General features: G+C 33.8%; 7 protein-coding genes and 2 long non-coding RNA genes across 12 annotated transcripts; 5 read left to right on the top strand and 4 right to left on the bottom strand.

Annotated features, from left to right (window-relative positions):
* The first annotated feature begins 12843 nt into the window (after nucleotides 1–12843).
* LOC149895326 (uncharacterized) lies at nucleotides 12844–16130 on the top strand. Its single transcript, XM_090118862.1, has 6 exons — nucleotides 12844–12883; nucleotides 13383–13516; nucleotides 14269–14420; nucleotides 14898–15050; nucleotides 15430–15541; nucleotides 16047–16130. Exons 1-6 carry the CDS (start codon nucleotides 12844–12846, stop codon nucleotides 16128–16130), a joined length of 675 nt encoding a protein of 224 aa, XP_089974988.1.
* Nucleotides 16131–40341: 24211 nt separating this feature from the next.
* On the bottom strand, nucleotides 40342–42046 carry LOC149895325 (uncharacterized). Its single transcript, XM_090119056.1, has 2 exons — nucleotides 41732–42046; nucleotides 40342–41141 (listed from the first exon to the last, which is right to left on the bottom strand). Exons 1-2 carry the CDS (start codon nucleotides 41933–41935, stop codon nucleotides 40392–40394), a joined length of 954 nt encoding a protein of 317 aa, XP_089975182.1. The 5' UTR covers nucleotides 41936–42046; the 3' UTR covers nucleotides 40342–40391.
* Nucleotides 42047–45908: 3862 nt separating this feature from the next.
* Nucleotides 45909–56651, bottom strand: Coq2 (ubiquinone biosynthesis protein COQ2, mitochondrial). The gene is made up of 7 exons (XM_090119022.1): nucleotides 56365–56651; nucleotides 55599–55931; nucleotides 53890–54065; nucleotides 50989–51136; nucleotides 49516–49709; nucleotides 48193–48381; nucleotides 45909–46475 (listed from the first exon to the last, which is right to left on the bottom strand). Exons 2-7 carry the CDS (start codon nucleotides 55924–55926, stop codon nucleotides 46293–46295), a joined length of 1218 nt encoding a protein of 405 aa, XP_089975148.1. The 5' UTR covers nucleotides 55927–55931; nucleotides 56365–56651; the 3' UTR covers nucleotides 45909–46292.
* Nucleotides 56652–58776: 2125 nt separating this feature from the next.
* On the top strand, nucleotides 58777–81290 carry LOC149895322 (uncharacterized). The gene is made up of 15 exons (XM_090119103.1): nucleotides 58777–58894; nucleotides 59430–59516; nucleotides 60447–60666; nucleotides 60895–60978; nucleotides 71760–71883; nucleotides 73159–73285; nucleotides 73788–73943; nucleotides 74267–74424; nucleotides 74798–74942; nucleotides 76148–76251; nucleotides 76714–76799; nucleotides 77023–77136; nucleotides 77544–77702; nucleotides 78038–78156; nucleotides 79910–81290. The coding sequence occupies exons 2-15, from the start codon at nucleotides 59442–59444 to the stop codon at nucleotides 80990–80992; spliced, it is 2754 nt and encodes a 917-aa protein (XP_089975229.1). The 5' UTR covers nucleotides 58777–58894; nucleotides 59430–59441; the 3' UTR covers nucleotides 80993–81290.
* Nucleotides 61921–66323, bottom strand: LOC149895323 (uncharacterized). The gene is made up of 5 exons (XM_090118731.1): nucleotides 66274–66323; nucleotides 64059–64158; nucleotides 63266–63668; nucleotides 62513–62697; nucleotides 61921–62014 (listed from the first exon to the last, which is right to left on the bottom strand). The coding sequence occupies exons 1-5, from the start codon at nucleotides 66317–66319 to the stop codon at nucleotides 61921–61923; spliced, it is 828 nt and encodes a 275-aa protein (XP_089974857.1). The 5' UTR covers nucleotides 66320–66323.
* A 3628-nt stretch (nucleotides 81291–84918) lies between the features above and the next one.
* LOC149895321 (ribonuclease H2 subunit C-like) lies at nucleotides 84919–86935 on the bottom strand. The gene is made up of 3 exons (XM_090118756.1): nucleotides 86703–86935; nucleotides 86279–86406; nucleotides 84919–85044 (listed from the first exon to the last, which is right to left on the bottom strand). The coding sequence occupies exons 1-3, from the start codon at nucleotides 86854–86856 to the stop codon at nucleotides 84919–84921; spliced, it is 408 nt and encodes a 135-aa protein (XP_089974882.1). The 5' UTR covers nucleotides 86857–86935.
* Nucleotides 86936–97114: 10179 nt separating this feature from the next.
* LOC149895320 (uncharacterized) lies at nucleotides 97115–98485 on the top strand. 2 transcript variants are annotated; one of them, XR_016458468.1, is made up of 5 exons: nucleotides 97115–97229; nucleotides 97522–97756; nucleotides 97884–97955; nucleotides 98074–98153; nucleotides 98258–98485. It is a non-coding gene; the product is annotated as an uncharacterized LOC149895320 (long non-coding RNA). The 2 variants fall into 2 exon arrangements; XR_016458469.1 differs by lacking the exon at nucleotides 97115–97229 and adding an exon at nucleotides 97295–97433.
* Nucleotides 98486–100592: 2107 nt separating this feature from the next.
* On the top strand, nucleotides 100593–101632 carry LOC149895319 (uncharacterized). Its single transcript, XR_016458489.1, has 2 exons — nucleotides 100593–100934; nucleotides 101335–101632. It is a non-coding gene; the product is annotated as an uncharacterized LOC149895319 (long non-coding RNA).
* Nucleotides 101633–102199: 567 nt separating this feature from the next.
* On the top strand, nucleotides 102200–125837 carry LOC149895318 (GTP-binding protein 2-like). 3 transcript variants are annotated; one of them, XM_090119101.1, is made up of 20 exons: nucleotides 102200–102352; nucleotides 102440–102539; nucleotides 109521–109627; nucleotides 110663–110812; nucleotides 112795–112923; nucleotides 113301–113595; nucleotides 113978–114110; nucleotides 114830–115042; nucleotides 115923–116016; nucleotides 116418–116533; nucleotides 117589–117753; nucleotides 118172–118336; nucleotides 119046–119152; nucleotides 120119–120239; nucleotides 120750–120864; nucleotides 121401–121555; nucleotides 122298–122750; nucleotides 123332–123427; nucleotides 124268–124395; nucleotides 125031–125837. In XM_090119101.1, exons 3-20 carry the CDS (start codon nucleotides 109525–109527, stop codon nucleotides 125071–125073), a joined length of 2781 nt encoding a protein of 926 aa, XP_089975227.1. In that variant the 5' UTR covers nucleotides 102200–102352; nucleotides 102440–102539; nucleotides 109521–109524; the 3' UTR covers nucleotides 125074–125837. The 3 variants fall into 3 exon arrangements, with proteins under 3 accessions (XP_089975227.1, XP_089975228.1, XP_089975226.1); XM_090119102.1 differs by having other exon boundaries at nucleotides 102200–102539; nucleotides 112795–112914; XM_090119100.1 differs by having other exon boundaries at nucleotides 102200–102539.
* Nucleotides 125838–128139: the final 2302 nt, after the last annotated feature.

Below are 128139 nucleotides of genomic sequence, written 5' to 3'. Positions count from 1 at the left end.
GCAAGATTTCGTTCAAGTTAAAATTAAAACTTGCTTCGCAACTTGACATCGGTTAATATTTAATAACAACTTTAGTTTTACATGGAAGCTAATTAAAATATATTTTTCTACTCTAAAATGTCCGTGTCGTCTGTTAAATATAAGTGATGATACATGCGAGCGTTTGGAACGCGGCGTTTTACAACACAGTACGCATAGGCGGTTGAAAAACGCCGCGTGTTGTTTTCTATTATTTTGTACCTATATATTTTGTCACTTTGCACTTAGAATTATGGTGTAACGAAGTGTATGCTTTTATCGGTGTGAATGTCGATCTAAAAAAGCTAGCGTAGCGTTTGAACTTACTAAACATTGACGTAACTGTACTCGTAGTGAAAAAAGTGCTTTTATTATGGCAATAAATTACTTTTTAAATGTATAAAATAATGCTTCTTCCACACGAGGCCCTTTGAAATACTGCAACCGGCTCTGTGTAGACGAAACATTGTCATTACCTGTGTAACTACATCAATCTAGCTTTTTTAGATCAACACTAAAATAACTTGTAAGGTTATTTATAAATCTGTTAGACGTAACTTTATATTTGTTAATTATTAATTATTTTGTAGAGAAATTGTGTTATAGTTAGGAATAAATGGAATTTTTATGGTGCGACAAGGACGCACTTATCGCGATGTCGTTTGCTAGAAAAGGACAAGAGATTTGTATGAAATGCGTTCAGAGTGTCTTTTATTGTGGCGATGGTTTTGTTGAGGACTAAAAAAGTGTAAATTTCGATTACGAAAAATGTGGGTAGTTAGAAAATACGTGTATCGCTGTCTCTTTCCAACACACTGTATTGTGTTATTTCCTTCTCTCTCTCGCTTGAGTATTAACAATATGTGTTTTTTCGCACGCGATGTAATACAATATGTATATCTCTTTCTATCCTTTTGAATCAAAATACGAAAGTATCTACTGTCCCTCTCTTATATAAAAATTGTTTTCGATTTTTTATTGAAACAGTTTTTCCTTTTGACTTAATCAGCAATAATATAGACTATGTTTATCAAAAATTAATAATATTATAGATGTAATATGTATGTATGTACGCCTTATATAAAATATATATATTAAAAATGACCCAAATCAGGGATATCTTTCTACTGAAAGAACTACCTATTCATATTTCCTAGATTAAAAATCATTTTAATCACTTTGTGTTACATTTTGAAGTTAATTCAAGTACTGTTCAATTTATTCATTCCTTCATTCGACTCTTATACAAGCTAAGTAATACGAGTGTCAATTTCAATTGATAATAACTCTTTTCACAATAGAATAAGGTCCATTTTCAAATGTACATATTTCTTTTGTATTACGTATATTTTTTTTTAATATTATTGTGAAAATAATGTTTTTGTCGAATAGATGTAGAGGATTTGATGTAATTTTCACGGATAGATAGTCGGCAGTGTAATAATTGTGAAATGATTTTTCGAATTAATGGTACGGGTTTTTTTATGTACAACGATGGCCGAATTATTGGGAACACTTGATTATTAGTAATTTTTATGTTTTTAGGTTTATAATATAATGAATCTAAATTAAGTTAGATGTCTAGGAATTATTTATTTTACAAACAACCGCCCGGTCTTTTGTTTTTTAACTTTTATTTTGTATGAGTTTAATTGTTATCCAAGCGCAGAGAAATCTTAGAAACAAACATCGTGAAAATCAACGATGCGATGTGACTAACGCGACTTTATTTTGTGTAATATAATTATTATATTATTTACACATACGGAAATGAAATAAGGGTGTTTTTTATAAATAAGAAAACTAATAACGGTGTCTTTTTTCAATTACATGTGTGGTTTACAAAGAAATAATTATAATGGTACGTTATATATAAGTAATTATATCAAAATTAATTAACAATCAACGTTAATATGAATTGTTCCTAATATTTTGGCCATCTACTGCAGATATTTGTTAAAATTATACGCATCATGATTTATATTATAATAGTGTTCCCATATATGTGTCCGGCAGTTTATTGTGTTTCACACTAAAATTGTAATGTTATCGAAATGTTTCCACTAAATATGCTCGTTAGAGAAAATGGCGACGTAACGTGAACGGGTGATGTGCAAGATACAGACAAACACACACACAATATTATTAATATTATATTATATTAAATATAGAGTTTTATTTAATATGTGTGTTTTATTTATGCAATCCCTGGATAGGTGAATTAAATCGAAGTAATTATCATCTCAAATACATTTTTTTACCCATTTATGGGATGAAATTTGTTATTATAATATACTAACTTACCGCCCGCGGCTTCGCCCGCGTTTCAAAGAAAAACCTGCATAGTTCTCGTTCCCATGTAATTTCCGGGATAAAACCTATCCTATGTGTTAATCCAAGTCACCCTCTATATGTGTGCTAAATTTCATTGTAATCGGATCAGTAGTATTTGCGTGAAAGACTAACAAACATAAATACATCCATCCTGACAAACTTTCGCATCTATACTAATATTATAAAGCTGAGGAGTTTGTTTGTTTGAATGCGTTAATCTCAGGAACTACTGGTCCGATTTGTAAAATTCTTTCGGTGTTAGATAGCCCATTTATCGAGGAAGGTTATAGGCTATAGGTATTAGGTATATCATCACCCTAAACCAACAGCAGCGGAGCAATGCGGGTGAAACTGCGCGGCACAACTAGTTTATAATATTATAGTAGTAGGATAGGATAGGATTCTTGTATTACGTATTAATAATAATTACTAGCAAGCCGGGCGAACTCCGTTTCGCCACCAGAGACACCTTTTCTTTGCTATAAACCTCACAGAGCCCGAGACCTTTCCAACGAATGCAAAACCGCGGAAATCGGTTCGTGCGTTCTGGAGTTATAGCGTCAGGAAGGAAAACCCGACTTATTTTTATATAGTAGAAAAATATGTACTTCTATAAAATAAAATAAGTTCAAATTCGATAAATAAATAGTGCAGAAATAAAATATTTGCAATACGCTGTTAAAGTTTTATCGTGTTATAGCTGAAATTCATAAAAATGGTTGCGATATAGACATGTTCTTGTTAACTTCGATTCTTGGTAAGTTTTTCTGAATACAAAATATATGTTCAACTACCGGTCCTCCCTGGCTTCGCCCGTGGTACATGTTCACGTTTTCTCTCTATAAGAACCATCCTCGTACTTCAAGGAATATTATAAAAAAAATGTGTGCGCGTACTAATGTACACACGTAAGAAGTGAAACTTCTTTATGACCTTATTTTTAAATTACGTCGAATCACGCGTGGTAGGGATAAGAAAAAATGTATGCGTGTACTAGAGTACACACGTAAGAAGTGAAACTTCTTTATGACCTTATTTTTAAATTACGTCGAATCACGCGTGGTAGGGATAAGAAAAAATGTATGCGTGTACTAGAGTACACACGTAAGAAGTGAAACTTCTTTATGACCTTATTTTTAAATTACGTCGAATCACGCGTGGTAGGGATAAGAAAAAATGTATGCGTGTACTAGAGTACACACGTAAGAAGTGAAACTTCTTTATGACCTTATTTTTAAATTACGTCGAATCACGCGTGGTAGGGATAAGAAAAAATGTATGCGTGTACTAGAGTACACACGTAAGAAGTGAAACTTCTTTATGACCTTAAAAATGTCACGAGTATGGCGTAACGCAAAAATGTCACGCGTACGGCGTAACGCAAAAATGTCACGCGTACGGCGTAACGCAAAAATGTTACACTAAATTTTTGTCCAACCCCGATAAAGAAGTTTCACTTCAAAAAGATGGCGCGTAACCGAAAAATGTCACGCGTAACGAAAAAATGTTAGTTACCCCGATAAAGAAGTTTCACTTTAAAAAGTCACGAAATCGGTTCAGCCGTTCTCGAGCCTTGTTCAACACATTTGGCGATTCATTTTTATTATAAAGAATACTCGCTGTCCCGGCAAACGTTGTTCTGCCTTACTCTTCATCATTTAGGGGTATGAAAAATAGATTCTCAGACCTACCCGATATGCACACAAAATTTCATGAGAATCGGTCCAGCCGTTTTGTAGGAGTATGGTAACTAACATTGTGACAGGAAAATTTTATATATATAAGATTAATTCTCTTTATAGGTTACATTTTCCAACCTTTATATAAAGGTTGGAAAATGTACCTAGTTGTTTACCAAATTTCATGCAAATCGGTTCAGTGGAACTGTTGAAAAAGAGGGTGTGTGCCGAGCACACATGTCAGAAGTGAAACTTGTTTATCTTTAGCAAGATTCAAAGATACCAAAATCGTCGCATAACTCCCATGATGTGACGGTATTTCCATGACGCGACCTTGTAATATATATGTATTTATATTCTCAACGCACTTAAAAAATTTTCACTTTTAAAAACATTTTAACTATCTCTGGAATTTAACAATATGATACAATGTATTATATAAATAAACTAGCTTACCGCCCACAGCTTCGCCCGCTTTGTCTAAAACCTAATAAATTATATACTAAAACCTTCCTCTTGAATCACTCTATCTATTAAAAAAAGCCGCATCAAAGTCCGTTGCGTAGTTTTAAAGATTTATCTAAGCATACAATGGGATATAGGGACAGAGAAAGCGACTTTGTTTTATACTATGTAGTGATTAATATAATATTAACAATATTCTAAAAATAATTACATTAGTTTTAGGTTCATTCCTCAAAGCCAACTGTTACATAGAAGATTATACACCAAGTCAAGACCACGCAATCGAACTTATAAACTTTTTAGATTTACTAAATAACAGAGAAGTTGATAGCAATCAGTACGATACTCGAAAGAAATCAAGATATTTGGAAGGTTTGTTTAGTACGGTCTACTTAATCTATACAGGGTGTAATCGTTAAGTGTGCACAGGCGATTATTCCGTAACTATTGCCGATATCAAAAAACTTTATACAGATATCGAAAGCCCTTTACCTAATGACTTAATGAATAAAATGACAACAATAGCTTTTTAAAAATAAAACGGGAAATATCAAAGTTCAAACCATCAAAGTTCTTGAGGGACGTATGGGATTAGATTTTTCCAAGAAGCTTATATCTTATACACTGGAGATTTCGGTATGAACATTTGACGTGTAACAAGAAAATTGTTGTGTTCTATCACTTTCACACCTAACTTGGTATTGCCACTGTTAATACGAAGTTTTCCCAAGGCTACTATGTATGCTGTAATATTCTGTGCAAAAGGTTAGTTTTTGTACATGAGTTTGTTGATAAATTGCCAACAACGTCATTCAGAAGCATTGTTGGATGAGACAATTATTATTTATGCTAAATAAAATAAGTATCTGAACCAATTATTAAAAAGCGATATTCCCTGATTATGGGTAGTTACCATAATAAAATTGTAGCAACTCTCACTTTGACAATATGGCATAAGTGTCAAAAAAATTTCGTCGCTTCGAATATTTAAGTTAATATTGTTGCGTATTTAATAAATATTTTCCGAATATTAATAATGTATTGCATTGTGAAAAATTGCAGAAGTTTTTGGACACCAAATTCTGGCCTATAATTTCACAGGCAAGTGTATATTTACGTTATTTACAATATTCCTCAATACTCATGCATTTACCTGTTTAGAATCATTTTAATGGCAAAAATCGTCAAATTTATCATCATTTTACTAAGCAATCATGTTAAATAAGTTCTTTTCCTAATACTTTCATCATTTTTCAACAAGTTTTTAACAAACAAATTTAACAAGTAAGGTAACCATGATGATGGGTTTTTACGGATAGCGACGATAATATATTGCTAAACAATATTATGATGAACATTTAGAACACCATTTTAAATTTTTTTATACTAGTAATGAAACAGCACACGACATCGGTATTGCACTCACATATTGTGGTTTGTTCTTTTTTACATTGAAATTTATACTTTTTAACCTAATATTTTTTTGTTTTACGTATTTCAGCTTTCCAAAAATGAAATAAAAAGAAATAAATGGCTGTCTATAGTGCCTATCAAGGGTAATATTTATCAACATGCCAGAATATGCAGTTTGCATTTTAAGCCTGAGGATTACGGTCCAGAAAAAAAATACCTTTTGAAAAGTGCTATACCTTTTTATTTACCACATTCTTGTTACTGCGTCTCAACTGATAAAGTAATTTTAATTATATTATAATTAACCAGCATGAAACCATTAGTAACCGTAAGTACAGCTCCTGAAAGACATACGAATTTCTGAGAACTGTAATATCGTTACCACACATCAACACTAGCGATGCAACTCTCCCTTTGGAATATTGAAAAGTTTTAGACTGAAGCTTGAGTAACCAAAACGATGTTTGAATGTATGTAGCACTCATTTTAATTAAAAAATCGTAGTATGAGATCAAAAGTTATCAAGCGTTATTTAAAACTATCATTCTCTACCAATTAAAATGGTATGTACCTATAAAGATGATAATTATTCATGTAAGTTGACCAGTAATATTATAATATAAATACTGTTAAAAATATATGTCGTTATTATTTATAGACCATGATTTTTAGTTTTTTTTATTTCGAAAAATCCTGAATGTACAAACCAGTGTGGTCACCCACAGAAAGAGACAAAAAACAACACTGACGTCATTCAAGGTTATATTTTCTTGTGACAAGTTAATGGTCATAGTGCAATCTCCAGTGTATTAGATATAAGCTTCTTGGATTTTTCAATTAAAACATCAGTAAGTACTTAATTAAGTAAAAAAAATATTTATAAATTATGAGCAAAAAATTGCACGCAGGCCATACACAGGGAAATAAGGACAGAGAAAGCGACTTGGGGTTTCTTTAGAGAACTGCCGCACGTATTATAGGTTTTTTGTGGGTGGGGGATGGGGGGGAGGAGGGGGGGACCCTCCCACCAAAAGGGGAAAGTTAGGAAACCAATAGTTTTGGAGAAAAATCAATTTTCTTATTCTAACCTCAAAATGGTTGGAATTGGTGTAACAAAAATTTTACGATACATAAATAAAATACAAACAAGTTGTGAAAACCTACGTAGTTTTTTTTATTTGAGTGGGAATCGCCCTAAAGTCGCTTCTGGCACTCGCCGGCCGCAGCCGCGGCACGCTCGCTTCGCTCGCTCGGCTCGTGCGGCAGTTCAAATGTTAACCTAATACGCTCGTCGCTTCGCTCCTCGCTACCTATTTGAATACTAAAAGTTTAATAGTTTTTTAACCTACGATTTTTTTAAAGCTATTGCGTAGCTTCTATCGCGGGCCTTGAGCGCGGGGACCGAATCCAGAAATTGCATAACGAAAAACCTCACGCTCCCCTCTCCGACGGGCACGGAGGTGCGGCTTGAAGGCATGCTATGCAATAGCTTTGCCGCGGCAGTCCCCGAGTGCCACACGTCTTTTTTGTTTGAGTGGCAATCGCCCTTTAGTCGCTTCTGGCACTCGCCGGCCGCTGCCGCGGCACGCTCGCTTCGCTCGCTCGGCTCGTGCGGCAGTTCAAGAGTAAACCTAACACGCTCGTCGCTTCGCTCCTCGCTACCTATTTGGATATTAAAAATAAAAGTTTAATAGTTTTTTAACCTACCTACGTAGATTTTTTTGTTTGAGTAGGAATCGCCCTAAAATCGCTTTTGGCACTCGCCGGCCGCAGCGTAAAGTCACAGTACAGTGAAATGGAACGTCTTGGTCCGCTTTTTTGCACAACAAAACGGATAAATGCACTTTTTTCGCACAAAAAATTATTAACTTTAAAAATTAATAACTAAAAAACTACAAGTTTCCTAACGATAATATTTTGGAATTACAATCTTACATTACCTAGCTAACTAAAAATATAAATGTTTCCAACAAATTCGTGCGGCAGTTAACTAAAGCCAACCCAGCGACTTTGTTTTATGCTATGTAGTGATATAAATAGGACTGAAGTAATTTTATTAAAGTGAAACTTTTATTACATCGTCTCAAACTTTTTGGTCTGTGTAGCGCATGACGGTCGGCTGCCGAGTAGGTATACCTACTCGGCAGCCGACCGTCACGCGACATGCGCTAGCGCTACACAAAGCAGTGTTCGGAACCGTTTGAACAGTTTCACTTTTACCGTGGTTTCATAAAACCACACAACATTTTTTTGTATAATGTAATTTATTTCAATACAGAATCATCACAAAACAACAACAAAATACAGGATCTAATAAAAGTATTGCAGAAGAACTATTATATCGATAATGAAGATGATTACAAGGATAGACTACATTACATTAGTAATCCTGAAGTTATAGATGAATATAAAGCCAATTTGCATAGCAAGAGGTAAATTATAATAATATTATTAAATATACAGGGTGTCCCACTGTTGGTATAATAAGCTCAAAGGAGGTTATAGTTTTGCATACGCTGAGTACGTAAAAAATAATTAAAAAATTCCAGACGCATTTTTTTTTCAAATAGATGAATTCTTAAAACTCTATGTGTACACCCATAACAAGCGAGCCGCCCAACTTTGCCACCAGCACGTGAGCTATCGTTTAAGATTATGTTTTCATAGATAAAATGCTCATATTAGAGAAGCGGTATATGCCGGCTGCGCGAAGCTAGAGAAGAAAACATGGATTTTCAGGAAAAATTTAGCAAAAAATTTTGGACGTAATTTTTTTTTTAAGTATTTTTTACGTGATCAGTGTATGCAAAACTACAAGTTCCTTCGCGCTTAGCATACCAATAGTGGGACACCCTGTATAAACTTATTTCAAGACAATTTTTCACACACGGCACTATCTGATCCCATACTAAGCTTTGTTGTTGCTTTCGCTTGTGTTATGGAAACCAGATGGCTGATAAACATACATATTATATGTATAATTTGAAATAAATACATATATATAGATATTTAACACCCAGACACAGAGCAAACGTATGTTCATCACACAAATATTTGCCCGGGTGGGAATCGAACCCACGACCTCTGGCTTGGAAGGCAGGGCCACTACCAACCAAGCCAACCGGTCAGTCTAATAATGTTTCAGTGTTTTATTTTACTCGAGTAGGTATTATAAGTGGAGATATTAAACATTTTCACTGAGTTTAAAGGCGATAACATCTTTATAAGCTTACTAGATTTCCACCCGCGGCTTCGCCCGCTTTGTCTAAAACCTAATAAATTATATACTGAAACATTCCTCGAGACCTACGTTCTATCTATTAAAAAAACTGCATAAGAATCGGTTGCATAGTTTGAAAGATTTAAGCATACAAAAGGACATAGGGACAAAGAAAGCGATTATTTTATACTATATTGTAGTTATTCTCACGAAATTGTTTTAGATTGTCACCAGAACTTTATAATGACGAAGAAGAAGAAAAGTCTTTGAAAGAGATACTACAAACATTAAGAAGAAATGCCGTGTTTCGTTTGAATAAACGTAAGATATATATTCTACAATATCATCTATAATTCTATAGTCTATACTAATATTATAAAGCTGAAGATATTGTTTGTTTGAACGCGCTAATCTCCGGAACTACTGGTCCGATTTGAAAAATTCTATCAGTGTTAGATCCATGCTGGTGAAACCGCAGAGTACGATATATTATTTATATCATATTAGTTTATGGTTACGGTCAAATTGTACAGTAAAGTCACAATATAGAGATAAAACTAGAAGGGAAACTTCATACAACACGTTTCAAATGCTAACGCACACAAGGAAGCGTGTTTACGAGAATCGTAAGGGTCTTACTAAGGGTATTCTTATCTTATATATAAAAATGAATCGCAAAATGTGTTGGTAAGCGCATAACTCGAGAACAGCTGAACCGATTTCGATAATTCTTTTTTTATTATATTCCTTGAAGTACGAGGATGGTTTTTATGTAGAGAAAACGTAAATATGTACCACGGGCGAAGCCGGGGCGGACCGCTAGTATATTATATATGTCACGGCTAAAGGTAGGTGAGAACATAAACTTAAGATTAGCCGGCTAAACTTAGGTTTATTTTCGACGAGGTGTTAATGTTAGTTTGTTCTATCTTTAGCCGGCTAAACTTAAGTGTAACCGCAGGCCCGTGGCTAAAAATGTCGGGGTGGGTAGATTTGGTTAGCGCCGGGCCGGTGGAGGGCTTGAGGGGCCCGCACAGTGCCAGAAAACACTCGCCCTGTTCCTTAGTCCTTACATGTATTATAGTAACCAAATCTACCCACCCCGACTCAGGGCAGAAAGCTGGTGGCTAGGTTAGGTTAGGTTAGAACTCTTAAGACCCGCACGAGCCGAGCGAGCGCAGCGAGCGTGCTGCGGCAGCAGCCGGCGAAGTGCCAGAAAACACTCGCCCTGTTCTTTACATGTATTATAGTAACCAAATCTACCCACCCCGACATTTTTAGCCACGGGCCTGCGGTTACACTTAAGTTTAGCCGGCTAAAGATAGAACAAACTAACATTAACACCTCGTCGAAAATAAACCTAAGTTTAGCCGGCTAATCTTAAGTTTATGTTCTCACCTACCTTTAGCCGTAACATATATATGTCAATTGTGATAATGTGTGTGCATGAGCCATTTCCAACGTGTTGTATGAAGTTTCCCTACTGGTTGTATCTGTATATTGTGGTTAAGTTGTCAGTAAAACTAGAAGAGTTAAGGTAAAAAGGTATTGTAGTGATGTCTTTCTGTAAACTGAAATGATGAAGAAGATTGTAGATATAATGAAAATAAATAAATATTTCAGGACTATTTTCACACACGGCACGATCTGATCCCATACTAAGCTTTCGCTTGTGTTATGGAAACCAGATGGCTGATAAACATACATTATAATTTGAAATAAATACTTATATAGATAATTTACACCCAGATACAGAGCAAACATCAGCTATGATCAAATATTTGCCCTGGGTAGCAATCGAACCCACGACCTCTGGTTTGGAAGGCTAACCTGTCAGTCTAAATGGCTAAAAAGCTTTCTGTATGTTTTATTTACTATAAAATTAACAAGATTACATAATTTTCAGCTGAAGACATCTCTGGCAATGCTGTTGCACTTCGACTCGGCAAAAAAATCGGTCAATCTTTAGAAAATATAGATGATAAACCAAAATATAACGATTATAGTGACAAAGAGCATTATCCAAAGAAAGATACAGATTTCAATGCAGCACGCGATACAATAACAAAAAAATATAATTGGGCAGATAGTTTAGAAACTGTTAAAAAAGATAGAAAAAAGATCAGACAGAAAAAGATTGTAGTAGAGAAGACTAGACCTAAATTGAAGTTTAAACCTAAGATTGCACAAGATTCGCTACCTTATAAAAAGATTAAGAAATATACGTCATACGGACGGACATCGATACCTTATGTTGGTAAATTGGGTATTTATGAGGAAAAATAAATGAATGATTTACTTCTTTTATTTTATTTATGTTCTTGGATAACATACTAACATAGACTTAGGGCGCTTTCCACTAATAATGTGCGAGGATGTGTAGCGAGGAATGTGTTTATGAATAACCAATAGTATCGCCACAGTATTACCATCCTACAGTATGGCGACGAATGTACTTGTGCAGAGAAACGGAGGGGAACTGGCGGGGGGTCGGGCGACGCGGGCCGCTTAATGCAATCACGCTGAGTTTGCATTAACTATCGCGAAAGGACGACGCAGTCGTATTTTTTGTGTAATAATTTTATTATACATAGGTATTTACATATTCTATTATGACGCGCAAAAACTGTTCCGTTTACGGATGTAAATCTACATTGAAATCCCAGAAGGAAACAATATTTCAGAAAGATTGTATTAATTGTACCTATCTGTTGAATTAAAATCAAAGCTATGTATATGTTGTCCTCATTATTTTCTAATCAGATTGTACATCCCAATGCGAATGCATTACTTAGTTAAATGGTATAATATACAATTAAGAACATCCAAAAATAAAGTGTCCACGTAAATAATATTTAGCAGTGCAATATCTGTAATTATATATTTATGAACAAATAATTACATCAGATTTAATAATCGCAATTATTTTGAATGTACATATGAATAAATGATTTCATCATAATATTAATAATCAAAATTGTTTTATTTCCCATTTGTTGCAACCCTAGCGTATTTTCGTGTGGCAGCGTAAGTACCTACGCTGGCGGCGGCATCGCGCGACATCAAAGGCGATTCCTTACTGTAGGAAATAATATTGTAATACTGTGGTATCGCTTCAAACTTCAAACTAAATGAAGCGATATGATTGGTTATTTACAAACACGTTCCTCGCTACGCATCCTCGTACATTATTGGTGGAAAAGCAACCTTATTCTGATTTCCTTAGAGACTATAGTTTATCACAAGTTGTCAGTTGTCATAATGTTTGCTCTTTCGTGCGAAAACCACTGATCGGATTTTAATGATATTTGGCAGTAATGTAGCCTATGTTATTTTATTAATCATCACATAATATATGTTAAATAAATATACTTATTTATACAAGTAAGTAGGTAATTGCTGATAACAACAAGACGAATAGTAAAAATTTACGCTGTTTTTCAGTGCTTACTTATAAAGTTATGGATCCAAGCAATAAATATTATAGATATAATATCATTGCATCCAAGGAAGAAAATAGCTTAGCCTTTTGCCACATCTCTTTTTGTTTTTTTTTTATGTTTTAAATTAACTTAATAAAGTTATATTCAAGTTTTATATCATTTTCAGTGGTAGTAAACCACCTACCTATTTCTTTCAATACTGACTCACATTTTACTTTTACATCGTAAAATATACGATAAAATTCGAATATACGTTTTACGTGGTTCAAAAATGATTTCAGTACACTGGTTTGGAATAGTGTGTATATTAGGTAAGTTTTATTCATAATTCATATGAATAAAAACATACTTCTCTATAAACACCTTTTCATCTTGCTATGTTGAATTAAACTGGTGGTCGCACAATGGTCGATATTTCATACTAGCAGCGCTTCGCGGTTTCACTCGCGTGGCTCCGCTCCTGTTGGTCTTAGAGTAATGATATATGTATAACCTATAGCCTTCCTCGATAAATGGGCTATCTAACACCGAAAGAATTTTTCAAATCGGATCAGTAGTTTTTGAGATTAGCGCGTTCAAACAAATAAACAAACTCTTAAGCTTAATCTATACTAATATTATAAAGCCGAAGAGTTTGTTTGTTCGTTTAAAAAATTCTTACGGTGTTAGATAGCCCAATAATCGAGGAAGGCTTTTATAGGCTAGCTATCATTACGCTAAGACCAACAGGAGCGGAGACGCGGGTGAAACCGCGGTGCACAGTTAACTAGTATTAAATACATTGTGATTCATAAATAATTATTTTTTTAGTATTATTAAGTGAATCTAGATCAAGAAAATACGATGTCGATTCTGAAGCTAGGAAGATTTACGGTCAAGATTTGAAGTCAGTTTTGCTTCGATTCAGAAAAACTCCGGATTACATACAAATATTGAATGAAGAAGTAAGTTGATTATTTAACATAATTCCCTACTTAATAAAAATAAATTAAGTTATAAAAATACTCTGTGTTTTTTTTTTTTGATCTAAGGTTTTTTACAATGAAAGACGACAAATCACTTGGCAACCCAGTAAAATGCGCACAGCGCGCGTTTTTTTTTTTAAATTCTTATTTGTATTCCATAGTGATCTTTATAATATTCATGTGAGAGTAAAAGCATTCAAATTTAGAAAAAAATGTGTGCGTGTTCTAGTGTACACACGTAAGAAGTGAAACTTCTTTATGACCTTTTTTTTCAAAAAATAATTTACTAACTATATGCAACTTTACAGAAGTACGTCGAATCAAAGATGGCGCGTAACGGAAAAATGTCACGCGTAACGGAAAAATGTCACGCGTAACGAAAAAATGTTACACTAAATTTTTTTCCAACCCCGATAAAGAAGTTTCACTTTAAAAATGACTTATTATTTAACGAATTAAATATATAGTTTTATATGCTTCTTGACTTACTCCTTGAAGCAAAATTGTTTCTTTAATTTATGACAAAAAAAAAACAAATGTCTTACCGCAAAAAACTTTAGACAGGGTTTAACTTTAAGCGCGGGTTCTCTTAAATCTGGCTATGTCGTATTTTACATAGACAACAATTAAAGAAGAATTAAAGTGACAGATCCCTGGTTTAAAGTTAGGCTGTGTTTAAATTGTTTTGTGGTAATACCACAGACTTCTAATGTCTATCTTAAATCTTTCAGCTGTCAACACTAAACGAGAAATTAAAAGTGGCTATGCTCCAGTATTCATTCTACTACGGTAAAAAACTGAAGGAAAGGGTCGAACAAGTGGTGTGCGATAACTCGACGAATGGGGTGCTACGTACACGGTCGACTAGTGGAGATTATTACACGTACATGATTTTTTTAATATGACTTATGACTTGACTTGGCTTGAAATATACACTTAATATTATTAAGCTAACGAGTTTGTTTGTTTGAACGCGCTATTCTCAGGAACAACTCGTCCGATTTGAAAAATTCTTTCGGTGTTAGATAGCCCATTTATGCTTTAGGCTATTATTATCAGGCTGAGACCAACAGTAGCTGAGCAATACGGGTGAAACCGCGGAGCAAAGCTAGTTATTAGATATTTTTTCACCAACAGCCTTCATGCTCAAGGCACGATCCAAATTCAAGTCTCCCGTTCATTCGCTCTTTCCTATACATAAACTTAAAGTTTATCTTATGAAAATAAACTGTATTATTCTAAACTTTTTCAATTAAGATTTTTTTCTATTTTCCATTTCTATCGCTCATCCATTCACATCTTCGTTCAGAAATTTATCTTATACACGTCTCATCATGCTACTTTTATGTTATTTCAACAGCAAATACATCGGCATCCACCGCAAGCCAATAGTACGACAGCACACACACAACATGTCCGGTGTGGAACGACTAGAGCAGTACATCAGATTGAACCCCACTCTATCACTTAATATGAGGAATAGGATGGTGGACCTTGGCTTTGAATATAGTGGGTGAGTAAACATTGATTTTGACATTGACATTGACAGTGACGTTGATAGTGACTTTGACAGTGACACTGGCAGTTAACATTGAGCGGCAAATTTCTTAAGCGCTGGTCTTCACCTGCGCAGAAGTAAAAAATATGGTATTAGGCAAGATTCAAAGATACCAAAATCGTCGCCTTACTCCATGACATGACGGTATTGTGCGACCTTGAAATTTTTCTCTCAACGTGCCGTAAGAAGTTTTACTTCAAAAATTTGGATGTAATTATTACAAGTAGATACTTATTAAGAACTTTTACCGCAGATTCGGAAGGTCATTTCTACCACTACCTAGAATAATCGTCAAAAACTAAATACTCTGTTTAAAATGTAATTATTTCTTCAGGCTTGCAATCCACGGTATCATCAAATCGATATCGCCTGATGATAACTCAATGTCCACAATGCAGGCTATGGACGCTTCAGAGAAAATATATACTACACATAGTTCGCATCAAGTAAAGTATTATTGAATTTTTCCAACACTTTTACCATTCCAAAATTCTTATTCGGATTTTTTGACCCAATAAATTTCAATAAAAAACGTAAATTTCAGTTCTTTCCTCTACTAATATAATGGTAATGCTAAAGTTTGTATGTTTGTTATTGTTACTCCTTCACACAAAAACTGCGGTCAACCGATTACAATGCAATTTAGCACACATATCGAGAGTAACTTGGATTAAAGCATACAACGTGAACTATGCGGGCGAAGCCGCGGGCGGGATCTAATCTGACATATTATAAAAGTATTCATCTAAATCATCTTGTATACATTTAATTTAAACCTGTATCTTTTACCGCGATTTAAAATATGTAATACGTATTACGTATGTTAAACGATAAATTAGTGGTAATCAAAATAAGTGTTATATCTGTGCTTATAATTTGTCTGATTTTATTAATTTTGCTTACTAGATGGCTCTGTTTTTATTTACTAAAATATGTTTTATTATGTTACAGGTAACCCGATACCCGACAACGTTGGAAACTACAGAAAACCCAGCATTATACAGAAACTTTAATAAAGATACGCGTCATGTTTAATTTTTGTTTGTTATAATAAAAATTATACACTTAAATTGGATTGTCTTTTATTTCATTATAAGTATTGTAAATAGGTGTTTCTTTTATATCACTAAAGAGTTAAAATATAAAACAAAACACTGAAAAAAACCCGTCATTAAAAAAAATTTGATTGATTTTTTTCCGAACTTAAATCCGACCAATGTCAAGACATGCCCATTGCCCAATCGAAAAGAAAAAAGTTTATTAGGATCGAGCAACACTGTTAAAAGTTATGTGAACCACCTCTGTCTGATAAATAACATAATTTGTATTTGTTTAATTTACAATATGTATATTGTATGTATGCATGATAATTGCCTGAGATTTAAAACAAGTTGATAAAAAGTTAAATGTCAAAAAGAAATAGATTTTCAATGAATCTCCGCTACGCATTATGCTTGTCCAGTTTCCACCAATAATGTGCGAGCACAGACTAATAATAATATACTACGTGTGCGAGGATGTGTATCGAGGAATATGTTTGTTAACCAATAGTAATTGTGAAAGAAAACATCGTAAGGAATGGCATGCTAAATAATCAAAAGTTCGTCGACAATATGTGACATCTGCCGGGCGCCGGCCACCACGCTGGCTGTTGCTGCTGGATTATGGCCTGTTACCTCATAGGAGGCCCGTGTTCCTAGTAGTGGGAACATAATCTTAATATATACAGGGTGTCCCACTATTGGTATACTAAGCGCGAAGGAACTTGTAGTTTTGCATACATTGATCACGTAAAAAATTACGTTAAAATTTTTTTAATAATTTATTCCTGAAAATCCATGTTTTCTTCTCTAGCTTCGCGCAGCCGGCATATACCGCTTCTCTAATGTGAGCATTTTGTCTATGAAAACATAATCTTAAACGATAGCTCACGTGCTAGTGGCAAAAATGGGCGTGTTGCTTGCTATGGGTGTACACATAGAGTTTTAAGATTTCATCTATTTGAAAAAACAATGCGTCTGGAATTTTTTAAGTATTTTTTACGTACTCAGCGTATGCAAAACTATAACCTCCTTTGAGCTTAGTATACCAATAATGGGACACCCTGTATAAATCTCGTGTCACAATGTTTGTCCTCAATGGACTCCTAAACCACCTAACCGATTATAGTAAAATTCGCACACCATGTGCAGTTCGATCTAACTTGAGAGATAGGATAGTTTAAACATGTAGGTACCACGGGTGAAGCCGGGGCGGACCGCTAGTATTAATATATGGACTGATGATGATGAATACAAATTATTAGGCACCCATATCACTTAAAAGTGATCTCTTCTAATCAGAAAAACTATTGGCTATCACTAATTTAGCTTACCGCCCGCGGCTTCGCCCGCTTTGTCTAAAATCTAATAAATTATATATACTAAAACCTTTCTCTTGAATCACTTTATCTATTGAAAAAACCGCATCAAAATCCGTTGCGTTGTTTAAAGGGACATAGGGACAGAGAAAGCGACTTTGTTTTATACTATGTAGTGATAGGTACATAGGTACGCAAAGTGCAGAATAATAATATTATTTCATTGAAATTGCAATTATTGACGTTATATCAACAAAATATTATACACCTTTATCATAAAACAAACACAGCTGTAATTCAATTAAAATAATTAGCTACAGAAAAAATGAAAATCCTATTATGTTACTTATGTGAATAAAGAAAAAAACATATTTGTAAAAATTATACTTAACTGTTTGTATTATGTATAACTATGAATATTTATCCATACTAATATTATAAATGCGAAAGTAACTCTGTCTGTCTGTCTGTTACTCAATCACGCCTTAACTACTGAACCAATTTGCATGAAATTTGGTATAGATATATTTTGATACCTGAGAAAGGACATAGGCTACTTTTTACCCCGGGAGATAGGATAGGTTTTATCCCGGAAATCCCACGGGAACGGGAAATATGCGGGTTTTTCTTTTTTTTTTTTTTTTTTTTTTATTTTATTAATTTACCATTTAGTAACACTATATAACCTTTACAAATTTTCGCCAAACTGTAAAACAGTTTGTTGGCGTTGCGCTCCTACTTATTATAGATTAACCTAGGTTATACATTGCCAAATTAGTTAGTTGATAAACAAACACTTAAATACCGCTATAAATGACATACATAGTATAAAACAAAGTTTACATAGTATAAAACAAAGTCACATTTCTCTGTACCTATAGGTTATACATTGCCAAATTAGTTAGTTGATAAACAAACACTTAAATACCGCTATAAATGACATACATAGTATAAAACAAAGTTTACATAGTATAAAACAAAGTCACATTTCTCTGTACCTCTAGGTTATACATTGCCAAATTAGTTAGTTGATAAACAAACACTTAAATACCGCTATAACTGACATACATAGCATAAAACAAAGTTTACATAGTATAAAACAAAGTCACATTTCTCTGTACCTATGTATGCTTAAATCTACAAAACTAAGCAACTGATTTTGATGCAGTTTTTTTTTTTTTTTTCTGTTAGAGTGATTCGACAAGATGAAGGCTTCAGTATAATATAAATAATCTATATTATGTTAAGCTAATACTAGATATTTGACAAAATGTATTTTTTTAATTTACTCTTTACAGATCCTATTTTTAATTTATTATCGTCTAGTAAAATCGGGTACATGTTACAAATTTTTGGTATATAATATTTTCTAGTTCGCTGGTCGTAACAATTTTTTGTTATTGGTACATAAAATTTTCTTACTTTTGACGCTCTTGTATTAAATCTAAACTGTTTAACAATCTTAAATTCGTTACTATAGTACGTGTCTATTGCATTTAAATATATAGCCTTATAATTTACAGGTAAGATGTTACAATGGGGAAATAATTTGTCATAATTATTTTTAAATTTCTTTCGAACTTTCTTATGAACTAAATACTTAAGTAATCTTACTTGTAGGTTCTTTATTTGATCTAAGTATGTTTTAAAAGTTAGGCCATAACAACTCAGTCCATAACTTATTATTGAGTCAGCAAGTGCATAGTAAACAACGTACAGAGTATGTTTATTTAAAATCCGACTTAGGTAGTAAAACTGTCCCAAGACTGATCTCAAACGATTACACACATAATTTACATGTAATTTCCAATTAAAGTGTTTATCAATTGTCAACCCCAAATATTTAATATTGTCAACGACATCCAACTTACTACATACACAGTTAGTTTTATTATTATGAAAACATTCATATGTGTGGCCTATTAAATTAATTTGAAAAGCTGAATTTTTAGCATTTTTATTGTGTGGTGAATAAATATATAGACATTTTGTTTTTTGTATATTGAGAATTATACCATTGTCATGTGCCCACTTACACACGTTCTCGAAATCCCTCTGTACTTTGTCCACCATGACTGCTGTGTCGTTGCCGGCGAGCAGCAGGCACATGTCATCTGCATACATACAAACCCTACAGTTCTTGACCACATTCGACACGCTGTTCACGTGCATAATATAACCAACCGGGCCGAAAACGGAGCCGGTCGGGACTCCTAACTCCACAGGTATCTCAGCTCCAGTCGTTCCATTGATGACGGTACGTAAAGTTCTATTCGCCAAATATTCTCGGAACCATTGGTTAATTGGTCCCCTTACCCCACATTCGTCCATAGCCTGTAAAAGCTGCTCGTGGCCCAGCGTGTCGAATGCTTTTTTATAATCTATAAACAGTGCCAGGACCCGCTGCCCACCGCCAAGCCCTGTGTTTACATAATCTGAAAAGTCAGTTAAAGCCGACGCAGTACTACGACCCTTCCGGAAACCATGCTGTGTTTGAGACAATACATTATTACTTTCCAAAAAAGAAGTTATTTGTTGAATAATTATTTTTTCTACAATTTTATTAATTACGCACAAGATGGCTATAGGTCTGTAATTAGAATAATCCAAATGACTACCATGTTTATATATTGGCCTAATTAGAGATTTCTTTAATTCTGTTGGGTATTTTCCATTTGATATACACATATTTATAAAATTTGCCAAAACGGGACTGACTTTTTCTTTAACATATTTTAAATCTTGAACCCTAATTTTGTCTATGCCTGGGGCTTTATCACAGCTTAATTTGTCAATAACCTTCTCAACCTTCTCTTTGCTCACTTTTAAAAATCTAAAAGAAACATTACTCGTTTTAACATATTCATTACGATCTAAAAATTTTTGATTACATTTATGTTTTATACTTACAATTTCTTGTGTAAATGTTTTTGAAAAATTATTACATATACTCTCAATGTTCTCATTCTCGCCCAAATATTTCATTATTGTCGCATCTACATTATTTTTGCTACGTCCCAGCCATTCATTAATTTTACACCATATTTTTCTAAAATCCCCTTCACATTTCTGTAGTTCCCCCTGCTTATATTTATTTTTAGCTGACTGCGCGGGCGATGCCGCGGGTGGAAAGCTAGTACTTTTACCCACTCTAGCTGTGCCCCGGTTTTACCCACATTGCTCCGCTTCTATTGGTCTTAGCGTGATGATATATTGACTATCTAACACCAAAAGAGTTTTTCAAATCGGATCTGTTGTTCCTAAGATTAGCGCGTACAAACAAACAAACTCTTCTGCTTTATAATATTAGTAGGTATACTAGCTTCCCGCCCGCGGCTTTACTCGCTTTGTCTAAGACATAATAAATTATATACTAAAAGCTTCCTGTTGAATCACTCTATCCATTAAAAAACCACATCAATATGCGTTGCGTAGTTTTAACCTCCTGAGACCCAGGATTTTTTTTCCTTTCTTTTTTAATAAAAACTAGCTGTATCTGTTCTAATGCAATTATAGATATCCAAAAAAATGGTAAAAAAAATCTTTCGTGGAAAACTTGGATTTTCTTTATGTCATGTATCTATTACAGGGGGTCCCAGTTCCAAGTGTAATAAGTTTATGAAAATGAAGAAAAACTACATGGTTTTTTAGTTATTATATATTTTGAAACTTGAATCTAAATATTTATTATTTTATCCATTGTTCTGTGTCTATTTTTTGTACCTTGGTTCAAAGATAGGTATTTTTAAGGGTGAGAAACGACCAGTTCAAGTATTTTGCACCGGCGCGGCGGTGTATTTCTATTGTCACGTCCACCCGTAGGTCTTATTTCTAGTCCATCCTCTCGGTCAGCCTCCTCTAATGCTTGGTCCACCTCATGTGCGTCCCCGAGATGGTCTACCAACAACTGAAGATGACATACATAGTGACGATTCTGTTCTGACATGACTCATACTCATTGGACGAATGGAAGAAGAATCATTTTCTGGTATTTGGGCGGCTTCATCGGTATCATTTTGGGAATTATCTTCATCTCAAACATTTATTTATTCAATTAGACTTCTTCTAAAAGCACTTTTGAATCGTCATAACAGTATTAACATTTACAACCGATTCGGAAAGCGGTATCTATGGAGAAGAACCGGCAAGAAACTCCATAGGTCCATCATATAGGTCAATATTTGACTCATCCAGGTGTTGGTAGATCTCAGTATCTTATAATCCTTGAAAATTATAATAAAATCTGTAACATAAACTAAAGAATGTCATATAGGTAATACATGGGGCCCTAGTAACCAATACCAATTTGGCAAGAATTGAGACCAAACGTCTTACCAGTATGACATTAAAGAAAACATTCATATTTTTCACGAGTTTTAGATTAATCTTACAAAATAACTATTGCGGTTGCAGAAATAATATCTGTTTTCATTAGATATACAAAGATATACTGCAATATACTAATGGCTCCAGAAGAAATGTAAGATTACTGACCACGTGTTTGCCGTCGCACAGCCACCGTCGACTTCGAAATGAGAATACTTCAAATCACTGTCACATATAAAACCAAAAACCGTTTAGTATAGTGGATGACATAACACTACATCGATTTGAGGTATTATTCCCGCATTTACGCAAAAGATGGCGTTGAAATATTTTTTTATTGTTTATGTAATATATATATGACCGCAGGCCCCAGGAGGTTAAAGATTTAAACATACATAGGGACATAGGGACAGAGAAAGCGACTTTGTTTTATACTATGTAGTGAAGTATGCTTATCAACATATTCTAAAAAAACTTACCTCTAGTCACAGTGGAATTATTGAAGAACCAAATTATTAAATTAATTTTCCATAGTATATTGTTTTAATTATCAATAATGATTTACGTACCATCTGTGCTAACAGCATTGTAATTTTTTTATATATAAGTCGACAACAGAAGTGCAATGTATTATAATTTTTAATTGTAACACGTATCATGCGTTTAAAAATTGTATTTCTGCTGGGTTTAGTAAGTACAACTTGTATAATACATATATCTAAAAATTTGCTAAAAATGAATCGCAAAATGTATTGGTAAGCGCATAACTCGAGAACGACTGAACCGATTTCGTTAATTATTTTTTTTTATTATTCCTTGAAGTACGAGGTTGGTTCTTTGGAAGAGAAATTACACAATTATCTATAAGAAAAATTAAAGTAATAATAAAAAAATGTTGTGTAGTTTTATGAAACCACGGTAAAAGTGAAACTGTTCGAACGGTTCCGAATACTGCTTTGTGTAGCGCATGTCGCGTGACGGTCGGCTGCCGAGTAGGTATACCTACTCGGCAGCCGCGATACACGCGACATGCGCTACACAGACCAAAAAGTTTGAGACGACGTACCTAATAAAAGTTTCACTTTAAAAAAATTGTCAAGATTGGTAAGATTATCACTTTGATTTTTTTCTAGTGACTTTATTTTTCTATAATCTAAGTACGTTCCTAACGGCTTTATTTTTTAAACTAGCTGTGCCGTACAGTTTTACCCGCAGTGCTCCGCTCCTGTTGGTCTTAGCGTGATGATATATAGCCTATGCCCTATAGCCTTCCTCGATAAATGGACTATCTAACACCGAAAGAATTTATCAAATAGGATAAGTAGTTCCTGAGATTAGCGCGTTCAAACAAACAACAAGCAAACAAACAAACTCTTCAGCTTTAGCACAGTATTACAATATTATATTAGTACTAGCGGTCCGCCCCGGCTTCGCCCGTGGTACATATGAAAAATAGATGTTGGCCGATTCTCAGACTTACCCGATATGCACAGAAAATTTCATGAGAATCGGTCCACCCGTTTCGGAGGAGTATGCAGACTAACATTGTGACACGAGAATTTTATATATAAGATACCTATATTAAAACATAGGTGGAGCTGCTACAAGAACTATCATAAAATAAAATAAATTGTTCATATTATAGGTGGCAGTAGTGTCATGTACACCAACCTTTCTTCACGGTCATCATGGAGTCGGAAAACATCATGGATCGAAGGTACTACAAATCTATATTTATAGTTTCGCTTTCCATCCGCAGCTTCGCCCGCGCAGTCAAAGAAAAACCCGCATAGTTCCCGTTCCTGTGGGATTTCCGGAATAAAACCTATCCTATGTCCCGGGGTAAAAAGTAGGCTGTGTCCTTTCTCGGGTATCAAAATATCTCTATACCAAATTCATGCAAATTGGTTCAGTAGTTAAGGCGTGATTGAGTAACAGACAGACAGAGTTACTTTCGCATTTATAATATTAGTATGGATTAGTATGGATATTTTATCATATAAATGCAACAAATAAAAAATAAGTGATTATTTGTGAAGCATTAAGGGTGCTTTTTCAGCAATAATTCGTAGGATGTGTAGCGAGGAATGTGTTTGTAAATAACCAATATTATCGCTTCATTTAGTTTGAAGCGATACTATTGGTTATCTTCGCACATTATTGGTGGAAAAGCACCCTTAAGCCACATTCCAAACATAACTTAGGGCCGATTTTTCAATGCTTGGATAAAACTTATCCGTCCAATAAAGTATTACACGATAATATTAAAATGTCACGTAAACTGTCAAATACGGGCAATTAGAATACGTTTTTAAAATGGTGGTTTTATACATTATTCGACGAATAAGTTTTATCCAAGGATTGAAAAATCGGCCCTTAAATAAATAAAATATTATTTTTATGTTGTAATTGTTGTAAAAAAATATTATTTTTATGTTGTAAACGTTGTAATTTATTTTAACTTTTCTAGCCAAGAGTGAGCATTTCAGGCGCATTGAGCTTTCTTTTCAAAAAACACAGACGTAAGTATATATTCCTTTTTGTTGTTACATATTTTACAGAATTTACGTGGTTCTTAATAAAACTTCAAATACATTTTCTTCAAAGCAGCAATTATCTCTACTTAATTAGATACATATACGCAAAATCACTCCTTTAATGTCACTTTATATATTTACTAGATGTTCCCCGCGGTTTCACTCACATTACTCCGCTCCTGTTGATCTTAGCGTGATGATATCAGCCTATAAGCCTTCCTCAATAAATGAGGTATCTAACACCGAAATAATTTTTCAAATCTGACCAGAAGATCCTGAGATTAGCGCGTTCAAACAAACAAACAGACAAATTCTTCAGGTTTATTTAGTATAGATTTATTCATAGTTAACTTTAATACAATAATCTCCTTATTTTACAGCTAATCCAAAAATCTGTGATGAACAAACTCAAAAATCACTTCTTAGTTACAGTAAGTAGTTACATATTAGATAATTTTATATAAACAACTAGCGGTCCTCCCCGGCTTCGCCCGTGGTACATAATATGAAAAATAGATGTTGGCCGATTCTCAGACTTACCCGATATGCACAGAAAATTTCATGAGAATCGGTCCACCCGTTTCGGAGGAGTATGCAGACTAACATTGTGACACGAGAATTTTATATATTTAAAGACTAGCGGTCCGCCCCGGCTTCGCCCGTGGTACATATGAAAAATAGATGTTGGCCGATTCTCAGACTTACCCGATATGCACAGAAAATTTCATGAGAATCGGTCCACCCGTTTCGGAGGAGTATGCAGACTAACATTGTGACACGAGAATTTTATATATAAGATATACATATATGTATATTCACATATAAGTTTCTTCCCGTGACATCACTCGCATAATCAATTAATCTTGTTTATCAGCGTAACAAAATTTACTAAAATCGGTTCAGCAATTCTATAAATATGTATTTATCATTTTTTACAGAAAAACCAACTCACATCAATGGCGTGTACAACTTAGTGATAGATTGTAAGTATAATCTCTATAACGCATAATATTAATTTTAAAACAAAAAATTAAACCGACTTTAAAACAACAAACAGGCACTCAAAAACGAACCCCCCCTTTTCGTGGAAGTTGGTTAAAAATGAATTCTTATTTCGTTTGGTTTAGGCATCAAGCCAGACAGTTTTCGCTAATTCTTTTTCATTTTAAATATTATCTTTTGTTAGATATTAGTTAATGAAAGAATAAAAAATAACTAGAACCAAAATATTAATAAATTACGAAAACTTAACGGCTATTAACTAATTTCTAAGTCACCTTAGTTCAGTTACTATTAAACATGTATTATAGTACCTAATTATAATTTTATTATAGTGTTCAAAGGGATTGGCGGTGTTATAGATCAGAAATATAGCGGATGTAAGTATAAAAAATATATTTTTTTTTTTTATGCGTGAAATGTCATTTTGACAGATCACGCAAAGAAGCTTTGTATAGGCGATGCATTTTTATCAAACGAGCGAATACTCATTCTAACCCCACTATGTCAAATTATTATAGTGTAAACAGGCGTAGAGCATTCTTTCGTTGTTCTTAGTGCGTTCGAAAAGATTCTATGCAATGTTCTAATACTGAACAACACTGAATACGAGTTTTCGTTTACACTAAAAGATCACGAAATAATGCTCTTGCTTAGTTGATTGAGTTCAAAATGTGTAGGCTTAGTATTGTGATACCACAATTTTTCTAAGTTAAAAATATATAATTTTTGATATGTAATTATCTAATTACCTATATACAGGGTGTCCCACTATTGGTATGCTAAGCGCGAAGGGGCTTGTAGTTTTGCATACACTAATCACGTAAAAAATACTTAAACAACAAAATTACATTAAAAAAATTTTGCTAAATTTTTCCTAAAAATTCATGTTTTCTTCTCTAGCTTCGCGTAGCCGGCATATACCGCTTCGCTAATGTGAGCATTTTGTCTATGAAAACATTATTTTAAACGATAGCTCACGTGCTGTTGGCAAAGTTGGGCGGGTTGCTTGTTATGGGTGTACACATAGAATTTTAAGAATTCATCTATTTGAAAAAAAAATGCGTCTGGAATTTTTTAAATATTTTTTACGAACTCAGCGTATGCAAAACTATAACCTCCTTTGAGCTTAGTATACCAACAGTGGGACACCCTGTATACATACCTAGTTAATTCTAATTAAACCTTTAATTTAATGCCGTTTGTTAATTTCTTATAACATTTTCAGATGGATCTCTACTGACTAGAAGTAAGTTTTAAATATTTTTTATTGAACTAGATACCTATAAATCAATATATTTTTTTAAGTATTAAAAATCAAATACTAATTACTTTCTTTTCAGTATCAATCGCTTTGAGCAGAATTTCTGTCTGTCTGTCTGGAAAACACAGTTCGTATTGTTTCTTTTTATTACTTCATCTACACACATACGCACACACATACACACATGTTCACACTTTTTTCATTTATTCCAAAATGATAACTTACTGGTGCGATACATCTTTAATTAAAAAAAATACGTGCCTGTAAAATTTTCATTTCCATAATGATATAAAACATTCATTTTGCTTTTTATATTGAACTACTGAACTAGCTTTCCGCCCTCGGCTTCGCCCGCGTTTTCAAATAAAAACACGCATATTTCCATTCCCGTAGGACTTCGATAAAACCTATCCTATGTGTTAATCCAAGTTACCCTCTATACGTGCTAAATTTCATTGTAATCGGTTCAGTAGTATTTGCGTGAAAGAATAACAAACATACTCACATACACATACATCCATCCTCACAAACTTTCGCATTCATAATATTAGTACTTACTTAGTAGGATAGGATGGGATTAACTAACATCGCTCTCACAATTAAAACGCATCCGACAATTTATTAATCTAATTAAACTGTTTTTGATAAAATAAAATAAGAAACACCTAACAATAGCATCTTAAATAGGTATACATATAATTTGCAGAAAACGTCCATCTCTGCTCCCGTGACTTCCCTCAATTCGGTGTAAAGGGATGTGGGAGCAACATACATGACATTAGAACGAGATTCAATGTGAACAATTCACATAAATTAGTGCTTGATTTCATTAACAAGTTTACTAATGGACTGGGTAAGTAACAAAATATACAGGGTGTCCCACTATTGGTATACTAAGCGCGAAGGGGGTTGTAGTTTTGCATATACTGATCACGTAAATAATACTTAAACAACAAAATTACATCAAAAAATTTTTGCTTAATTTTTCCTGAAAATTCATGTTTTCTTCTCTAGCTTCGCGCAACCGGCATATACCGCTTCTCTAATGTGATCATTTTATCTATGAAAACATAATCTTAAACGATTGCTCACGTGAGGGTGGCAAAGTTGGGCGGGTTGCTTGTGATGTGTACACATAGAGTTTTAAGAATTCATCTATTTGAAAAAAAAACTGTGTCTGGAATTTTATAAGTATTTTTTACGCACTCAGCGTATGCAAAACTATAACCTCCTTTGAGCTTAGTATACCAATAGTGGGACACCCTGTATTTGTTTACTAGAATATAGTTCAAATGTATTCAGCTGCTGACCGGTTGGCTTGGTTGGTAGTGACCCTGCCTTCCAAGCCAGAGGTCGTGTTCGATTCCCACCCACAAATATTTGTGTGATGAACATAGATGTTTGCTCTGTGTCTGGGTGTTAATCATAAGTATTCATTTAAAATTATATATGTATGTTTATCAGCCATCTGGTTTCCATAACACAAGCGAAAGGTTAGTATGGGATCAGATCGTGCCGTGTGTGAAAATTGTCCTGAAATAAGTATATATTTATTGTATTTATATGGAAGTACTTTTTCAACAGATATTGTGAGTCAATAAACAATTTCACTCACAATCACGCTCAAAAATTGTTCGAAATAAAACTCTGTTTATGCCTGTAGAGTGTAGACTTTCAACATTTCTGCTACGAATTAAGGTACAATGTATGTTTTGTACAACAGTCACTTAATTGTCGACCTTATAATATACGATTTTTTTTTGTACATCAATATTCTTATACAGGGTGTCCCAAAAAGTAGTGATGAACGGAAGCTGGGAGGTAGAGGACCAAGAGGGCTATCCGAATCACCCCCATGTGTGTTATGCGATTTTTCGTATTTTCGGAGTTATTACATTTTTTTCAATTTTTCATCTATCGCCGAGTACGATGAGATTTTTATTTATGGTGACGTGAATTATTGCGCTAGATGCTTGATTTTTTTTGTGTGCTAAGCTCAAAGATAGGCCAATTCAGTATGGTAACATTTACTATCGTTAGATCTTCGAATGGAATAAAAAAAAGAATTAAATGCCAAGAAAGATAAAATTACCCAGTATGTTCATAACTTCAAGGGCCCATAAAAAAATAAAATCACATAAAAAAGGTTTTCCATTTGGCTTTTAAAAACTTGCTCTATCGATCAGGTAGCTACCCTAAAAATTTCATTTTATTATTCTGAAGGCTTCAATCGAAAAATTGAAATCTAAATGTGGTAAGTGCAAAATTTTTATTAACATGATGATCATTAAAACCAATAAATAGGTGTTTAATTACCAGAATTTTTTTAAATAGCCCCGCTGTTGCTCAGTGCAAGTGCGACATCACCGTAAAAAGTTGTCTTTTAAATGTCTGAATGCTTTTTTATCATTTTTAATGGTTTCTTCTGCTACTATGAATTTCCGGGTTATTTCGTCCAAATTGGGGCATTCTCTCAAGTAGCCGAGGTCTTTTTAGTATCCCCATTGAAACAAATCAATGGGGTTTAGGTCGAGGGACCGTGGAGGCCAGGCTTTAAAGCAGGCGTCACCGGCGCATGCGCAGGCTGCAACGACCAATCCATCTTTCAGGGTATTTTTGCCCTTTAGCCTGGCCTCCACGGTCTCCGGACATAAACCCTATTGAATTTTTTCCGTGGGGATACTACAAAGACGAGAGACTGCCACAATTTGGACGAAATAACCCGGAAATTCATAGTAGCAGAAGAAACCATTAAAAATGATAAAAGCGCATTCAGACATTAAAAAGACAACTTTTTACGGTGATGTCGCACTTGCATTGAGCAACAGCGGGGCTATTTTAAAAAAATTCATTTTTAAACACCTATTTATTGGTTTTAATAATCATTATGTTAATAAAAATTTTGCACTTACCACATTTAGATTTCAATTTTTCGATTGAAGCCTTCAGAATAATAAAATGAAATTTTTAGGGTAGCTACCTGATCGATAGAGCAAGTTTTTAAAAGCCAAATGGAAAACCTTTTTTATGTGATTTTATTTATTTATGGGCCCTTGAAGTTATGAACATACTGGGTAATTTTATCTTTCTTGGCATTTAATTCTTTTTTTTATTCCATTCGAAGATCTACCGATAGTAAATGTTACCATACTGAATTGGCCTATCTTTCAGCTTAGCACACAAAAAAAATCAAGCATCTAGCGCAATAATTCACGTCACCATAAATAAAAATCTCATCGTACTCGGCGATAGATGAAAAATTGAAAAAAATGTAATAACTCCGAAAATACGAAAAATCGCATAACACACATAGGGGTGATTCGGATAGCCCTCTAAGTCCTCTACCTCCCAGCTTCAGTATATCACTACTTTTTGGGACACCCTGTATACAGGGTGTCCCACTGTTGGTATACTAAGTTCAAAGGAGGTTATAGTTTAGCATACGCTAAGTACGTAAAAAATATTTATAAAATTCCAGACGCAGTTATTTTTCAAATAGATGAATTCTTAAAACTCTATGTGTACACCCATAACAAGCAACCCGCCCAGCTTTGCCACCAGCACGTGAGCTATCGTTTAAGATTATGTTTTCATAGACAATATGCTCACATTAGCGAAGCGGTAAGTGCCGGTTGAGCGGAGCTAGAGAAGAGAACATGGATTTTCAGGAAAAATTTAGCAAAATTTTTTTTATGTAATTTTGTTGTTTGAGTATTATTTTCGTGATCAGTGTATGCAAAACCACAAGTCTCTTCGCACTTAGTATACCAATAATGGGACACCCTGTATAAAAATGAATCGCAAAATGTGTTGGTAAGCGCATAACTCGCGAACGGCTGAACTGATTTCGATAATTCTTTTTTTATTATATTCCTTGAAGTACGAGGATGGTTCTTATGTAGAGAAAACGTAAACATGTACCACGGGCGAAGCCGGGGCGGACTGCTAGTTATTAATAAAATTGTTCTTTTTAATTAATTTAATATACTAGCTGAAGTATGCAACTTCGTCAGCTTTCAAAAGTAATATTTTTTAAAGCTTATCCAATGTTTTCCTTTTTTTTATTGTTTGCAGCATGATGTTATATTATTTATAAATGGGGCATTCATTTGTTTTTTTTTTCAGGGCTCAAATCGACGAAGGGACTCGTCTATGTTATATTTAATATTGGTCTTGATTTATCAAAAATACTTGATGGTAAGATAATAGATATAATAAAATAAAATAAAAATTAATGCGTTAAACAATCTACATGTTTTCAAAGACTGACTGTTTAAATTGTTTTTAACTTGTATATTATTATTTTTAGATGGCCAAAATATCGATCAGAAGACATTCAGCATTCTTATTGTTAATGGTAAGATGTATCAATGGTAATATCTATCACATGTAATAAGCCTCTCTATATTATAATTATTATTTAACGGTAGTTACCTATATGTGAACAATAATAATTACACTTTTTTTCAGTGAGCATTCTCATGGGCGCCTTCGGTAATGGAATCAGAACAGATTGTAAGTAGTTATTTATATAATTATGTAATATGTTTGTCACCTTGGAAGTTGAATTTTTATTTATTTTACCTCTATAGCTCAAAATTTATAAGAATAACCTCAAACTCTTTATTTCGAATCAAAATCCGCCTAAGTCGAAATCCTCCATAAGTTGAAAACTCTATAACTCGAATTTTTTGGCGTCTCCCTTGACTTATTAGAGGTGCTACTGTATTCCTAGATTTTCGCCCGCGTTTTCCGAAAAATCCGCATAGTTCCCGTTCCTGAGGTATTTCCGGTATAAAAAGGCTATGTCTTATTCTGGGTTTTCAGCTACCTATATACCAAATTTCATTGCAATCGGCTAAGTAGTTTTTACGTGAAAGAATGACAAACATCCATCCTTCCACCTATCCTCACAAACTTTCGCGCTTATAATATGTATTAGTAGGATATGAGAAGAAAGCACAAAAATTATTAATTATTTATCTTATATTTTATTGTATTATGCCAAGATTTCAATTGTGTTAATGTCTTCGTGACGTTTATTTATTTATAAATTTATAAAGAATAGAAAAAATTCGATCACAAGGCGGGATTCGAACCCGCATCCTTTCACGCCAATCCGTTTATTTATTTGAACAATTTATACATTGTAATTCTAATAATATAATATATCTTACACAACCTTTTTACTACATTACACTAAATACAATGTTTTCTACAGTGGGAATTACCATATCATACGGTATTTTGAAGACCTGTCATCCTATATTACTAAACAATGGATATCAAGGTAACGTAAGTTATAACGCGAATCATGTAAAAAGAACGCTGGATGAAAGTGATGGGGTGTGTTTTGGCATGTATCGAGTTTAGCACGAAAGTTATTTGCTGCTTATTTTATTGTTGAAGTAGGCTCTCGAGTCGTGGCTTCGCAACTACATATTTGTTATTCTTATACCACCTCATAACACCAAATAGGTAGACCAATAAATCGCCAATGCGCAGCTTAACCGTCAGCGTTCTTTTTACATCACCCGACCTATACTTATTTTAAAACAAGTAGCCACATACTTAATATTTTATTTATCCGTTAGCGTTCTTCTCCATATATACTGCTTTCCGAATCGATGATCAATGTTAAAAATATGTTATGGCGATTTAAAAGTGCTTTTATAAGTAGTTAGTCTAATTGAATAAATAAATGTTTGATTTTGAGATAAAAAACGGCCCAGTCATTCTGGAAATAACATAAAATAACGTAACAAATAAACAAACCTACAGTCGAACTTACAAATGTTGTTTTGTTGTAATAAATATAATAGACATCACCTTTTATATAAACTCATAAAATAAAAACATGCTCTATCAGTCACCTAAAACATAATCAAAAACGTTACAGGAGTTCTCACCCATTGGAAGGACGTAAAAACAAGAATTGACAAATGCAACGGTAGCCCTGGTCCCTTCAAACCTGACAATAACAATGATGATGATGCTGATTTAACTAATAATAATAATTGGGATGTTGATGATGATCAAGATACAGATGTTAATACTGGTGGTAATAACAGTAGTGGTGATATAAATACTGGTGGTAATAACGCTGGTGGTAATATAAATACTGGGGGTAATCAAAATGCAGGTGGTAATAGTAATACAGCAATTGGACACGGTAAAGGCAAGGTAAGGCTTTAATTTGATGTCATAATGTTCATTAATCATATTGACATATCAACTAATTAATTTTATATTTCTTTTCAGCTAAGAATAACGATATCAGGGGCACTAAGTTTCATTTTTAAGATTTTCAAACGTAAGTGTATTTTATAAAATGTATTTTAGGCACTTATTTCACTATTGAGATATGTAATATAATAGCTCAAATAAAATATGCAATACAAGAAGTAGGATTCGGGACGAAAAACAAATCTAGACAAATTTTGTTTAATCTTTTCGCGAAAAAGATTAACAAACATTCATTTATTATCACAAACTCTCGCATTTCTTGTAGCAGTCGATATTTATATCTATGTGATAGTCAAGACCCGAAGCTTGGGCACTCGTAGGTTAGACTGGACCTCCTAGGTTTGAGTAAAAATACTTCAGTCAAAGGGCGAAATTCAAATGTATTTCGAGGATTGCCCGATGGCTTTTGTCAAATTGAAGATAAACCAGTACTTCCGCGAAGAGTTTTTGTTTCGGGATTTGACTATAGGTAACATCTATAAAAATCTTACAAGTTTCAAGTAAACTAAAAAACTATTCAGCCTAAGTATATTAACAAAATTTTTCAAAATTATATTTTTTAACTCTTGCCAGTTCTTATCTAAAAAAAAGTAATTACGTTTTTCATTACAGCCAGCACAGATGTATGCGACGCACAAACACATAAATCTCTCTTGGTTTATAGTAAGTATAATTATTATTATTTATTGTAGTGAAATTCTTAAGGGGCGTTGAGAATAAAATTTCATGGTCGCGTCATGGCAACACCGTCACGTCATGGAGTAAAGTAAATCTTGCCAAAGAAGTTTAACTTCTTACACGTGTGCCGAGAACACGCAAATTTTTTATTTTATGTATAGTTAAAGATTCAGTGTTTTTATTCCAATCAATAGATCTGGAGAATAACTAACTGATATTGATTTACTTTACATCATAATTAGTTACAAAATATGAAAATAGTAATAGTGACGTAAAATTTATTAAATTTATTCTTTAGTAGTATTTTTAACGTAAAAAATATTTTTAATTACAGAAAAACCAACGGATATCAACGGAGTCTACAAATTAGTAGTAGACTGTAAGTATTTTATACCAATAATCATAAACTAGCCTTACCCCGCGGTTTTGCTTGCGCGTTTATTTCATAGAAACAGACAAATTAATTATATTAAATTCTTTTTTTCAGTTATGAAAGGGTTTGGTGGAGTTATTGATACTAAATACAATGGATGTAAGTATAATGTTGAATTTATTTACTTTATTTAATCAACGCAAACAATAATGAATGTTATAATAATTCATATAGGTAGGTAATAGTTCTGTTTGTATGTGTAAATAAAATTAAGTTATATTTTTCTTAAATATTTTTTTTTTATTTTTCAGATGGATCCCTTCTTGTTCGAAGTAAGTTTTCACATCTACCTACACATTAAAAATAAAAAACGCATATTTTTGTCTAATTTTTAATTTGAAATATTAAATAATAACAATGTACCTATTATTTAAATCATCTTTCATTACAATAACGAGTTTTTTAACTTGCAATTTAATTACAAGAATGAAATGACGATTGTAGAGCCTATATCATTTCTTTTTCAGTGTCAATCGCTCTCAGTAGAATATCTATTTGTCTGTCCGGAAAGAACAGTAAGTATTTTTTATTATCAAACTAGCTGCTCCGCGCGGTTTCACCCCCGTGGCTCCATTCCTGTTTGTCGTAGTGTGATGATATATAGCCTTTATTCGTCCTCGATAAATGAGCTATCTAACACTGAAAGAATTTTTCAAATCGGACCAGTAGTCCCCGAGATTAGCGCGTTAAAACAAACAAACGATACGCTACGACCAACAGGAGTGGAGCCACGGGGGTGAAACCGCGCGGAGCAGCTAGAAATTAATAATTTTATTTACAGGTCACATTCCGTTCTGTACGCGAGATTTTCCACAATACAACATAAAAGGATGCGGTACCAACATACAGGATATTCGAGAGAGATTTAGAGTTAGTAACTCAAATAAATTGGTGATTGACTTTATAAATAAATTTACTAATGGACAAGGTATGTTCTGGCATCGTACATTTGAAGATTTTTCGCTTCTTTAGTAGGAATAACTAACATTTTATTATTTTTATAGGACTCAATTCTACTAAAGGATTTGTCTACCTAATGTTCAAATTTGGACTCGATATAGCCAATATTCTTGGTAAGTGAAAACAACAAACCTAAGAACTTTATATGACGACTTATTTCCTTCTATTCTACGAAGCATTAGAAAAAAATAATTACATAATATTATATCAAGCTATCTATAACTTGAGAACGAACATCGAGATCAGTGATAGATAAATAAGTAAGAGATTTAATAATAATAAGAATATATTTTGAATAATTTTTTTTAAGTACATATTAGGATCGAAGTTATTAGGTAAACACTTTATAATTTGTATACAATAAAGATATTTTAATGAATAAGATATTTTTTTAATTAACTCATTTATTTCCAGATGGCAAAGTCATTGATCAGAAATCATTCAGCACTCTTATTATTAATGGTAAGATTTTAATAGACAATTTATGTGGAAATATCATAGACTACAGGCCCATGTTGAAAAATGTATGTGTCATTTGAACCACCAGGTGACCAGGGCAAAAATCTCTACCTATAATTTCGAATTTTCTCATCTGCACTCAGTTGGACAGCTTACATGTCACGGAATAGTGCTGAATCTTATTATTTTATGCTCTTATATCGTTCTAGATAGGTCACCTGGTGGTTCAAATGACCCATAAATTTTTCAACATGGGCCTGTAGTCTATCATGCTACTTGCGAGTTTTTCATTTTTTTTCAAACTTTCATTATTTTTTCAGTGAGCATTCTTATGGGTGGATTTGCGAATGGTATCCGAAGTAATTGTAAGTCATTTTGAATATTTTTATCAATAGAAAGATATTTAATTGCTATAAAGAGCTATATTATGGTCTATAATATGGTGTTACCTAATACATATATAATTTCAGCCTTATTTCGATTTTCAGTGCTATCTATATTAAAAGGCTTATTAACAAACGAAGTCAATTAATTTATGAAATTATTTTCTTTACAGTGGGAATTACTATTTCATACGGCATCTTGAAGACTTGTCATCCAATTCTGATCAAAAATGGATATCAAGGTAAAATTTCCTCTGTAAATCCTGCTTATATATATATATCATCTTGTAGATGTCGAAATTCCAACGTCCAATATAACATAAAAAAAATCTCTAAACAATACACTTTTAAACCTCCCTTTATTATTACAGGAGTTCTCACTCATTACAAAGATGTAAAAACAACAATCAAATCATGCAATGGTAACCCTGGACCGTTCCAACCAACAAACACTAGTGATAACGACAATGAATTAACAAATAATGACAATTGGGTTTGTGATGATGATCAAAATTCTGGTGAACAGAATTCAGGTGAAGAAAATAATGATACAACCAATGTTGGTAATAATGTAACAGGAGGAAGTAATGCAAATGCTGAAACCAATACGAATACAGACAGTTCTTCTAATTCAAGCAACTATAATAGTAATACTGGTACAGTATCTTCTGAAAACAACGCAAATGCTGCAAGTAATACAAATACAGACAGTTCTACAAACACAGGAAACGATGGTAGTAATACAGGTGGAACAGTTACTTCTGAAAACAACGCAAATGCTGAAAGTAACGCGAATACAGGAAGCAACTATGGTACTAGTAACACTGACAGCAAAAATAGTGCTACTGTTAATAATGGTGCTAGTAATGATAACAATGCAAGTAATAATGGTAACTATAGCAACGGTAGCAATGGTTTCAACAATCAAAATAATCAATATAGTGGTACTAATACAGAAAACAGTGAAAACACAAGCTATAATACCAGTGGTAGTAATACCAATGTTGGCAGTACTTCTAATACAGGAACAAATGAAAATAGCAGTGCTACAAACAACAACAACAACAGTGGTACCAACATTAACAGTGCTACCAGTAATAACAACAGTGGTTCTTACAGTAGTGGTACAAATAACAACGGTGGTTCTAATAGCGCTACTGAAACTAATAGTGGTTCATACAGTAGCGGTACTACCAACAGTGGTAATAATTACAGCAGTGGCACCTCTAATAGCGATACAAATAACAATAATGGTTCTTACAGTAGCGGCACTAACGACAGTGGTGCCTATAATAGCGGCACTAATAACAATAGTGGTTCATACAGTAGCGGTACAAATAACAACAGTGGTTCCTACAACAGCGGCACTAACGAAAATAGTGGTTCGTACAGTAGCGGCACTAACGAAAGTGGGGCCTATAATAGCGGCATTAATAACAACAGTGGGTCTTACAACAGTGGTACCAATGATAACAATAGCGGCACCTACACAACTTATGAAAATTGTACTACATTTGGCAATAATGGTGGATATGATGAGAGTAATTCTAATGTTCAACCACAAAGTGGTATAATTTATTGGGAATATGTACCAGAAACAAATGAATCTACACAACAATAATATTGTGTGATAATTTCATTTATCTTCATTGAGATAATATTAATATGGAGACGACACCGCCTACATCACTTATGTTCCACTCAACATACGCCATGCAATAATAAAAAAACCGCTCAACATACGCCATGTTGAGCGGTTTTTTTAATGGTTTTAAAGTGAAACGCATCAAATATGCCTTCGTGTGTGTTACGATATTGCACAAATAATACAAATAATACGGAAAAGTGCAAAGGAATAACTTTCATCGGTAAGTACCTAACTATATAATAATTTTTAAAACTTAGTTAGAGCAAAAAAATGGCGCACAGATTTTGTTCGTGGTGTCTCCTCCATACGTAGTAATATTATCTCAATGTTTATCTTATGTGTTTTGTTAAATAAAACGAACATAAGCAAGTTTACCAGACCAATAGTTTGAATAAATAAGTGTGCTGAATTTAGGTTAACTATTTTTCATTTTTTATCTGTTTTTATCCTGTATAATTGTATATTATGGCCTATGGTAAAATGCATGATTGTTTCAATATTATTGCAAGATAATTTTTTGTACATTTTCTTTAAATTATATATATTTTTTTAGTTTATTGAATGTAAATTTTTACCTATAAGAAATATTTTGTTACGACCATTATGGTAATATTACCTATGTATGTATTTTATTTAAGCTTAAGATTTCCGTTGGATGAATAAAGTTTTTATGTTTCATTTTGAGTTTAATTTCTAAACTAGCTTTTCGCCCGCGTTTTTAAAGAAAAACCCGCATAATTCCCGTGAACGTGGGATTTCCGAGATATATTAATTAGATATAATTATAATCTATCGTGTTAATCCAAGTTACTCTCTGTGTGTGCCAAATTTCATTGTAATCGTTCAGTAGTGTTTGTGTGTAAGAGTAACAACCATCCATACATACACACTTTCACATTTATAATATTAGTTACTATTCTGTTTTTTAGGCAGATGGTCATTTTTAATCATATTTTTAATGATCCTAAAAAGAATTAAAAATATAAGGATTCTAACTTTGTTTGTGAATACCTAGGTAGTTTTTCGTAAAAAGGTTTTTGGACTGCAATTTCGGAATTTTACCGAAGTAGGTTCTTACTAATTACTATCCTTGTCTCCGAACTCTGGGCGACCTACTTTTTACCAAATTCCGCCAAATTCTCATTTCCATGCACTTTCCATAATTTTTTTCACTCCGATAGATGGCGCTATATTAAAAATGTGACATGTATAACTATAATTTTAATTTTCTTTATTAAATTAATATTCCTTAATCAACTGAATTTTCATTAATTACGCAAGCACAGAGTAATAGAGCTATTTTCAAATGGTAACAGCCATTTATAAGCTTCGCCATTTCACTCTTACGTGACTAGTTATAAAACTTTAAAAATAACGTCATCGTTTCCGCGTTTTACTCGCATTGCTCCGCTCCTGTTGGTCTTAGCGTGATATATAGCCTATAGCCTTCCTCGATAAATGGGCTATCTAACACTGAAAGAATTTTGCAAATCGGACCAGTAGTTCCTGAGATTAGCGAGTTCAAACAAACAAACTCTTCAGGTTTATAATATTAGTATGGATTAAAAAGTATAATGACATTTTTTCCAAAATATTGAACTTTATTAGTACATATTACAAAAGTCTATGGTAATGAGAGAGGAGGATAATAAAACAACCATTGTTCTGTATAGTTTATTTTATATAAATAACATGCTTGCATGGAACATATTTTGCAATTATTTAAAATAAATAATATGCTTTAGTTGATATGCTTACCTAATTTTTGATGCCACAGATTAACAACTTACAAAAATGGTGAAAAATCCCTATATTTATTGCAATAATTAAAAACTGCATAATCAATTTGATGTTTTTTTACAATAAATAGTTACTTGTCATCTATTTATCTTTAACACTGTCTATGAATAAACAAAAAAATGGCGGATTTTTGGCGCCAAATTTTTCTTATTTATTCATTGTATAATATATAAAAACAGTTGATTTTAACAGGTGATTACGATTAAAATATTTATTAAACTTGTTCACAGCATATTATTGCTAGCAAAAACTTACCAATGATATTATAAGTAAAAATGTGTAAATAACAACACATCATCATAAAACCATGGACGTATAAAAAAAGACGGACGCCGTATTACGAACTAACAACGTGAAGCCACCATAGTAAGCTAGCGATCGTGTAAAGACAATAAACACGCACACACTCTCACCATAGTAAGCTAGTCGGCCGCCATTACGTCGTGAACTACCGACTGATTAACTGCGTCACTGTTTCACAAAAAATATTTAAAATGCCGTCTTGCGTGGTTAAATGGTGTCGCAACAGTACAATTTTAAATAACAAATCACAAGGGATTACATTCCACAGGGAAGCAAGTTATTTCTTTTATGTTTTAATGACAAAATTATTACGGCAAAATTTATAGAAAAAAATACAGCCGCCATTGTCATCAACACAGCTGTTGCCATGGCAACATGGCACACACACATGGATGTTTCGCCGCCATTACTAGGCTTCACTCAATGTTTAGGCGATATACCGTCCGTCTTTTTTTATACGTCCATGCATAAAACATTATCAACGTAAGACAGCATGATTTAGTTTTTTATAAAAAGAGACAATTCAAGGCAAATCTGGCTATTTAGCCACATTGTAATGGGCCGCTCCTAGAGCCGTTTTAACTAATGTATTTTTTGAAGTGAAACTTCTTTATCGGGGTTGGAAAAAATTTAGTGTAACATTTTTTTGTTATGAGTGACATTTTTCCGTTACGCGCCATCTTTTTCTTATCGCGTGATTCGACGTATTTCTGTAAATTTGCATATTATAGTAAATTATTTTTTGAAAAATGAGGTCATAAAGAAGTTTCACTTCTTACGTGTGTATTAGTACACGCACACATTTTTTTTTATTTATAATATCATTTACTATTACAGAATATCTCTACATGTATATCTAAAATAAACTTAAACACCTAAATAATATAATAATGAAATAAACTCAATGCTTCTTTACATCTTTATCTCTATGAATACCTTTCAATTTAAAGATATGATGTTTTAACAGCACTTTATTCAAAAACTGCTCACCGCAAACACAACTATACAACTTAGACAATATTTTCTCTCCTGACATATGTACTTTAATATGTTCGTGCATTTGACAATCACCTACACATATCTCTCTACAAAAAACACACAAACGAACATCATTCGTCAACGAGAGACCGACGAGAGACGACGATAATTTCGGCATTCTAACCTCCGCATACTTTGGCACGAAATATGGTTGCGGATCGCAAGCTATTGCATTGCTATTCTTATGTTTCAACGCTAAATGCTGCTTGAATAGACCTTCTTTCTTTGTCTCATACTGGCATATAGCACAGTACAGATATTTCGGGTGACTTTTGACGTGTTCCCGCAAGTGTTGCCTGTTTTTACACTTGTAGAAGCATATTTTGCAGCTGGCGACACTCTGTATGTTGTGCACTTGGAAATGGAACCAGAGAGTCCTTACTCTGATGAATTTCTCGCATTTTGGACATTCGACGCGCGAATGCCCGCGAACTCTGTAGTGATGGTATATTATGTGTAAGGCCAAGTGTCTCTTATTGAAGAATATGCAATGACACTCATCACATATGAAGGTTTCTCGTTCGACGCGCGTTGCGTCTTCCGAACTTAATAGATGATCTGTTTTTATGTGCTTTATAACTTCGTCTCTATCTTCAAATATTTGGAGGCACATCTGAAAGAATAAACTCATATTATGTATGTAATTATTTATGTTGTCGATTGTTTTCCTCAATATGACATATACCAAAAGTTCTTTAGATGAAGTCTAATTGAATAAATAAATGTTTAGAGTTTGATTTTACCTATATTTGATGTCTAGATAAAAATTTAAATAGGCTCATATGCTTATTAATTTAATTACCACATTACACATAATCTTTCTAAGAATTTTATGAATAAGATAGTGTCCCTGTTTGTGTATAACATCTGAGCCTGATAAAAAGATTAAAAAGCTTTGCTACGGTTAAAAGACATTTTCTTACAATGCTAAAGCTAAAAAAGGTATAAAATAAGTGATTTCAAGGCAGACGAATTTCTCATTCGTGATATACAGATAGCGTACCAGCGTAGGTACCAGAACACGGGAATCCAACCTAGTTCTACACTCACGCGTCAATCACTATACCGAGAAAGTGAAATTAATAAACATTAAATTTACTTAGAAACCAGCAGTTTAAAGTTGCCAAAAACTTAATAATACGGCTATAATAAGCTATGTTCTAACATTTTGAGGTTATGTTCCATACATCAAAATTAACTCACTTTACACAGATTTTCGGAGTTTCCATGCAACAAGTTCAACAATTCCTTCTTGTGTCTCTTCTGTTTATGGCATTCTACTTCTGTTTCACTGTACCAGTCTCCTTCAGAACATCGATCACAACTAAACATTTCGTCATCGTAATTTTCTTTCGTATTCACGGTGCCCAGCCCACGGTCAATCACCTCGGTTGATGAACGAAACATTGTTTTATATTAAGCAATAAGCTGTTATAATAAAACTAATTTGATAAAACTATTAACTTTTGGATTTGGATTGTTGATGTTTTGTCGTTTCGGTTTAGGAGCATCATAGACGACAAATGAATAATGATCAAATCAACCACAGATAATACTCAATAGTCATAAGTCAATACTCAACTGTCATTTTGTCTATGGCGATTGCTGTGTTGCCAGTCGGCTGTACAGTGTAATTAAAAATTAAAAGCAATAATATTTTTATTTTCACGCTTTTCTATAATACTGAATACACGGGTGAAACTGTGGGCGAAAAGCTAGTATGTATGTCATAAAATCTTGTATACGTATTTCTTCTGTTTGTGTTTGTATCAAATACTTCTGAACGAATCCGAGAATGTTTAAATATTACAAACGCGAGCAGTCGCGGGCAAAAGCACAAAATGTACAAATTTAGTCTTATGCATACTGGAACAGAAATATAATTAAATGTTAACCATATTAATCCCTCAGCCCCCGGAATCAGACACAATAGAAAATCTATTGTGTCGTGGCCCGATCGGGCCGCTCGGTGGTCAAGGGGTTAATTATAAAGGACGGATTAATATTGCAATAGTATTTCTGACCTAGGTAGACGCTACTAAAATATTTTTTAAGAATCTTTTTAAAAAACTTTACTATCTTTAGTTAGGTCCCGAAGTGCGTTAATCATGGTGTATAGTATCCTGCAGATATTATAAATTATCCAATAGTTTAAAAGAATCAGGCTAAGTCTACATTTGGGATGAATACTTTACATTAAAAACTAAAATAAAACAACACAGCATTGGCAAGAACAAATTTTATTTTACACAAATGCACACAAATATTTAATTAACAAAGCCATAGTACTTTAATATGTTCGTATATTTTTAATACATTCAACGTTAACGCCGATCAAGATGCCGATAATTATTTTATTACTAAAAAAACGACATAGATAATAGGGATGCAATATAAAAGAAAAAAAAAATACATCACTGTCAAAAAACGCGGGAAATTTTACTACCTTAGGGCGTATTCAGAAAGAAAGCTTGAAACTTGCGCTTATCGGCGCTTGTCATGTTCATATATTTTCCTGCGCGGGTTACCAGCACTGACAGGAAAATATATATGAACATGACAAGCGCCGATAAGCGCTTATAAGTTTCAAGCTTTCTTTCTGAATACGCCCTTAGAAATTGACATGCTCAGAAATTATTTAAAGATAGAAAAATATTAAATGCTAGTTTTTTTAATTAAGCAAATAATTAAAAGTTTGGGAAAAATAAAAATAGTACCTATAAAAATTTATAACAGTTTTAACCTACGGTTATAACATAATATGCCTTATATTAAATTGTATTTGGATGTTTTTAAAATGAATACACCGAATATAGGGTTAACTTAGTTCACAACAAAGTACTGTAACAAATAAAATTATTTACAATTCTTACATTTGAAATGCATTCACTAAATGTATTAAACAAAACTAATATTTGGTAACGATTTCTAAAAAATTACATAAATTATTTACACAATAATATATATTATTCGACCAAGCCAACTAGACGCTCGGGTGGAATGCGGCCTCCCCGCCCGCTTACCGCCTCAGGTCCCGAGTTCGCCTTAGTACCTGTGCTTAGGGTTTGCAGCACAGAGTTTGCAGCATCGACGCATTCGTACGTTTCGCATCGCTAGTTATTTCTGTACTTTTTATTATTAATCGTTAAAGCTTGTTGCTGACTGTTAAGTTTTTTGTTGTTATTTGTTTAAGTTTTTACTGTGTTGTTATACATAGACAGCCCTCGAAATGGGGAAAAATAAGACAATTCATAGCGGAGAGCGAACAGTGATATTATTAATATATTTTTTTTGCTATCTGTACCCGAGACATGGGCGGGTGACGTCACAGTTAAAAAGGGTCTAGTTGGCTTGGTCACGTAGTACATACATACTTAGGAACTAATGGGCTATGCTTTTTCCTATTTATAGTTTTATGGCCATAATGTTTTATCCCGTTATTATCAAATTTATTGTTATAAAAGTTTATAATCTATACAAATATTATAAAGCTAAAGAGTTTGTTTGTTTGTTTGAACGCGCTAAACTCAGGAACTGCTGGTCCGATTTGAAAAATTATTTCGGTGTTAGATAGAATAGCTCATTTACCCTAAGACCAACAGGAGCGGAGCAATGCGGGTGAAACCGCGGGGCACAGCTAGTTTGACAATAATTTGATGAAAATTACCACTGTAGTTTGAAATTAAAAATATATGCAAGCACAATTATGTACGTAATATTCTTATATGTAGACCGCAAGCACAATTATGTACGTAATATTCATTTCTATGCGCACTGCGATGCGGCTACCGCAGACCGCACAGTGCGCATAGAAATGAATATTACGTACATAATTGTGCTTGCGGTCAGCCGGACGGCTACCCGCAATGCGGCTACCCGCATAGTGCGTATACGCTCTTATGCATACTGGAACAGAATTAAAATGTTAACCATATTAATTATATAAGACAGATTAATATTGCAATAGTATTTCTGACCTAGGTAGACGCTACTAAAATATTTTTTAAGAATCTTTTTAAAAAACTTTACTATCTTTAGTTAGGTCCCGAAGTGCGTTAATCATGGTGTATGTACATCCTCAATTCTGCAGATATAAATTATCCAATAGTTTAAAAAGAATCAGGCTAACTACATTTGGGATTAATACTTTTCATTAAAAACTAAAATAAAACAACACAGCATTGGCAAGAACAAATTTTATTTTACACAAATGCACACAAATATTTAATTAACAAAGCCATAACATATATTTCTAATACATTCAACGTTAACGCCGATAATTAATTTATTACTAAAAAAACGACATAGTTAAAAATTTAGGGATGCAATCTAAAAAAAACATCACTGTCAAAAAACGCGGGAAATTTTACAACCTTTGAAATTGACATGTTATCAGTTATGATGTCTTCTAGAAATTTAATTATTCAAGAAGACTAAAAAATATTGAATGCTCGTTTTAATACAGCAAATTTATATTAAAAATGATTCCTATAAAACTTTATAACAGTTTTAACGTATGTCTTATATTAATTAGTATTTGGATGTTTTTAAAATGAATACTCCGAATATGAGGTTAACTTAGTTCGCAACTAAGTTTTTTACTGTAACAATTAAAAGTATGTACAATTCTTACATTTGAAATGCATTCACTAAATGTATTAAACAAAACTAATATTTGGTAACGATTTCTAAAAAATTACATAAATTATTTACACAATAATATATACATACATACTTAGGAACTAATGGGCTATGCTTTTTCCTATTTATAGTTTTATGGCCATAATGTTTTGCCGTTACTATCAAATATATTGTTATAAAAGTATATTATTTGACAATAATTTGATGAAAATTACCACTGTAGTTTGAAATTAAAAATATATGGTTGTTCTCAATTTTGAAGATACAACATTATTATTACTTGAATAAATTCGGACATATTAGAAATTATTTCTACCGAACTGGATATTATTATGTCCTATAAGTAGGTAAATAAAATAAAATTGCAATATGGCCAACATTAAAAAACCTTATTTAAGTCACAGCCTTAAAATTAAACATAATATAACCCCTTAACATAAATAAGTTAATCTTCACTGTGTTTCTAAAACCCCGCCATTACTCATGTATTTTCTTATAACTGCTACTTAGGGTGTTAACCCTCATTTAGCTAAAATCAAGGCTAAAATATTACTCATTTATTCGATTCGACAAATGTCACCACTTCGATAATAATTTATATCATTTGACATTTGTCTCATAGACTTCATTTAAACTTTTAACTTTTAAATAAACCGCAAATAACATACAGGTAGTTAAAATTTGTTTGTTTTCAACGCATCTCATTCAAAGTAATTTAATTTACATAAGGGCTGCCTTTTATTTGTCTTTGCTTCGTTTATGTTGCATTTAAAAGTATCGGCGTTATACTTAAAAAAGTATTATAACGCAAACTTCAACAGGCATAATATGACAGACACAAGTTATAAAATATAAAACTTGTACATATACCGTGGCCCCGAAATATTTACTACGTAACTTACGGGGCCCCAGTAACACAACACACACACAAACATTTATTGCGACACAATACATTAGAGGCCCCATATTAACAATTACCCCATCATCACTACTTTATCAAACAAAACTTGAAGTACTTAATAGTTACTTGTACCAGTAATTATTATACTATCGCCTTGAACACAGTACAAGTTATATTTAAATTACACCGGGGCCTCCGGGGCCCCAATTTTTTAACCTATATTCAACCAAAAATACAGCTCTTCGTTAGATTCGTATCTTCCTTGCCCCTAAACTTGCCCCTATTCTCTATATACTTACTATAACCTCCTCCTAAAATGCCCATTAAAATTATAAGTCCTACCCACGCGTTAGATTTGAATTTATTAGCGCAATCTTCGGGGTTATCTGGATTCAGGGTGTATATCTGAAAATGTAATAATTATATGTTAATATTTAGTTTTCCATTTATATGACTCCTTCATCCTTGTAACTATAAAGCCTCATTTTCATAGTACACATTTTGAACATTCCGCATGACGCGCATATGCGGCCAACCGTACATTTTGTGACATCTTTTATACTATATGAGCATATGCTACTGAGAATTTTACTAATATTGCTGTAGTTAGCATGGTACATGGCTCCCTGCATGGCCCGCATATGCGGCCAATCTCACATGCATCTATCACTCATAAAAATGACTAAAGTATGGTTAGCATATGCTATCACGACACCTGTCTGCCCGCATCATATTTGCACGCTCAACTACGAGCAGAATGTTTATGAACCTATATAAATTGTACCTAACAGATTTTAACTACATTCAGCAAAAACAGACAATTTAAAATTAATTTGAATGCTCGCATGGCTTGCATATGCGCCTAAACGCATCTATTACTAATAAAACAGCATATGCATATTACATATATGCTAACCACAATTTAGTCACAAGTAAAGTAGGGTTAGCATATGCTAGCACGGCCCTGTCTGCCCGCATGGCCCGCATATGCGGCCAATCTCGCACGCATATACCACTTAAAGCCCTTTTGACACTATATGAGAGCTAAAGTAGAGTTAGCATATGCTAGCACGACACCTGTCTGCCCGCATGGCCCGCATATGCGGCCAATTCCACACACATTCATCACTTGTGACTAAAGTAGGGTTAGCATATGCTAGCACGGCACCTGTCTGCCCGCATGGCCCGCATATGCGGCCAATTCCACACACATTCATCACTTGTGACTAAAGTAGGGTTAGCATATGCTAGCACGGCACCTGTCTGCCCGCATGGCCCGCATATGCGGCCAATTCCACACACATTCATCACTTGTGACTAAAGTAGGGTTAGCATATGCTAGCACGGCACCTGTCTGCCCACATGGCCCGCATATGCGGCCAATTCCACACACATTCATCACTTGTGACTAAAGTAGGGTTAGCATATGCTAGCACGGCACCTGTCTGCCCGCATAGCCCGCATATGCGGCCAATCGCACATTTTATAACATAATGTTTTATACAGCAATAGTAGTAAATTTATCAGTAGCATATACTGATAAATTAACTATTATTGCTGTAGTTAACATGGTACGTTTCTATACGCATGGCCCGCATATGCGGCCAAACGCATCTATCACTAATAAAAAATGCCTAAAGTAGGGTTAACATATAGAAATTAAAGATTTTTTAACGGATTTATATGCGATTTATTCATTATATTATTTTCCCGACATTTTGCACACTTTGCAGTGAGCATGGTCACGGGGAGACAAATAATACAATGAATAAATCGCGTTTAAAATCTAAAATTCTAAGTGTAAATCTAAAATGTAAATTCAAAAATGTAATTAATTCTAAACTGTAAATTCTAAATACTCGCGTAAAATCAAACACTATAAAATAGCACGGCACCTGTCTGCCCGCATGGCCCGCATATGCAGCCAATCCCGTACGCATATACCACTTACAACACTTTTGAGTTTTGACACTATATGTAAGCTAAAGTAGGGTTAGCATATGCTAGCACGGCACCTGTCTGCCCGCATATGCGGCCAAACCCACATTCATATACCACTTAAAACCCTTTTGACAGCTATATCAATGTAGTGACTAAAGTAGGGTTAGCATATGCTCAGCACCTGTCTACCCGCATGGCTCGCATATGCGCCCAGCCCCGCATAGTATAACGCTCCCAACTCAGCCGCATATCCCGCCATGCTAAAACCGGCTAAACTCAGTAATAGAGCACACGATAATGCCGGTTTTGTATGTTCCCCGAACGTTAGTGCTGTTGATTTCACTCCGATGCGGGAATCGTCGAGTTTATCCTGGAAAAAAGGAAATAATTACGTATTACGTATTAGAAATTTCAGTGCGAAAAAACTTCAAAATTTTCAATTATAGCTCATAGAAAACAGTCCATTTTGCCGTTTTCAACTTAACTAGAATATTGTATTATGTATTTTCGTAGTTATGAATTTAATTTAATTCTGTGTAAAGTATAAACTGTGTAAATTGATGTAAGCTGGAAGAGACTATTCTCCACAAAGGGAATCCTAGTGTGGAGATTAGTGCATTGTACTATCTACAAAATGTTTAAGTAACAATAAAGATTTTTGTATTTTGAAAAAAAAGAAAACATTATTATTGATGCAACTTCCTATTTCACTACATATGTATTAAGTTAACTATAATCACTACATATTATTATGTTTAGTACTTATATGTAAGATGTAATTTAGAAAAAATGTGTGCGTGTACTAGTACACACGTAAGAAGTGAAACTTCTTTATGACCTTATTTTTCAAAAACAATTTACTATATGCAACTTTACAGAAATACGTCGAATCACGCGTGGTAGGGATAAGAAAAATATGGCGCGTAACGGAAAAATGTCACGCGTAACGAAAAATTGTTACACTAAATTTTCTTCCAACCCCGAAGAAGTTTCACTTCAATAAAATAAAATATTTCCTAACTAGCTTCCGTCCGCGGCTTCGCCCGCGTGTTGTTTTGATAAAAGATAGCCTATGTTCCTTCTCAGGGTCTAAAGAGTGACTGTGCCAAATTTCATCAAAATCGGTTGAGAAGTTTAAGCGGGAAAGCGTAACAGACAGACAGACAGAGTTACTTTCGCATTTATAATATTAGTAGGGATGAAGTAGTTTATGTAGCTAATAGCTATTAACAATTTTAAATACAAAACATTTATGATTTATGCATATTCAGAAAATAATACAACAATTGTTTATTCCCGAAGTGAAACTTCTTTAGGCGCGTTGAGAGTAAAATTTCAAGGTAGCGTCATGGCAATACCGTCACGTCATGGAGTAAGGCGACGATTTTGGTATCTTTCTCGTGTTTTTTTTTAATGTAACATGCTATAATTATTATAATTGGTGTAAATATCTTTCAATCTTACAAAAGAAGTTTCATTTCTGACACATATATCATCAACTCACCTGATGCGCATAAATAGTGTCGTATAGGACCGTCCAAGCCAGCGCTGCGGTATAGAGAGGCAGACATACATCCATTGCTAAGTGCCCCTGTAGGGCAGTATACCCTAATAATGTGCCCCAGTTAAAAGTTGCACCCAGACATACTTGGGGGTAACGAGTGAAGCGTTTTGCTAGCGGATACGTTACTACTAGCACTGAAAATTATTTATTTTATTAATAAAAGTTACCTTACAGCTTATTGTACAATAAATTATCTATACCAAAATATAAAAAAGGTGTGTGGTTTTATGAAACCACGGTAAAAGTGAAACTTAGGCACAAAATTATCGTATTTGTACGATAATTATCGTGCGGTTCGACCGTCACGCGACATGCGCTACACAGACCAAAAAGTTTGAGACGATGTAATAAAAGTTTCACTTTAATAAAGTTGAAGAGTTTGTTTGAACGCGCTAATCTCGGGAACTAATGGTCTGATTTGAAAAATTCTTTCGGTGTTAGATAGGCCATTTATCGAGAAAGGCTATAGATTATATATCATCACGCTAAGACCAACAGGAGAGGAGCAATGTGGGTGAAACCGCGGGACACGGCTAGTATATTATAAAAGATAATTTATGGTATTTTATAGTGTTTGATTTTACGCGAGTATTATACATTTATAAATTAAAGATTTTAACGGATTTTAAACGCGATTTAATCATTATAATATTTTTCTGACATTTCGCACACTTTGCAGCGAGCGTGACCGCGGGAAGACATGCAAAACTTCGGAAATATAATGAATAAATCCCGTTTATAATCCGTTCATTATCATTATCATATTATGACGCCGTTACAAGGTTACGTTGTTGAATTTTTATGAAGTGTCAAATGTCACCTATTAAAATGACTCTAGGAGGGATCATTAAGTATTATAAAATACTAGCTTACCGCCCGCGGCTTCGCCCGCTTTGTCTAAAACCTAATAAATTATATACTAAAACCTTCCTCTTGAATCACTCTATCTATTAAAAAAAAACCGCATCAAAATCCGTTGCGTAGTTTTAAAGATTTAAGCAAACATATTACATAGGGACAGAAAAAGCGACTTTGTTTTATACTATGTAGTGATATGCCGCCATTACAAGGTTATGTTGTTGAATTTTTATGAAGTTTCAAATGTCGCCTATTAAAATGACTCTAGGAGGGATCATTAAGTATTATAAAACTAGATTTCCGCCCACGGCTTCGCTACCATTTTCAAAGAAAAACTCGCATAGTTCCCGTTCCCGTGGGATTTCCGGGTAACTTGGATTAACACATAGGATAGGTTTTAACCTATCCTATGTGTTAATCCAAGTTACCCTCTATAAGTGTGCTAAATTTCATTGTAATCGGTTCAGTAGTTTTTACGTGAAAGAGTAACAAACATCCATACATCTATACTTACAAACTTTCGTCTTTATAATAGTAGTAGAATAAAATACTTACGCATACTACTAGCTCCCAATACGACACTATAGCAATTGAGCTGTAGCAGTATACCCAGGGCTAGACTAAGCTGTAACGCTAGGAACCCAATAGCTTGGCTTTGGGATATCGCTCCAGACACTAACGGTCTGTTTTTTGTCCTTTCTACCTGGAAAAATGGGGGATTTTATTAATAACTAGCAAACCGGGCGAACTCCGTTTCGCCACCAGAGACACCTTTTCTTTGCTATAAACCTCACGGAGCCCGAGACCTTTCCAACAAATGCAAAACCGTGGAAATCGGTTCGTGCGTTCTGGAGTTATAGCGTCAGGAAGGAAAACCCGATTTATTTTTATATATGTACATAGTAGATATGTGTTTTTATGTATTGTGGGGATAAATACAAGTTTTGGACTATGAAATAAACGTAGATATGTGATAGGACGCACGATCGAATCAATTCTAATAAAAAAATTATATTTATAAACACTTGAAAAATCTAGATTTATTTAAATATTTTATCAAGTTTACAACTATTGCGACCTTTTTTATTTTAAATGTTAAAGCAGTGAATGTCTTACAGATATACATTAAAAATTTTAAAGAAAAGATGCATTTCGATTGTAAATGTCAGGAGTCAGGATTCGAACCTGCAACTTTGATGGCGATCGCGATAGGGCGTTAGGAACGGATGTATCGTTATAAATAACTGTTTTAAATGTGATATTTAATGCAAATATTAAATTTATTTATTTATTTACTCGCCCGGCTTCGCCCGCTTTGTCTAGAACCTAATAAATTATATACTAAAACCTTCCTCTTGAATTACTATCTATTAAAAAAAACCGCATCATGCGTATTTTTAAACATTTAAGCATACAAAGGGATATAGAGACAGAAAGCGACATTGTTTTATTAGTATACTAGATTTCCTCCCGCGGCTTCGCCCGCGTTTTCAAAGAAAAACCCGCATAGTTCCCGTTCCCGTGGGATTTCCGGGATAAAACCTATCCTATGTGTTAATCCAGGTTACCCTCTATATGAGTGCTAAATTTCATTGTAATCGGTTCAGTAGTTTTTACGTGAAAGAGTAACAAACATCCATACATCCATACAAACTTTCGCCTTTATAATATATATATATATATACAGTGGTGGACGTTTAATTAGAAACAGGTAACACGATGAAGTAGTCATCAAGTTTATTTAACATTTGTGTATTAAAGTATTAGAGATTAAGCATTATTTCATATGTAATAGAACACCCGTTTATCTAGTTTTATAATAAATTGCTTAATTTTAATCAAACGTTAGCTTAAATTAATAAAATCAAACAACTTTAGGTGAAGTCTGATTTCCGCGTATTTTCAGTCTGGACAACAAATTAGAAACAGCATGTTTCGAGTGTTCTAAAGTCAAAACCTATTAAAATGCCGTCAATATTTTTTTCATCTATAAATATTTGCACCGTTTTTTAAACATTCTATCTAAAAGTTTCTGAAAATTAATTTACTTTGCAGCAAAAATGGGTAAAAGTAAGATTCGTGACCCATCAACAAGAAAAATAATTTTAAGTTTACATTTTGACAAAAACTGGAGTTACAGGAAAATTGCAAATCATTTAGAGTGTTCGATAAAAAGATATTCAATGCTATAGTTTATTTCAAAGAGCATGGTACTTCTGATTAAGTGCCTAGAAAAGCTTGACCATGAAAAACTACTGCTCGCGAGGATAGGTAAATTATTCTTTTCGCAAAGATAGATCCATTTAAAGGTTCCAATTCTATTAGGAAATATGTTTTTGCAAACGTGTGAAAATCTCTTACAATCTGAGCCACGACGTTGTAAAGCCGTTGTTGTCTATAAAGATTATAACAATCTAAAAACAACCCCATACTATAATGTTTCCTCCGCCTTGCTTAACTGTTTTTAATTTATTATCTAAGGTATGGTTAACTGGACGACGCGCGTATCTTTTGCCATCAGAATTGATTAAATTAATTTGTTTCGTCCCAAAATAAAACTTTTTCACTGGCGGACTGTTCTCAAACAATATTTCTTAGTAAATGCAAATCGTCGTTCCCTGCCTAATAAGAAGCTGTACTTTCCTGGCGTCTCTCACAAACAATTTTGCCTCGACTTACCACCCGAAAACCGATCTCATCGACACATGGCGTGGTTCATCTTCGGAAAAAACTAATTTTATAATAGAATTTGAGCTTTTAAATGGATCCATTTTTGCCAAAAGAATCATTTGCCTATCCTCGCGAGCAGTGATTTTTCATGGTCCAGCTTTTCTAGACACTTGATCAGAACTACCATGCTTATTGAAATAGACTGTAACATTGAATATCTTTATTCTTTTTATCGAACACTCTAAATGATTTGCAATTTTCCTGTAACTCCAGCTTTTGTCAAATTGTAAACTTAAAATTATTTTTCTTGTTGATGGGTCACGAATCTTACTTTTACCCATTTTTGCTGCAAAGTAAATTAATTTTCAGAAACTTTTAGATAGAATGTTTAAAAAACGGTGCAAATATTTATAGATGAAAAAAATATTGACGGCATTTTAATAGGTTTTGACTTTAGAACACTCGAAACATGCTGTTTCTAATTTGTTGTCCAGACTGAAAATACGCGGAAATCAGACTTCACCTAAAGTTGTTTGATTTTATTAATTTAAGCTAACGTTTGATTAAAATTAAGCAATTTATTATAAAACTAGATAAACGGGTGTTCTATTACATATGAAATAATGCTTAATCTCTAATACTTTAATACACAAATGTTAAATAAACTTGATGACTACTTCATCGTGTTACCTGTTTCTAATTAAACGTCCACCACTGTGTATATATATATATATATATATATATAAAGAAATACAGACATACATAGTTGTAGTGATATTAACTTACCATAGCATCAACATCTCTATCCCACAAATCGTTAATCGTGCACCCCGCACCTCTCATCAACCCCGCCCCAGCGAGGAACAACCCCGCGGTATACAGGCTTGTTGTTAGATCAACGTTACCGGGGATTGAGGCGAGCGCTATCGACCATGAGCATGGGAAGTAGAGGAGGTATACACCTGGAATGTGAGATAAAAAGAATTAGTGTGGTGACGTTTAAGAATTTGTGACATGAACAATTAATAGTTTAATTTAATTTATATTTGCACACCTAGATAGTGGGTAAAATGTATTAGCACTATAAATTTGTAACAACAACACCCATATTTGTAACTGCATTCTTGCAAATAAATGTAATTTGACTTTGAATGTAGGAATTATAGTTAAAATTACTTGGAACGATAAACATTATTAGAGCCAGCGCGCACGAGCAACTTTGTCTCTGCAACTATTTTGTCTCTCCCATCAATTTGTATGGGGAGTTGCGTCGCTACGTGCGCGCACTTTCATACTAGCCCATGGGTGGGAGAGACAAAATAGTTGCGGAGACAAAATAGTTGCGGCGACAAAGTTGCTCGTGCGCGCACTGTCTTATACTTTAAATATCATAGCGCTGTTATCGCACTAAGTTATTACACTATTTGTTCCGGGAATGATGATCTATCATGGGCATTCGATTTAAGTAGATTTAAGATTTATAATATATATTGTTAACTAGCGGTCCGCCCCGGCTTCGCCCGTGGTACATGTTTACGTTTTCTCTACTTAAGAACCATCCTCGTACTTCAAGGAATATAATAAAAAATGAATTATCGAAATCGGTTCAGCCGTTCTCGAGTTATGCGCTTACCAACACATTTTGTGATTCATTTTTATATATAAGATTAATTTATAGTTTTAATAATTAATCCAAAACCGCTCTCGAAAGTTATCTATATTGATATTTGTACACACTAATAAAAACTTTTATTTGTAAATAAAACAATATTGTAAGATGCTAGCACTTAGTTTATTGTAACTCAGGGGAGATAGTGCTGTAAGCTGAAATACAGTCATTTCATTTATCATTTATCATTTATTTGCACCATTAGATATATCTTACAAAAATGTAATGACCCAGACTCCTAATATAGTTGTAAACTGTTTTTCAGGAGCCTGTGTTCACACTAATTTATATTACACTGTTACAATGGCGTATGTACACAAAATTCAGCTTTAGACATAATTTATTATAATATTATTTGTTACATTTCAACATTTGTTCATTATACATTATTATTAATTACCTATTTAATAATTATGCATGCATTAAAAACAGTAAAAACAGTATTCTCTTAAAACAGTATGCAGTAAAAACAGTATTCTCTTAGTTCAGGTACGGTCTCTAAATTGTATGTGTACATAAATATTAATTGAAAAGCAAATTGTAACCTAGAATAAGTTTTTATTGGGAAATAAATTATTTATATATTGTTGTTTGTTTGAACGCGCTAATCTCAGGAAATACTGGCCCAATTTAAAAATTATTTTGGTGTTTGATAGCCTATTTATCGAGGAAGGCTATAGGCTAAATATCATCACGCTAGGACCAACAGGAGCATCAGCAGAGCAATGCGGATGAAACCGCGGAGCACAGCCAGTTTTTGATAAGTTTGAATTAAACCCAATCAATATATCAATACATTCAGTAAAATTCATATAAAACAACTTACCAATAGGCTTATCCCATCTAGCCAGTTTAACATACGGATCAATCTTCTCCCGCCAATTCAAGCTTAAACTTCTCCTTAACTTATCATCTTTAATCTTCTCTATAACAATTTTCGGTGTACTCGTCTCGATAACAACCTTCTGTCGTCTTTGATCACTTTGCGTTGAATGTACTCTATGTAAGACTTTTTGCTGGTCTTTGTAATATGGTTGTCCACATAGACATGACAGTTTTTGTACATTTGCTATCTGCTTTGGTAGGTGTAATGTAGTGATTCGAAATAATGGTTTGAAATGCATTTTTGTGTAGCGAAGTCCTGTATTCAACATTGCGCCTGGAAAAGATAAATTGTCGTTATTTAGAGTGCGTAAAATTCAGATCAGCTGTTTTTACGCAAAAAGGCAATAAATATCCATCTATATTAATGTTAACGATTATTGTATTAGAAGGTAGTAGGAAGTAGAATAGACTACCATTATTATGAAAAAGGAGGGAATTTTCCACTGCAAATTAGCTAAAGATCGATATTATTAAAATAAGGAAAATCGTACACAAAACCAACTGCTAAATGCTTCCTCAAATTCTATTGGATACACGTAAAGCTTTATTTTTTAATTAATAAAAGAATATTATACTTTTTACCTACGTAAATAAATAGGAGGCAGTTTCCTTAAAAATCCTTAATATTATGACATAATCCTAACCTCGAAATCTTATAAGAAAAAGTAAGAGTCAATTATGAAACAGGATTATTCAATAAAACGTACCGGTTTTTTCAACAGCGAAAACCTTGGACTTGACTTCAAGGTCGGATATGTAAAATTAATTACACTTATTTCCGATTATAATACCAAGGTTATAAACAATGCATCGAAAAAATGTTAAGAATGTTACGCAATATTTAATCACATTTCCAGCACTTCCATGACAATACACGGAATATTTATTTTAGATTCTTGTAATAAAATATTATCTGAAAATCGTGTTGCTAATAAAAATTTATGAAAATAGATTTTTTCATAATACATAATCGAAACTTGAATGGACCGCGGTATGACACCAATGTGACAGAAATGTCAAAATGCTATTCTACAATCTATGGAATCTATATTTTTTTTTTTTTTTTTTTTTTACCTAAAATAATGAACCTAAAGCGTCTTATTCACGGTCAATCCCCGACGTACGTCGGCTCAAGGCCGCGGTGCTGGATGTATCCTACTGACGATCGTGCGCGCATCAAGCATGGCTAGGGTTGCCAACTTTTATTTGAAAAAATAGAGTATATCTGATTTTAAAGGAGGTAAATAAAGAGTAAATAAATATTTTTAAGAATGTATTTTTTTGTACTTTTTGCAGTAACTAAGAATTTTTCATTATTTTTAAATGAATTATATGAATCCAAACATTCCAAATCTAAATTTATATATTTCAAGAGCTCATTTTTAATTAATTTTTAATGAAGCTCGGTTTCTCTCATCCCGCCACTTCACATTCATGACCGAAAAGACTCTTTCAGTAAATGCTAAAGTGGCGGGAACAGAGAGTATATAGCTAATCATTTTTTTTAAACAAACAAATTCGTCAAGATATTTTTTTTTTAAATAAATTGCCATTTTTCTGCAGTGGACTTTTGCATAAAATCTGTGTTATTCAACAATTCGCCTTGGAGTTCTTTTAAAATAATAACTTCTGAATATAAACTGTCCATGTGTACAAGGTTGATCCAAAAGTAATGATAATTGGGATTTCCTGTGTACATAAAAATCAAAAATAACCGTTTCTTGCTTGCTCATGTACTCACTAAGTTATCACAAAAAAATCATATCAATAGGCCACGTTTCCAAGTATTTACATTAATTTCTGTTGGCAACACTAATCTGCTGTACGTCCGCGCTATTCACTGTCCATCTGCACGACGTTCGCGGTGGTGGGGGTGCTTGCTGGATGAAAAGTTGGTCGTGCACATCCAGCAAGATAATAATAATAATTATTGACGTACGTCAACGCTATTCACTGTCGTTTTGCGTCGTGCATCGTGTATGACCTTGGCTGGACGTACGTCAAGATGGACCGTAAATAAGACGCTTAAGGTATCATTATTGAAAATTACGATCTAGCCCTTTACTATAGGCTAATGAGTAATATAAATCTAACTTAATTTGCTAGGTATAGTATGTCTAAGAATGTGTCCATTAACACTTTTCTTAATGTCTCTATTTAAGGCGAAGACACTTTGTTCATGTGTTCTTTATGAATAGCACTCACTATATTACACTGACACTTCACTAAACTAACTCAAAAGGTTTTGTCCTTTTTAGTCTTCTCACTATGTCCGTGTTGTCAAGGAGCTGGATAGCCTCGACGTTCACATGATGGTGAAGTCTGCGTTCGTGAGCTTCGGCGTTTTTTTTAATTATGTCCGTGACGAGATCTACTTTAAGGTCCCGATGTAGGTCGTCATTTCTAATGTACCAGGGAGCATTCACGATCTCTCTCAGCACTTTATTTTGGAATCGTTGTATGATAGTGATATTACTTTGTTTGGTACAGCCCCAAAGCTGACTACCATAAGTCCACAAAGGCATAAGGACTTGTTTATACAAGAGTAATTTGTTTTGCTTTGAAAGTGTAGAATGCTTGCCAATTAGCCAGTACATAGCCTTATAGCGAAGCTCTAGCTCCTCGCGTTTCTTTTTGACATGAGCCTTCCAGCGAAGCTTTGCGTCTAGAGTCATACCCAGGTATTTCGCTGTATTTTGATAAGGTATTACATGATTATTTATGTATACCGGATGATAATTTGGCTTTTTATTTGTGAAGTCTATGTGAATAGATTTAGACTCTGAGTTTTACTCTCCATTTTTTCGTCCAGTCAAAGATCGTATTAACATGGAATCTATATGAAATACACAGATCTACTATGAAAAGATGAAATATAACTATTGTCTGTGGTTAGATACACAGATAATGGCCACTTCAAAGCAATGCAGTCGAGTATTCATTCGTTTAAGTTTTGATGAAATGGTAAAGTATTCCTTAAAAAATAAAATCGATCGAAAATGGATTTGAAATTCAGTAAATAATATTTTTTTGTTGCGTCTTAAATATTTTATTTAAAATTTTTGCTTGGCAAGTGGCAACACCACAGTATTACTTTACTCTATGGGCAACACAATAATTTGTCGTTCAAAATAATTGTTTACAAAAATGAGTGTAGTTGTAAATAAATGAAAAATTATTAATAAAATCATTTTCTTGTCTAGTGCAGTAATTATGAATTTAACATAGAACGTAAAAGTAAGTTTAAATTTGAAGTTTCTTTGCTTATTGGAATTACTTAACAGCAGCCATCTTTAGCCCAGATTATTTTTAACATTGCGTATTTTTGTTTATTTCTGACACGTAAAATTAAGATTTTTACAAGAGTATAATACAATTTATGTATTTTGTGGATATAAGCGATTGTGTACTTTTAAGTGTTACGAACATAGATATGTGAATCGATTATGTAAGTAGGTGTTCCCCAGGGAACTCGTTTAGGACCAAACCTCTTTCTACTTTACGTTAATGACTATGCGATGCAATATTTATTCTATAAATTGAACATGTTAGTATTTGGTTAGCTTTAAAAGCGATAAATTGTTTTTTAATGTTATCTTATTGCTCGTACATATAATTTTCTATATAAATTTTAAATTTAAAAATATCTAATACATAGGTACTCAAATTAAAAATGTTATCATTAGTTTTGGATAAAGCTGTTTTGGTATATTGTTATCATATTATTTTTAACTATTTTGTTGTTATAGTTAGAAATTACTTAAAATTTCAGATATCATTAAAAATGGCGAAAGTAAATAATAAGAAGAGAGCTAAAGATCCCAAGCCAAAGCGGTTCCCATGTACAGAATGTGGAAAGGTAAGTTATTGTTGTTTCTTTAATAGGATTTATAAAATTTAGTCTCTGAGTAACAATGTTACACTTTTTGACTTAAATCTTCATTGTGTTGTATTATCTGCTGAATAAGATATGCACCTCATATCTAAAAGTTTATTTATTTATGACATTTTATTGTACAAGTACCAGTAATAAAAAAAACATAATTTAACATGAAAACATGAATATGGTAAGTGCACAAAAGACGGCCTTAATGCTTAAAGCAATCTCTTTTAGGCAACCATAAAAAAGTTGTGTAACTATAGAATATAGGCTTATAGATTTTATTCTACAATGTGTTAATTTCTCATTATTAAATCTATACTAATATTATAAAGCTGAATAGTTTGTTTGTTTGTTTGTTTGAACGCGCTAATCTCAGGAACTACTAGATACTAGATAGCCCATTTATCGAGGAAGGTTATAGGCTATATATCATCACGCTAAGACCAACAGGAGCGGAGCAATGCGGGTGAAACCGCGGGGAACAGCTAGTACTGAATAAAAAAATATTAGCTTGTCTAAATATAATTATACTATTATCTATCTCTGCACCCAATTTTATAGATATCCATTCAGCTGAAAAATCATATTTCTTACAAACTTTCGCATTTTAAATTGGTATCTGAATTGTTTGGTATCTGAAAGTAACAAACAAATCCATAAACTAACAAACATTTGTATTTATATTATAAACTAGCTTATCGCCCGCGGTTTCGCTCGCTTTGTCTAAAACCTAATAAATTATATACTAAAACCTTCCTCTTGAATATCCTATTCCTCTATGTATTAAGAAAACCGCATCAAAATCCGTTGCCTAGTTAAAGATTTAAGCATACAAAGGGACATAGGGACAGAGAAAGCGACTTTGTTTTATACTATGTAGTGATTATTTCATATTCTTCCTTCCAGAAATTCTCAGAAAAAGGCAGTCTACACCATCACCTCCAACTACACTCTGACGATCGTCCCTTCACATGTGAAATATGTAACGGCACGTTCAAAACCAATAAGTACCTTATGAAACATATTAAGAGGGTTCATAATGCTCCAACTGACCATGAGTGTGATTTTTGTGGCAAGAAATTCCATTATAAAAGCTTGATGGAAAAACATAGGGTTGTGCATACTGGTAAGTGTAAATGGTTTTTACCGACTTGAAAAAGTGAGGTTAATGGTTTCACTGTTTCTTGTGACTTGGAAAATGAGTTTGTGTGATTGTTTATTATTTATCACAGTTTTTTAGCTACCAGACGAATTGTGAAGTTATTTTTAACTTTGAATCTACTTCATAAAAAAATTTTATGAAATTTTTTTACTATTTATTTATGGTCATTTTTTTAGATTTTTTTATTTTCAGATGAAAAGCCGTACAAATGTAAATGGTGCAAGAAAGGTTTCAATTCTGGATATAGTCTATCTACACACATATTGATTCATACCAGTAAGTTTATATTCATTTAAATAAATCTATTTTTTTTTCATGCTTTACAGAGGTGAATGTTATCCTACTAATTGTACACAGCTGAAGTTTGTTTGCATGCGCTTATCTCAGAAACTACGGGTCCGATTTGAAAAATTATTTCCCTGTTAGATAGCCTATTTATCGAGGACAGCTATCTTCTTAATACTATGTATTATAAAAACGAAAGTTTGTAAATATGGATGTATGGATGTTTGTTACTCTTTCACGTAAAAACTACTGAACCGATTACAATGAAATTTAGCACACATATAGAGGGTAACTTGGATTAACACATAGGATAGGTTTTATCCCGGAAATCCCACGGGAACGGGAACTATGCGGGTTTTCCTTTGAAAACGTGGACGGAAATCTAGTAGGCTATATAATATCATCACGCTAAGACCAATAGGAGCGGAGCAATGCGGACAAAACCGCGGGGCACAGATAGTTTTTTATAGTATAAAGCAAATTCGCTTTCCGCTGTCTGTTTGTCTGTATGCTTATCTTTAAAATTTTGATGGGGTTTTTTTAATAGATAAATGGTTCTCGAAGTAGGTTTGAATAAGTATATCATTTGTTAAGTTTTCTACAAAGCGGGTGAAGCCGCGCGCGGAGCTAGTTGTTAATAATCCTCCTACAGGGCTAGTTTTTATAGAAAAATATTTTTGTTAATCATACCAGCCCCCCTAGTCAAGTGGCTTTCTGTTAGCGTAGCGTTCAATAGAATAGACTACGAATGTATGAGATTGACGTAACCTGTAGATACGTTTATCTACAGCCTACGTCAATCTCATACATTCGTAGTCTATTCTATTGAACGCTACGCTAACAGAAAGCCACTTGACTAGGGGGGCAGCTTGAATAAAAATAATAATTTTGGTAATATATATTATAAAAAAACTTTATTAAACAACACTATAACTATTGGACAATAATTCTATTCAAATATTTATATTGATTCTTATCTATCAGGCATTTAGAAGGTTCTACGCATTGGCCGGAATTTTCCACGTATCTGAAACAAATAATACAGATTTAAATAAATTTCTAAGATACAATTAATATTACGTCATCAAAATAAGAATAGGAATGACTTAGCGACATATTGTGATGTCATAGCTGTTAATTCGAAGCAATAGACAATATAAGTTGGGTATTTTTATACAAAAAGTCTGACAAAGTACATGTACATATATGCAAAAATATTTATTGTTTTCCAAGTAAATAGATTTTTTCTTATATTCATAATTAATTTGTGTGAGGTTTCGATTTTCTAAGATTTTCAAGTGAACCCCTGGAACCAGTCCAGCGTTGAGAGTAAAATGTCAATCGCTTCATGGCATGTCACGTCATAGAGTAAGGCGACGATTTTGGTATCTTTGAATCTTGCAAAGAAGTTTCACTTCTGCCACGTGTGCTCGGAACACATGTTCTTTTTTTCACTTTTTTTATTACAAAAAAAAAACTTTCAACTACCCTCCATAAATTAAATAATATTAACAATTATCCTCACCCAGGCTTACAAAAACACCCCGGTACGCTGATACTCAAACAATTCCTTGGTTTCAAAGTGATCACATATTTATTGTCGTGATTGGTATGTACGCGTACAGCTTTTCGTAAATATTTAAGTAATTTGTTGACGTCGTACATGTTATGTGCGTGTGTGTTGTTCGTGAATAGCTTGCTTAGTATCACCTGAAAAAAAAAAATGTAACATTTTCGAATAATTTACTAGACAGGTAGGATATTAAAAGGACAAAATAAATAAATATAGTTTATCAAACTAAATTCGCTTTGTGAAGGGAAACTTATGTGTGTACTATCGCCTTGATGTTTTGTTACAAGAATGTAAGTATGAAATGTATGAAGTATATGAAAAAAAAAGTATATGAATATATGAAGCAGATATTTTACATTAGAAACTTTAGCTTATTGTTAAGCTTGAGCTTATTGCTAATGTCCTACAGTTCTCCTTCGTGCTTTGAGATACAATTTTAAATATTAACAGCCCCACATTACGTCATTAACTTTATCTATACTTCTATACTTAATATTATAAAGAGGAAAGGTTTGTATGTATGTGTGTATGTATGTATGTATGGTTTTCACGCATAAACTACTGGACCGATTTTGATGAAATTTGGCACAGATAATCTTTAGACCCTGAGAAAGAACATAGGCTACTTTTTATTGCGAAATATGTACCACGGGCGAAGCCGGGGCGGACCACTAGTATTAAATAACTTTGTAATTTCTTACGCACCTCAGTCATTTCTTCAGTAAACTTGAACGTCGATTTAGCGTATTTGTTCAAAATATTCGTCATTATATTAACAAATTCGTTATCCACATTGAATTTCCTAGAACAATTCAAATTCCCGCCAATATTGTCTATGTCATGACAGTCCGCCATCTTGAATACCGCCATTACGTGTTTAATCAAATCGATAGCTTCAATAGTGTTGTCGTAATTGTATTTTTTATAATCGTAATCCATTTTTCGAGAAATATGCTTGTAATTCTCGTGTCCGTAATCAGAATATAATGGATCTTGTGTTGGTTTCTTTAATTTTCCTCTGTTTATAATGATTTCATTTAATTCGTTTATGTTCTGATTGACGGATAGCTCTTGGAATACTATCTTTTTGTAGTCCATTATTTTTAATCTGTAAACATGTATGTTACTTGAATCAACCAATATTACTATTTAAATAAATTAGCTCCCATCCGCGTCTTCGCTGGCGTAGTCAAAGCTAATACCCATGATAATGAAATTTTACACCGCGGTAAAACCACAGTATAAATATTTAACAGTACAATAACTACATAAAAACGTCCGAAACGACTCTATCACAAAAACTTTAGCATCAAAGAGTATCCTAAACACGTTATTTTTAAAATATCATGAACATAGCAGTCATATTATACGCTTTCGCCAAAACTATCCTACTATTTTCTCGGAAAAGCGAACGTCATATATTCGATCAGCTGTTTTGTATAAAAGAGTACCAAACACCTATACAAACTCTTCATCTTAATTATGAGTACATATTCACCTGTGTATAGCATTTAGTACGCTCTGACATAAAACTGGGCAGGAGTAACCGTACGGTTTCCACGGTGTAGCGTTTAGATCCTCACAATATACTCTGGCTTCTGAAAAAAGTATGTTTTTGTCTTTCTAAGTATGCAACAGTATCTTTGAATACGATTTTCACAAACGTTGAAAAGCATTTATCCAACCATCAAAGAACTAAGCACCGTTTCAAGAAATGCTTTCGATTAATAACTCCGTCACATTTGATCAACCTTAGCTACGATATCATAGACATCTAGTGAAGTCCCATGTCCCCTAGTGGGGTAAGGGGCAGATACATCTGTTTCACTGATCGATTTTCTTTTGAGGACAAGTAGGTGATCAGCCTTCTGTCTCCTGCCAGACCGAGATATTATTTTTTCGTCTCCACCGGGAATCGAACCCAGGACCCCTCGGTGTTGCGCTCACGCGTCAACCACTGTACCAAGGAGGCGGTTATAGATAGACATTTAGAGGTCCGCGCCACGCCGGCGTGCCGCCGCCGAGAGACCCCGGCGCGCCGCCGCCGCCGCCGGGTCACAGAAAAATTGGCGCCGAGTTCAAATTTTGCGCGCGAACCATCCACCAACCACCAACCAACGCACGCGTTGTTGTCTACAACACGGCAACGTCGCATCGATATAGTAAACAATGTCTACTATATCGATGCCAGATGTTTTACTACAAAAGCTAGCCAAAAAACACTCCAATAGATTTATTGATGAGGATGACGACGTCGCTCAAGAGTGTTGGAGATATTTGGTTGGCTACGGCTAACCCTTCAGATTTAGGAGATGTAGAGGACAACATTCTTAAGTTCTGGGAACAAAAAAAGTTGTTTTTCCTTGGCTTGCCGGATTAGCGCGATCGCTTCTATCTATCTCAGCTACAAGCACGCCAAATGAAAGGGTTTTTTCTGTAGCTGGGCTAGTCTTAACTGCGAAGAGATCGCGTCTAAATCCTGCAAAAGTTAACAAAATTATTTTTATCCATGATAATTATAAACATGATTTGTTACAAATCAGTAACATTCATTGCTATGCAGACGACAGTACGAGGGATGCTCTTTATCCCGGCCGTGCAAACACCTCAAAGAAAAGCCTCAAAGAGAGTCGAAACAAACTTGTGTCTGAAGTCGAGTCGAGTCTCCAAGAAGTCTCGGATTGGGGCGAACTTAATCTTGTCGAGTTCAATCCCCTAAAGACACAGGTTTGCGCGTTCACCGCTAAAAAGACCCCATTTGTCGTAGAACATCGGTTTAAGAGTACTCCCCTTAGTATATCACTGAAAATCGGAATCCTCGGAGTTAAAATCTCGAGTGACGTTCAATTCCGCAGTCATTTGGAAAAAGCTTGGTGTGCTCAGTAGATCGAGACAGTACTTCAAGCCGGCCGGCCCACCGACTTCAGCTGTACAAGGCTCAGGTGCGACCGCATATGGAGTACTGTTCTCATCTATGGGCCGGAGCCCCACAGTATCAACTCCTTCCTCTTGACCGCATCCAACGTCGAGCAGCTCGAATTGTCGATGACCGTAGGCTTTCCGATAGGCTCGATCCTCTGTCAGTGCGAAGAGACGTTGCGTCTCTCTGTATACTGTACAGAATCTACTATGGGGAGTGCTCTGAGGAATTGTTCCACCTATTACCAGCCGCACAGTTCCACCACCGGACGCCAGCGTACGGTGAAACTATGGAACGATTTGCCACCTGCGGTGTTCCCGAACAACTACGACATTGGGGCCTTCAAGAAAAGAGCTTATTTGTCCATAAAAGGCCGGCAAAGCACCTGTAACACTAGAAGTGTTACAGGTGTTTATGGGCGGTGGTGACCACTTAACATCAGGTGGCCCTGCTCCTTTGCTTGCTCTGACATAACATTGCCAATAAAATTATTGGCAATGTTTATAATTATCATGTTCATCACTAAATAGTTAAGCTACTTGATTTTAATAAAAATATTAAAGAGAGATTTTTCTACTGCCCGCCCACCCCCTAATTACTTTAAAAATAACTAGCCCACGCCGGCGACGCCGCGCCGCGCCGGGTGCCGCACCCGGCGCGCCGCCGCTGGGCTTTTGGACTGCGGCGCGGACCTCTAATAGACATACATACACGTAAAATTTTGTATCGTCAAATTATACGAAAGTAGTTTCTAAATACTAAATAGTTGAATAAAAAGTAATAAAGTTAATACCAGTTACAAATATTAATCCATAGAACACTATAAAATAAATAAACATTATTATACGCACACACGATTATAGCTTAAGTCATATTAGTAAGTAAACAAGGAGTAATTGAAAACATAATTATAAAAGTGTATATGTCTGTCTGTGTTAGTACATACTACATCATTTATAAGCCTTTGCATGAATTTAAATTGAAGTAAAAATGTTTGAAAAGATATATCTTCTTCTTATATATAAAATTCTCGTGTCACAATGTTAGTCTGCATACTCCTCCGAAACGGGTGGACCGATTCTCATGAAATTTTCTGTGCATATCGGGTAAGTCTGAGAATCGGCCAACATCTATTTTTCATATGTACCACGGGCGAAGCCGGGGCGGACCGCTAGTAGATATTATATAAATAACATTTTAAATAACTTATACGACATACGTGCAAAAATATCTACTTGTATGTGTGCGTGCGTGCGTGTGCGTGCGAGTGCGTGCGTGTGTATGTACGTACATACAGATGCGTGTGTACTATAATGTTTTATACATTTAAATGTATAAATGTTACCGAATATTATAATAATTAAGCATCAGAAACCCCATAAATCATCTATCTATAGTTATAAACATTAATTCAATCAGAAAATGGTTACAGTAAAATATTTTGTTTCCTTATAATAAACAGCAAAATCCACCTGCAATGCCTAGTGTAGCTATCAAACTAAATTGACCATAACAAAAACACGTTTTAATAGCAATTAGTTATTAATTACATCATGTTTTTGATTTTCGTCACGGCTGACGCTGTTACTGGTGTGTGAGCTAACAAACATACAGAACAATATCTATATGAAATTATATATATAATACTGGCTATGCCGCGCGGTTTCGTCTGCGGGCATAAGCAAGTACCTCTATAGATTATGTGTAATTCTGGAACATAAGTTTTTGCGTGAAGGGGTAGCAAACATACGTACGACGTTCGTTATCTATACTTCTATAGAGGTACTAATATTATAAAGAGGAAAGGTTTGTAATTATGTAAGTATGTATGTGTGGTTTTCATAAACAAGAACAAGCATAAACTACTGGACCGATTTCAAAAATTCTTTCACCATTAGAAAGCTGCATCTTCACTGAGCAACATAGGCTATATTGCATTTTCAAAAAAATTAGAGATCCTTAACAGAAATGCAATAATGTAACCCAAGGTGTAAAAAATTCCTTAATAAAAATTCTGTCATCGCGTGCGCTGCGGAATCTATTGAAGATTGAACAAAAAAATGTTCTACGGTATTATAGAATGGATCAATATCTACAAGAAAGTCCGCGATACCATATGTCCATCTTCAGTAGTTATGTTACTACAACAACTTTTTTACGTTTTCAAAGTAAATAGAAGTGCCGACAGTAATCAAACCATGTTATCCATACACATATATTAATCCTTATCCCATTAAATGATGTTTTATATAAGACTGTTTCAATACCAGCAAAATACTTTTTAAATTAAAAAAAAGACGGGTTGCACTCCGGGAGTGCCGGCAGAAGTGAAAACTTGATTATTAACGTTGAGCAATGAGCATGTTTGATATCTTTTTCGATCAGGTCACGTGTCCTGACGCGAATTTAAGATTTTATACCCAACGCCGCTAAAGAAGTTTTCACTTCAAAAATTGGATATTCCATTCAAAAGATATAACGAATTTTTAAAAAATTAAAGTGTCAATAGTAGGAATGTATGTATCCCATAGAAATCTAAATAACAAGACACTAGAAGTCGTAAGCGTGCGTGACCTTGTCGCCACTCAGGTGATTTGCACAACACCAGTGCATTCGTCACTGTTCAGTTGCTCTGGAGACGTATGAGTGTATACATGGTGTGTTTCAGCAATTCCCATTGCGGAAATTCTTCCACAAGTTGTAATTATACTTATAAAGGAATAATATTTCATCGGAAAATATTTTTTTTTAGAAATAATGCCGTTTTTCCTTAAAATTATAGAATATTTACAAGTATTACGAGCGTCACCATAGTAATCGAAATAACAATGAATGACACAGTCGACCATTCTTATTATCACGTTTGTTCGTATTGGAGCAAAAAGTCTCATATACTTAGGGATGTTATTCTAAAATAAACCGTAAATTCGTGCGTTAGGATACATATTCAAAAGCTTAATTTAATAGATAAGTTAGTTTTCACTAAAATCAAGCTGTCCAATAAAAGGCATAGTTTACTTGTGTGTACTGTTTAGCTTTCGGTTTGAATGTGTTGATTTTGGCGACAGCGGTTTTCATACGAATTATGACATTTTAGCACTTCTATGTGTCTTGTTATTTAGATTTCTATGATGTATACTGTTTAATACAATGAGCAGGCGTAGTGCGGGACGGGGTGAAGGTGATTTTCATATGATTAAAAATTAAACCTGTAGTCCGACCTATATGTAGACTTTTCACTGTCACGATATCGCTATCTATGCGGGTGAAACCGCAGGGCATTGCTAGTAATCTTAATACTATTATAAAGGCGAAAGTTTGTAAGGATGTATGGATGTATGGATGTTTGTTACTCTTTCACGTAAAAACTACTGAACCGATTACAATGAAATTTAGCACACATATAGAGGGTAACTTGGATTAACACATAGGATAGGTTTTATCCCGGAAATCCCACGGGAACGGGATGCGGGTTTTCCTTTGAAAACGCGGGCGAAGCCGCGGGAGGAAATCTAGTATAATAAAATGGTAGAAAAGTTATGTCTGTACAATGAAAATATGTAAAAAAATTGCAGGTATTTTCGTTTCTGAACCCACAACTGTAGTTAACAAATTTTGCTTTCCATGTGATTTGAGCTTTTTTTTTCATTGAACTTTACATGTGATTTGAGCTTTTTTTTTCATTGAGCTTTACATGTGATTTGAGCTTTTTGTTTCATTGAGCTTTCGATATAATTTGAGCTTTTTGTTAAATTGAGCTTTCGATATCATTTGAGCTTTTTGTTTCATTGAGCTTTCCATGTGATTTGAGCTTTTTTTTTTCATTGAGCTTTACATGTGATTTGAGCTTTCGATATCATTTGAGCTTTTTGTTAAATTGAGCTTTCGATATCATTTGAGCTTTTTGTTTCATTGAGCTTTCCATGTGATTTGAGCTTTTTTTTTCATTGAGCTTTACATGTGATTTGAGCTTTTTGTTTCATTGAGCTTTTTGTTAAATTGAGCTTTCGATATCATTTGAGCTTTCCATGTGATTTGAGCTTTTTGTTGAATTGAGCTTTCCATGTGATTTGAGCTTTTTGTTGAATTGAGCTGTCCATGTAATTTGAGCTTTTTCGTGAATTGAGCTTTCCATGTGATTTGAGCTTTTTGTTAAATTAAGCTTTCGATATCATTTGAGCTTTTTGTTAAATTGAGCTTTCGATATCATTTGAGCTTTTTGTTAAATTGAGCTTTCCATGTGATTTGAGCTTTTTTTTTCATTGAGCTTTACATGTGATTTGAGCTTTTTGTTTCATTGAGCTTTCGATATCATTTGAGCTTTCCATGAGATTTGAGCTTTTTGTTGAATTGAGCTTTCCATGTGATTTGAGCTTTTTGTTGAATTGAGCTGTCCTTGTGATTTGAGCTTTTTCGTGAATTGAGCTTTCCATGTGATTTGAGCTTTTTGTTAAATTAAGCTTTCGATATCATTAGAGCTTTTTGTTAAATTGAGCTTTCGATATCATTTGAGCTTTTTGTTAAATTGAGCTTTCCATGTGATTTGAGCTTTTTGTTTCATTGAGCTTTCCATGTGATTTGAGCTTTTTGTTGAATTGAGCTTTCCATGTGATTTGAGCTTTTTGTTAAATTAAGCTTTCGATATCATTAGAGCTTTTTGTTAAATTGAGCTTTCGATATCATTTGAGCTTTTTGTTTCATTGAGCTTTCCATGTGATTTGAGCTTTTTGTTTCATTGAGCTTTCCATGTGATTTGAGCTTTTTGTTTCATTGAGCTTTCCATGTGATTTGAGCTTTTTGTTTTTGGTTGAAAGTTTGTGAAAGTAGAGGGGGATGATATAAATTGGGGCCTTATTCCCGATAGGATAGCCACACCCTGCATATTTTGAACTCTACTCAAGAGTCAAAGGCCACAGTCCTGGCCTTTGGCAAAACACTTAGCTTAGCTTTTGATACTGTGGTCCCATGCAATGTGTGCACGGTTACGGCCCAACTTAAATGATGTCACAGAATACATAATATGTAGTAGTTAAACGCTACAGAACGGACACTCTCCGCCTCCCGCCAAAATTAAACACTTACTTCACCCCGCACGATCAGTCTAAAAATGGTCCGCATTTTTCTGCAAGGACGATACGCAATGAAGATTGACAACATTAATCAAATTGACTTAAAGTAATTTATTATTTTGGATTTGTGATTATCGTTTTTTAGAGCAGGCTCCAAGGAGATGTTCGTTTGCAAAAATAGCGGACCTAAATCTGACTTCTGATATATATTGTATAGATCCCAGACATCCTATAGACAGATGTTGCCAACCAGTTTTGTGGTCCCCCTGCCCGCACCCCGGTAATTAAATATGGCATACAAAGAAAAAAATAAAAATTTCCAAAACATGCCGTGTGGGGTATCAAATGAAAGAGCTTATTGAGTAGATCACGAATATATAGCATACTATAATATTTCTTATAATTTCTCTAAGATTTTTTAGAAAATTTACGAATATGCTCAATTTTTGAGTTAACTTTAAACCACTATAGATTGAAAACTCATGAATATATTTTTTAAATAATTTGGAAAATCCAAAAATGCACGCCTCATAATTTTTTTTTAATAAATATTTATTAATTATTATTTTTGTTTATTTAATAACAATTAAACCACATCGAATCAGACCCTGAAAAATGAAAGGGTTCTATTCCTGAGCATACTCAAGCGTAAGAGAAAAAAAAAGACTCGATTAGTAAAGTATTTCGGTCGCTATCGTGTTAACAAGAAAAAGGATCCGCACATACAGACACAGGGACGTCTTTTAAACTGTTTTTTAACTAGTTTAAATAACAAAAATGACATCAAAAATATCATGAACGTTAAGAATAGTGTTTTTTCTTAATATGTGTGTGTATGTATTATCTTACAAGTGCAATGTATGATACATAAAGACATTTTAAGTTTGAAAAATCAGATGTTTTGCGCGAAGTGACAGTAGTACCCACCTCAACGCTTCGCTTATGAGGCGTGCAATTATTATTTTACATAATTAACAATAGTCCATTGTTTACGATTCAATAGTTCGTACAGTGAAATAGTTGCATGGGCGAGTGGGGGATTATCGATTAATTCACTTTAATCCATGTTTTAAAGCCGGTTACCTCTCTTCGAAGATAAAATTGATATACGTCAAATGTTGCCTATTAAATTGGCTCGACTATAACCCTGTGTGTTGTTGTATTAACTCTATGGGTACAAATAAATGTATATTCTTTCTTTCGATTTCAGACTCAAAACCGTTCAAATGTTCCTACTGTGAATACGCATGTCGTGACAGTTCAACACTTCGGAAACACGAAGAGAGACATCGCGGTAAAGTGCCGGTGTTCAAGTGTAAAGTGTGCGATAAACAGTAAGTGTGCTTACCCTTGTAGTACAGGAGACCGTGGGAGCTTGACCTTCGCCGATCTGATAACCAGATGAGACGGTTTTTACACGCTTTATATTAGCTTCACCTGTATGTTTGTATGTTTGTAACCGACTTCTTTGGGCGCGATTTTGACCCACTTTAAGGCCAAGCACGCACCACGATTTTAATTTTTGCGACACGATTTCAAAATCGCGCTGTAGAAAATCGCAGAGAGTACGGTGCGCGCACAGCGATAATTTAATAGTGATCATTACTCACTTCATCATTGATTTCGTACAAGTTGCTTGTCTTTATTTACTACTTCGGAGGATAAGAAAAAAAAAAGAAAATTCGTCAATATTGGACTCATCCTTTTAGTACAGCAGATAGAATTGTCAATGGTTTCTTTTATCAGAAATACAATGAACTTCGGATGTATCCCAAAAAATTCTTTGACTATTAGAGAATGAAAATTCCGCCAAAAGGCCGCCCATTGCGCTTTTTTATTTTTTTTGTTATTGTTGTAACCTTTATGTACTTAGTTATATTTTGTTTCTTGTACAATAAAGTGTTAAATAAATAAATTCAAACTTTTGACAGATTACTGAGTTCATGTTTACCAAACAGTACCTACCTATATAACTACGATGTTTACTGTTGGACAGACGAAACACAAGTGAAGTGCCGGCCGGGCCCGAGTGTGCGATTTTATTATAGCAGTGCGCGCGGTACCATACAATTTCATATTCTGCATTTGATTTTCGCGACAATCGCGTCGCGAGCAGTCGCAGCAAAATGTGACAAATCACAATTTTAAAATCGCTGTGATTATTTAATCGCATGTGCGCGCATTGTCATAGTAACTCATACGTTGTATTTCTGCGATAAAATAATCACGCTGCAGAAAGTCGTGGTGCGCGCTAGCTCTAAACGGCCAGATTTCGTTCAAACTTTGTAGATTTATTGAGGACCGATGACAATACACTAATTTGATAAAATTTTCTATTTTTTAGTTCGGTTTTCTATAAAAAGCGTGTTTTTTAGTTTTTTTAAACTATTATTATTTTAATTATACATACTTTTTTATACCTAGGAGTCACAATTTTTGAGATTAAAAAAATGCATCGACATAATAAGTAGCCATACACAAAAATGAGTGGGCAATATTTTGTGTTAAAAACTATTAGTTGAAATAAAATTCGTTTGCTTAAGGTAAAAAATTAATAATATATAACTATGTTATTGGTATAATATAATAAACATAAAATATAATTTTAGATACACCCGAAAGTCAGTGTTAAAAGTGCATGTAACAGAGGAACACTTCAACATGGATACCAAAAACAAACCCTGCGAGATTTGCGGAAAAATGTTCAGGGATAATACGTCGAGGAATGTTCATGTGGTATGTGTTTTTTAGTATTTATATATTGTTTGTTTGAACGCGCTAATCTCAGGAAGTACTGGTCCGATTTGAAAAATTCTTTCGGTGTTAGATAGCCCATTTATACAGGAAGACTTTCTTAATCCTACTAATATTATAAAGGCGAAAGTTTGTATGGATGTATGGATGTTTGTTACTCTTTCACGTAAAAACTACTGAATGGATTTGAATGAAACTTTACCACAATATAGCTTATACATCAGAATAACACATAGGATAGGTTTTATCCCGGAAATCCCACGGGAACGGGAACTATGCGGGTTTTCTTTTGAAAACGCGGGCGAAGCCGCGGGCGGAAATCTAGTAGGCTATATATCATCACGCTAAGACCAACAGGAGCTTAGCAATGCGGGTGAAACCGCGGAGCACATCTAGTATAATAATACCTAAAATTTGCTATAATATATTATATATGTATATAAAAAATTCTCAATGTTTGACTTTATTATTATACATATTACAGCGTGTAGTCCACAAACAGAGCTATACTGTACAATGCGATGTTTGCGGTATATACATATCTAATAAATATAATCTGATGCAACATCTTCGCACGCACGTGGACTACCGGCCCTATAAGTGTGACTTCGGTGATTGTAAGAAGGCTTTTAAGGATAAGGTAAGTTTAATATTTAGTTTTATAGCATTCAAATGCTTTTAAAAAGATAATTTTTTAAAGAATAGAAAAAACTGATCATGAATTCACGAGGCATCGAACCCGCGTCTTACTTTTGGCAAAAGACGCGGGTTGGAATCCCGCATCGTAATACAATTTTTTCTATTAAAATAGATTGTTTATTTTTACATTTTTTCTGTCTACCCACAAAAAAACTTAATCCTCTACTATCAAAATAATTTAATAGATTCGCCTTTGGTATGATTTTTTGCAGTATATCATCAATATACACTTTTTTTCATCTACCCTAAATTTTTTTTTCGCAGTCTACCCTCAAAAAACACGTTATCCTACATTATCCATCAAAACACTACGAGTGTCACATATGCGGACGACGTTTTTCGCGATTATCTAGATTTAACAGACATAGTAAACAACACGAAGTCAAAGTGAAGAGTGTGGTCTGTGATTACTGCGGTGTGGGGTGAGTTTACCGACTGTGCAAATAGGAATAATGTTTTTTTTTTGCATTAAAATATCGTAATTTTAGATTTTTTTTTTGAAAAATCTCACCTTTTTCTAAAAAATAATAAATTGAGCATTTTCTATTCCAATTTCTTCACGATTTGAAACAATTTGACAAATTCGTTTTGAATTGAAACTTCTTTGGCTCGTTGAGTGTTAAATTTCAATGTTGCGTCATGGCAATACCGTCACGTCATGGAGTAAGGTGACGATAATGGTATCTTTGAATCTTGCTAAAGAAGTTTCACTTTCACTTCTGGCGCGCATGCTCATTTTTTATTGCTTCCTTCACCAACTACGTTAAAATATAAATTTTCTTACATTTTTTCCAGTTTCTACAATAAAAAATATTTAACCAATCACATAACGAAAAAGCACATGTTTAAACAGAAGTATATTTGTGATTTATGTAATTTCTTCACCTATAATAAGCCGAGTATAGTGATGCATATCAAACATGGACACGATTCGGAAACGGTATGATATATTTTGTTTTTATAGTAAACTAGCTTTCCGCCCGCGGCTTCGCCCGCTTTGTCTTAAACATAATAATTTTTAATATAAGTACTAAAATCTTCCTCTTGAATCACTTTATCTATTAAAAAAAACCGCATCAAAATCCGTTGTGTAGTTTTAAAGATTTAAGCATACATAGGGACATAGGGACAGAGAAAGCGACTTTGTTTTATACTAATGTAGTGATAAATTTTTGAAGTGAAACTTCTTTAGGCGCATTGGGAGTAAAATTTCAAGGTAGTAGCAATACCGTCACGTCATAGAAGGTGACGATTTTGGTATCTTAAGAATCTTTCGAAAGAAGTTTCACCTCTGACACGTGTGCTCGGCACACACGCTCTTTTTAATTTAGTGTTTGAAAAAAGGATGATGGAATTTACACATTATGGTTTATAGTCCGGGATACATCGCCCATTTTTGCAAGTGATTACTATCAAGCTAATTTTTCGTGAGTAGCTTTATTTTGATGAGATGCCCAATAATTTCATGTACGAAACTCTCGATTGTGGTAGCTACCAGAGGAAACAAGGATAAAATATTTTGATTTGATGGTTCTCAAATATTAATTACTAACTGAATGTTTTTTTTTTTGTTCAATCTCAAGATAATTATCTAAATTATTCGAAAAAATATTTGTCCTACAAAATCTATGGTTTTATCAAAGACCCCCTTTCCAATTTGTATCGATAACGAAGTCATCATAAATGATTACTAACCAGCTGATTTTTTTATTTTCACTTATTTAATACTTAAATAATTCAACAGACATATTGTCCTACAAATTGCGTTATAAATATTTGAGAACCGTCAAATCAAAAACTTTTATCCTTGTTACCTCTGTAAGCTACCACAATGGAGAGTTTCGTACATGAAATTATTGGGCATCTCATCAAAATAAAGCTACTCACGAAAAATTATCTTGATAGTAATCACTTGCAAAAATGGGCGATGTATCCCGGACTATTATTTTTGTAGATTTTTTTTAAATTAAATGACATGTATTGATGTTTATTAAACATTTTTTAGTGTTTTTTTTTTAATATCTGAAGTAGTTAGTTAAAAATATTATTTATACAAGATGTTTTTTGGGATAATATTACTTAAAAAAAAATGTTTGCACTCGTCTTTTTGAAAACTTATTTTTATATGTATAATTTTTATTGCAGGACAGAGAGTGTAAAATATGCCATAAAACGTATAAGAGACATATTTACTTGAAATCACATTATTGGAACACGCATTGTATTAAATATAAACTAACAAGAAGACGGTAAGATATTTTATATTTATATTTTAACACGCTTAGCTTCACCTGTATGTTTGTAACCGACTCCTTAAGACTCGATTTTGATCAATTGAAGGGACAGATTTAATTCAAACATTGTAATCTATTAATCGGTGACAATAAAATAATTTGATGAGATTATCTTATTGAAGCATTACATAATTAATTGACAAAAAATTGTTATGTAACAAAAATACAGATATTTATTGAGAAATGAAATACCTAACTACATAATCTATACTAATATTATAAAGAGGAAAGGTTTGTATGTAAGTATGTATGTATGGTTTTCACGCATAAACTACTGGACCGATTTTGATGAAATTTGGCACAGATAAACTTTAGACCCTGAGAAAGAACATAGGCTACCTTTTATTGCGAAATATGTACCACGGGCGAAGCCGGGGTGGACCGCTAGTATATTATATTTTGTTCAATATTTTTCAGTGTATTAAAGAAGAAAGTGGAAGTAAAAGAAGAGAACGAAGCAAATGATAAAGAAGTACCAAAAATAAAAGAAGAAGTCGAAAGCGGTAAGATACTTATAATTTTTCATCTTAATGCGTCCGTTTAAAAACACATTAAAAAAGATTCAAGTTCTTTGAAACAAACCTCATAAGAAATCTGTCGTTGAAAATCTTATCGAAAGAAACTAACCTTCATTTTTAATATTTATTCTGTTATTTATTAATAAAAAAAAATATGTAAGTATACCTATGTATTTATTTGTTTTTATTACCATTTTACCATTTCTAGGTTCAGACGTTGAAATATCTAAATGTCTCGATTCGACTGGAAATATAGAAGTACAAGTTGAACGTAAAATGGACGATTTCTATGTGAAAGAAGTCGTTATGAGAACACAGGCTTGTAAGTCGATTTTATATACTAGCGGTTCGCCCGTGGTACATATTTACGTTTTCACTACATAAGAACCATCCTCGTACTTCAAGGGATATAATAAAAAAAGAATTATCGAAATCGGTCCACCCGTTCACGCGTGATGCCGTTACCAAGGGAAACGGGTTTCATTTTTATATACAGGGTGTCCCACTGTTGGCATACTAAGCTCAAAGGAGGTTATAGTTTTGCATACGCTGAGTACGTAAAAAATACTTATAAAATTCCAGACGCATTTTTTCTCAAATAGATGAATTCTGAAAACTTTATGTGTACACCCATAACAAGCAACCGACATATCATATTATCATCAAATTCGAATCAGCCATTTCTAGATAACAGAGTAACAAACATGCAAATTTTAATAAAATTTTCAGCTAAAAAACCAGATCCCACAATAGACGCGGCAGTGGAGAGAAATCTTCAAAAGGAATTGAAAAGGATTTTGACAAAATCTCGAAGAGAGAAAGAGATAAAAGAGTTGGAGCGAGTGAGACGGATGTATAATAAGAGAATGCAGAAGTTGATTACTAAAGGTAAAACTTTAAAGTGAAACATCTTTAGACGCGTTAAGAGTAAAATTTCAAGGTTGCGTCATGGCAATACCGTCACATCATGGTAAGGCGACGATCTTGGTATCTTTGAATCTTGCCAATGAAGTTTCACTTCTGACACGTGTATTTTTATAGAAATGTATTTTTAACTAAAAAATAAAATGAAATGAAATGAAAATGAAGCTTTACTTTTTTATAAAGTTTATTTCACGTTCGAAGCATTAAAAATTAATTCAATAAAGCTTTCAAACGAAGTATAATTAAAAATTATTTAGGCTTGAGCTTTATTTTATTTAATAATTTTGATTTTTTTTCAGTTCCCAAACCATTAACTGTACCAAAACCAACGAATGAAATAAAAATCGATAATATATATGAGAAAGATGAAACTGGGAAGCTTAAATTCAATGTACATCAGTGCTATGTGTGTTTTAAGGTAAGATTATATTTAACTAGATTTCCGCCCGCGGCTTCGCCCGCATTTGCAAAGGAAAACCCGCATAGTTCCCGTTCCCGTGGGATTTCCGGGATAAAAACTATCCTATGTGTTAATCCAAGTTACCCTCTATATGTGTGCTAAATTTCATTGTAATCGGTTCAGTAGTTTTTACGTGAAAGAGTAACAAACATCCATACATCCTTACAAACTTTCGCCTTTATAATATACTAGCGACCCGCCCCGGCTTCGCACGGGTGCAATGCTGATACTAACACTACAGAAAAATTGTGAACGTTGTATAGGTATAAAAAAAATTTGGAAAATCCAAAAGTGCACGCCTCATAATTTTTTTTTAATAAATATTTATTAATTATTATTTTTGTTTATTTAATAACAATTAAACCACATCGAATCAGACCCTGAAAAATGAAAGGGTCCTATTCCTGAGCATACTCAAGCGTAAGAGAAAAAGAAAGACTCGATTAGTAAAGTATTTCGGTCGCTATCGTGTTAACAAGAAAAAGGATCCGCACATACAGACACACGGACGTCCAAGACAGAACTTTTTTAAACTGTTTTTTAACTAGTTTAAATAACAAAAATGACATCAAAAATATCATGAACGTTAAAAATAGTGTTTTTTCTTAATATGTGTGTGTATGTATTATCTTACAAGTGCAATGTATGATACATAAAGACATTTTAAGTTTGAAAAATCAGATGTTTTGCGCGAAGTGACAGTAGTACCCACCTCAACGCTTCGCTTATGAGGCGTGCAATATAGCGGCCCGCTCCGGCCTCCGGCATCGCACGGGTATAAAATACATAGCCGGGCGGCCGCAAACGCTACGTCCTGCAATTTTTAAATCTGTAATATCTTCGAAAATATTCACTTAAATCATACGGTGTAAAGGGCCATATAGATCTATATTAAATGAACAATGTATCCATGGTATTTAATTGGTTAAGGATTAATGCTGTATTGGTTAAAATCGCTTCGAAAATTAGCCATTATTTGTCGTAAAACGTAAATGACAAAAAAAAGTTATTGTGGGTTATCCATAAGAGTTAGACATATACCATCGCGGACTTTTCTGTAGACCTTTTCAATGTGTATAATACTTAGTACATTATTTTGATAAAACTCGTAGGGTTCAGCCTGCGTTTGCAATGTAAGCGGAATAAATGTAATTTTTTACGACATCACATTAGAAACCTCAAAAATAACAGTACTTCTCCACTACTTGATGGATCTTATTATACATATAAACCTTCCTCTTGAATCACTCTATCTATTAAAAAAAACCGCATCAAAATCCGTTGCGTAGTTTCAAAGATTTAAGCGTACAAAGGGACATAGGGACATAGGGACATAGGGACAGGGAAAGCGACTTTGTTTTATACTATGTAGTGATATATTAGATATATTAGATTTTGACAATTATGTATTTTTTACGTACTTCCAGATTTTTTGTAAGTATTGAGAAGTTTAAGAAATGGGTTAGATTTATTAATTTTGGTTTAATTGTAAAAAATAATGCATACCTACGTCGAAAATTTAAGTTATTGTGAATAAGTTTTTCGTAAACGAATGACACCACGATTTAACGTTAAGTTTATTCCGCAAATAAATAAATAATTCATCCTAAAATAACTTCTTTAACAAAGTAAATAATTACATTTTAAACAAATATTATTTATAATATCCTTAATACATACTTGTAAATAATGTAATAATATGAATTTACAGCTATACGAAACGAAAGAAGCCCTCCTCGATCACTGTCAAGAACATTTCGACCTCTGCAACTCAACTATACTAAGAAAATGTCCGCTATGTGACTACGTATGCAAGACAAATATGCGAAGACATCTTCTTGAAAAACACAAAATAAATACCAAACTACACACTGGCCATATAAAAGACAGAAAAAATAACAATAACGGCTCCAGATTTTATTTCGACATAAAAAACAAAATTATCGATACCATGGATGTCATCCCTAGTGTCAAACACCTTAATAAACAGGCGTATGTCAATCTTGATAGAAAAAACCGCGAAATAAAAGATAAAATGGTCACAAAAACGAAGTTAGTTAAAAAAGGCAAAGAGTGGATAGTAGAAAAAGAAACGATAAATGTCGATAAATATTTAATACCGAAAATTAGTGATGTGACCAGTGTATTAAAAACCGGTAGCGACGATTATTGCGGGCGCATGAAAAGATTGAGTGACGTCACTAAGAAAAATGGCGGCAAAATGATGTTCCCGTGTGATAAATGTGAGAAAATATGTCAGACTCTAAGCGCTTTAAAATTACATTACCGACGTCACGATCCAAATAAAAAACCTTTTAAACCTAAAATGTGGAAACATAAGCTAAAATTGATCGAAAATAAAAAAAGTAAAAATACCGTTACTAATACCGGTATCTATACCGCTACCGATACCGGTATTGCTACATCCGTTAATCCAAACCGTTATTTAGATCCTAAACCCATAGTAAATAAACATAAATGCGATCCGGAGTTAAAAAAATTCTACGAAACAAACATAAAAGGTGGAGATATAGAATTTTGGCAGTTTTTGAAAATATACAACAAAATGACCAGAGAGAATATAGAGGATTTCTCAGATTTAGAAAAAAGAACCGATTTCGGCTTTCACATAGACAATAGACTTAATAAAACAGCTAAAGATATTAAAAAGGTAAGGAAAAGAATTCGCGGGAACGTCAAAGTTAGAAAAATTTTGATTAGCAGAAAAGAGTATTTGAAAAGAAATGAAATTAAAACGCAAATGAGGCAAAGAATTGAGAGTTCAGTGCAATAATAATTTTATTAAATTGATAACTCTGTAGTTAGTAAAAGACTTTTAATATAGATAAATTAAAAATATTACTAGCTCCTTATATGTACTTTCATGACTTGACAAAGTTATTTGGCATTTAAAAAATACAAACATTTATGGCCGGTTTATTTAGGTTTTGTCACATCATATCATCACATTTTCCTAATATTCGAATATTCTTCTTCTCATCTAGTTAGTTAGATAGATAAAAAAGCAATAAATATACCTAACACTAGTTATTTAAGAAATGATATTATTCACTAGTTATTTAATAAATAATAATATACATATTTAAGTTATTTATGCATAATATAAACTGTAATATTATATGTAGTTAGATAATGTGGTACTAAACTAGGCTCCCATTTTTTATGTAAGTACATACTTTATACCCAAGCCGTCTTATAAAAAATACTTGGTTTAAACCCGGACTTTAATGTCATGGTTTAACTTACTATAAAGGTTTAAATTTGTCCCTGTCAAATTGTCTATGGTTTAACGCTAAAGCGTCTTTTGATATAAGACTTTTTACTCTGACACTTTAACATGATTTAGCCCGTTTTTGTAGTGAGTCCATGCTTTGAAATAAGACGGAAGATGTTTTTTTAAGTTATAAATATTGTACACTTTGAATGGTAATACGAAAGGAAGGTAATTGCCCGACTCGTGCGAGCGAGATGTAATATTTATTTTTATGCGTAAGCGGTAAGAGTGAAAGAGAGCAGCTCATAGACTGTCGTTGCCCGTTTAAAATACAATTTGTTGGTGTATAATCTATGTATAATTGGTACGTTATTTATTATAACTTAATAAAATGGGTATAATTTTCACAATAAATAGCCAATGATTTGATATGAAATAGGCGCGTATTTTATTTTTTATTTCTATTTTTTCTAACACAGCATTTCTATACTCTAACAGAAAATGCTCTATTTTAGTTTTATTATTCTCCTTAAGAAATATTGAGTTAATATTTAAGTTCCTTAATTTATTGTCATAACTTTTTGTTAACTTATTATAAGCATGATGTTTAGTTGCATAATATTTTTTTAGAATGTACGTATTTATTTGTTTTATAAGTAGTAACAATAAGGCGGTTACAGAGCTTCACCGACCGTCAGTGCGTACGTCAGTCGCGCTTGTCATATGTATGGAAATTCATATACCGTACAGTGCTAGACCGGCAACACACAGTACACACGCGTATTTTGCTACGCACTACGTACGAGGACCGTCGGTCGAGCGACTGACGCGCTATGGAAACAATTTGTTTCCATTTGTTTTAAACAAATGAACGCGTTCGGCTATCAGTGCTGTACCGACCGGTGCACTGACTACGCGCATGCATGTATCATCGTTGTGAACATGAACATGATGATGAGAGCTCTGAATGATACAAACTGACGGTCGGTCAATGCGTATCGTCAGGGCCGATGGTACGCACTGACGGTCGGTGAAGCTCTGTAACCGGCCTTACTATCTTGCTCAAAGTTTAAGGCGAAAAAGTATTGGTTTTGAAACCACTATTTTACTTCTCATCTTCTATTTACTTACATATACATGGTAAGTTTTAATTTACTTAATAAAACGTCAAGGAAAATAAGAAACGTCATGTTTAACATAGTTTATTTATTAATAAGTTTTATTTATATAAAATACATCTTTTCCATAGATATCTTCAAGCCCCCATGTCTTTATTTCTGTAGTATTTTAAGTAATATTGTAAAACATTTAAAATGTGATTTATTATTCACTACATAGTTTTAACTATATATGCTTAGTTCTTTAAAAATACGCAGCAGAATTTGATGCGGTTTCCATTAATTTATCTCAGGAACTACTGGTCCGATTTGACAAATTCTTTCGGTGTTAGATAGCCCATCTATCGATGAAGGCTATAGGCTATATATCATCTCGCTAAGACCAACAGGAGCGGAGCATTGCGGGTAAAACCGCGGGCCACAGCTAGGAAGAGAATACAAATCACATTTTAAATGTTAATAGGAATGCAAATTGGTCTGTTTTGTCAATGATATAAGTAAAAAGGTGTAGATATCTTATTAGCAACCCGGGAATTGCAAAACGAAATGTGGCTAATTAGCAACTTACTTCAGTTGTCTCTTTCTCACACGATAGTTGAATCATGCCATCTCACTTTGACGTCTAATCGTGTGTGCGTTATTGTGCATTGTGAAGATCGAATGTTGTGTTGGTAACATATCTAAACCTTTTTACTTATAATATAATTTTAGTTTTTACAAATTTTTGACGTGACAACGTCTTATAATTCGATAGAGCCGGATGCACGCACGAAAAAACATAACTCATGCGGCGTTACCTCGCTCTGAGGCGTTCCATGTAAGGCTTGAAGTGCAAGCGAGAGCGCGGAACGAGCGACAAAGAAGCACAATCGGCCGTTGTCACGTTCAACTATAGTCAGTAAACCGACTTTACAGACAACCATTTTTTTGGTTAATGTTACAAAATTAGAAGTGTAACTAATTTAATAAAGAAGTAAAATGTTTGTTTTAGGACCATATAAGAGGTCCCTTGTTATTGGTTTTTGTTAATAAATACTTAAAATATATGGTGTGTTTTATTTCTCATCTCCATGTATCTGAAAATAAAATAAAATATTTATACATATAGGTAGGCTACAAAAGTTAATAATGACATAGAACTGAATGTTTGGACCATTTACTTCACAACAAAAGAGCATGTGTTTAGAAATTAAAGATTTTTTAACGGATTTTAAACGCGATTTATTCATTATATTATTTTCCCGACGTTTCGAACACTTTACAGCGAGCGTGGTCACGGGGAGACACGACAAGAGCATGTGTGCCGAGCTCACGTGTCAGAAGTGAAACTTCCTTGGCAAGAAATAAATTTTACTCTCACTGTCTAAAGTAAAATAAGTTCATATCATGGCAATACCGTCACATCGTTGAATAAGGCGACGATTTTGGTATCTTTGAATCTAGCCAAAGAAGTTTCATTTCTGTCACGTATGCTTGCTACACACGCTCTTTTTTAAAGATATGGCATGTTTTCAACTCAACTACAGTGTGTCCGGACATGACATACCGATATTTGAAGGGGCTATTCTCCAGGTATTTTTATCGACAATTCAACCCCTCTACAGTCCCCTACCTCACCCCCCTCAAAATGGCAAACCTATCAATTCGGATAGTGAATTTATGAAAATTGTAATAACTTCGAAAGTAAGACAGTGCGCGCACGAGCAACTTTGTCTCCGCAACTATTTTGTCTCCGCAACTATTTTGTCTCTCCGCCCATGGGCTAGTATGAAAGTGCGCGCACGTAGCGACGAAACTCCCCATACAATTGATGGGAGAGACAAAATAGTTGCGGAGACAAAGTTGCTCGTGCGCGCTAGCTCTTAGTGTCACAAAATACTAAATTTGGTTTTATTTGAACAATAACAAGTTATTCTAGGGACCACTAAACAAATTTAATTGATAAGTGTGATGAAACATACTTTAAAAAATTCGAAAACCATTTTGAGGGGGGTGAGGTAGGGGACTGTAGAGGGGTTGAATTGTCGATAAAAATACCTGGAGAATAGCCCCTTCAAATATCGGTATGTCATGTCCGGACACACTGTATATTAGTTTGATAAATACAGTTACATAAATAAAATAGATTTTCTTATAGTTTTGCACAAACTGGTATAAAATGAATAAATTACATAAAAATATTTTTTTTAGACTTATCTTATATATAAAAATGAATCGCAAAATGTGTTGGTAAGCGCATAACTCGAGAACGGCTGAACCGATTTCGATAATTCTTTTTTTATTATATTCCTTGAAGTACGACGATGGTTCTTATGTAGAGAAAACGTAAACATGTACCACGGGCGAAGCCGGGGCGGACGGCTAGTTTTAATTAAAAGACGTTCTTACCGCCTCGGCTATATCAATCCAGTCCATAGCTTTAACAATATTATCATTCTTCGATGGTTTTTTATCCCAATTCCAATATGTTATTTCTTTGAAACCACCAGCTACCTGAAATAAGATATCTTTAAACTATCTATACCTGTAAAGCTGAAGAGTTTGTTTGTTTGAACGCGCTAATCTCAGAAACTACTGGACCGATTTGATAAAATATTTTATAAGTTACCTAACACCTGAAATGAGTCATTTGATTAAAAGCTAGGCTTTAGATTAAACTAAAGGGTGTCTCAGAATGTTTTTCGTTTTTTAATATGAAATAAAAATAAGAACATTCAGTTTAAACTAGTTTTATTTAGCATCAAATTAAAGGGCAATTCATGAATTTTATTTATGAAAAACGATCGTTTGCAAATGCGCCCCATTAGCTTGTTCACACTCGTTTAGTCTGGAGTAAGAATTTTAAATCACTCGCTGGAGCATTGCTCTTGGATTAGCGTTGATTTCTTCAGTGATTCTTTGCTTCAAAGCATTCAAGTTGGGTGGCAATGGATTGTTAACTTTACTTTTTAGATAGTCCCACAGAAAAAAATCAGCAGTTTTTAAATCTGGGCTTCTTGGTGGCCTAGAGATGTCTCCTCCTGAATTTCATTGTCCTGCAGAATTCGACTCCTTTACCAGGATCATCGGGCATTGGCTCATTTCTTTAACAATAACAATAAGGGCGAAAATGCAAATCTTGGGAAATAATGCGATGCACCGTGGATTTGTTCAAATTTAAGGAAGTTGTGCGCAATCGTAGTGCCTGTCGCGGGTCGTCCATAACAGACTGGCGAACACGGTCGACGTTCATGCTCGTTCTCGATGTTCTTTTGCGTCCTGTTGATTTATCCAGCATTGTGTTCCCAGTCTCCTCAAACTTACGCACCCAATGCTTGATCAAATTAGCACTTGGCACATTTCGTAATGTTGTTATATTGAATTGTATCCTATATACGCCGAACAATAGTGTACGAATCATTGTTTTTGTACAACGCTCGCACACAAAATGCTCGCTGCGATCACATGTAATTACTCATCACTCCTAAACTACAGAAACCCGCCAAGCGTTTGAGACCTCTCCCCTCCCCCCACTATCAGTGGTTGACGCATAACGGTCAGTTGAAAAACGAAAAACATTCTGAGACACCCTGTATATTATATTGTTTAAGACAACTTAATGAAACTACTGTTTAAAAAGTTTATAAACAAGTAGATTCCAATTCCTTCCCAATTGAAGATTCCATGCCATAGGCAGCCTTATAACTCAGATACAATTTCTACCAGGCAAGTCAACTTAAAGAAATACCTGAAACTTTCTATCAGCACCTTCACCGAGTGGTCTTTTAGCCTCTGTCACCACAATACCTCTGTACCCTTCTGGTAGTGGCATTTTTACTCCATCTAGAGAATGTCCACGGAAAGTGGCTGATAATTCTGTGAAATTTATGAAAATTATTATTAAAAGGTTTTCAGCTAGCTGAAGATATTGTAAAATCAATATCATTTTAGGTTATTTTTTTATTTATCTTCATATAAGTAATATTTTTTTACGTCGTATAAATGTAAACAGAGCATACTTTAATATAGATTGTTAATAAGTAGACATCTAATTAAATAGTTCTATGTTAAATATATGAATCTATCTTGACTCAAAGAGATTATATACAACCGATATCTTATCAAAAAAAGCTTAACAATATCCCAAATTGCATAAATTAATTAAGCCATACCTCCATTCTCATTTTCTTGAATATATGGCGAAAAATACTGCTGAACATTAGCTTGACCGTCTTCTTCAATTTTACACGGCATATAATGCACTTTCTGATTGAACACTTCTTGATTGTCGGTGTCTTTTAAATTATTATCCACTTGTATAGACATTTTTAATTAAAACTTGCGTTTTTTCGAATTAAATAGTAAATATTTAACCCGATCTAGTTGTTTTTATTTAGACAAAATTCCCGCGAAAAATTATGTCAAAATCGACAGCTGAGTAGCTGACATTGCATCGTCCTTTTGTAATAGGAAAACTCGGCTTTGATACAAGTCTTTTGAATGACCGGAGATTTTACTTTAATTACCAGTGCAAACTTAGCACCCCATCTATGGAATTTTGGGTCGAAAATGACCTTGATCGTTAGGTCCCCGTTAGGTCCTTTAAGGTCCACCAATTTTTTCGTTAGGTCCCCTTTAGTTTTTTTTTTAAATAATTTTTTAAATTTTAGGTATAAAAAAATTACACTTTAGCACCCCATCCATAGAATTTTGGGTCAAAAATGACCTTAATCTATAGGTCTTCGTTAGGTCCTATAAGGTCCCACAATTTTTTCGTTAGGTCCCCTTTAGTTTTTTTTTAAATATTTTTTTTTTAATTTTGGGTATAAAAAAATTACACTTTAGCACCTCATCCATATCAAAATTGGCGAATTTTATCAAAATCGTATTCTTTACCGTTAGGTCCGTATAGGTGGGTCGATCAACTTTTAATGGTCCGACGGTACACGCATCATGTCCCTGAACGATAATTAATAAACATGAAATCAGAAAGAGTTAAATTGGTTTTAATTATATTCCTCTTAATATTTTCTAACATTATTGTGAACAATATTTTACTTGCTTTATTAATTTGTGCGTAGTTTCATGGTTGTCCAGAGACTAAATGCAATTTTCCAGTACTATCACATTTGTCCCCAAGCTACTATGCATAAACAAACTTCGCATCACGAACACATACTATCACGACCATAAATACCAAATAGACTTCTTGATTCAGTTCATGATTATTGACATAAAAACATACAAATATTTTTTTTTTATTGGATATAATACGTTTTTCAGGCATTTTACTTTTGTCCCCATAAATCATCTACATGGCACAGGTCTCACAGACAACCGTAATTTAGTTATGGAAACAAAACACAAATGGCGCGGTAGATTCCTAAACAACAAGCTAAACACAACAATTAACTGTCGGGCTCAAACGCCATTTTGATTTGTATAAAATCACGGCAACAGTCGTCCGAGCGATGTTGGTGAGTGTGGGGTGGCTTTATTGTCAGTCCGTCAGACAACTGTGATTAAAGCATAAGTACTTGATGCATTGTTATCAATTATACTACACGAGATGCGCTTTCGTCTATAATTTAGTTTGAGCTGAGATTAATATATAAAATAACAATAGTATTTGCTTGGCGGCTCAAAACGTTAAAAATGTCCCGCGGACAACCAGTCACTGGGCCAACCAAAGTGGTTGTACCATGGACAATTTGGTTGTACCTAGGACAATAATTATATAAAACTTATACTTTAACAGTTAAATAGTTCATGTTTTGTTTATTACTCGGCTGTTTCGGGAACACATTTTTATTACGCGATTTTATGTCTAGTTTAATTGTAATTTTAACATTTCAAAAATCAAGACGCTACTACTACAACTAAGATGTCCCCATATGAAAATCACATTATACTTCATTCATTCAGTTATATCGAGAATAGCTGTGTTTTACCTGAAAATAAAACACATATTAAATACTTACCTATATTTGAAGCTTACTTCATTGAGAAGGTACCTAGCTTTTTCCGCCTATTTTTCCCTCTCTTTCCGTTGTATGTATGCTATCTCTCTCGCACACCTCTCCACCAGGTGGCGGGGCGCACGATAATGTCGGGCGCTGGATGTTTTTCATTGAGTCGAAATCCACAACAGGTGGACGTTAAGTGTAAGCTTCAAATATAGGTAAGTATTTAATATGTGTTTTATTTTCAGGTAAAACACAGCTATTAAACACTTGACCGTAATTTGAAGCTTACTTCATTGAGACCTGTTTGTTACCCACCTGGTGTACAATATATGGACGCCAATGTGAATTTGAATACATAAGTAATTACTTATTTCTTTATTTGAAAGAGTAAGGTGTGCAGATAGCATACCTACCAATAAATCACACAAATTTTTATATTATATAATATATTAACAATCCCAGATGAAAAGTTAATCAAATAAGAACCAAAAAGTTAATCATAATGATTAAAAGTATTAGAACTTATGAGATTGGTTCAAGCGTACCTTAGTTAACCTTTTGGGCTTGAAAAGTTAAAGTTACTACAATTTTCACTATCTTTAGCGTAAATCTGCGAAAGCGCCAGTAACGACTTTCAATTACGCATTTAGATGTTACTTACAAAATGAAGCAACAGCTGATCCCGACGAGGCAAAAATACCTCAAACTCAAACCTTTATTTATTCAATTAGAACTCTGTAGAAGCACAATTGAATCATCTTAACATAGAATTACCAACTGTCTCAACTCACACAGTTTTAACCTAACCTGCTACAAGCGGACAAGAAGAGAACTTGGTCCTTACTTTTGGGGTCAGAAATAAATTTAAAAGGTCACCCCTTGAATAAGGCAATAAAATATCAAAACAGGTAAACGGTTTTAATTATAATACAGATTTTTAACATCCAACCAAACCGTGCGCTATTAATGTTTAGAGCCAACGCCACCAATCATAATCTAAACATGGCTAGTACTTTCAGTACAATGCATGAATTATTTATTTAAAACTGATAGGTCATAAACTCTGTACTGGAAACAAATATACTGAACTTAAGAGACTAAAATGATAAGGAGCTTATCTGTGTCCCAAAACTGCAATTACTACAGCCAAGTACGTTACTTTTAATCAATTCGGTTTTAAAATATAATTATGATTTACATCAGAACTTATATACCGAAAGCCTCGGGACTACATAACGTGACTTATCTTCTTATTCTTATACTTATATAAAAATGAATCGCAAAATGTGTTGGTAAGCGCATAACTCGAGAACGGCTGAACCGATTTCGATAATTCTTTTTATATTCCTTGAAGTACGAGGATGGTTTTTATGTAGAGAAAACGTAAGTACCACGAGCGAAGCCGGGGCGGACCGCTAGTTTATAATAATAGTGTTTGTGCACAACACTAGGCAGTCAACAGCTATATGAACGTCAGATAGGAAAAGAGCCAAATTTATCCAGTCAGTAACAAAGGATTTTAACTATAGTTACTTTATTCTAATTCAACCAACTACTACTAGCTACTCCGTATGTCTTTTGGATAGACGGAGGCAAATAGGATTTTTATTCCAACTATATCATTTGATATTTTGAAAATGTACTCCACATTTTCATACCGTCAGAGTCATTTTGCAGATTATAGTGGTGCAGCACTGAACACTGTCTATTAGGTGGCTGATGCTGCTGACCGGGCCTTCAGTTCCGCTTTCCAGAATACCTTCACCCTTCTAGGTGTTACTACTACTGAAATAGCGGTACTCTATCGCGTCGTTCAGGTCTCTAACTGACTAGGATTTCTCATATTATCGTAACAACCCTTGCTCGTTCTAACGAGGATAAATTATCGCCAAGGAATTCTGCTGCAGGATAATGGCAAGAGAGATTATAAGCTTAACTATGCATTATTATGTTAAGGAATATGGTGGGTTTTGAATACTATCGTCGTCTGAAAGTATCTCCTTTCGATTAACTGCATTAAGGATGCAGATCTGATCCCATCTTTGTTCCGTAGGAATGCTACGACAGTCTAAACGTTACACTGAACAAAGAAAATTGCCCTGAATATAGTCGGTTGTTCCAACATCCGTAATATGGCTAGCCTAAGGTTAGTTATCCCTTGATTGTAACTGCTACCAATGGAGGCATTGCTCTTGTGTTGTCCACAGTTGTGCGAGTGCAAAAATGAAGAACTGAGCTCGTGGGGAGCTATGTCGAATGAATCTGTGTTAAGATTATGATAGTATAGGACAGTTAGCTGTGGATGCGAAGACAGTACATTACTTTATTCATCCGTAAACACGCGAGGCAGCCACGGACAGCGATATAGCAAGAACTAAACTAGCAAAGTTTAGTTCGCTTACCAGACTTTGTCATGTTTTAAATGCAGTACCTCTGAATAGCATTGCATTTATGACTATTGGTAAACTTAATTCACCCGTAAACACGAGAAGCAGGCACGGATAGCGATATAGCAAGAACTAAACCAGCAAAGTTTAGTTCGCTTACCAGACTTATATTTTAAAAGCCGTATAGCCTGTACATTTCATTTATTGCCCCCCCCCCCCCCCTCAAAGCAAAGAAATGAGAAGTCATTTGGCAGAGCTTTCTCGTTAAGGGTAGGGGTTCCAAGTAATATCTAATAATAAGAGGCTTTTGTTTGGAAAGATTGACTTTCCGTTATTTATCCTCTATCCTATGTAACTCAACAGTCAGTATTCTCAGCATTCGTTGAGTACTTAAACGTTTTACGTTAATAGTTGTATATAACTTTATTATACAATATAATAATCCTGGTGGGATGACAAAAAACTTGTCTAACAAACGATTATCCTAATCCCTCAGCGATTTATTGTTTGAGCCCCGAAGAAAAATCTCATGGGTGCAATAATGAGGTCAAATGGGTTGAAAAACGAGTCAAATAAATTGCCTACAAGACCGGGCAACTAAAATAGGCCTATGAGAGGTCAACTATACGTAATCAATCGTCATTTGTTACATTCAATCGCTTTGCGAATAAAAAATCTCTTCCGATGTTTGTATATGAAAATTGGTCGGCTAGTGCCATTTAATTACGATACCAAACATACCGTTGACACAAGGCTTGGTGACAATCCTCGAAACCACCGCCACAAATCATCTGCGAGATGATATTTGATCCGACTCGCCTTCCTTTGTTGCGATTAGGCTTTGCATTGGTAAATACAATTTGTTCATTTCCAATTTCCATAATTGGTAAACCAATGGTGGTTTCCTGATTCCTGAAGCGTAAACTTTTAGGATACGAAGTATCAATTTCATGCGCCCATTATTTGACGTATCTAACCTTTATTGTATTTATTAGGTCATTTACTATCCTGCCCACTGTGAAGTAGATTTCAAAACCTTTTTCTACCTACCTTAGAAGAGTGAAGATCCAATACGGTCATATCCAAAACTTCTTTCGTGGGTCCTCGTTGACAAAAGCAAATATCTATGATCATTTTAATGATCAATCCTTTGTATATTTGCACCAATCGCCATTAAAGCCCCGCGAGGGCTGATATATATTTGCACCATTTCCCCGTGGGGACGGTTGTTATCAAAGCCCCGCGAAGGCTGATATATATTTGCACCATGTCTCCGTGAGGTACTGTTGTAATCAAAGCCCCGCGAGGGCTGATATATATTTGCACCATTTCTCCATGAGGGACGGCTGTAATCAAAGCCCCGCGAGGGCTGATATATATTCGCACCATCTTTTCCGTGAGGGACGATTGTAATCAAAGCCCCGCGAGGGCCGATATATATTTGCACCATTTCCCTGCGAGCGACAGCTGCGCGAGGGATGTTTGTAACTAGAAATAAGTAGGGCCTGCCAAAAAATGCTTAAGAGACACCCTGCGAGGGTGAATTTGACCTGGCTAACCCCTGCGAGGAGTAGTGGCCACATTTATGTATTCTGCTTCGAGCAAGAATACACCTTAGTGCTAATATAAAAATAGCAGTAAATAATCATTTAAATAATATAGCAATTAACAAGGTCCTTTAACTTATTTTCCAATGTTAGCGACATTTAATAAATTCATAATTCAAATCAATTCACTAAATTTTAAAATGAACTTCGATTCATATTTATTTTTGTTCATGCAATCGATGTAACATTTAGTTGCTTTATATCCGTTAACATTCCTTACGAACGCAACCATACCGTCGTAGGACGTTATATTTAATTGCACAAAATAATCTCCACTCACCCGCAATTTTGTACTTTTTGTCAAGGTGTACAAGTTTATAATATTATTCTAAAACGTTAGAAGTGAATTGTAAATCATTTGAAATAAGTGTATCTAAATCGAATTATACGATAACCCTTTCAGCACAAGTTCAGTAAACCAAAGAATTTAATTGTAAAATTTTTGGTACTTACTCGTTTTAACAAAAAAAGTTGCATCATTTGAACATAGGAAACGTAATTTTCAATCAAATTAGCCGTGTGTAATATGTCTATTTTCACATAAAAACGGATCAGAATAATACTCATAAAAGGACACGTATAGACTACGGGGATAGTTTTGAATGTGTGGAACATTCATGGTACGTATCTACTATACATGAGCGAATTCCATCATTATTCAGTTGAGCGGTAACTCCCGTACGATTTATAAAATAATATCACAACATGTTCTGACATGTCGTGACTTCTTGGAGCTGACTCATCTCGTTCGATAATTTTTAGTAATAAACTATGATAGGAATTCCGAACCGTTCCTAGCGATAACGACAATGTAATAAAGTCGTAGCAATGGATTGTATGCCTGTAAAGCTTTGAGTTGGCTCATATCCATACTAAGTATTAATTGTAATTTTTCCACGAAAAATTCACTTGTACCCTTGTAATAAAAACACATTATTAAAAATGAAATAAAATATTGAAAATATCTATATACAAGAGAGGGTATTTGATATATCTAGTAATATCAAATAATCACAAAAGTAATATTAACGATTCGAGTAAAGCCGAACGGTAACACCGTTAAAATAGCTTTACTCACAGTATTAAAAATTCAAATATTAATTAGTACATACTACATATTGCATAATGAAATATTTCAAAAGAAAAGTTACTATTTCAAGTAAAATGTAACGGTTGTATCGTTAATTTTAAATATCTTTATTCATGCTATTAAGTATTTAAGCGTATTGAAAAATAAACTATTGCTGAAGGATTCATTAAAAACCTCAGCATTTTAAATAAAGTCCAACGATTATACCGTTGACTTTAAAGATTTTTACTCATTTTTAAGTAAAATATTATTAGAATAGATGTAAAAATAACTCACTGTACCGATCCGACGGGATACACTTTTTAACACTTTTAGCACTTGCTTTAAGCAATACTTAATACTTAATAGCACCAAGGTTGTAGTCTTGTAGACAACCTTCTCGCGGCGGAAGCTAGACGCCAATGAAAAACATCCAGCGCCCGACATTATCGTGCGCCCCGCCACCTGGTGGAGAGGTGTGCGAGAGAGATAGCATACATACAACGGAAAGAGAGGGAAAAATAGGCGGAAAAAGCTAGGTACCTTCTCAATGAAGTAAGCTTCAAATTACGGTCAAGTGTTTAATCAGTTCATTTTAATTAAGTAAAATCAATAATGCGATACGTAACAACCTCGCCTTAATAGTTTTTTTGTAAAAAATATCACTATTTCCGCTTTACTGAAACTTTTTTATATATGAAACATTATTTGGTTGTTCAAAAGACATCATTCGTTTCAATTTTAATAAAAATATTTCGTATTTTGGGTGTAAATAGAACAAATATCAAAATATTATTTATTATTTAATATTAGAAGAATTTGTTTTAATTCTTAAGGGAATTTAACATTTAAAAAAGTACTATTGTGTAAGTTGTCCAAAGGACATTATTTCCCGTGAATAGATCGGTTCGTGAAGGTAAATCCACAAATGTATTAAATCAACTGCACTGCTGCTTATATAATCTTAATCTACGAAGAATTATCTTCTAAATGAAATAGTAAAATGCTGAAAATTAAGTAAAAAAAAAAAATACGAGAAAATTATGATCGGGACCTTTAAAAATTGATTGACCCAGGTCCATCATTGAAATTGTTAAATTATTTATTTTATTAAAATCTATATATTTATAAGAAAGTCGTGTTAGTTACTCCACTTATAACTCAAGAACGGCTGAACCGATTTAGCTGAAAATTGGCAGGGAGGTAGTTTAGAGCCAGGAGAAGGATATAGGATACTAAATATGTACCACGGGCGAAGCCGGGGCACTAGTTATAAAATAATTGAAACCTGCGCATGCGCCTTAGAGCATTAAGACATGCGCACATCATACATAAACAGCGCGAAATTTAAATTGGTATCGTTTCATTTATTAAATCAATAAATAAATCTATACTAGTCACGTCTGGTTCGAAAGATGAGACTGGCTTTTTATTTCGAAAATTTATTTGGCAACACTTAACAGTTAACTGTCATTAAAACCTGAGTTGTTGATGTGTCAAAGCTTGTCAAAGTGATTTTATTTTCTGCGATTTTAGCTTAGGATTTTAGTGATTTCTAATAATTGAAAACTGAGTTGAAAACATGACGAAAACTTTAAACTATGATTAATAAATTTAAAAAGAAACAATTTGAAAGAGATGTAGTTTTCAAGGAAAAACACACAGTGTGACTTGATATTTTGATACTTTTCATCTTGATTGCATTGCACATTATATGATTTGTTTAATATTATTATTATTATTTTGCATGGATGATACCAGTAATCCAGTTATAAACTATTAAAGCAACAATATAAAATTGAACGATCTGTCCGTTCAAAATGTTTAAAGACACAAAATCAGTATCTCAACGAGATTTCTTCTATGACCGAACCATGTTATTCATGTTGAAGAGCAGTACAAAAAAAACAAGATGGAATAACTGCAGAAATGGAAGAGTTAATGATGTCAGAGATAATGATAGTGATTCTTATTCTTTATTCGCGGCTGAACGCGGCTTTTAGATTTAATATGATTATATTGATTAAACAAAATTTAATTGTATTTTATTATGTTTTTTATTACTTTCACTAGCTGTTCTTTTTTTTATCTGTATCAGATAACTGTACCAGATTACATATATATAATATTATATAGATGAAGAGTTTGTAGAGGTTGTTAATCTCTCAAAAAAACAAAGCTCGTAATAATAAATTAAAGTATCAAAACTTTATTTCCAACTATAACCTAAGTTACCATTAGGTTACCTTAATATGATGATTTTTTGAATTTGCCGCCTTTTCCAGTCTTATCTTTCGTTAGCCGGACTATACCACAGTATCACCATATTTCCTACAGTATGGCGACGAATGTACTTGTGCAGAGAAACGGAGGGGAACTGGCGGGGGGTCGGGCGACGCGGGCCGCTTAATGCAATCACGCTGAGTTTGCATTAACTATCGCGAAAGGACGACGCAGTCGTATTTTTTGTGTAATAATTTTATTATACATAGGTACTTACATATTCTATTATGGCGCGCAAAAACTGTTCCGTTTACGGATGTAAATCTACATTGAAATCCCAGAAGGAAACAATATTTCAGAAAGATTGTATTAATAATTGTATCTGTTGAATTAAAATCAAAGCTATGTATATGTTGTCCTCATTATTTTCTAATCAGATTGTACATCCCAATGCGAATGCATTACTTCTTAAATGGTATAATATACAATTAAGAACATCCAAAAATAAAGTGTCCACGTAAATAATATTTAGCAGTGCAATATCTGTAATTATATATTTATGAACAAATGATTACATCAGATTTAATAATCGCAATTATTTTGAATGTACATATGAATAAATGATTTCATCATAATATTAATAATCACAATTGTTTTATTTCCCATTTGTTGCAACCCTAGCGTATTTTCGTGTGGCAGCGTAAGTACCTACGCTGGCGGCGGCATCGCGCGACATCAAAGGCGTTTCCTTACTGTAGGAAATAATATTGTAATACTGTGCTATCACTATCATTATTATATTATACATAGTATAAAACAAAGTCGCTTTCTCTGTCCCTATGTCCCTTTGTACGCTTAAATCTTTGAAACTACGCAACGGATTTTGATGCAGTTTCTTTTAATAGATAGAGTGATTCAAGAGGAAGGTTTATATGTATAATAACATCCATTAAATAGTGGAGAAGTACTGCTATTTTTGAGGTTTCTAATGTGATGTCGTAAAAAATTACCAGCCTTACTTATAAAAACTGACTGATCTGTTGCATAAACACCTCTCAGTTAAATAACTCTCAACTCCTTAAACAATGATTAAAATAATCTGGTACTTATAAACCTCTCAGCAGTCTCTCAACTAAGTTACGTCAATATATGTATTTTTTTCTAGTAACATTATCGAAATAAAACCCGCTATTCACGTAAAACTTGACTAAAAATGTACTTTTTGACAAATATGAATGGTAGACTTTATTTTGTATGACGTTTAACTGACAGGATATTGATAACTTTCAAATTTCAAACATTTGTACCTCAGAACAAAGAATGATTCGTTATTCAGAGATTTGTACAGATTTGAGATTTTTGATAAATTCAAATTCAGTTTTAATTTAAAATGAGTTCAATGATCAATAAACGTTCTCGTTCGACGAATTGGAGTGAGGAGGATAAGGTACGTAATGTACACAAGAAATCTAATAGAATGTACTTATTTCCTTACATGTTTTAATGCTTATTAATAAATATATATTGCTCTTTAGAAAGTGCTTCGAAAATAATTAGTGCTCGAGCGAGCACATATTATATTAGAGAATAAGGATACGTCGACTAATACAAATACAGCAAAAAAACTTGCATGGGAAGATGTTTTGTCTTGGTTATTTTAGTTTTACTTATTCTAACAGTTTCTTGTATTTAATAAATTGTTACAGTGTAATAACATTATTATTGTATTTATATTTCAGTTATAATATCATTTCACTCCATAAAAGGGACTTAAGCCAAATACAAAATCAGTGGAGGAATTTGAAGAAAGCTAAGGCTTCGGAACACAAATTTAGAACGGCAAGAAACATGACAGGCGGGGGACCTCCGCCACCAAGTCCTCCGCCTGAAGATCAAGAGCTTATAGCAGCTCTTCCTAATGAGTTTGTGGTTGATAACAATCCTTTCGATAGCGATGCAACACATGGCCAACAGGTTTATATTTTTTACATTTTCTACTGCTATTATTCCTTAATTTGGAATATCCATTAAGGGATAATAGCGCTATGCATATATAGTTTTTTATTGTGAGATTGAGTAATTATATTTTATATATTTATAGGAAGTTACTAAGGAGTCTGCTGATGATACATTGAAATTGAATGAAAATGATGAAAGCACTGCACATGCATAGGTAATCATATTATATAATAATTTGTATAATATTTTTATCAGTTATGTTATACAAAAATATCAGTATTATAAATAAAATTTATATTATTTTAAAATAATTATTATTTTTTTATTTTTAGCCTGAATTGCCAAATTTCTCCACTGAATTGCCACGTATAAATCCTACACATCATATTTTCAAAGCTAAACCAAAAAAAACGTAAGTATGTAATGTTGAAAATAGAATTTCATGAAATTTCCTGTGCTTATTGTTCAGCTGTGATTTATGTGAAATAATGTTTAATGTTTATGTTATTTTTACAGTGGGAAATCAAATTCCAATTACGAGCATCAATTATTCCTCCTTGCAAAAAAAAGCAGGGAGGAATTAATGAAGCAACAACAAGAGTTGCATCTATTAAGAATAGAGCAAGAGAGGGAGCTTCACCTATTAAGAATAGAACAAGAGAGGGAGCTTCACGAGAAGAAGCTCCAAATACTTGCATTAGAGGAGGAATATTTAAAAAAAATAAATTTTGAAAAATAATAAAATATGGTTTTTATTGATTAAAATAAGTTTCAATATAAATGGCCCTGTTTATATTTTCGTCTTCATCTTCTATATTATCAGGGATAGTTGGATCGATTAATAATTGATTTTCAAGGCCTGAAGGATCTAGAAAAATACAAAATAAAGAATTAAAATATGCTTATTTTTTATGTATTGGCATTATTAAAATATATACTTTGTTTACATATTAGTTTGCACAAATACCTTGATTTAAAATAGACTCATTAAAGAGTATTGCTAAATTGTGCAAAACTGCACAAGCAACAATAGTGGTCTTGATCACTTGCAGAGACCCTCGCATTGTTTCGTTGAGTATGCGGAATCTTTGCTTCCACACCCCAAAGCAACGCTCTACAGTATTCCTCGTTCGTATGTGACTCAGGTTGTACCTTTCTTCTGCCTGTGTCCTTGGTCTTAATATTGGTGTTAGAAGATGCGAAGTACAAGGATACCCGCTATCTCCAATCAGCTTCCCATGAAATTCATTCTCCTCAAACCTCCGCTTTATTGAGCTTTCTCTATATATGCGGGAATCATGTGTACTTCCTCTCCAGTGACACACAATATCGCAGATTTTAAGGTCAGAGTCACATACTACCTGTAATTATTGTCATCAATATTATTATAAATTAGAAACACATAATAGCACACATAACAATGAAAATTTATTACTTTAAATACACTATGATCAAACTAAAATGTTATTGTACAATGTTCATACTTGAGTGTTAATGGAGTAATGTCCCTTCCTATTAACATAGTACTGTCCAGCCTCTCCACTCACTTTGCGTATCTTAATATGAGTGCAATCTATTGCACCAATGATACGCTTCATCCCGCATATTATGGCCTCAAATTTCCTAATTGCTTTGGCTTCCTCGGTTGAGTTCGACGGCATATTAATATAACGCGAACTTTTAGAAGCTAACGCAATAGCAACATTTCGGGACAAACGGGAAAGTGTCTGTTGACTCATTCTGTGAATGTCAGCACAATCTTCTTGGATCTGTAATGTAATAGATCGTTATACAGGCTTTTCTATTGTATATATCCAAAACTAGAGCACAAGTCACATCTACCTCATGCCGGCCCCAATATCGAATAACTGCCATCACTTGCAGTTCCACTGGAATACCGCCCCCTCGAGTGTCCACGCGAAGGTCATCCCGAATCAAATTAATGATTTGTTGCATGTTATTCTTTCCGAATCTATACCTCGACCGTAGTGTGGCCCTGTGGCCGCTACAAAAAATATATTGACACCATAGATTGACACTAATACCAGGTTATTTTAATTCTAGGTTGAAAAGTAGGTTTTTAATAAATAAGCACTCTCAGAACAATAGATTTATTTAATAAATGAAACGATACCATTTTAAATTTCGCGCTGTTTATGTATGATGTGCGCATGCCTTAATGCTCTAAGGCGCATGCGCAGGTTTTTATTATTTTATAATTTTAATAAAATAAATAATTCAACAATTTCAATGATGAGCCCATACGGACCTAACGGTAAAGAATACGATTTTGATAAAATTTGCCAATTTTGCTATGGATGGGGTGCTAAAGTGTAACTTTTTTATACCTAAAATTAAAAAAAAATTATTTAAAAAAAAACTAAAGGGGACCTAACGAAAAAATTGTGGGACCTTATAGGACCTAACGGAGACCTATCGATTGAGGTCATTTTTGACCCAAAATTCTATGGATGGGGTGCTAAAGTGCATTTTTTTTTATACCTAAAATTTAAAAAATTATTTAAAAAAAAACTAAAGGGGACCTAACGAAAAAATTGTGGGACCTTAAAGGACCTAACGGGGACCTAACGATCAAGGTCATTTTCGACCCAAAATTCCATTGATGGGGTGCTAAGTTTGCACTGGTACTTTAATTGAATACAACCATGTAATATATACTCTAAGAATACAATAATAATGCAACCAATAAAAGTTTACCTAATATAACATATCGAATTTGTTAACACAAATCTAAAAACAAGATTTACTTATTTAAAAAGAACATTTTTAATTTTTACTGTTAGTTAACGCCTAACGGCAACCCTCACTATTTCGGTTCGGTAGAGTGAGAATGAACCATAGAGGAGGCACTAAAATGACAAGGAATGCGTGAGAGAAATACACTTATGACTATAAAGCTAAGAGCAAGAGAGACAGAAACATTGTTTTTTGTTTCTCTCATGTTATGCGATTTCTTTTGTTGGGGACAAAGGCAGTTTGTCCCAAACAAGCGGCTACAGTCCATTGTTTTGCTAGTTTTCTGTTTTTTCTCGCTGTTAAGTGACTTCAAAGTTTAATAAACGTTGACAGTGATCTGTTTTAATCCGACTTTAAGTGAAAATATGGTGCGTTGTAGTGTGATTGGTTGTAAAAATCGGCCGGAACGAAGATTACCAAATATTACCTTTCACACGTAAGTAAACTTATTTGAAGTATATTGTTTTATAGAACTGGATATAGTTGATACATTTTCATTAACTCTAATGTGAAATTATCTACAAATATATAATATTTTCATCGAAATAGACGTAAACATTTTTTTGTGTTATCCGACTAAATTACGAAGTGTTCTTGTTGTTCAGGACGCCATTTGTTTTTACGTAGTTTCAAATTTATGGTATAATCATGTGATTAACATTAGGGATACCAGTACAGGGTAAAATTTTCCCCAAAATCGTGAAATGTTTTTTTAATATTAAATGTTAATGTTTGTGTAAAGTTTGTTACACGGTTCGGTTTTCCGGTTCAGCTTTCCTCATTTGCATTGGTTTAAGTATTTTTTTTTTCAATGTCGGTTTTTTTGTATATTCCAGGTTACGATGCACATCATAACGCTGAAGACTGCGAAGCTGGCCCTTCCACACGAGCTGCAGCTGCCACTGAAGGCAGCGAGGACCCTGCCCCGTCAGGAGAGGCGGTGTTGGAGTAAAATCCGGAAGGCCACCCCCCGCGCCTTCCTCACCGAGGTGCGGCGCGCCTTTATAAGAACGAACGAGCGGCGGAGTCGTCCATTTTCGTCTGCTACTCGCGCGCACATTATCGCGGACCCTCTGCCCATTTATTTCTACCGTCATTTTGCTGTTCATTTTCAAATAAATGTATTTCGTTTAATTTGCTTTTAATTTGAACTATTTCCAGTACGTTTTTATTAGACTACATTTACGGCTGTATCTTCTAATTGCGTTGACATAGAAATTTGATTTTATTACTGCTTAAAGGTATAATAGACCTAAGTTTTTGATGTGAATATCAATTATTGAATACTTACCTACATTACATTTGCGTTCATGAGTAAAGGGGTTATAAGATTAATTTTTTTTTTTATATAATGTAATAAAAAATTCATGTTTTTCGTAATTATTCCCGTATCTGTTTTATAAGATATTATTCTGTCTTCTGATTCAAATTCAATTTGAATCTGAATCAGAAGAAATAGCAATTAAAACCGCATATTCTGAAACTAGCAACTACTTGCAAGGGAATCACAACCTACAAGGTACTCCCCACGTCCTATAGCACAGACAAAGAAAAAATTGCTACAAGCAACATTTAAAGATACAACATAATAAAACAATTAGGTTTGTTCGAAGCCCTCGGTGCGCGAGTCCGACTCGCACTTGACCTTTTTTGTCCTAATTTTACTGTATTTTCTATTATTCACACATTCTCCCTCTACGATCGAATCAAATTTAAATGTCAAAATATTTCATCATTTTGTATTGATTTCATAACTTAGTTAATTGTTACAAAATAATAAATTACTCATTGTATTAACTGATCTAATTATTTATTCGTACAGTCTCACCATTCACCATAGCGGTATATTCTTACGTATGTGCTGTGACTCCGCGTATTTTTGTTGTTTAAACAGTTGATAATATTATTGTTGTTATTACGTCATTGTAAATAATTTGGCAGTGTTTCAGTGTTTGTACGGTGATGTTTATTCGTTTACATTCATTGCTGGCAAGTGGACTTTCTTAGTGTGACCTTGACTCCACCAAACAGCTGGTGCCCTGTGAGTAGCCTTATTCTATTTTTAGAATCCTATTCGAATATTTTTTTTTCATTTTCTATCTATAATTTAATTTAATCTAGATGCACTGTTTTATTCGTGCCTTTTTCCTGCTGTTTTTCATAAATTTTCTTTGTCATCATTGTGTAATAAATTTTAACTACGAGTGTCGTTTATCGTTTCGATATTATATTGTTTTAACCTTACATTTATATCTAGCCCTAAAAAGGCGATGTTTTAGACTAGAAACTGTTACTCATAAATATTTACGAAGCTACACTTTGTATTCAAAATCTACTTTTTATAATACATTCATTTTATATATATTTTTATGTCATCTCAGTTTAAAAAAGGATATTTTTTTTTAATTGCTTACTCTTTTTCATCAAAATATGTACAAGCATAAATATACTACTACAAAATCTACCTATACAGGCATAAAGATTAATCTACGGCAAAATTATGTTAGAAAACATGTTAAGAATTAAAGAAAAACATGTATCTAGATAGCTTATATACTTACTGGGTTCCTGGAAAATATTACTTATCAATAACAAAAGGCTTTTTAATGGAAATAAAGTTTTATCTCTGAGGTTTATCTATATCAGTCTGTACAATTTTTAATGTTTTGTGTCATCATCATCAGCCCATATATGTTCCCACTGCTGAGACACGGGCCTCCTATGAGGGTACAGGCCATAATCCACCACGCTGGCCAAGTGCGGGTTGGCGGATGACACATATCGTCGAACTTTTGATTCTTTGACATGTCGGTTTCCTCACGATGTTTTCCTTCACCGTTCGAGCAGTGGTGATGTTACAACATGCGCAGATAAATTGAAAAATCAATTTATTTCCTGCGCGCTCGCCCGGTCTCGAACCCCGGACTTATCGATTCGAAGTCCGAGGTCTCACCACTGAGCCACCACTGCTATGTTTTGTGTATATTTATGTAAATACAAAGGTGCTTTACATTCAAAACTCAGAAACAGCTGAAAATATTGTAATAGATTTTATTTCCATACTTAAGTATCTTATCTTCTTATATATAAAAATGAATCGCAAAATGTGTTGGTAACCGCATAACTCGAGAACGACTGAACCGATTTCGATAATTCTTTTTTTATTATATTCCTTGAAGTACGAGGATGGTTTTTATGTAGAGAAAAGATGTGTTTTTTGTACCACAGGCGAAGCCGGGGCGGACCGCTAGTCTATCTAATAAAAATCAATAGTAAATGTGTTGGTAAGCGCCATAGAAATCTAAATAACAAGACACTAGAAGTCGTAAGCGTGCGTGACCTTGTCGCCACTCAGGTGATTTTCACATCACCAGTGCATTCGTCACTGTTCAGTTGCTCTGGAGACGTATGAGTGTATACATGGTGTGTTTCAGCAATTCCCATTGCGGAAATTCTTCCACAAGTTGTAATTATACTTATAAAGGAATAATATTTCATCGGAAAATATTTTTTTTTAGAAATAATGCAGTTTTTCCTTAAAATTATAGAATATTTACAAGTATTACGAGTGTCACCATAGTAATCGAAATAACAATGAATGACACAGTCGACCATTCTTATTATCACGTTTGTTCGTATTGGAGCAAAAAGTCTCATATACTTAGGGATGTTATTCTAAAATAAACCGTAAATTCGTGCGTTAGGATACATATTCAAAAGCTTAATTTAATAGATAAGTTAGTTTTCACTAAAATCAAGCTGTCCAATAAAAGGCATAGTTTACTTGTGTGTACTGTTTAGCTTTCGTTTTGAATGTGTTGATTTTGGCGACAGCGGTTTTCATACGAATTATGACATTATAGCACTTCTATGTGTCTTGTTATTTAGATTTCTATGGTAAGCGCAAAACTCGAGAACGACTGAACCAATTTCGTTAATTTTTTTTTAAATATTCCCTGAAGTATGATAATGGTTTTTATGTAGAGAAATCGTAAACAAGTACCACGGGCAAAGCTGCGGCAAACCGCTAGTTTAGAATAAAGAATAAAAAATGTGGTGTGGTTTTATGAAACCACGGTAAAAGTGAAACTGTTTGAACGGTTCCGAACACTGCTTTGTGTAGCGCATGTCGCGTGACGGTCGGCTGCCGAGTAGGTATGCGCTACACAGACCAAAAAGTTTGAGACGATGTAATAAAAGTTTCACTTTAAAAACAGTCTAAAAATATACTCGAGACAGTGGCTGTATTATGTGTTCTGAGTACGTTTGTATGTTTCTAAGTGTTGATTATTATGCAATATTTTTCCTCTTACGAGTCAAAATTTCACAATAATTGTTGGGGCATTCCAATTAACATTTTAATTTATTAAAGACTAGCGGTCCGCCCCAGCTTCGCCCGTGGTACATATTTCGCAATAAAAGGTAGCCTATGTTCTTTCTCAGGGTCTAAAGATTATCTGTGCCAAATTTCATCAAAATCGGTCCAGTAGTTTATGCGTGAAAACCATACATACATACATACAAACCTTTCCTCTTTATAATATTATTAGTATTAGTATATTAGTATAGATTTGTATCTCTTTTCCTGGTTGCATTAAAAATATGGAAAATGGTTGCCATAATAAATAAAAATTATTATTATGAAAATAAAAAACTTGGCTGTTATTTTAAGGACCCTATGTCACTACCACAATTCTGATTAGTATATAAGGAATTAATTTTTACAAGGTAAACTTGCTGTGAATAAAACCTTGCCAATTAACCAACTTAATAAACATCCAAGGTACATTTAAAATAACTAAGCCATTGGTCCTTTTTGGAAGCAAAAATTGTATAAATAAATCCTATATATAACTCTAGATATACCTAACTTTCTACTTATAATAATTATATTATAATTACTAGATTTCCGCCCGCGGCTTCGCCCGCGTTTTCAAAGGAAAACCCGCATAGTTCCCGTTCCCGTGGGATTTCCGGAATAAAATCTATCCTATGTGTTAATCCAAGTTACCCTCTATATGTGTGCTAAATTTCATTGTAATCGGTTCAGTAGTTTTTACGTGAAAGAGTAACAAACATCCATACATCCATACATCCATACATCCATACAAACTTTCGCCTTTATAATAGTACTAGATTTCCGCCCGCGGCTTCGCCCGCTTTTTCAAAGGAAAACCCTCATAGTTCCCGTTCCCGTGGGATTTCCGGGATAAAACCTATCCTATGTGTTAATCCAAGTTACCCTCTATATGTGTGCTAAATTTCATTGTAATCGGTTCAGTAGTTTTTACGTGAAAGAGTAACAAACATCCATACATCCATACATACATACATCCATACATCCATACATCCATACAAACTTTCGCCTTTATAATAGTATTATGATATTATGATATTATGATTAAGATTAAGATAATATTTGTAATAATTGGTTTACAGACTCTACTTTTAGTTTTTCACAGTAGACTGCACAAAAAATTTGCCATTTTTACTCAGTATAGATGTAGCTTTTAACGGAAAAACACTGTTTCAAACTTATTGAGTAATTTAAAAGTTTAGTTTAATTTTAACAAAGAAAACAGTAAATATTTCTTTATAATACTAGCGGTCTGCCCCGGCTTCGCCCGTGGTACATATTTACGTTTTCTCTACATAAAAACCATCCTCGTACTTCAAGGAATATAATAAAAAAAGAATTATCGAAATCGGTTCAGCCGTTCTCGAGTTATGCGCTTACCAACACATTTTGCGATTCATTTTTATATATAAGATAAAGAAGATTAGCAAAGAACTGACATATAAAGAAGTTTTTTATTAAAGGCAACAACGGCTTATTTATCCATGACCATATTTGTTAAGCCTTTTTCACAAAAAACTGGACAAACTCGCTCATGAGTCAACTAAGGCAATTATAAATACAATTTGTCATTGATTAGTTCAATATTCTGTTTATCTGTTGATATAATTTTATAACAGATAATCTATAATATAAAAATGAATCACTTAATGTGTTGATAAGCGCATAACTCGAGAACGGCTGAACCAATTTCATTAATTCTTTTTTTATAATATTCATTGATGTATGAGTATTGTTCTTATGGAAAAAAACGTAAACATGTACCATGGGCAAACCTGGGTGGACCGCTAGTGAAAAATAAAATGATTATTTTTATTTGTAATTGGAAGTATAAAAAATTGAATGAGATAGTATAGAATCTTATATGATTTTATATATACCTAATCAGCCTTTTTTATTAGATATAAGATAACATGTTATTGACTTATAAACTGATATAAATATCAAATTTTATCAATAATTGGAAAGGTTGTTATATTGTTTGTTGTTAAAAGTTATCTTTCACTATATGACCGAACAGACATTGCCCTGTCTTCGTACAAATTGTCAAAAATGTGAAGTTTATATGGCCGTTATGTTTTCCCACTCCTAATTTTTGGGCGCATATTTATAGGTTTTCTTTCATAAGATCCTTCTCCTGGCAATAACGAACACATGAAAATAAAAATTATCGAAATTGGTCCAGCTGGTCATGCGTGATGCCGTGACCAAGGGAAATAGGGATTCATTTTTATATATGGAGATAACATTTATTTAAATGTATTTAGCTATTTGCCCTATCTTCGCCTGGGTTGAGTAAAAAATGCATATAAAAATGATACTCTATAAAAGATGTAGCTTTGAAGTGGTATTTTTTAGGGATAATTTTTTGAGTTTATTTTTTAACTAGCTTCCGCCCGCGGCTTCGCCCGCGTGGTGTTTTGATAAAAGGGAGCCTATGTTCTTTCTCAGGGTCTAAAGATTGTCTGTGCCAAATTTCATCAAAATCGGTTGAGATTGAGAGTTTTAAGCGGGAAAGTGTAACAGACAGACAGAGTTACTTTCGCATTTATATTATATTACAAAAATACTAATCTTTTCTCTTTAACTATTATTGTAGATGAGAATAAAGAATTATTTATTTGCGTAGGTTCATTATGTTAATGTTTTATCAGCTGAAAGAGCTAGCGCGCACGAGCAACTTTGTTGCGAAGACAAAGTTGCTCGTGCGCGCACTGTCAAAATTGAAGTATACGTATTATTTATTCTTTAAACAAAGAAAAAAAAAACATTTATTTCAAGGACGATTTACATTTATGACAAGGACATTATAATAAAGAAAAGCAATGATATCGATTTATAATGATGCCAAGCACACGTGTCAGAAGTGAAACTTGTTTGGCAAGATTACGTGACCTTGAAATTTGACTCTCAACGCTCATTATAGAAGTTTCACTCAAAAAAATATATCATAAGTACCTTTTTTTTTAAGTGGGGAAATCTTCCAAAGATACCCACGGCCCCCGGGGAAGGAGCCGTGGGTTATGTCGGATTCTTACCGACTAAACCCCACTGTGTTCCGTCGAGCCGCCTTAATGATGGGGCCGCGGCTTTGGTTGGAATTCTTCCGCGACATATCATAGGTACTTACATACTAATATATATATTGCACATAATAATATATTGCCCCATCTAAAATGGTACTAAATACGTTTTGAATTCAAAATAAAATAATTAGAGGTCGAAAGAACATATTTTTTCACATTTTAGGGACATTTGCCAAATAAACAATTATATAATCTAAAAATACATGAAAGCGTGTTTCAAAATGTATTAATAACATACATATTTTGTTGTTATCTGCTTACGAAATCGCCCTATGTCTACACTAATATTATAAGAGGAAAACTTTGTTTGTTTGTTTGTTTGATTGTAATGAATAGGCTCATAAACTACTGGACCGATTTTAAAAATTCTTTCACCATCGAAAGCTACATTATCCACGAGTAACATAGGCTAGGTTTTATCCCGGAAATCCCACGGGAACGGGAACTATGCGGGTTTTTCTTTGAAAACGCGGGCGAAGCCGCAGACGGAAAGCTAGTATGTTATAATTAAAATGAATCCCTATTTCTATTTGTCATAGTATTATCTAAGAATTACTTTAACGATTTCATGAATACTTTATTTATTTTTTTATTAAAATTTCCTGCATGCGCAAAGACAGGAAAAATATATAGTGTTAACTAGATTTCCGCCCGCGGCTTCGCCCGCGTTTTCAAAGGAAAACCCGCATAGTTCCCGTTCACGTGGGATTTCCGGGATAAAACCTATCCTATGTGTTAATCCAAGTTACCCTCTATATGTGTGCTAAATTTCATTGTAATCGGTTCAGTAGTTTTTAGGTGAAAGAGTAACAAACATCCATACATCCATACATCCAAACATCCAAACAAACTTTCGCCTTTATAATAGTATTAAGATTAAGATTTACATCAACACGCAAGCGAAGACGGAGGTTGAAACTAGTATAAATAATTGGAATGCATGCAAAAACAAATGTTTATAAAAAAGTATTTTATGAGAGAATTAATGGCATTCTTAAAAACTTTAAAATAGAAAGGTTATTGCACTGAAGATTGCTCTGAGTTTTAATTATAAATTAGTGTTTTGAAATAGACTTTATTATATATACCAGCTGTACATCCCGGCTTCGCCTGCGTTGTGTAACACTTAACAAATGATATACCTACCTAATAAATCTTCTTATATATAAAAATGAATCGCAAAATGTGTTGGTAAGCGCATAACTCGAGAACGGCTGAACCGATTTCGATAATTCTTTTTTTATTATATTCCTTGAAGTACGAGGATGGTTCTTATGTAGAGAAAACGTTAACATGTACCACGGGCGAAGCCGGGGCGGACCGCTAGTAAATCAATAAAATCACGCTATCCCTAGTAATCAAAATTAAAATCGGTGCAGCAGTTTTTGAGCTTATCGCGAACATACACATACAATTTATATAAAACTAGATTTCCGATTCTCTATTTAACCGAATTAAAAAAAGAGGTCTATGTCGAGTCTATATGCTAGCTAAATGTGTGCTATTTTCTCCCGTATTTCTTTTAAAATTGCAAATAAATGTTTATACTTTATAATAAATAAAAATTTGATTGTTTCAGAATCATGGAATCTTTCTTCAGCCTGTTCGATCCATCGGACGGACAAAATAAGCCGACGAAGAAACGGCACAAAAATGAAGCAGACAAAAATGGAGATATGCCAAAAGGTAAATCACGAATTCATATTTTAATTGGTAAATCCGATGTATAATTTTTTTTATTACTAGCGGTCCGCCCCGGCTTCGCCCGTGCCCCGTGGTACATATTTCGCAATAAAAGGTATTATATTTCGCCTGTGTTCTTTCTCAGGGTCAAAAGATTATCTGTGCCAAATTTCATCAAAATCGGTCCAGTAGTTTATGCGTGAAAACCATACATAAACACATACATACAAACCTTTCCTCTTTATAATATTAGTATAGATGATTATTGTTAATTTAGGACTTGATGGATTTGTCTAGATAATATTATTTACTAGCTGTGCCCCGCCATTTTACGCGCATTGTTCCGCTCCTGTTCGTCTCAGCGAGATAATATTATATAGCCTACCTCGATAAATGGGCTATCTAACACCGAAATAATTTTTCAAATCGGACCAGTAGTTCCCGAGATTAGCGCGTTCAAACAAACAAACTCTTCAGGTTTACAATATTAGTATAGAAGATAAAATTATTTATCCAGTTATCACAAAATAATAATAATTTATACATACTTTTTTTTTCTTACTTTCTATTGTAACCAATTTTAATTTATAATTAAGTACTTGCTAAGAGGCTTTTTGTGAATTTATTTTAGAGGCAAGCTGTTTCTCCTAAACACAGGTTGCCCGGTAACCTAGCTAGGGAAACATTGGCTTGTATAAATTGTTTTAGTAGCCTTTTTTTATATTTATATACTTTTCATGAATACAAATTTTATATTGTAATAAATTGTAATTGTAATTGTATCTAAACACTGTGTAAATTATAATGAAGCTAGCTTCCACCCACGACTTTGTACGTGCATCCCCGTTTTTCCCCGTTCCCGCAAGAATTTCGGGAAATCCTTTCTTAGCGGATGCCTACGTCCTAACATCTACCTGCATGCCAAATTTCAGCCCGATACGTCCAGTGGTTTGGGCTGTGCGTTGATAGATCACTATATCAGTCACCTTTGAGTTTTATATATATAGATAAATGAAAAATGAAATGAACAATTTACAGGCAGGCGTCGTGGTCGCAGATCAAACGGGAAACACGAGACACTTCCAGAAGAATCCTCTTTCCTTTGCGACCCGGATCTAACCACAGAACTGTTGGTGAAAGATTGTAGTTATATAGAAAACTATATAGAGGTTAATAAGAAGGAGGATGGTATGTATTTTTGTTTATTTATTGAAGTGAAACTTCTTTATCGGAAACAAAGTGTAAAATTTTTTCGTTACGCGTGACATTTTTACGTTACGCGCCATCTTGTTCTTATCCCTACCACGCGTGATTCGACGCGTATTTCCAAACTATACATAGCCAGAACGCAACCATAGGAAACTGCTCGTGTATACTTTGTAATGCTGTTTTTAAGTTTGTTATTACAATATATACACGAATTTTGCGTACTGATCGTGTATACTTTGTAACGCGGATGCTTGCTTCTTCGTTCCAAACTATACACGATCAGTACGCAAAATATGTATAACTATAAAAATAGCTACTACACCACTTACGCTTGAGCGAAATAATAAATATATAGGCAATCAAAGACTTGTACAGCTATATCTATCTACTATTATTCTTCTTGATTGATTCAGTAAAATATGGAATAAAAATATTATTAGGTAAACTTAGAAAAATAAATAGGTAACAGATATAAGGGTTACCTATGGGTTAGGTTAGGTTCGTGTTTTTTTAACTACACAAAAATAGGCGCGGGGCTCCGTCGCCTCGCAACCGTCTTCTTCTATACTTATTAGATTCTTACATTTTAGCACTATATTGTCAATTGTAAATCGTGCAGTATAGTCGGGAACGAAGACACAAGCATCCTCGATACAAATAATATACGATCAGTTCGCAACATTACATAAACAATACACAAGCATTTTAATAATAGATTTCAAAACAGCAATAATATAAACGCGAGCAACGGAAAGACGCCGCGCTTACTCCGAAACATACACGATTAGTCCGCATGCGTACTGGCGCTGTATATTTTGGAGTGCTATTCTTACTTACTTCACTACAAAGTATACGCGAGTATTTGCGTACTGCTGTTGTATAGATTGGAAGAACTTTGTAAAAAAGTTATTTCCAAACTATACGTGATTAGTTTCACACCGTTGCGTACTGGCCTTGTATAGTTTGGAAAGACGCTGATTCGACGTATTTCTGTAAAGTTGCATATATGTAGTAAATTATTTTTTGAAAAATAAGGTCATAAAGAAGTTTCATTTCTTACGTGTGTACAATAGTACACGCACACATTTTTTTTACACGCCATTCAGGGAAGGACCGCCTCCTTGGTACAGTGGTTGGTGTCCTGGGTTCGATTCCCGGTGAAGACGAAGAAAAAAAAATGTCTTGATCTGGCAGGACACAGAAGGCTGATCACCTACTTGTCCCTAAAGAAAATCGATCAGTGAAACAGATGTATAATGCATCTGCCCCTTACCCCACTAGGGGACATGGGACTTCACTTTTCATATCATAAAGCTTCACCTGTATGTTACAAATATATAAGCTCGATTTTTGAAGTCCTTTTAACAATTAATTCAAACTTTGTACACTTAACAAGGATCGGTGACGATACAATAAATTCATTAGTTTATGTATCAAAACTTTATTTTTATTTTATTCTTGATTTCGGATTTCGGAAGGCTTATAGAAGTTTAAACTTAAATTTGAATAAATCTATTTCCTGTATTTTAATCGAATTTTAACATTGTCAGTTATTTATTTATTTATTTATTGTGCTGGCATACAAATAAATTTTTAAAATTAAAACTTATAACTAGTCCAGCACAGAAGGCGGCCTTATCACTTAAGAGTGATCTCTTCCAGGCAGCCTATTGTGTAATGTGTGGAGTAATATTATGTTATATATCTACTATATAAAAATAAGTCGGGTTTTCCTTCCTGACGCTATAACTCCAGAACGCACGAACCGATTTCCACGGTTTTGCATTCGTTGGAAAGGTCTCGGGCTCTGTGAGGTTTATAGCAAAGAAAAGGTGTCTCTGGTGGCGAAACGGAGTTCGCCCGGCTTGCTAGTTATTAATAACAATATAATACGTAGATAGTTAAGTTTACTTCAGGAGTTTTACATCAATAAAATAATCAGTATTATATATTATTTTCAGATCAAAAAGAATCAGTCAATAGGTCGCGTAAAAAGAATTCGGGAAGAAAAAACAGAAGGAAAAGGAATAAAATATCACCCGCGCAGGATTTATTGCCTGGCGTAGCGTGGGCACAAGATGGTGTTCATTGTAAGTTTATATTTATACTAGTTGTTGGCCGTGACTTCATTCGAGTTTGAATTCTAAATCTAAGTGAGTAAAAGAGTGAAAAAACAACGAAAAAATTTCATTAAAATCGGTCCAGCCGTTTTGTTGTTCAGACAAATATACACACAAAACATACCAATATAAAAATATATCTTAAGTATTTATAAGATAATTAATAAAAAAATAAGGGCGTTAGGTATTCTATCATACAATTTTATTTATAAAATGGAGTGAATTTCCGTCGATTATCTAAACGATTCATTTAAGATAATAAACACTATAACACATTTTAATCGCCATTTTTTCGCATAATATCACACGAAATAAAATACTACATAAAATTGTACACTTTTTCGCAGCTAGCAACACAGAAAAGAACCTGAACAACCAACTGTCAAAACCCAAATACTGCGACGAGAAAATCGGCAAAAACGTCAACAATTTAAAAATGGAAGACTACAAGCGGGAAAAGAGGAAAGAAAGCATAGACAAGGAGCGAATCACAGACTCGCATAGAGTATATAATGTCATAGACAAACTGGAGAAAGTCGGGATCAAAGACAATATGTATTTGGCGGGTGATTTTGATGATGACAATTTGGACAGCGATTTCTTTTATAGTGATGAAGAAATGGAGGATTTTAGGGATGATAGGTATGTTATTTTTTTTAATTTTTATTATATGGGTAGCTAAAATGGCGCTTATATACACCTGTCATTGTCTTCGCAATTAAAATGACGCTTCACATGTTCTTCCATTAATGGACAGCTAAAATGGCGCTTCGAAACAAGTTCTTAACATTATGTGCGCAGCTAAAATGGCGCATCTATACTATATTTATTTAAAATTGTTTAAAAAATTGTTTTTGAAGTATTTTAAATATGACTTATGGAAATATGTTCTCGTTATATGTTGCGTCAATTAATAATCTATGAAAAATACGCCAAAACGTGACTAAGAGCCTATTTAACATGTTATTAATTCACAAACGTATTAAATTAGTGTTTATTTATACTAAAAACAGTAATATTTCAGCACATCAGACGCGGACGACACGGGCGACGAGTGCTACGGCTCGTTGCCGCCGGAGCCACGTTTTGGGAACGTTGAATATAAGTTGCAATTGGCCTCACCTTGTGAGAGAAGGTTTCAGCATTTGGTTACTCAGGTAATTATTATAAAAGTTTTACTTCATATACACACGTCCTGAATTTTTTTTACAACATTTTTTAAATGGCAACATTTTTTTCATTATGCGCGCGGTGTTAAAATAGCGCTTTATTATTTTGGACGCTTTTAATGTATTATCAAATGATTTCTTCCTTTTTACTTACTGTTTTTTTTAGCTATAACAGCGCCTATAGTCAACATTATCGTTATTTTTTCATAAATTTATTATCTGTTTGACAGTTAAAATGGCGCCTCAAATCAACATATAGTGGACACTAAAATGGCGCTTTTTATCAATTCACGATGTTTTTTGATGTGATAACGTTTTTAAAATCGTTTTAGTCGGGTGACATGTTCAGAAACTTGTCACACCAAAACCTCACGAGCGCGATCGCAGGTATAACGAGAGAGAGACGGACCGATCTCCCGTCTCATCTCGAGCGCTGCCACTGCATTATGTTATCACGTAATCATCTCGATCGTAAACCTATTTTACAAACAACCAATTTTTTTTAATTACTTACTGTGTTTTTTTAGCTACAATGGCGACTACAATAAACAATTCATCAATTTATCATTTATTTTGACAGCTAAAATGGCGCCTCAAATCAACTTATAGTGGCCACTAAATTGGCGCTTTTTATCAATTCACGTAACAACGTGACAAAATGAAAAAAACATTTTTACTTATTATTTTTATTTATCTATTTTTTTTAGCTAAAATGGCGTCTCCGCTCCGGCGGTGGTACAGCTGTATACGTTATAGGGGTCAGGGACTGCGGGGCCCTACAGGGCCTCAGGGCCCCCGCGTTAAGGGCCTCGTTACGATCGTTACGTCGTATGGCAGCAGCTATTGGGGCGGTGTTAGTGTCAGTTCGGGCCAGGAGAGTGGCGGGGGATCGGGCTGTAGCTGAGGTTTATATACGGAAGGTTAGTTATTTATTTTTATTTATTTATTTATTTAATAGTAGATTTCCGAAATTTAAAAAAAACTCGCACAGTTCCTGTTTGTGTGGTATTTCCGGGATAAAAAGTAGATGAATAATTATAGGTTTTATTTAATACTAGATTCGCTTTGCCCGCGTTTTCAAAAGAAAAATAAAAGAAAATAAGTATATTTATTTGTACCGATACATATGATGTAAAAAAAATAAAATAAAAATATAACCCGCATAGTTCCCGTTCCTGTGGGATTTCTGGGAAAAAACCAGTATACGTCTTATTCTGGGTCTTCAGCTACCTACATACCAAATTTCATTGTAATCGGTTCGGTATTTGCCGGCCCTACAGGGTCTCAGGGCCTCGTTATGTCGTATGAATTTATTATGTCGTTGTTTATATGTGTATTGAATAAAGTTAAAATTATAGCAAATATTGATGTCTTATAATATTATAAATGCGAAAGTTTCTGAGAATGTGTGTGTGTGTGTGTGTGTTTGTTACTCTTTCACGCAAATACTACTGAACAGTGAACCGATTACAATGAAATTTAGCACACATATAGAGGGTAACTTGGATTAACACATAGGATAGGTTTCATCCCGGAAATCCCACGGGAACGGGAACCATGCGGGTTTTTCTTTCAAAACGCGGGCGAATCCGCAAGCGGAAAGCTAGTAATCAATAAATTGTTTGAATTTATTATTACAACGATTTCCTGCAAGTTTTACTTTTGATAATATAAAAAATATAATATAAATATAAAAATATAATACAGTGGTGGACGTTTAATTAGAAACACTTAACACGATGAAGTAGTATGAATTAAAAGTAAATTTTTGTTGAATTAAATATAAATTTTATCAAACAGTTGGCCGATACACAACAAAGTGTGGAATTAAGGATTGCCGTGATGGGAGCGAATGAAGCTGGCAAATCTACCCTCATTGGAGTACTTACACAGGGTTAGTTATAATATTTAAATATATAAATAACTAGCGGTCCGCCCGCGGCTTCGCCCGCTAATTATTGTCTATTTACATACTAATACCTTCATAGAGAATCACTGTATCTATTAAAATAAACCGCATCAAAATCCGTTGCGTAGTTTTAAAGATTTAAGCATACAAAGGGACATACGGACAGAGAAAGCGACTTTGTTTTATACTATGTAGTGATAATGTTTAAGCACATTTTGTTTGTTTAAACGCATTAATTCCAGGAATTACTTATAAGTCAGTTAGATTGTATTCAGAACGACGAATAAAAAAAAATCTTTTCCAAAAAAACTAAATGGCATTAAAATTGTGAAGTATAGCATATTTTTATTGAATTCAAATTTGATTTTGATTTCAAATTCAAACAGGTGAACTAGACAACGGCCGCGGTAGCGCTCGTCTCAACATGTTCAGACATTTGCACGAAGTCAAAAGTGGCAGGACGTCTTCGCTGAGCCACGAGATACTGGGGTTCGATGCTCAGGTTAGATAAAATCTTTACTAATATTATAAAGCTTGTATGTTTGTTTGAACACGCTAATGTCTGGAACTACCATACCATTTATCCAGAAAAGCATTAAAAATTAAAAAACAACCACTTATTTTGTTAAGTTTTAATATGGATTGACAAATTTATAAAGAATAGAAATAATTCGATCACTCAGCGGGGCTCGAACCCGCATCCTTTCGCGCTAAACCGGGGCGGATGCCTGACCATTTCAGCCACTCGTGACCCGCCAGAGCAATCGAATTTATTCTATTCTTTCAGTTTTATGTGTCTAAGGGACACGATGAACGTGATCCAATTTTTTCTATTTATAAATTTATATTTAAAAAGCATTTTGAATGCCATAAAACCAAAAATATCAAAATTCATGGATATAGTTATCAGTAGGTTTTGGTGCAAAAAAATATTTCTATTATTGAAGTGAAACTTCTTTATCGGGGTTGGAAAAAAATTAAGTGTAACATTTTTTCGTTACGCGTGACATTTTTCCGTTACGCGCCATTTTTTTGTTATCTCTACCACGCGTGATTCGATGTATTTCTGTAAAGTAGCATATAGTAAATTATTTTTTGAAAAATAAGGTCATAAACAAGTTTCACTTCTTACGTGTGTACACTAGTACACGCACACATTTTTTTACTACTTATGTGTACTTTACGTAATACGTATACGTAAGTCGCGTTTTGCACCATCCACATTTTGATTTTGTTTTTGATATATTATGTACTTTGTCTCCTTCAAATAATGATGATTCAAATAAATGTCGTAGGTATATGACCGCCTCCTCGGTTGACGCGTGCGCGTAACACCGAGGGGTCCTGGGTTCAATTCCCGGTGGAGAAGAAGAAGAAAAAATGTCTCGGTCTGGTAGGACACAGAAGGCTGATCACCTACTTGTCCCTAAAGAAAATCGATCAGTGAAACAGATGTATAATGCATCTGCCCCTTACCCCACTAGGGGACATGGGACTTCACTCACAAAATAATTACGCCTACGTGATTTATTCATCAATTTATCTATTATTTTCCAGGGCAACGTTATAAACTACGGTTGTTCCGAACTAATGACAGCTGAGCGTATAGGCGAAAGGAGTGCGAAATTAGTATCATTTCTAGATTTGGCCGGGCATAGTAAATATCAGAGAACAACATTGCACGGACTGACCGGGTATTGCCCGCATTATGCTATGTTAGTGGTAAGTTAATTCTTTATTACTTAAAATATATAACTAGCTTACCGCGGCTTCGCCCGCTTTGTCTTAAACCTAATAAATTTTATACTAAAACCTTCCTCTTGAATCACTCTAGCTGTTAAAAAAACTGCATCAAAATCTGTTGCGAAGTTTTAAACATTTAAGCATACATAGGGACAGAGAAAGCGACTGTGTTTTATACTATGTAGTGATAAGTTAAAAAAAGAACGTGTGTGCTGAACACACGTGTCAGAAGTGAAACTTTGTCAAGATTCGAAGATACCAAAATCGGCGCCTTACTCCATGACGTGACGGTATTGCTATGACGCGATATTGAAATTTTTCAACGCGCATAAAGAAGTTTCACTTCAAATACGTTTCGAGTGTATAATATTATTAATTTGTTTGTCTGTCTTTCCAGATCTCAGCAACGGCCGGTATAACGAGTATAACTGAAGAACACATAGGATTACTACTGGCTCTGGATCTACCGTTTTTCGTTGTTATCAGCAAGTGCGAATTGGCCAGTAATGCTGTACCGGTTTTGATGCAACAACTGGATGTACTGCTTGCGCCGGCTAAAAAGGTTATTAAAAAAATAACATACATATTGGACTATATTATTTATATAAGAACAAGTACAGTAAAATATTTTTAATTGCAAATGTTTTTAAAATATGAAAGTAAGAATAAAAACTAGAAATAACATGTGATAATAAAATATAGATTTTTTTGTTTTTCTGGTAACAAATATTGTTTATTTCGTAGTTTCTGTGCCTTATAATTACAGTGGGTAGTTAGAAAAATTTATAGTTATGAAAAAACTTCGCTTTTCAGCGAGCTTGGTGAGACTTTAGACTAATATAATGAATAAATCGCGTTTAAAATCCGTTAAAATCTCTTTCTAAATGTATAATACACGCGTAAAGTCAAACACTAGAAAATACTAGTTATAAATGGACGAGCAATGACTCTATTATACTAGTAGACGCGGCATACGCCAACATCATTGCACTAAAAAACAGCGTAATTAATACATACCTACTTACTAACGCATTATCACCAATACAGTTGTTCTCTCTTTCACTCTCACGCACGAGACATAATACATGTCTCACTCATATACTTCGTAATAACAACTGCAAATTAAAATATAAAAAGAACGTCCAGCCACGACGCTGAATGGTGCGTGACTAAGTGAAACTCGGGCACTTAGCTGAGTTTTTTCTTGCCAAAATAGAGAGCGGGTAACGTATCTAGCTTTTTTATATATTAAAGTAAATATATCTTTACAGAAACCCCTTCTAATAACAGACGAGAATTTGGCCCGAAACTGCGTAGTGCCGCAAAAGTCGATTTTGGACACAATAGATCAGACAGACGAACAGACGCAGGACTCTGAGTAAGTTTATTTTATAACTAGCTGTGCCCTGCGATTTTACCCGCATTGTTCCGCTCCTGTTGATCTTAACGTGATGATATACATATATAGCCTATAGCCTTCCTCGACAAATGGGCTATCCAACACTGAAAGAATTTTTCAAATCGGACCAATAGTTCCTGAGATTAGCGCGTTCAAACAAACAAACAAACTCTTCAGCTTTATAATATTAGTATAGACTAGCTTTTTTTGGATTTTTTTTTAAATTTTAACTGTTTAGCTAAGCGGATCTTTAGATAAATCTAAAGGCCTAAAAATCATACAGCCGTTTTTGGTCGATATGTAATGCAACGAACATAATTAAGTATGTTATATACACATAAACCTTCCTATCTATAAAAAAAAGGACGGGTTGTACTCCGGGAGTGCCGGCAGAAGTGAAAACTTGATTATTAACGTTGAGCATGTTTGATATTTTGGAATGGTATCCGTCTTACGCTTTTTCGATCAGGTCACGTGTCCTGACGCGAGTTTAAGATTTTATACCCATTACAGAAAAAGTGCTCAACGCCGCTATAGAAGTTTTCACTTCAAAACTACATCATAATCTGTTGATTACTTTTAAAACCGCCGCCGGCCTCAACGCGTTATACGCGTACTTGTTGGCGCTGCAACCGTTAGATACAAATTCATACTTAATATTATAAATGCGAAAGTAACTCTGTCTGTCTGTCTGTTACTCAATCACGCCTTAACTACTGAACCAATTTGCATGAAATTTGGTATAGAGATATTTTGATACCCGAGAAAGGACATAGGATAGGTTTTATCCCGGAAATCCCACGGGAACGGGAACTATGCGGGTTTTTCTTTGACTGCGCGGGCGATGCCGCGGGTGTAAAGCTAGTATCATATAAAAACGCTCCTTTTTACAAACAAACACTATAATATTAGTAAATAGTGAATACAATATGACCTCGTACCCAGCTACCAGCACATCCCGGTGTTCCCGGCGAGCTGTGTGCGCGGCGCCGGCCTCAACGCGCTACACGCGTACTTGTTGGCGCTGCAGCCGCCGGACACACCGCAACAGGAGAATAACGCTGATGTATGTGTTATTTGATATTTTTTTGAAGTGAAACTTCTTCATCGGGGTTGGAAAAACATTTTAGTGTAACATTTTTTCGTTACGCGTGACATTTTTCCGTTACGCGCCATCTTTTTCTTATCCCTACCACGTATTTCTGCAAAGTTGCATATACTAAATTATTTTTTGAAAAATAAGGTCATAGAGAAGTTTCACTTCTTACATGTGTACACTAGTACACGCACACATTTATTTTACGTAGTTTTTGATATTTTTTTAACTCTTTGGAATTCACGTGTATACAGACGATTTTGTAGTAATTTTTTTGGGATACTTGAATGATATTGTTAATAAATGTACTCAGGTACAAACAAAAGATTTACAATGTTCTAATAATCTTGAAGGATAAACTAAAATACAAATATTACATGTCATTGCATGGTAATACTATGTTAAAATATCTTTTTAGCCTTTCAATTTTTTTTTGCAGATAGAAGTGATAATTATGCTTACATTTAATATTGTTTACAGGACACATGCGAGTTTCAAATAGACGAGATATTCCATGTGGGTGATTCTTCAGGACCGGTCGTGGGAGGACTTGTGGCTAGAGGGAGGATTTGTGAAGGAGATGAACTTGTGCTAGGTAAATATTATATATATAACTAGCGGTCCGCCCTGGCTTCGCCCGTGGTACATATTTCGCAATAAAAGGTAGCCTATGTCCTTTCTCGGGTATCAAAATATCTCCATACCAAATTTCATGCAAATTAGTTCAGTAGTTAAGGCGTGATTGAGTAACAGACAGACAGACAGAGTTACTTTCGCATTTATAATATTAGTATGGATTTGAAATATAGCTAACAAGTAGTTGAAAAACTTTCACGATCAAAATGGCGAATGAATTGTTTATTAGATAGAGTATAGACCTTTTAGTGCTTTTTTTGTTATTTTCCACTTCAAAATATGATGTGTGGTAATATTATAAAAAAGAAAGTCCATTAAACGGCTCGAATTATAACGCTAAAATCAATTTAAATAAAATAATATGAATGCTAAAATATTTCCGTCCCTTCCCAAATTTATCGTTTGCGATATAATTTTCGTGTTTCTCCCTTGATTAGCAATATCAATAGAAATTTAGCTTCTTTTTTTAATAATTTTTATTAATATTATATACAGGTCCGCTAGAAGACGGCTCGTTCGCAACAACGCACATACGCTCTATATACCGCAACCGCGTGCCGTGCGGTCGGGCTCGCGCGGGACAATCCGCGTCGCTCACGTTGGCCAGACCGCCCGCCTTGAGACCCGGTATGGTGCTGTTGTCCAGACCGGTAAGTTATTTAATATAAATTTAAGAAAAAAAAATCCAAAAAAATCTGGATTTTTTGTGATTTTTAGGACTTTTTTTGGTGTTTTTCGAGGGTTTAAGGTGTCTTTCAAGGTTTAGCAAGCGTTTTTTTGTCATTTTTTCCGTGTAAAAAGTGTTAAAAACATCTCGTAAGTAGGTAATAATTAGTTTATTACACACACACTGTATATTACGCATATCTGCAACATTGTAACGTCCGGCCTCTTGTGTTTGTTCATTTTATGTGTTATACGGGTTTGTTGAGATTCAGAAATTTTATTTGTCATTTTGAGGGTACATGTTACGTGTATAGTCTAACAAAGCTTTGTGATAGGTACGTGGTATCTTCGTCGCTCATGCTCGTAAGGCTGCCGGCGTTGTCTAGCAAAATAGAAGAAAAGTTTTAGTTGATTTTTTATACTTCTAGTTCATTTTTATTGTTTTTGTGATTTTAAATTGTTTAATATTCAAAATCAAATTATGTTTATTAATTTAAGAATATAGTTTTAAAATAAAGATATTGTGATTATTATGTTATAATTCTTAATTCTTCAAATCTATCTTTTAAACCCTTTTTCACTGTTAAGAACATTTTTTTTCACAAATTTTTTGAATAATTTCACTTCACTTTATATTTTACATAAAAAGTCTTCTCTAAATGATTTATTACATTTGACTGATCGAATTAAACCACCTTTAATCAATCTAAAATTTATCTATTACAGATAAACCAAAACCAAGATAAGAATCATAAAAACGTCAGACGGAAAAACACAAACATACTACAAGACATAGCCAACGTACAAAACATGCTCACAAAGAACTTACGTCTCGACACAAACGATGACAACGACATTAATGTCAAAGATGTCCAACCTGACGAACATGTCAAAGATATTGACACAAATACTAAAGACACGGACGACATAATTGTCAAAGATACGGAACATGTCAAAAATGTGAAACATGACAAAAATGTCAAAAGTGTAGACCATGACAAAACTGTCAAAAGCGTGGAACATGACAAAAATGTCAAAACGTCATCCCGCGGGAAAGTAGATAAGATGACATTAAAGGAGATGAGGGAGGATGGGAAGGAGTTGAGGTATTTCGGGGAAGGGGATGATAAAGTGTGGCTTGAGGATCCTAATAATCCCAGGGGCTGTATATATTTTCAGGTGAGTTTTATACAGACTAGCTGTGCCCCGCGGTTTTGCCCGCATTGCTCGGCTCGTGTTGGTCTTAGCGTGATGATATATAGACTATAGCCTTCCTCGATGAATGGGCCACCTAACACAGAAGGAATTTTTCAAATCGGACCAGTAGTTCCTGAGATGAGTGCGTTCAAACAAACAAACTCTTCAGCTTTATAATATGAAGTATAGATGTTTTCCTTGATTACTTTTTAACTTATAATACATTTTAACCAAGTTTCGGTCATTTTTGTAAGTTTTGAATATTCTAAATCTTATTTTGTCCTTTTCTTGATATTATAGGTTTCAAGTATGTTTTTGGTCATTTTGAAGTGAAAACTTCTTTAGCGGCGTTGAGCACTTTTTCTGTAATGGGTATAAAATCTTAAACTCGCGTCAGGACACGTGACCTGATCGAAATACGTAAGACGGATACCATTCCAAAATATCAAACATGCTCAACGTTAATAATCAAGTTTTCACTTCTGCCGGCACTCCCCCAGTGCAACCCGTCTTTTTTTTATGTTATAAATTCCCTAAATGTTAACTTGTTTATCCGTTGCCAGGCAACCGTGCACGTGATACGTCACGCTACAGCCATATACCCCGGCTTTCAATGCTCCGTGCATGTCGGTAATGTTCGACAAACTGCTATTATTGAGGTAAGTTTTTTGTATAAATTATTTAGGTTAATGAGAAAAAAATAGTTTTTGTGACTGAAAAAAATGATTTTTTATTATAGGGAGAAAAAGTTTTTTTTTTGTGACAGTTTTATTCGTATTTAAATGTTTTATTTTGTTAATAATATATGACGTAAATATTATGTATGACTGCCTCCTTGGTACAGTGGTTGACGCGTGAGTGTAGAACCGAGAGGTCCTGGGTTCGATTCCCGGTGGAGACGAAGAAAAAAAAATGTCTCGGTCTGGCAGGACACAGAAGGCTGATCACCTACTTGTCCCTAAAGAAAATCGATCAGTGGAACAGATGTATAATGCATCTCCCCTTAACCCACTAGGGGACATGGGGCTTCACTAACTTAAATATTATGTATACTAGTACGTGTATAAGAGAAAAAAAGCGTTTCGTATGTATATAATATTATGCAGTATGATGATCACTACATAGTATAAAACAAAGTCGCTTTCTGTGTCCTTATGTCCCTTTGTATGCTTAAATCTTTAAAACTACGCAACGGATTTTGATGCGGTTATTTTTAATAGATAGAGTGATTCAAGAGGAAGGTTTTAGTATAATATAATTTATTAGGTTTTAGACAAAGCGGGCGAAGCCGCGGGCGGTAAGCTAGTTGTTTTATAAAGTGCTATAATAAACTGCAACATATTATATTTCATATGTTTATACTCCTAAACGGCTGGACTGATTTTAACGAATTTCTATTTAATCTTCCTGTGAATTCGAGAAAATTGTTACGCGAGCAAAGCCTGTATTTTTATTATATTTTTTAAGTGTTTATTTATTTAATATATATTTATTTTTAGGGTATTTTTTCACCGAACAATGTAGTGCGTGCAGGTGAAACTGCGTCTGTGGTGTTTCGGTTTCTCCGATGTCCGGAATTCCTTGTGTCTGGCAGACGATTACTCTTCACAGCTGGCCTGGGGACTAGGTAAGAAAGATAGATAAAAGATAGGGGGAAAGATAGATAAAAGACAATGGAAAAGACATTAGGCCAGGGGGGGCGGGTAGAAAAAAAAGATAGTGAGAGTGTTTAAAGTTAATTTTTTAGATATTTCTCGTTTTATTTTTAAAAACGTATTATTGCCATTTGACTCATTAGGTTAAGTACTTTCGATATCAGTTTCAAGTTTTTTGATATCTGCCATAGTTACAGAATAATCGCCTGTGCACACTTAACGATTACACCCAAATAAGATTTATATTATTTGTTATTTTTAGTATAGCATTCATATGCTTTATAAATATAAATTTTTAAAGAATAAAAAAAAATGTGTGCGTATACTAGTGTACACACGTTAGAAGTGAAACTTCTTTATGACCTTATTTTTCAAAAAATAATTTACTTTATGCAACTCTACAGAAATACGTCGAAAAACGCGTGGTAGGGATAAAAAAAAGATGGCGCGTAACGGAAAAATGTCACGCGTAACGAAAAAATGTTACACTAAATTTTTTTCCAACCCCGATAAAGAAGTTTCACTTCAAAAAATTCGTCTTCCGCATAAGCTTTACAAGATTTTGGTTATTATCTCACTTACATTTTTAAATATGTTTTTTTTTCAGAGCAATCGGACGCATCACACAAACGTTTCCGTATATACCTTGAAGTATTAAAAATACAAATATCTGTGTTTTAATATTGACCTATAATATAGGTTTTTTTTATATCTAATGGACACGGTCTTACTAATAAAATGTTACCCATTCGCTTTGCAATGGATTAGTTATTGCAATAACCTGTCTTGTTTTTATGATTGACGTTTCATGTGAGCAAGAGACACAGCAATGGTAGAAAATCGTAGAAATTTATCCATTGTTCAACTTTTTATTAGTAAGGCCGATACTGTCTTACCGCAAAAAACTTTAGACAGGGTTTAAGCGCGGGTTCTCTTTAATCTGGTTTTGTCGTACTTCACATAGACAACTATTAAAGTGACAGATCCCTGGTTTAAAGTTAGACTGTGTTTAAATTGTTTTGTGGTAATGTCTAAAGAAAAAATCAATGTCATGATAATTTTTATTCTTATATAAAATGATTCCTATCATAAGCTAACTTAATAAAAAAATATTGTACGAATTAAAAAAATGTGTGCGTGTACTAGTGTACACACGTAAGAAGTGAAACTTCTTTATGACCTTATTTTTCAAAAAATAATTTTCTATATGCAACTTTACAGAAATACGTCGAATCACGCGTGGTAGGTATAAGAAAAAGATGGCGCGTAACGGAAAAATGTCACGCGTAACGAAAAAAGTTACACTAAATTTTTTTCCAATCCCGATAAAGAAGTTTCACTTCAACAATTTTTTGGAAAACTCGGTTTTAAATATTATGAAAAATGTTCTTAAATAAGTAGATAAAAAATAACATCTCATTTTTCAACTAATAATGAATATTTAAATATTATTCAACATCTGTAGTAATTTTTTACCCAATTAATACAAGTAAACATTTTTATAACTATCTTTAAGCTATAATTTTTAAATATTAAATAAATAATGATATTATTACTTTTTATTACCAATTACAAAAAAATGTTGTGTGGTTTTATGAAACCACGGTAAAAGTGAAACTGTTCGAACGGTTCCGAACACTGCTTTGTGTAGCGCATGTCGCGTGACGGTCGGCTGCCGAGTAGGTATACCTACACGATACACGCGACATGCGCTACACAGACCAAAAAGTTTGAGACGATGTAATAAAAGTTTCACTTTAAAAATATCAACGAATTTTTCCGTTAAAAATTTTAAAATCTTTAAATTTTATTATAAAACATGCTTATACTAGATAAATTTTAAATATATTCTAACCATTGAGGTATTATTACTACTTATAGAGAGGACACCATGAACAAAATCTTATGGCGGCGCTAGTGAGTCATACACTTTGTAGATATTCTGCCTCTTATTACTTATCAATTAAAACCATGTAACAAATAAATATTATTTATCTTATTAACAATATGAATAAACTTATCAATTAATAACACCAATCAATGTTATAAAAAAAATGGTTTGAGACGATTGACTTTAACTCGTGTTACAAATAGTGTAGTAGCGATGTCCTCTCTAGAACGTAGTACATAGTGACTCAATGATTCTAGCTGTAGATTAACTGTAGTATAATCAAATCAATTAAACAGATTTGATTTGATATACAAGTACACGAAATTTTTTTAAAAACGGTTGATAATTTTTCTACTTAATTATTTTAAGTAAATAGCAATGATTTAAAATAACTAATTTTACATTTTAGTTTATTTTTGTAAGAAAGACGCTTGTGTTTTTTGTTCCTTAGTATTTTTAATAGAAATGCGTGTAAAATTAAAATAAATAAGAAAATACGTAGAAAATTTGTAAGAATATTATGTTTTCGTTTTTATTTGTTCTATAAAACGTATTTGTGTTTAAAAGATATTTCTTATAATACTTATTAGTAATAGACGCAATCTATAGTAATTTAAAATAAGGCCAGTGAGCGAAGCTTTGAATTAAAAAAAAATATTAATTAGATATTTGAAATTTTTAATAAAATTTATCTGACTTAAGGGCTTGGTCTAGTAGTGCAAACAAATGCATCCTGTCATCCTATATGTAAATAATACAAATGTACTAAGGGAAAGTTGCTCCACTTAATTTTTAAAAATTAAATCATTCGTATGCATAATTTAATATTCGTAATAAGTACCAAAAATGACAATTTGAAACAATTTTCGTGAAAATTACACCGGGTGATTTTTTTTTTATCAGTACACAAAATTTGCGAATACTTTCTATTGATATCTTCAACTTCATGTTTATATAACTGATCAACTTTTACAAAGAAATTTGGATGAAATATAAAAAAAAATAAGCTTTCCATACAAAATGCATAACTCTATACATTTTTTTCGACCTAAGTTTCTTAGTGAAAGTTGTTCAGTTTAACTAATAAAACGGATAAACAAATTTTGTTGTATCAAAATGTAATGTTTGTGTTAAAAAATTATAAAATAGAAAAATACGCAAATGAAAACAATTAAAGATATTTATTTCTGACTAGCTTCCGCCCACGACTCCGTCCGCGCGGATGTCAGTCTTCGCGTCTTCTACATATTTATTATATTATGTGTAATATATAGATTTATATTGATAAACCTAATAAATCTTTTGCTAGCATTCTGATGCTTTATCGGTTGCACTGGATTTATCTCTTTTTTTTTCAATCGCTTGAATGATATAGGATGGGTCCTTGATGGGCATCGAATGCTGAAGTCTCGAATCAATCAATTCTGACAGTAGGCAATTTATGTAAAATCTTGATAATGGTCCATCATTTTATTTTGCCTAAACGTTACATACTTTTTTATATATTCTATTTTTAACGAATTATTCACTCCAGTCCAAACAGCAAATAAGCAGACTTCTGCTTCTGCAACGTTTAGTTGTCCCTGAATTTAGAAAAAATAGTCATGATTCTTATCTATGACAAAAGTGTTATTTTTTGCATTGTATTTCAAATATTATTTTTTTTAACCGCATCTTCCGCATTAATGTCTTTTGCCGGAATTAGACATTTAACTTCTACTAGTCCCATTTTCCCTTTTTGATATGGGAGTGTATAAAGTAAATTTTTTAGATATTTCTCGTTACACTTTTAAAAAGTTATTTGTTTGTGTTTTAACACAACATA

This window comes from Colias eurytheme, chromosome 31 (assembly GCF_061535395.1).
Source record: "Colias eurytheme isolate Ceu_HAF_F1 chromosome 31, ilColEury1 Martin Lab GWU primary, whole genome shotgun sequence".
Taxonomy (NCBI): Eukaryota; Metazoa; Arthropoda; class Insecta; order Lepidoptera; family Pieridae; genus Colias; species Colias eurytheme.
This window is presented reverse-complemented; position numbering and strand designations above follow the sequence as displayed.

Coding starts and splice junctions, on each gene's coding strand:
- LOC149895326 (XM_090118862.1), top strand. CDS start 12,844: ATGATTTCAGTACACTGGTTTGGAATAGTGTGTATATTAG. Junction 13,517..14,268: donor TACAAATATTGAATGAAGAA/GTAAGTTGATTA, acceptor TAAATCTTTCAG/CTGTCAACACTAAACGAGAA. Junction 15,051..15,429: donor CTTGGCTTTGAATATAGTGG/GTGAGTAAACAT, acceptor TTATTTCTTCAG/GCTTGCAATCCACGGTATCA.
- LOC149895325 (XM_090119056.1), bottom strand. CDS start 41,935: ATGTTTCGTTCATCAACCGAGGTGATTGACCGTGGGCTGGGCACCGTG. Junction 41,142..41,731: donor ACTCCGAAAATCTGTGTAAA/GTGAGTTAATTT, acceptor TTATTCTTTCAG/ATGTGCCTCCAAATATTTGA.
- Coq2 (XM_090119022.1), bottom strand. CDS start 55,926: ATGTTGAATACAGGACTTCGCTACACAAAAATGCATTTCAAACCATTA. Junction 49,710..50,988: donor ATTGGGAGCTAGTAGTATGC/GTAAGTATTTTA, acceptor AATAATTTTCAG/TGCTAGTAGTAACGTATCCG. Junction 48,382..49,515: donor ACACTATTTATGCGCATCAG/GTGAGTTGATGA, acceptor CCTTTTTTCCAG/GATAAACTCGACGATTCCCG.
- LOC149895322 (XM_090119103.1), top strand. CDS start 59,442: ATGGCGAAAGTAAATAATAAGAAGAGAGCTAAAGATCCCAAGCCAAAG. Junction 74,425..74,797: donor TGTGATTACTGCGGTGTGGG/GTGAGTTTACCG, acceptor CATTTTTTCCAG/TTTCTACAATAAAAAATATT. Junction 77,137..77,543: donor CGTTATGAGAACACAGGCTT/GTAAGTCGATTT, acceptor TAAAATTTTCAG/CTAAAAAACCAGATCCCACA.
- LOC149895323 (XM_090118731.1), bottom strand. CDS start 66,319: ATGTTTATTTATTTTATAGTGTTCTATGGATTAATATTTGTAACTG. Junction 63,669..64,058: donor GTACTAAATGCTATACACAG/GTGAATATGTAC, acceptor ACATGTTTACAG/ATTAAAAATAATGGACTACA. Junction 62,015..62,512: donor GGGTGTTTTTGTAAGCCTGG/GTGAGGATAATT, acceptor TATTTGTTTCAG/ATACGTGGAAAATTCCGGCC.
- LOC149895321 (XM_090118756.1), bottom strand. CDS start 86,856: ATGTCTATACAAGTGGATAATAATTTAAAAGACACCGACAATCAAGAA. Junction 86,407..86,702: donor TCAAGAAAATGAGAATGGAG/GTATGGCTTAAT, acceptor TAAATTTCACAG/AATTATCAGCCACTTTCCGT. Junction 85,045..86,278: donor GTGCTGATAGAAAGTTTCAG/GTATTTCTTTAA, acceptor ATCTTATTTCAG/GTAGCTGGTGGTTTCAAAGA.
- LOC149895318 (XM_090119101.1), top strand. CDS start 109,525: ATGGAATCTTTCTTCAGCCTGTTCGATCCATCGGACGGACAAAATAAG. Junction 118,337..119,045: donor TGCTTGCGCCGGCTAAAAAG/GTTATTAAAAAA, acceptor ATATCTTTACAG/AAACCCCTTCTAATAACAGA. Junction 120,240..120,749: donor AACAGGAGAATAACGCTGAT/GTATGTGTTATT, acceptor TATTGTTTACAG/GACACATGCGAGTTTCAAAT.